This window comes from Salmo salar, chromosome 03, assembly GCF_965601325.2.
Source record: "Salmo salar chromosome 03, fSalSal1, whole genome shotgun sequence".
In the NCBI taxonomy this organism is placed as follows: Eukaryota; Metazoa; Chordata; class Actinopteri; order Salmoniformes; family Salmonidae; genus Salmo; species Salmo salar.
In genome coordinates, this window is record NC_138293.1 from 18,627,359 (window position 1) to 18,768,024 (window position 140,666).

At 43.0% G+C, this 140,666-nt stretch overlaps 9 protein-coding genes, 1 long non-coding RNA gene and 5 other non-coding genes across 29 annotated transcripts in view; 5 read left to right on the plus strand and 10 right to left on the minus strand.

The window, feature by feature from the left end:
- LOC106599142 (histone deacetylase complex subunit SAP130) overlaps positions 1-9,025 on the plus strand; it is an 18,640-nt gene extending 9,615 nt beyond the window's left edge. For all 4 annotated transcript variants that reach the window (XM_082973315.1, XM_014190248.3, XM_082973313.1 and 1 more), the window contains 8 exons: positions 2,224-2,398; positions 2,530-2,604; positions 2,769-3,088; positions 3,281-3,505; positions 3,770-3,895; positions 7,467-7,570; positions 7,908-8,021; positions 8,395-9,025. In XM_082973315.1, coding sequence (XP_082829441.1) covers positions 2,224-2,398; positions 2,530-2,604; positions 2,769-3,088; positions 3,281-3,505; positions 3,770-3,895; positions 7,467-7,570; positions 7,908-8,021; positions 8,395-8,553 — 1,298 coding nt within the window. In that variant the 3' untranslated portion in view covers positions 8,554-9,025. The remainder of the gene's footprint in view (positions 1-2,223; positions 2,399-2,529; positions 2,605-2,768; positions 3,089-3,280; positions 3,506-3,769; positions 3,896-7,466; positions 7,571-7,907; positions 8,022-8,394) is intronic.
- A 1,346-nt stretch (positions 9,026-10,371) lies between these two features.
- On the minus strand, positions 10,372-27,016 carry LOC106599145 (uncharacterized). 2 transcript variants are annotated; one of them, XM_014190250.3, is made up of 10 exons: positions 26,380-27,016; positions 24,874-24,931; positions 17,411-17,572; positions 16,843-17,040; positions 15,338-15,529; positions 15,148-15,240; positions 14,548-14,680; positions 14,285-14,332; positions 12,550-14,174; positions 10,372-12,144 (listed from the first exon to the last, which is right to left on the minus strand). In XM_014190250.3, exons 1-10 carry the CDS (start codon positions 26,439-26,441, stop codon positions 12,085-12,087), a joined length of 2,631 nt encoding a protein of 876 aa, XP_014045725.2. In that variant the 5' UTR covers positions 26,442-27,016; the 3' UTR covers positions 10,372-12,084. The 2 variants fall into 2 exon arrangements, with proteins under 2 accessions (XP_014045725.2, XP_014045724.2); XM_014190249.3 differs by having other exon boundaries at positions 14,548-14,683.
- A 163-nt stretch (positions 27,017-27,179) lies between these two features.
- On the minus strand, positions 27,180-33,906 carry LOC106599148 (calreticulin). 4 transcript variants are annotated; one of them, XM_014190253.3, is made up of 16 exons: positions 33,830-33,906; positions 33,328-33,387; positions 33,100-33,148; positions 32,870-32,929; positions 32,606-32,670; positions 32,349-32,422; positions 32,110-32,181; positions 31,073-31,716; positions 30,612-30,713; positions 30,082-30,285; positions 29,833-29,927; positions 29,535-29,744; positions 29,173-29,286; positions 28,859-29,002; positions 28,551-28,643; positions 27,180-28,166 (listed from the first exon to the last, which is right to left on the minus strand). In XM_014190253.3, exons 8-16 carry the CDS (start codon positions 31,158-31,160, stop codon positions 27,948-27,950), a joined length of 1,269 nt encoding a protein of 422 aa, XP_014045728.2. In that variant the 5' UTR covers positions 31,161-31,716; positions 32,110-32,181; positions 32,349-32,422; positions 32,606-32,670; positions 32,870-32,929; positions 33,100-33,148; positions 33,328-33,387; positions 33,830-33,906; the 3' UTR covers positions 27,180-27,947. The 4 variants fall into 4 exon arrangements, with proteins under 4 accessions (XP_014045728.2, XP_082829442.1, XP_014045729.2 ...); XM_082973316.1 differs by having other exon boundaries at positions 33,852-33,879; XM_014190254.3 differs by having other exon boundaries at positions 33,805-33,879.
- On the minus strand, positions 32,240-32,312 carry LOC123741950 (small nucleolar RNA SNORD47). Its single transcript, XR_006769473.1, has one exon. It is a non-coding gene; the product is annotated as a small nucleolar RNA SNORD47 (small nucleolar RNA).
- On the minus strand, positions 32,482-32,566 carry LOC123741953 (small nucleolar RNA snR60/Z15/Z230/Z193/J17). The gene has a single exon (XR_006769476.1). It is a non-coding gene; the product is annotated as a small nucleolar RNA snR60/Z15/Z230/Z193/J17 (small nucleolar RNA).
- On the minus strand, positions 32,744-32,827 carry LOC123741954 (small nucleolar RNA snR60/Z15/Z230/Z193/J17). Its single transcript, XR_006769477.1, has one exon. It is a non-coding gene; the product is annotated as a small nucleolar RNA snR60/Z15/Z230/Z193/J17 (small nucleolar RNA).
- LOC123741923 (small nucleolar RNA SNORD75) lies at positions 33,216-33,286 on the minus strand. The gene has a single exon (XR_006769448.1). It is a non-coding gene; the product is annotated as a small nucleolar RNA SNORD75 (small nucleolar RNA).
- LOC123741951 (small nucleolar RNA SNORD74) lies at positions 33,460-33,539 on the minus strand. The gene has a single exon (XR_006769474.1). It is a non-coding gene; the product is annotated as a small nucleolar RNA SNORD74 (small nucleolar RNA).
- A 50-nt stretch (positions 33,907-33,956) lies between the features above and the next one.
- Positions 33,957-38,489, plus strand: LOC106599149 (piggyBac transposable element-derived protein 4). Of its 3 annotated transcripts, none has more exons than XM_014190255.3 (5): positions 33,957-34,070; positions 34,766-34,862; positions 35,000-35,134; positions 35,446-35,640; positions 35,854-38,489. In XM_014190255.3, the coding sequence occupies exons 2-5, from the start codon at positions 34,789-34,791 to the stop codon at positions 37,862-37,864; spliced, it is 2,415 nt and encodes an 804-aa protein (XP_014045730.3). In that variant the 5' UTR covers positions 33,957-34,070; positions 34,766-34,788; the 3' UTR covers positions 37,865-38,489. The 3 variants fall into 3 exon arrangements, with proteins under 3 accessions (XP_014045730.3, XP_014045732.3, XP_014045734.3); XM_014190257.3 differs by lacking the exon at positions 33,957-34,070 and adding an exon at positions 34,077-34,340; XM_014190259.3 differs by lacking the exon at positions 33,957-34,070 and having other exon boundaries at positions 34,787-34,862; positions 35,446-35,569.
- A 3,018-nt stretch (positions 38,490-41,507) lies between these two features.
- On the plus strand, positions 41,508-49,379 carry mrpl37 (mitochondrial ribosomal protein L37). The gene is made up of 7 exons (XM_014190264.3): positions 41,508-42,004; positions 42,191-42,374; positions 44,413-44,528; positions 44,838-45,023; positions 45,150-45,304; positions 48,749-48,952; positions 49,175-49,379. The coding sequence occupies exons 1-7, from the start codon at positions 41,623-41,625 to the stop codon at positions 49,250-49,252; spliced, it is 1,305 nt and encodes a 434-aa protein (XP_014045739.1). The 5' UTR covers positions 41,508-41,622; the 3' UTR covers positions 49,253-49,379.
- A 271-nt stretch (positions 49,380-49,650) lies between these two features.
- Positions 49,651-75,131, plus strand: LOC106599151 (acyl-coenzyme A thioesterase 11). Of its 4 annotated transcripts, none has more exons than XM_082973320.1 (16): positions 49,651-49,818; positions 63,296-63,492; positions 66,614-66,683; positions 68,512-68,572; positions 68,706-68,807; positions 69,136-69,271; positions 71,230-71,383; positions 71,974-72,093; positions 72,346-72,484; positions 72,647-72,702; positions 72,816-72,882; positions 73,279-73,362; positions 73,541-73,674; positions 73,819-73,983; positions 74,134-74,204; positions 74,341-75,131. In XM_082973320.1, exons 2-16 carry the CDS (start codon positions 63,327-63,329, stop codon positions 74,439-74,441), a joined length of 1,626 nt encoding a protein of 541 aa, XP_082829446.1. In that variant the 5' UTR covers positions 49,651-49,818; positions 63,296-63,326; the 3' UTR covers positions 74,442-75,131. The 4 variants fall into 4 exon arrangements, with proteins under 4 accessions (XP_082829446.1, XP_082829445.1, XP_082829444.1 ...); XM_082973319.1 differs by having other exon boundaries at positions 49,655-49,818; positions 72,346-72,427; positions 74,078-74,204; XM_082973318.1 differs by having other exon boundaries at positions 49,656-49,818; positions 74,078-74,204.
- Positions 75,132-75,134: 3 nt separating this feature from the next.
- Positions 75,135-80,442, minus strand: fam151a (family with sequence similarity 151 member A). 2 transcript variants are annotated; one of them, XM_082973317.1, is made up of 8 exons: positions 80,143-80,442; positions 79,707-79,856; positions 79,278-79,427; positions 77,321-77,483; positions 76,796-77,020; positions 76,529-76,668; positions 76,046-76,180; positions 75,135-75,870 (listed from the first exon to the last, which is right to left on the minus strand). In XM_082973317.1, exons 1-8 carry the CDS (start codon positions 80,309-80,311, stop codon positions 75,224-75,226), a joined length of 1,779 nt encoding a protein of 592 aa, XP_082829443.1. In that variant the 5' UTR covers positions 80,312-80,442; the 3' UTR covers positions 75,135-75,223. The 2 variants fall into 2 exon arrangements, with proteins under 2 accessions (XP_082829443.1, XP_045570536.2); XM_045714580.2 differs by having other exon boundaries at positions 79,707-79,855; positions 80,146-80,423.
- An 11,832-nt stretch (positions 80,443-92,274) lies between these two features.
- lrrc53 (leucine rich repeat containing 53) lies at positions 92,275-101,627 on the minus strand. The gene is made up of 6 exons (XM_082973323.1): positions 98,778-101,627; positions 98,432-98,551; positions 97,578-98,206; positions 97,125-97,317; positions 96,404-96,892; positions 92,275-96,265 (listed from the first exon to the last, which is right to left on the minus strand). The coding sequence occupies exons 1-6, from the start codon at positions 98,782-98,784 to the stop codon at positions 93,750-93,752; spliced, it is 3,954 nt and encodes a 1,317-aa protein (XP_082829449.1). The 5' UTR covers positions 98,785-101,627; the 3' UTR covers positions 92,275-93,749.
- A 288-nt stretch (positions 101,628-101,915) lies between these two features.
- cryz (crystallin, zeta (quinone reductase)) lies at positions 101,916-107,509 on the minus strand. Of its 2 annotated transcripts, NM_001140848.1 has the most exon segments (9): positions 101,917-102,381; positions 103,430-103,525; positions 103,644-103,745; positions 105,460-105,609; positions 105,796-105,847; positions 106,197-106,360; positions 106,618-106,770; positions 106,961-107,071; positions 107,348-107,402. In NM_001140848.1, coding segments are annotated over 9 exon segments (993 nt in total). In that variant the 5' UTR covers positions 107,351-107,402; the 3' UTR covers positions 101,917-102,219.
- A 152-nt stretch (positions 107,510-107,661) lies between these two features.
- Positions 107,662-108,651, plus strand: LOC145877552 (uncharacterized). Its single transcript, XR_014391854.1, has 2 exons — positions 107,662-107,910; positions 108,019-108,651. It is a non-coding gene; the product is annotated as an uncharacterized LOC145877552 (long non-coding RNA).
- Positions 108,652-140,666: the final 32,015 nt, after the last annotated feature.

Consider the following 140,666-nt stretch of genomic DNA (forward strand, 5'->3'; position numbering starts at 1 on the left):
CCGTTAGAAAGTTTCTATCGGCTGAATGAGCGACACCGGTTAAGCATGCTGACAGCATTTCTTTCCATTAGCCTTGAGAAAATTGTCCGGCTGCGGGGACTGTTCAGGGGAATTCATACTACAGTACTAGCTGTACTTACTGGTGGCACAGACGTTGTTTCATCCTGGCCTAACGCTTGCAACACAGCTATCTTCACCAGTAAGTTCTGATAGTTCTCCTGTATGATGAGTACAACGACTGCAATAAGATGGCATAGTGTTAATGTTTCTACTTAGCGTTTTCGGGTTGGTGGAGGTTCTGTAGAACCATGTCCAGATAAAAAGTATCTGGGGTGAAAAAGTTGAGCGATGGAAAAAAAAAAATGAAGATGTTGGTTGTTACGTACGCCTCTTGGCGGAGGGAACACAACACCCTGCCACAACACAACTCAACACCCTGCCACAACACAACTCAACACCCTGCCACAACACAACACCCCGTGGAGTGAAAAAGGTGTGTGATTGTAGGTGCGGGGAAGGATGACAGAAGCAGAGAGAAATACAGTTTGCAGGGAATTTATTCTTCATTATACACATTAAGGTGGGGAAAAGGGGCTGGACAGAACCAAAGAAAGTAAAAGTAAGAGTCCCCTCTCCTACCTTCCCACAGCTTACCTAACCTTTAGCACCAACTGGCACCTAACCAAATACAGGTGGTGGTCCACCCAGGTCTTACCTAACCTTTAGCACCAACTGGCACGCTAACCAAAATACAGGTGGTGGTCCACCCAGGTCTTACCTAACCTTTAGCACCTAACCAAATACAGGTGGTGGTCTGCCCAGGTCTGACCTAACCTTTAGCACCAACTGGCACGCTAACCAAAATACAGGTGGTGGTCTGCCCAGGTCTGACCTAACCTTTAGCACCAACTGGCACGCTAACCAAAATACAGGTGGTGGTCCGCCCAGGTCTGACCTAACCTTTAGCACCAACTGGCACGCTAACCAAATACAGGTGGTGGTCCGCCCAGGTCTGACCTAACCTTTAGCACCAACTGGCACCTAACCAAAATACAGGTGGTGGTCTGCCCAGGTCTGACCTAACCTTTAGCACCAACTGGCACGCTAACCAAAATACAGGTGGTGGTCCACCCAGGTCTGACCTAACCTTTAGCACCAACTGGCACCTAACCAAAATACAGGTGGTGGTCTGCCCAGGTCTGACCTAACCTTTAGCACCAACTGGCACCTAACCAAAATACAGGTGGTGGTCTGCCCAGGTCTGACCTAACCTTTAGCACCAACTGGCACGCTAACCAAAATACAGGTGGTGGTCCACCCAGGTCTGACCTAACCTTTAGCACCAACTGGCACGCTAACCAAATACAGGTGGTGGTCCACCCAGGTCTGACCTAACCTTTAGCACCAACTGGCACCTAACCAAAATACAGGTGGTGGTCCGCCCAGGTCTGACCTAACCTTTAGCACCAACTGGCACGCTAACCAAAATACAGGTGGTGGTCCGCCCAGGTCTTACCTAGTGTGCATAGACAGATTCAATACTACGGGTTATGTATGCCCGCAGGCCTCTTGCCTAAACACTCCCAAGGTGTGTTCCGCTACCCCCCCTGGGAACAAATGAAACAGAATAATTCACCAATACTTTGAACAATTTCAATAAACCAAAGTACTAAGTCCTATGGCATACACATACCTCTGCAGAAGTGGCTACAAAATACTTTCAACAACTTATACAGACCAACACAGGACATACAAAGAAGCTCTCTCCTCCTGACAAAAGAACACTGGCTTTTATCCAGCTGGAGAAGGAGTTGTAATTGCAGACCGCTGTATCCCTTGACGACGAGAGGGAGGGGTTAGAGCTCCAATCTGCGATGGGGTCAACCAATTAGCTGCTTTTGGAATCCAGGAAGCCATTTCTTGAAATACACACACACACACACACACACAAACCCACAACACCGAAACTGGGGAACGTAACATTGGTAAATGTATTAAAAGTAAAAACCAAAAAGTTGGCAGATAGCCAAGTAGCAACAGACACACAACAACATGGAGACAAGTCCAGAATTGTCGAGTCTGAGATTTACATATTATGAATATAATACATATATCATTCTACAGATTTCCTCCACTCTCTAAAGTTCTCATGATATTAATTTATAGGTTCAAATTAATTTAGTTGTCTGGAAAAAATACACTAACATTGTTCTTTATTCTTAGTTGTGTTAGCAGACGGGTCCACTCTGGTAGCCAACCCCATTGGCCAGACGTTCGGCAGCACCCAGTCTTCCACCTGCATTGGGCAGACACACCCCCAGAACACTGGGCCTGGTGCCCCCACCCTGCTGTCCTCCCCCCGGCCTAGCATCCTGCGCAAGAAGCCTGCCAATGAAGGGTGAGTTTAGAACACCCCTCTGTTTTCCTCTGGATGCTACAACTTACTAGAGCAGTGGTCCTGGCGAGCTACGGGGTGTGCATGTTTTTGTTCCAGCCCAGCACTAACCCGTTTCTGTTTGCCCTATAAAGGTCTGCTGTGAGGAAGAACCTGATCCCAGAGGCCACCAGCCCCAGGATAGATGGAGGCATCAGGCCTGCATCAGGGTAGGACTTAGCACAACACCTTGTTAGTAGGCCCTGATCACAGTAGATGCTGATTACACACGCTGGTATCCTCAGTAGATGCTGATTACACACGCTGGTATCCTTCAACTACATCTTGTAGTTAAAAATGATTTTTGTGATTGATATCTTCCCTGTTCACCCAGTATGAAGCACAAGGCTGATCTCCATGTGTCCCTGGCTCCCCCGTTGACGTCGTCCTCCATGGAAGCGCTGCCCAGCCATCAGATCAATGAGCAGCAGCCCTCTCAGCCAATCCAGACCCTCCTCTCAGTGTCCGCACCCCCACACTCCCAGCCTGGCCCCGCCATGTCCGCCATTACTCCACCAATCTCGTCTATGGCCAACGTGGTGGTTCCGCCTACACAGGCAGCGGCCAGTAGCACAGCGGCATGTGGAATAAGCTCCACCCTCCCTGAGATCAAGATAAAGCAGGAAGTGGAGCCTATGGATACCTCCAAAGCAGGTACATTTGAATTGAAAGATTCATTTCTCTGTAACACTTTTTGTTTTATTGATGTCCTTCTATTGCTGATATGGTGTACGATGCTTTTACCTTTTTAAATCAGAATGAATAAGAGGGCGGGCTGATCCTGGATCATTATTCCTAGTCTGAGACACTCTGTGAATATGGGCCTCGCCCCTCATCTCCCTCCAGGTCCCCCTATGCCCCATTGCGGTGCCCCCATATTGTCCATGATGCCTGGTGGGGACGTGATCCTCGGGGCCTCCCCCAGGAAGAAGCCCCGGAAGCAGCAGCACGTCATCTCCACGGAGGAGAGCGAGATGATGGAGACCAACAGCACAGACGAGGAGAAGGTCCTGGCCAGACCACACAGCATGAGGCCCGAGAAACGCAAGTCGCCCCCCAAGGAGTACATAGGTAAGGGAACATCCCTTGTGTGTGCGATTTGTTCCTAGTGAACGGTAAACTAGCCTCAGTAACTTGGAAACGGGCTCAAGTTAACTGCAGTCTTACATAATGTTTATTGCATTCTCCTTATTTTCAGACAATAAATCGTCATTGGCTAGAGTCTACTCCTGTTGTGGACTTTGCCTAAAGATTCACTAGTCTATAAGGACAAGACTTGTACAAGAACAGCCATATTAACCCTGTGAGTGACCACTGTGTTTCTCTGCCCTGCAGATGAGGAGGGTGTGCGTTACGTCCCCACCCGTGCTCGCCCCCCGGTCACCCTCCTCCGCCACTACAGGAACCCCTGGAAGGCTGCCTATCACCACTTCCAGAGATACAGTGACATCCGGGTCAAAGGTCAGACCAACGTCTCTTATTGTTGATAACATTCAATGATAACTGTATTTCTAAAGAATGTTCATACATTCTGGGTTCTAAGAGCTTGTTGTGGTACTGAAATGCGTTTCTCGTGGGACTAACTGAAATGCGCTTCTTGTGGGACTGACTGAAATGCGTTTCTCGTGGGACTGACTGAAATGCGCTTCTCGTGGGACTGACTGAAATGCGCTTCTCGTGGGACTGACTGAAATGCGCTTCTCGTGGGACTGACTGAAATGCGCTTCTCGTGGGACTGACTGAAATGCGCTTCTCGTGGGACTGACTGAAACGCGCTTCTCGTGGACAAAAATGCCAGTAATGCTCTGGAGGCTTTTTGACGTTGAATTGTTTATTTGTTGTTTTGTTTGTACAATCTAAATGACACAACAATTATTACAACAACATCACACACAAGGTTATTCTCTCTAGAGTGCATATGAAAACATTTAGAACACACACGCGCGCACACACACACACACACACACAAACCAAGAGGACTTCTTTCTATTGTGCTATGTCCACTGTGAAGCAAAACGGAAAGGAATTATTAGTATGCTATGAAAGCTAATGTCATTTGTTGTCATCACATCATTGTTAGACCTTTTCATTAGTAACGCTAGTGCGGGGAAAACACCAGTTAATTCCACTGTTCTGTTTTAGTAGTCTCCAGCATGGCTTGCTAGCAATTGACCAGTCACTTTCAAAGCACAAATATTTTATGACTAGGGTCTAGAGATTTTCCTACCCAGGAAAAACTCCTGACCCTAGTTATAATTAAATATATTAATGGTGTGTATTACTGTATTATTTTTCTGCCATTAATATAGAATTACAAAAAAATTGCTTTAAAACGGCAAGAATTTTTCTGAGCTCCATTGAGAAATGTGTAGAATTGCAGGAAATTGGCTTATATGCTACAGTTTCTCTACACCGCCAAGATGGGGGGCCTCTAAAATGTTCTAAACAAAGTTGCCGCGCTAACGCCCACCACCTAAGCCCCTTTTTGATACAGAAAAAAACCTGTATTATATTATAAAATGGCTTAATGGTGGTGTGTTGGAGGTATTACTGTATTATAAGGTGGCTTAATGGTGTGTTGACAGTATTACTGTATTATTATAAGGTGGCTTAATGGTGTGTTGACAGTATTACTGTATTATTATAAGATGGCTTAATGGTGTGTTGACTAGAGGTCGACCAATTAATCTGCATTGCCGATTTAATTTGGGCCGATTTAATTAGGGCCGATTTCAAGTTTTCATAGTAATCGGCATTGTTGGACACCGATTATGGCTGATTACATTGCATTCCACGAGGAAACTGCGTGGCAGGCTGACCACCTTTTACGCGAGTGCAGCAAGAGGCCAAGGTAAGTTGCTAGTTAGCATTAAACTTGTGTTATAAAAAAACAATCAATCTTCACATAATCACTAGTTAACTACACATAGTTGATGATATTACTAGGTTAACTAGCTTGTCCTGCGTTGCATATAATCAATGTGGTGCCTGTTAATTTATCATCGAATCACAGCCTACTTCGCCAAACGGGTGATTGATTTAACAAAAGCACAATCGTTGCACGAATGTACCTAAAAATCAATACACAGAAGTATATTTTTTTAAACCTGCATATTTAGTTAAAAGAAATTCATGTTAGCTGGCAATATTAACTAGGGAAATTGTGTCACTTCTCTTGCGTTCATTGCACGCAGAGTCAGGGTATATGCAACAGTTTGGGCCGCCTGGCTCTTTGCAAACTAATTTGCCAGAATTGTACATAATTATGACATAACATTGAAGGTTGTGCAATGTAACAGCAATATTTAGACTTAGGGATGCCACTCGTTCACTGAAAGAATAAACGTTTTGTTTCGAAATGATAGTTTTCGGATTTGACCATATTAATGACCAAAGGCTCGTATTTCTGTGTTTACTTTATTATAATTAAGTCTATGATTTGATATTTGATAGAGCAGTCTGACTGAGCGGTGGTAGGCAGCAGCAGGCTCGTAAGCATTCATTTCAACTTCCCTGCGTTTACCAGCAGCTCTTCGCAATGCTTGATCACAGCGCTGTTTATGACTTCAAGCCTATCAACTCCTGAGATTAGGCTGGCAATACTAAACTGCCTATTAGAACATCCAATAGTCAAAGGCATATGAAATACAAATGGTAGAGAGGGAAATAGTCGACACGTCATAATTCCTATAATAACTACAACCTAAAACTTCTTAACTGGGAATATTGAACCAGTAGCTTTCATGTTCTGAGCAAGGAAATTAAACGTTAGCTTTTTTACATGGCACATATTGCACTTTTACTTTCTTCTCCAACACTGTGTTTTTGCATTATTTAAACCAAATTGAGCATGTTTCATTATTTATTTGAGACTAAATAGATTTTATTTATGTATTATATTAAGTTAAAATAAGTGTTCATTGTTCATTCAGTATTGTTGTAATTGTCATCATTTTATATATATTTTTATTTATTTTTTATTATTTTTTAAATCGGCCGATTATAATCTCTATATGCTTTTTTTGGTCCTCCAATAATCGGTATCGTCGTTGAAAAATCATAATCGGTCGACCTCTAGTGTTAAAGGTGTTACTGTATTATTATACGATGGTTTAACCCTATCAGACCCGAGACGCTAGCAAAAATCACCTTTTCATTTATCTGACCTTCATTTATGTGGCTGTCCAGCACTTATATTTAGCTTCACAATGAAGTGTTTTTACCATTTTTCTTTTCAGGGTAACCAGGGCTACAAGTAGAACACAAAATAATTTGACAAATAGTTGCATTCATGAATTTTATTCACAAATGTCAATAACAAAAATAAGATCTGCCAACGCAAAAACCTGTTTAAAAATCTATTTATATGAATGCTGTAAGTACAGAAATTGTTTGCTCATTGGGAAATTAATATCCACTAGCCAGTGACAACTGTTTGGAGTTTGACAGCAACTGTGAGCTTATTACAGTATTATTGACATTATGTCCTGGGATTTCCTACAATCTTCTATAACACCTTCCCTTCTAATGACTCTTCTGTGGCTTGTGAGCATCATAGAACAAAACATGTCACATGTTCATGAGTCTTTTCATAAGTAGCTTTTAATAGTTTGAGCTACAAACTATTCGGGGGTGTCTCAAACACCACTAGCTCAGCCTCAATCCCACAGACTAATGGTTGGTATCTTCGGATGCAGAAGAAATGGGCAAATGCAACGTTATACCACGGAAGTATGTAGCTCATTGGGTTAATGGTGTGGGACTCATTGGGTTACTTCCACAGGTCTTCCCTGTGGCTCAGTTGGTAGAGCATGGTGTTTGCAACGCCAGCATGGTGTGTGCAACGCCAGGGTTGTGGGTTCGATTCCCACGGGGGGCCAGTACAAAAAGAAATGAAATGAAATGTATGTATTCACTACTGTAAGTCGCTCTGGATAAGAACGTCTGCTAAATGACGTAAATGTTAATGGTGTGTTGTTGAAGGTATTATTATATTATAACATGGCTTAATGGTGTGTTGTCATGGTTTCAGAGGAGAAGAAGGGCACCCTGCAGGACGTAGCCAATCAGAAGGGGGTGGTGTGCAGAGCGCAGGGCTGGAAGATGCACCTGTGTGCTGCACAGCTCATGCAGCTGGTGAGAAACGCTTCCCTTTTACGTGCAGTTAGCTGAATTTTAAGCACCACAAAAAGAGATCCTTGGAGTTATGAAGTTGGCGTGAAAAAGGGTGACTCTTAAAGTTATCCAAGTGGATCTCATTGTCTCTCGTCGTTTAGCACCACGGCCGTCTGCGCTGATGGTGCTTCATGGCAACGCGTCACATTGTATGACGTAGCTGTCGGAAGAAAAGAAGTGGTTCTATACCCATATTTTCTTAGAACAAGATACAGTAATTGTCCTCCTGAATAGCAGTCATTTGTGACGTCAATCATGTTGTATTGGTCTCTCTATTGTATCCCCTCTCTATCCCCAGACTAATCTGGAGCATGACGTGTACAGCCGCCTCACTACCCTCCAAGAGGGCCTGATCCCAAAGAAGAAGGCCGGGTCAGATGATGACATGCACCGTATCAACGAGCTCATACAGGTCAGAGGTCATACACGCAACAACACAAAGGAAATCCATGCACGTCTGCTGCTCATGGGGAGGCCCAGAGTTTTCCCAGAGCTGGTTACTTGACCAGGAAAAACTCTGGGCCTTAGTTATAGCCTACAAACCAAACAGGTTTTCCTGAGCACACGTTTAATCACAATATCTAAGAACTCACTATTCCCATAAACACTGCTACTACACTCATATTAAAGCCAGGCATGCTGCCCTGTAGCAGTATTTGGTCTGATTTGTTTAATCAATTCCACAGGCAGGTGTATATCATTTCTGAGGGCTCAAGGGAAAATCTACCTGGGCCTTTGTTATGAATGTCAGTCAGCCATCTTGAATTGTCTCTCCCTCCCCCCAGGGTAACATGCAGCGCTGTAAGCTGGTGATGGACCAGATCACTGAAGCTAGAGATGCCATGATGAAGGTGCTGGACCACAAGGAGAAAGTCATGAAGTTAATCAACAAGAACGGCGGAGCGAAGAAAGTCAACAAGCTGAAGCGCAAGGACAAAGCCTAGAACAGAGGGGGTACCAAGTTTAGGCTAACCCCTGTACCCTTGTCTTTCTAAAGACGGCTCTAGTCTACACCCCTCACTGATATGACCATAGACCACTGGTAGATTTGAGTCAGTATGGCGTCTGGGGTTACTCGTTAGCTGTGTGCAACCGTCCGACCACGTTTGACCTAGAACTGAGAACCAAGTGGTCGGCAGAAGGAACATATTAGGAACAAACACGGTTCCGCTACGTCCAAGGGAGGAGCTTGTCAATGGACAGGAATGTACAAGTATTAAGCACATATCAGGAAGTTGGTATGTTCTCAGTTGTTGATTGGATGGCTGGCAGAATTATTATGATTTTGATGGTTGAATGATGGTCTAGAGGGGATGCAGTGTCTGTTCAATTGATACCCTGGAACATTGTGTGATCAATATGGGTTGTTTATTAAACTATCAAGTACTTATTGCGTAATAAATGTGTAAAACAGTACAGTGTATTTATCCTTCACTCCTGAAAAATCACAAGTATGCTACCAAGTTCAGTCATTGGAAATGTCACTCTACGGTCCAAGTAAAGTGTTGTATATCACAGTATTCAACAGATCTTGGGACAAATATGTGTCAAATACTTGTGTGCTTGGAGTTAGCTGCCTGGTCAACTAAATCAAGCACATCTTAAGTATTTGACCCCAGGCTAAATGTATTCTCTAGTAATTACAAATTGTAAAAGAAAGTGCAACTGTAATCTCTTTTAGAACTTTCACTGAGTGTTACTCAATTTGGGAGTAAAATGTTCAAGGGATGCCTTTTTGTCATGTGCTATCAGCAGCTGACTACACTGAAAACCCAATCAAACTCTTATCGGGACAAAGAACTTTCTGGGGCTTAAGCTTGGAATGTTGAACAAGTCTTATTTTGGTTTGTGGGTAAACTGAAAGATATTAAAACTGCAACAGTTTTATTCTTGGCAGTCTGACATTTCAAATGAAGAAATAGCAGAGTAATTTTCCATCACATTATGTGGAACAATATAAGACTTGTGCTTTTTTTTTTAGGTGCCTCAGTTGTCAGAGTTAAAGCTTGTTAGTTTTAGGTCCCCATTTTGAAAGCTCTGCCGTTTCTACAGCATGGCACATTTTTAATCTCCTCAATCATACAGTATGATGCCTCTGGTGGTTGACTCCATGAGTCTACATTAAAGTCAAGTCCATCTGTTGTCCTCATAGTCACTACATGTCTATTGCTGTTCTAATTCTAAGTATCTAAGCATGCAAAAAATATTGCTGGACAGTCAATGAGTAGTGTCTCGTTATAGAGTTATTTGCTGAAGAACACAAATTAACGGGGAATGGATGTGTTTTTCAAACCACCGTTAAGAAAAAAGATTGCAGTCAGAGTGCAGTATAACTGCAGTATGCTGCAATTATTGCGCCAAAATACCACCGTAGACTGCAGTTTCAAAACTGCAATGTTTTTTTGTAAGGTCAATATGAACTGTGAATATATTATTATACCCACTCATCAAAAGCGATGCCATTGTTTGCACTGCCGACACAATTGTGGGGTATGGTAGTTGATTACATCAAGGTCATCTGTAGCTTCTGAACACCATTCTCAGTGGCAGGAAGGTTCTTCTGTGTGCTTTTTTTATAAAGCCATCTTGTTGATGCTGTGTGGTATCAACTAAATCAAGTTTTGAGTATAAAATCTGGATTAAAAATGGTATGAAACGAGGTGAAATTGTCTACATAGGCCTATATTGTGCATATGCACACACCGCATCTACATTCTTTAATGTTTTATGGGTAAAAAATAGTCGATTTTGTTTTTCGTTGATTATATGCACTTCATTTTTATTTGAGCAGGCAGGTTTGCTTGTGTATTTTTCATTTGTTTTACTGTGCATTGTAGCTGATAATGAATCTGTGTTACATGCAGTTGGGTCTAGATTCTTTCTTTCTGTTTGGGTTTCTTTTGCCATTCCCCATCACTGCAATAAAGACACTTTGTACAAAGAATATGGCGTGTTATATTGGCAGTACCGGTATGCAAAAATGCGAATCCATTTTGTAACAATAGATATTTGCAAACTTGGTGAAAGGTTAAGGCCAAGATTCAATCAGATCAAGAGTTAATCGGCGATAGCCGACACCCTCATAGCTGATGTTTTGGCGGTGTCAGAGGTATAACTGCGTTGGAGCTGTCAAATCGCTGAGCAGCTGCTCTTGATCATTGTCACGAAGCCACACCCGTTCCACTCGCGTTAGAAGTTCAGTACAAGGAAGTGTATATCTAGAATTATTGATGCTCAAAATCATGAAACAAAATTAGGATTTCTATCAGCCTAATCGAGGTGTAGATTACATCTCACATTCTAGTGTTTGAAACTTGTTAACAAGGCTGCATGGAATTTATCTTAATGCGACTCTGTGCAGCCAATGGCAATGTCCGCTTTAGGTATAATGCCAGGAGCTGCTTGTGGATCTGACAGCTCTAACACAGTTCCACCTCAGACACCGCCAAAACAACCGCTGTGTGGATGTTGGCTAAAGCGGATCTAGGTGTAATATCAGACACTCACTCACTTTGTAGTTCCCTACATTTATCTATGTATTACTGGCCCACGGCGTCTGAGAAAGTACATATGGATTTACATTTATATACATAGACACACATTTGTTTAAGGTATGGCTCACGCCATGTCACATTGGTAGGTAGAATATTATATAGCTAACCAGGAGGGAAAATCGGGCGTGCAAGGTCCAAAGGGTTTTAAACATTTATGTTTAATATATTTATATTAGATACTACTGCACTGTTGGAACTAGGAACACAAGCATTTCGCTACAACCGCAATAACATCTGCTGAATATGTGTATGTGACCAATGACATTTGATTTGATTTTAACAATTTGTATTGGCCGCAGTTGGTTTTACTTTAAACCTATTCAATTATTCATTTACAGTTGACTCATAAAGCTCGAACATAAAAAAGCTCATACCCTGCATTCTACCAACCTGGTTTGCTCACCTCCATCAAAAATGATTGGTTGTATTTGCAGAAAGCTCAATTCCAAATGATTCACTCCACCCTTTACCCTATCCCTTGGCATCTCATATATTTCTGATAAAGGATGGATGGTTAATTAAAGAGTTTCAAGATAAACAGGATAATAAATCCTTTCGTTTTCATGCAATTGAAACTTGAGGTTCATAAGGATGTGGAAATGTATGTTCTCACCTCTACCTATATCTGGACCAAGATGAAATACTATATTGCACCTATAACAGGGTATAGAATGAACCAACGCCTTACAGCTGCAAAGCAACCATCACCAATCAATAACTCATAAATGATTTTCAATGAACAATGCAGTGTTGCAACCCTTGACTAGGAGTCAAGGTGATTCATGCCAGGTTGGGGAAAAGCGACTCTCTCCTTTCTCTCATTCCTTCCTTCACCTGCTATCTTTCCATCTACTTCCCCATTGTTGGGCTGTACTGCAGTAGACTCATGGCCAGACTGGTGACTTCTTCCCAGGGAATGGTTCATTTGTCCAGGCTGTGTGTGCGGGAGTTGACTGGGCCGAAGGACTCCCTGGAGTTGGTCTGTGAGGCAAGAATACAAATGAAGTTACTGTCTCTGGATCGTAAACAGTCAAATATGCACACATGCAAGGTGATTCTTAAATGATTTGTTACCTTTATTTCTTTATTTTTTTAATAGTTAAAAGAAAATATATATATAAATATTTTTTTTTTTACTGCGTTGTTGGTTAAGGGCTTGTAAGTAAACATTTCACTATAAGGTCTACTGTTGTATTCGGCGCATGTAACAAATAAAATTTGATTTGATTTGACATGCACAAAGAAACACACACACACATGCCTTTCTTCTACACGAACGCACAGCTACACACACCTGCTTACAGTACACCACATGCATAATCCTACAGTAAACACACTCACACATCCAGTACACACGTCCCCAGAGTATAAAACAGAGCCACTGACCTTAACAGTCATCCAGTCAGAAACGGTGTCTACAGACTCGGAGTGGGCGGTGTCTCTCGCTCGGAACGCAAAGTTGTCTGGGCCAGCAGGGTTTCCCAGTCTAGGCTCACAGGGGTCGAGCTCAGGGGCGACCTCAGGGTTACCATAACTACTGCTTCCAAACACAAGGTCCAGGTCTAACAGGTTGCTTCCAGTTGCCATGGTTTGTACTGTTTCTAATGGGTCAGACGCTGTAGGATTGTTACAGTCTGACTCAGCAACACTGTTGGCTCTGCTGAGTTCCAGACCTAGGAGGTCCATTGTTGCAGTATTACTGGGGTCTGAACTATAGTGGTCCATTGATGCTGCGTTACTGAAATCAAAGCTAAAGGGGTCCCGTTTCGTTCTGTTATTGTTGTCTTTAAGGTTGGTACCATCGCCGCTGTGTAGGTCGACAATAGCTTGGTTGTCAGTCTCAAAACTTACGAGTTTGAAACCATAGGGGTCAAATGTGTCTTGGTTGGTGGCATGAGAGTTTTGTCCAAACTCGTAAGGGTCAAACTTGTCTTGGGTCTCAGGTTGAGCGGTAGGCTCAAATTCATACGGATCAAATGAGGCTTGGTTGTCGGCCTCTTCATCGCTGAGTTCAGTGCCAAAAGGATCGAGAATCTTTTCGCTGTGGTGTTCGGGGCTGAGTTTGAATCCATAGTTGTACGAAGTTTGACTACTGGGTTCATAGTTCAGCTCGAGACTGTTGTTGCTGAAGCTGAATTTACTGTTGTGTTCAGCTGAGCTGGTAAGAGGGTCCATCCCGATAGCACTGTCCAGCTCTGAATCAGCTGAGCGGTTGGAAGAACCTTGATCACAGCGTTCAGCTTTGGGAGTGTCTGGCTCTTCTACAAGGACAGCTGACGCTCCCCCTTTGAGGCGTCTAGGTGGACGGACCGGGCGGGTGGGCACAGGAGGGCTGGGTTCAGGAAGGTCGCATCCACCTGTTCCGGCAGGTTCTGAGTCACAGGCCTGAATCCCAACAGGGCAGCTGAGTTCCACAGAGTCACACACAACGTCAAAGTCAACCTGTATAGATCCAAGAGTGATGTCGATCTCTTCTATGTCGGAAGGTGGGGATACTGCGTTGATATTAAACTCGTATCCATTAGGGTCCGATTCGGTGGATAAGTTGGGCCCGGCAGCCCAGGTGTTGGCCCGGGATGCTTCACTGAAGGGTTGGCGTCCCAAAGCTAAGCCAGGTTCATCTGCGTCATCTAATTCAGTGTCCAAAGAACAGGTTTGAGCTGTGTAGATGGGCTTGAAACCCAAGCGTTCGGTCATGATCAAGGTTTTGGGCTCAATGAAGGAGAGTTCAACAGCGTCCGTGTGAACAGTGTCCAGATCCTCCCTGCTGTAACTGATTTCTATGTCACTGGATTCATCCTCGTCGGGGAACTCGGACTCAAAGCACTGGGTGCCGGTAGAGGCTTTGTTTTCAGGGCAGGAGAGGCTGTTGTCTGTGTCCTCGTTAAATCCGGGTTCCAGGCAGGCAGGGGTGTCTGGGAAAGGGTCAGTGGATGGATATGGCTCCTCTGTCCCCTCTGGAAAGAGGATGTCTGCAGCGAAGGGGTCTGTGCCTTTGAACGGGTCATCATCTAGGAGAAAGGATCAGTCGCAATAGAATTAGAGGCCTGGATAATGCTATAGCGTATCATCATAATCAATCAATCATATTGTCAAAGTTTTATATATGAACGTCACTCACCAGATTTATCTGTCTTGGCAAAGAAGTCGTCATCTTTGAAAAGGTCATCTGCAAATAGAAAATGATCACCATCATAGTCATCATTATCATCACAAGCATCATCATCTTCAGTATCACTACAACAACCATCATCATCATCATCATCACCACCACCATCACCTTCATTATCATCCTCACTGTTATCATAATCATCATCATCATCACCAACATCATCATCACCAACATCATCGTCAAAGCATATGGAACAGAGAACAGATGCTCACGTTCAGATTCACAGTGAATGAAGGGGTCAGGGTGGTAGAAGTCTAGATCTTCGACGGCTATGCTACTGGTGGATCGTGTCTGGGAAATCTTCTCTTCCTCCTCCACTTTCTCTTCCTCTTCTCCCTTATCTATCTGCTAAAGAGGTATAGGATAAACCTTTCTCACAGATGAAGGGAGTTTTCCTCACACATCCAGCATACACTGTAGTGCTTTCCTGCAGTCAAATGACCTAGTGGCCTCATGGGTGGAATGTTATTCATATTTTTTTATTTAAAAAAATCTGGTGTTTCTATGTCAAACAGTGTTGTTATAGTTCAGTCTTCTGTGATATATATTAAGTGTAATATTGGGGTGCAAACTCAAAATGGAATACATTTCAACTGTATATCTGACATGGTACAGGTGTCTTCTTTTGTTTAAGTCCATAACATGTATGTGAGGTGTATACTTCCGTTTCAAAGTAGATTTGTTTAAGACTACCAAGAAACACTCTGGGTGACCCTGATACAGCCCAGTGCAGTGAAAGATTAATTTAGTCATTTGCCAGTCTCTCCAAAAGATTATTGGTTTACAATACTTTACTTAGTTGGTAGCCATACCTTTGGTGTGCTTGGTACAGGTGTCTCCTCCTCCTCCTCTTCTTGTGTATAAGACAATCCGTCCTTAGCGCGAGCCGCGCACCCAAGGTTTGCCTGTGAGAAGAGAGAATAGCCAAAATTCAAGCTATCCCAAATTGTATGGTTATGATGGACATCATGTGGGATTTAAACCCATTTGTATGACACATACCAGGATTTCAGCGTAGACAGGCAGTGATTGGCTCCTTCCCCATGACCTGGCTGGTACATCGGGTACGTCCAGAGTTCCGTCCTCTGTCCTGAGGCTGCTGGGAGATGTGTCGTTTGACTCCACTTGCTGGTGGTCTGGCAGTGTTGCATCTCCAGTCCGCTCACTCCTCAGTGTACTGAACGTCTGCTCCTCCTAATCCACAGCAGACATCAACGAAAGTCACTATTCGTCGAATACATATGATACATCTCAGAGAAGTCTATATATGTGTTAGCTTTGCCCGGAACAGGACGAGATGCTCCACTTGGCTCGGGGAAGGCCAAGTGGTTGGCCCTAAGTACCAGACACACGGCTGGTGAAAGACACTATGCTTGTCTATCCAATAACACAGACCTTTTTAAATCTCTGAACCAACCAGACAGTTATCTGTTTAAAGATGATCTCTGGTAAACATCAGCAAACAAAAGAAATCCAGCTGATATTAAATATTGGTCTACTACAACTTGAAGGCTTTTCTCTAAAGTCGCAGTATGATTAACAGGAGCAAAAATCAACATGGAGGATTAATGGCACACATAACGGATCAATGTGACCAGCCTCTTCACCCTTCCAGTTCCACAGGGGGTTTGGAGCTTGTCTGCATGGTGCAGCTGCCATGACAACACAGATCAATACACTGGAGGCATGATGAAGGCTACACATGAAACACCTGTCAGCAGGGGACTGAAATAACACAGAATCACCACCACCTGCTGGTCTGACTGAACCGTTTTATATTAGTAGTGTCATGTAACCGAGGTGGTTTGGAACCTTGCTCCTGTAATGAGTACCTTTGCCTGAGACCTGAAGCTTTAGCTCAGCGGGCTAACACAGTCGCAGGAGACCTGGGTTTGAACCCCAGTCTATCACACACGCATATAGCCTGATTACACAGGCGGTTGGGAGGATGGGCTCATAGTAATGGCTGGAACGGAATCAATGGAATGGTATCAAACACATCAAACACATAGCTTCCATGTGTTTGATCCCATTCCATTCACTCCATTCCATTATTTATTATGAGCCATCCTCCCCTCACAAGCCTCCTGTGATACCATATTCTCATATTCACTCTGCATCCTGGCATTCTAGGAGAACCCTAGAAGCCTGGCAAGCGAGACTATCTTATTAGCTACTGCTACCAGGCTTCCAGCTGCCATGTGAGGAGTACAGCAGGAGACGCAGTGGCAGGAAAAATCTGAGGCCATGGTCCAATTCGCTTAATGGGCTTTTCAACCTTGAATGCTCTCTTGAATGCTCTCCCTTGTGACCATAGCCCAGGGCATGTATGCTGTCTTTTGTGACCACTGTCCCTTTTCAAAACTGCAGGACTGGATTATTGACTGGATACATGAAAGACCAGCCTGTCGGAATGCTGTCATCAACCCAGTGCTTCTATAGCAATCATTTCGAAGTACAATTAATTGAGTTCATAGCCAGAGTGGGACATATAAAGACATACCCACCTGTAAAATCTCCTCGTATGATTGGCTGATGGACTCCTCCAGAGGAATGGTGCGCTCACCCGCCTCCTCCACCTTCCCCTGGGCCTTTCTGACCTCCATCTTCAGCTGTTTGAGTTTCCTCCTGGCCCTGGCCAGCTCCCGCTCATACTCCTCCACCTTTGTCTCCCTGGCCACCTCCTCTGCCTGCAAGGACAGGATCTGTATTGGGAAGAGTAGGGACAGGGGACAGAGGAGGAGAGAAGGAGTAGACAGCAGAGTCAGAGGGACCTAACTTCGGAGCCGTGAAGGGTAGCAAGAATAATTTGCATTAATAAAATCTTTATTCATTTGAAGATTGGAGAAGAGGTCTGAACTGACCACAAACCAACCAAGTCTGTCTATGGTTGGTAAATGTCTTTATGGTTCAGTGTCTCACCATCATAGCATAGATGACTGAATAAGAATGACAAAACATGCAATAAACAATAATAAACTGATAGAAATGATCATCATGCATAAAAACGGTTATTTGTTATGTTTTGTTCAGTAACAGTAGTCGTAGCAGCTGTCATCTCTGTGTGTGTCTGACCTGCTGGCTCTCCTGGACGCACTCCAGCCTGGTCAGTTTGAGTTGCTCCTCCAGTTCCACCCTGTGCTGCTCCAGCTTCTCCAGGGTCTCCTCCAGTTCCTGGCGGTCGCCCCGCTGCTCCTGCAGCTCAATGACTTCCTGCTGCACTGCATCCTGCAGGTGCTGGTGGGGTGGAACACACAGGCAGGTGGAGGGAGGGATGGATGGATGGAAGTATGGATGGAGTGGAGGGATGAAGGGTAGGAGAGAGCGATGGAGGGACAGCAGGGGCAGATAGAATTGGAGTAGTGAGAGAATGGAGGGATGGAAAGAACGGAAGGACATGTAGAGAGGGAATGGAGAGAGAGAAAGGGAGACAGACAGAGAAAAAGGAGAGTTAAAAAAACAAGGGGCAGATGGAGTAGAGGCAGCAAAGACAGAGAAAGGAGGGAGGGGAGAGAGAGAGAGACAGGGAGAGAGGGAGAGAGAGAGATAGAGGGAGAGATAGAGAGGGAGAGAGGGAGAGAGAGAAGAGATATCAGTAGTTACTGAAAAGCTGAGGAAATAGAGGCTAGAGACAGACAACTATGCAAAGTCCCTTTCACTGCAGAAATAAAGTTTACTTGAGGCGATCCTTTTCCATTAATTTTACAAAGCAGTATCAAACATGATCTCCATTCTAAAAAGAGGAATGACTAGAAAATAAACCGGCAGGGGGGAAAACTGCCAAGAGGGGGGGGGAGAGAGAAAGAGGCACTTCAGACTTTCCTAAAGAGTATCAAGGGCTCTACATGCATGAGCATTCTGATAATGAGCTTCTCGATACACTACAATAAGAGGTGTTATGAATGACAACGTGCTGTACTAACGCGGATAAATCACTTTATATTCACAGGCACCATCAACACTTCAACCTCTGGCGTGTCACACTTTGAGGGTTCTATTTTCAGACTAAAGACTAAAGAGCTATGTAGTATATTTATAACTACTGAAAGAAGTAGAGCTGAGAGAAAATCTCACTGTAGTGACTTAGACCTGTATATACCAAGAGAGAGCTGCTTCACTCAGGCACAATATGCACAGCTCATCCTGACAGTTGGCTAATGTCTGGAAAGGATTTCAGCCCTTCTGCTCAAGGCCCTAAGAGTTAACAACGGGGGATCAAGTTGTAATCATTTTGGGACATTATCCCAGATAGCAAGCTGACGCAGAGACAATTTAAGGCCAACTTGCTATCTTGCCAACCAAATCTGAAATGTACTTAATGTCAGTTGCTATCTTGGATGAGGGGAAGTTAATTCACTTGAGTAACCTTCACAATGCTACAATGCATCTATCATGAAGCTATGCATGTAGAAGCAGTTCATTCTGCACTCTGACTTTGTGGTAATGCTGTTTGATCAAATACAAAGTTATTTTACAGACAACAAATTAACAACAGACTTTCAGCATGCTTATAGGGAAGGGCACTCAACACTGACACAACTGACTGATGATTGGCTGAAAGAAATTGATAGTAAGAAGATTGTGGGAGCTGTTTTGTTAGACTTCAGTGCAGCTTTTGATGTCATTGATCATAACAAATTTCAAAAAAAAAACGTACAGTGGGGCAAAAAAGTATTTAGTCAGCTATCAATTGTGCAAGTTCTCCCACTTAAAAAGATGGTAGAGGCCTGTAATTTTCATCATAGGTACACGTCAACTATGACAGACAAAAATATTAAAATAATTCCAGAAAATCACATTGTAGGACTTTTAATGAATTTATTTGCAAATTATGGTGGAAAATAAGTATTTGGTCACCTACAAACAAGCAAGATTTCTGGCTCTCACAGACCTGTAACTTCTTCTTTAAGAGGCTCCTCTGTCCTCCACTCGTTACCTGTATTAATGGCACCTGTTTGAACTTGTTATCAGTATAAAAGACATCTGTCCACAACCTCAAACAGTCACACTCCAAACTCCACTATGGCCAAGACCAAAGAGCTGTCAAAGGACACCAGAAACAAAATTGTAGACCTGCACCAGGCTGGGAAGACTGAATCTGCAATGGGTAAGCAGCTTGGTTTGAAGAAATCAACTGTGGCAGCAATTATTAGGAAATGGAAGACATACAAGACCACTGATAATCTCCCTCGATCTGGGGCTCCACGCAAGATCTCACCCTGTGGGGTCAAAATGATCACAAGAACGGTGAGCAAAAATCCCAGAACCACACGGGGGGACCTAGTGAATGACCTGCAGAGAGCTGGGACCAAAGTAACAAAGCCTACCATCAGTAACACACTACGCCGCCAGGGACTCAAATCCTGCAGTGCCAGACGTGTCCCCCTGCTTAAGCCAGTACATGTCCAGGCCCGTCTGAAGTTTGCTAGAGAGCATTTGGATGATCCAGAAGAGGATTGGAAGAATGTCATATGGTCAGATGAAACCAAAATATAACTTTTTGGTAAAAACTCAACTCGTCGTGTTTGGAGGACAAAGAATGCTGAGTTGCATCCAAAGAACACCATACCTACTGTGAAGCATGGGGGTGGAAACATCATGCTTTGGGGCTGTTTTTCTACAAAGGGACCAGGACGACTGATCCATGTAAAGGAAAGAATGAATGGGGCCATGTATCGTGAGATTTTGAGTGAAAACCTCCTTCCATCAGCAAGGGCATTGAAGATGAAACGTGGCTGGGTCTTTCAGCATGACAATGATCACAAACACACTGCCCGGGGAACGAAGGAGTGGCTTCGTAAGAAGCATTTCAAGGTCCTGGAGTGGCCTAGCCAGTCTCCAGATCTCAACCCCATAGAAAATCATTGGAGGGAGTTGAAAGTCCGTGTTGCCCAGCGACAGCCCCAAAACATCACTGCTCTAGAGGAGATCTGCATGGAGGAATGGGCCAAAATACCAGCAACAGTGTGTGAAAACCTTGTGAAGACTTACAGAAAACGTTTGACCTGTGTCATTGCCAACAAAGGGTGTATATAACAAAGTATTGATATAAACTTTTGTTATTGACCAAATACTTATTTTCCACCAGAATTTGCAAATAAATTCATTAAAAATCCTACAATGTGATTTTCAGGATTTTTTTTCTTCTCATTTTGTCTGTCATAGTTGAAGTGTACCTATGATGAAAATTACAGGCCTATCTCATCTTTTTAAGTGGGAGAACTTGCACAATTGGTGGCTGACTAAATACTTTTTTGCCCCACTGTAGGTGTTATGGATTTGCATCCTCTGCCTTATTATGGATTGAGAGTTACCTATCTAATAGAACACAGAGTGTTTTTGTTAATGGAAGCCTCTCTCATGCTAATTCAGTTGTGTGGTGTACCACAGGACAGCCGGCTAGGGCCATTATTGTTTTCTGTTTTACAAATGACCTTCCACTGACCTTGAATAAAGCCTGTGTCTATGTACACTGACTCAACAGTATACACGTCGGCTGCAACAGTAAAACACTTAACATAGAGCTCCAGTCAGTTTTAGAATGGGTAACTAGCAATAGGCTGGTGCTAAATATCTCAAAAACTAAAAGCATTATGTAAATAGTCTGGGTAGCCATTTAATTAGCTGTTCAGGAGTCTTTTGGCTTGGGGGTAGAAGCTGTTTAGGAGCCTCTTGGACCTAGACTTGGCGCTCCAGTACCGCTTGCCATGCGGAGGCAGAGAGAATAGTCTGACTAGGGTGGCTGGAGTCTTTGACAATTTTTAGGGCCTTCCCCTGACACTGCCTGGTATAGAGGTCCTGGATGGCAGGCCTATGGTGTTGAACGCTGAGCTGTAGTCAATGAATAGCATTCTCACACAGGTGGTCCTTTTGTCCAGGTGTGAAATGGTCAGTGTGGAGTGCAATAGAGATTGCATCATCTGTGGATCTGTTGGTGCGGTATGCAAGTTGTAGTGGGTCTAGGGTTTCTGGGATAATGGTGTTGATGTGAGCCATGACCAGCCTTTCAAAGCATTTCATGGCTACAGACGTGAGTGCTACGTGTCGGTAGTCATTTAGGTAGTAATTTATATATATTGTATTGTAATTTGCACTGTACTATGTATTATACCTAGATATTGTGTGTATGTACTAATATGTATGACGTTTTAAATGTATGTATTTCAGTCCTTGACGAATAATGTTCTGTAATATGTATTATGTCATGTTTCATATGGACCCCAGGAAGAGTAGCTGATGCTTTTGCAACGACTAATGGGCATCCTAATAAATACCAAAAACACCAAATACGTTGCAGCTATTTGACATCAGAAAACCCAATGGATCAGGGACTGTATTCATAAATGACCTAATCCTTGATCAGCACTGCTTTTTTAATACGGGCCCAGTAGCATAGACATCTGCAACAATAATATTTTTAATACGGGCCCAGTAGCATAGACATCTGCAACAATAATCTTTTTTAATACGGGCCCAGTAGCATAGACATCTGCAACAATAATATTTTTTAATACGGGCCCAGTAGCATAAACATCTGCAACAATAATCTTTTTTAATACGGGCCCAGTAGCATAGATATCTGCAACAATAATCTTTTTTAATACAGGCCCAGTAGCATAGACATCTGCAACAATATTCTTTTTTAATAATACCACTAGCCGAGAGATAGGAAATCAGTTTTTGGGCCACCTCTCAGAAATTAGAGAAATGGTGTTGCCGGGGGATATAGAGCTCCATACCAGGTTGTTGCTGGGTTACAAAAATAAAATATCATACATCACAATGTCATCCCAGCAGGCAGTGGTGCACTGAAAGCGTTCAAAGTGTATAGTAGTTAACATAATGATGGTCTTTCCTATGATGCAGAAGAACACCAGTAGATATGATCTGTGTTCTAATGGCCTGATGGTACTATGTATGCATTTGGCTCTGTAAATACAGAGATAGCCTTCTCTAAAAACTGGCAATAAGAGATGCGTAAAGGAAAATGGAATCTGCTCATTAAAGGCTACCGATTTCCCGAAGGAATACAAATACCTGTACTTTAATCTCGGCACGCCTTCCAATCCTTATACACAGAATCACACAACAACACAGAGGCCTCTCAGCTAACAAACATATTACATACAGTACTGTATTCTCATGTTTTAGGGCTCCCGAGTTGTGCAGCGGTCTTAGGCACTGCATCTCAGTGTTAGAGGCGTCACTACAGACCCTGGTTCGATTCCAGGCTGTATTACAACAGGCCGTGATTGGGAATCCCATAGGGCAGCGCATAATTGGCCCAGGGTTAGGGTTTGGCCGGGGTAAAGATGGCACCGACAGAGATGGTCGCCTCACGGCTTCAAGATGGCCACCACTGTTCCTGTACCCAAGAAGGCAAAGATAACTGAACTAAATGACTACCGCCCCGTAGCACTCACTTCTGTCATCATGAAGTGCTTTGAGAGACTAGTCAAGGATCATATCACCTCCACCTTACCGGCCACCCTAGACCCACTTCAGTTTACATACCGCCCCAACGGGGCCAAAGACGATGCAATCACCATCACACTGCACACTGCCCTATCCCATCTGGACAAGAGGAATACCTATGTAAGAATGCTGTTCATTGACTACAGCTCAGCATTCAACACCATAGTACCCTCCAAGTTCATCATCAAGCTGGAGGCCATGGGTCTCAACCCCGCCCTGTGCAATTGGGTCCTGGACTCTCTGACGGGCCGCCCCCAGGAGGTGAAGGTAAGAAACAGCATCTCCACTTCGCTGACCCTCAACACCGGGGCCCCACAAGGGTGCGTGCTCAGCCCCCTCCTGTACTCCCTGTTCACCCACGACTGCGTGGCCATGCACGCCTCCAACTCAATCATCAAGTTTGCAGACGACACAACAGTGTTGATTACCAACAACGACGAGACGGCCTACAGGGAGGAGGTGAGGGCACTCGGAGTGTGGTGTCAGGAAAACAACCTCTCACTCAACATCAACAAAACAAAGCAGATGATCGTGGACTTCAGGAAACATCAGAGGGAGCACCCCCCTATCTATATCGAAGGGACAGCAGTGGAGAAGGTGGAATGTTTTAAGTTCCTGGGCGTACACATCACAGACAAACTGAAATGGTCCACCCACACAGAGAGCTTGGTGAAGAAGACGCAACAGTGCCTATTCAACCTCAGGAGGCTGAAGAACTTTGGCTTGTCACACAAAACCCTGACAAACTTTTACGGACGCACAATCGAGAGCATCCTGTCGGGCTGTATCACAGCCTGGTACAGCAACTGCACCGCAAGGCTCTCCAGAGGGTGGTGCGGCCTGCACAACACATCACCGAGGGCAAACTACCTGCCCTTCATGACACCTACAGCACCCGATGTCACAGGAAGGCCAAAAAGATCATCAAGGACAACAGCCACCCGAGCCACTGCCTGTTCACACCGCTACCATCCAGAAGGCGAGGTCAGTACAGGTGCATCAAAGCTGGGACCGAGAGACTGAAAAACAGCTTCTATCTCAATGCCATCAGACTGTTAAACAGCAATCACTAACTCAGAGAGGCTGCTGCCTAAATTGAGACCCAATCACTGGCCACTTTAATAAATGGATCACTCGTCACTTTAAACAATGCCATTTTAAATAATGCCACTTTAATAATGTTTACATATCTTACATTACTCATATCATATGTATATACTGTATTTTATACCATCTATTGCACCTTGCCTATGCCGCTCGGCCATCACTCATCCATATATTTATATGTACATATTCTCATTCACCCCTTTAGATTTGTGTGTATTATGTAGTTGTTGGGAAATTGTTAGATTACTTGTGAGATATTACTGCACTGTCGGAACTAGAAGCACAAGCATTTTGCTACATTCGCATTAACATCTGCTAACCATGTGTATGTGACCAATAATATTTGATTTAATTTGATTTGGTAGGCCGTCATTGTAAATAAGAATTTGTTCTTAAATTACTTGCCTAGTTAAATAAAAAAAATACTAATAAAATGTGTGGTGCCATTTGAAAGCCATCCCCCTGGGCTAAGAATGGTTGAATCAACGTTGTTTCCACATCATTTCAACCCAAACAATCTAAGTGATGACATTGAATCAACATGGGAAGCTAACTGGATTTGCAAAATGTCATCAACGTAAGGGCATTTAGTTTTTTAAACCTAAATCCAATGACATGGTGACATTTGTTGTTGATCTCACATTGAATTCACGTTAGTTGACAACTCAACCAAATGTAAATCAAAATTAGACGTTGAACTGATATCTGTGTCCAGTGGGAGGTGTCTTGATCAGTCCAGGAGAATATAATCAGGTTCGCACATATCACAACCACCTTATGCAGTGAAACATGAGAGCACATGCACAGACTCATGCACACACCTTCACACGCACACACACACACATTCAAACGCACACAAGCACACTCACACACACACATACACAATCATTCAAACACACACACACACACACACATACACACACACAGATGACAATATAAGAAACGTGCAGTCTTACTTTGATTTCTCCAGTCTTCTGAATGACAGCTTCGTCCTGTTCCACAAAGTCCTGGTCCCTGGGGGACCGGCAGAGAAGACAGGAATGTTTGACGAGGGCTGCACCTAACCATCCTCCCTTTCCTCCATCTCCACCTCCCCCTTCCCTCTTCCCCATCCTCCATCTCCACTCCATCCATTCTCTTTAGTATGTCAGTCAAACAGACATAGCATATGGAACCAGAGGCAGGCTGTCCGTGAACATGTGTGTGTGTGTGTGTGTGTGTGTGTGTGTGTGTGTGTGTGTGTGTGTGTGTGTGTGTGTGTGTGTGTGTGTGTGTGTGTGTGTGTGTGTGTGTGTGTGTGTGTGTGTGTGTGTGTGTGGTCACCAAGAAGCAAAAGAGGGAGGGAGAAGGGGAGAGAGAGAGTGAGAATATACCAACTGAGCATGTGCAAAGGGGTTGCGTGTAGATGGAGAATGAGTCAGAGAGGGAGGGAGGGAAGAGAGGGATGAGAGAAGAAGGAGAGGACATGAAAGAGAAGGGCAGTCGTATTTCCAGGGAAGACATAAAAAGCTTGCCCATCCTTGACAGGAGAATGAACTACCTCTTCCTCCTCTTCTCACACCGTAATTCTCCTCCTCCCATACCTGATTTAGCACCGTGAAAGGTTAACAATCAGAAGTAATAATGGGAATGTGCCATTCCTCAAGGACATGCTGTTCCTTAACCATTTCCATGACACCGAATGTATCTGTCATTGCAGAGTTAATATCACAGTGCTGTGTTACACTTAACCCCGCTGTCTCTCTATGCCAATGACTGTTTTCTCCAAGCTGCAGTATGGGCCATGCCTATGTGCTGTGACTTTCCAATTTGAAGCCTGACTGCCAGGTGAAAATCTCAGGGCTCAGAGGGCTGTAGTAAAATAGCCTCGTTTGAGAATGACTGTAATATAAATAGGACTGCAGTGTTAACGCAACACTATTGGCTCACCTGACGACTCTCACCAATTGTGCAGTTTAATACAATACAGTTCTATGAAAGAGTTTAAACATTTGGCACGATGCAAATTCTACACTGCAACTTTTCTTTAATGTAGTATACAGTAGGCTTATATAAAAGATCATCATAAATGGCAGGTTTACAAAAAATAATACAATGTGCAGTTAAAAGGCTATTCATTAGCCTACTATAAATTTGTGGCGTCCTATTAATATTTTCGTGATGGTCAATAATTCCATTTTTGAATTTAATTAATTCCAGTCAATTTTAAATTAACCAATTGCTGTCTGTCTAAAATATAAAATATTGCATGCATAGACCAGCTACTGTACATTGAGAAGAGGTGAAACACTCGCTGCTTTATTGCCTCTGACTGCCCATTCATAAAAAAGCATCCCTTCAAAAATGATATTACTGAAATTGCATAGATGGGTCAGAAATGAACACGAACTCACTCTATTATGGATGATGGGTCAATGTATGTAGGTCTACAAGGAGATTTTCTAATCATTATCGTTACCAACCTCTCACTGCAGGGTGCCCGTTGCCTTGGCGTCCGCAAGCAATCCAGCACAAAACGCATCATCTCTGCAGTACTCGCTCTCCCATCGCATCCCCAGGTACCCGACTAGATCTTGGCTGCGATCCCGTGCACAAGGTGGGATCCCTTTGGCTAGTTCGGTTATCTACCTTGAAATAACCGTGGTCGACTGTTTTTAGTAAACTGGCGCTGCTCCTAAATTTGACCATTTATCCTTGCCTCTTCCGACTCCATCATTGAGAGGTACAGTTGCTGCTTTTTCATCACGTGGGGGAGTCGACCCTTGAGACTGGATGAGTTCAGAGACGCGGTACAAACATAATTAATTTGCGCTGTTTAAGTTGTCACTGTGCTACATGACAGAAGTTATACAGACCTTTGTATGATTAAAAATGTATATTTATAACAGGCTATTATGCCGTCGCAGATAAACCTCCAATAAGTCACATTGGACCAAGAGACAGGATGCTGCTGAATGTTGGTGATACAAATATGCACTTTGGAGTGACAGTAGCGGCAATAGAATAAATTAAACTGTGTGACTTTCTCATTATCCTATAAATAGCAAGGCAATAACTCCCAACACACAGAGGAAGAAAAAAAACTTTCTTAGGAGATTTTATGAAAGGCTGTCAATGTTTGTCATTAATTCTGGTCTGTAGAAAAATGCCTTGAAGCATATGGTGCTACTTAATTAGCTTGGCTTCTAATTGCCTGTAGCCTAAAGAGTGTATTATATAGGCTATGATGATGATTTGTAACAAAGGGAACACTTTACACATGTAAAATCCAAACAACCCTCTTTTTTTACTACTATACAGTATTTTTGCACAACAATATCTGTAATCGTCATAATTTCCCAAATAAGGTTACAAATATCTACAAAAACAATAAGGGGGAACAAATGCAATAGGCTACATTAGAAAGTATGAGGTTACTGTGCGAGACAAAATACAACAGTGAAAACTCACAATGGAGTAAACGTTTGACTTGGCTACAGTAGTTCATGGCTGAATGTCAATGGAATTAGAGGTTGGTGAATGAATTTGGCCTTGGTGAGGTTATAGATGCTACTTCTACCTAATATTATGTCAGTATGTGACTGCATTTAGTTAGCAAATGGACATTGAATGAATGGGAAACTATCGCTATGCATGTCAAGGTTGCGTAGAATTCATATGGTGTACATATTCACTCAATGTGAATTAAGAAAACAAAACACACAAGCTTCATTCAATTATCATCTGTGATATTTGGTGGAGCAACAGACAATTAAAAGCATACTTACAAGAAATAGGTTAGTTTTGACTCACTGGTTTACCGCCTTAGTTAATAAGGCGATAAACCAGTGAGTCAAAATCAATATCTAATAAATAAAAAACATAAAATAAAAAATGTCAAAGATTTTGCAGTAAAACCTAAATGACTTCTTCACCGCCCCTTCTCTCAACATTACTTTGAGGCCTGACTGACTGGATGGTAAAGCGAAATGACGCATAATCCCTCTCAGGCTCAAAGGAAGATTCACCCCAATGAGAAAGTCAGAGTCCTCTAAAGTTCATCCTTTATAGAGTCTGTTTCCTCCTCTTCTTCCTCTGCTCCAGTCCCTTCTTCTTCCTCTTCACGGTCCTCTAACTCTTCCTCCTTTTCTTCTTCCTCCTCCTCTTCTTCAGGCTCGTCTTTTGTCTGCTCTTTCCTCCCCATCTCTTCCGCCTCTAGTTTCTTCCTCTCCTGTTCCTCCTGAGACACCTTCATCTTTTTCTCTGGATCCTACAAAACATGAAACAGAGACAGCCATTTTAACAAACCACAGGAATTAGCATTTTTACAGTTTGTAGTGTGCTGTTAGGCAACGTTGCAAATATGTCTTCATAAGGATCTGAAACCAAACTAGTGAATTTATTCAGACAAATAATCCTTTAATAATCCAAATTGTCAGGGAACAAATTGTCAGATAACAAATTGGGGTTAGGGGAATGCGACTCAAGAGACACCAGTGTGAACACCCACTGGGCACACACTGTTTGAATCAATGTTGTTTCCACATCATTTTAATGAAATAACGTTGAACCAATGTGGAATAGACGTTGAATTGACGTCTGTGCCCAGTGGGTATGTATCAAAGTTTGAACCTGAGAGGTGAGTACCACTGACCTTAGTCTGACCCCAGGTCTCATTGCCAACCTCTTCTGCCAGCGTAGCGTCGTCTGTGATCAGGAAGTTATCGAAGATGGTCCCAGATTTCACCTGTGACAGCAATGAACATGTCTGAATTACTCCAAATATTTCTGGGCAAAAATATTATTTCAGGGATGCATTTTCTCTTTTCAATTAAAAAGGAAAAATAGAGCCTTTTTAAATAATGATCACAAACGGAATACTTTTCAATAAGATTCCACTCTTTAGCATTACATGTCAATAATTAAGGTATTGAAACGACTGAAGAAGGTCCTCCACAGTACCTGCCACAGGTCCAGACCAATGACGCCGATGCTGTCGAATCTGTATATTTCAGAGTCTGCGCTGTATTCTGGATTGTCAATCTCAGGATGCACCCATTTGCCCTTGTAGTCAGGGTTATCGATCTTGCGGGGTTTCCATTCACCCTGAGAAGGCAAACAAATCAATTAAACAGCTGTTCATATGACTGAAATGGCAATAGAGAAAACTACTGTCATACTCGATGTCTCATTATCAAAAAACGAAATGTGGTCCTGTCATGTGTATAGGGCCAGGAAACACCTTAGCCCCAGTTATGAAGTGTCTGACTGCTTGCCTTATAGTCAGGGTTGGAGACCATGGGTGGCTCCCATTCACCGTCCATCTCATTGTCCCAATCCTCAGGCTTCTTAGCGTCAGGGTCAGCAATGTTCTCTGGCCTATCCCAGTCCTGACAAATGACAACATTGAATCATTAATCCCACATTAACAAAGTGAAAATCATGAGACACATTCTACTCATAAAAGATAGACAAAAGGGATTGCTTTTGCATCAAGAATAGCTGGCTAGATACCTGGTCGGCCAGTCAGTTTCTGCCATTGTCCTGCCAATACAATAATGTGGCTTGCTAGCATTGTTGAATGCAGAAACAGCCATGGGTCTCTAGACAGAAAAGGTGTCTACCGTTATCTACCCACCTCTGGTTTCTTATCGTCGGGGTCCTCCACCCTCTCCCTCTCGTCCCAGTCGTCTGGCTTCACAGCCTCTGGGTCCTTGACCTTCTTAGGGGGCAAAATATCCCAGTCCTCCTCCAGACTTCCAGACTCCACTTTCTTGTTGTCAATCTTCACCTCGTACGTGTTGTCAGGGTTCAGGATCAGAGTGTACAGATGAGTGTACTCATCATCCTGGAAAACAAAAGAAAGAAGATTGATTTGATCCACCCAATGTGGATGTCACATGGCGAAAAAAGCTAATTTGTGACATATGCTTTACCTTGCACCTGACGTCCTTGCTGATGAGGTGATTCTTGCCCTTGTAGTTGATAATGACATGAACTTTCTTGGTACCTGGGCCACAGATGTCTGGACCTGGATATAGGAAAACCACTATGATTAGCAGTACAAATTAAATATACAACCTGAACAATTGATCTAAATGTTGAATGAGGGGGGTACGGTGTAACTAAGTGGTTATCAATCATTTTGCTAGTACCATCATTATCTCATTGGTAATGGACTTTACCGAACATGATGTTGTATTTGGAGTCTCCATGCATGTCTGCCTGGTCGAGGTCAGCGGGGAATAGTTTGATGTAGCCTCCCCCACAGTCGATGTTCTGCTCGTGCTTCACAGTGAACTGGATCACCAGGGTCTTGCCCTGGTTGCTGAAGGGCTCAAATCGAGCAGAAGAAGAGTAGAAGCGGGCATCCTGGCTGGTCTGGAGACCTGAGGGGAATAAGATATGTTTTGGACTGTTTCAACTTCGGAGTTGCCTCCTGCTCCACAGTCCAGAGGAAAAGCAGAAATGTGTAGAGAGACTGATTCTGAAATTCTCAGAACAATGGTGGGGTCACGAAACTGACTGACCAGATGAGGTGTAGGCAGTCATTGTAAAATAAGAATTTGTTCTTAACTGACTTTCTCTGGATTAAAAGTTGAATACAAATATTTTATCACATGGTCTTAACAGAGGAATCAAAATATTGGACAAGCTTATCTTTAGCGTGCACTTTAAACTGCATGAAGCCTCAGGTTCAACACACGATAGCTACCTTTGTCTTTCTCTGGATCTCCATAGAATTTCCCAGGTGTCAGGACAAATTTCCCGTAGTCAGACCTATGGCTGGATTCAACCCACCGGGTAGTCCAAGCATCTGACAGCAAAAACAGAATCAAATACTAGAAAGGCCACAATATTGGCATAGTTGAACACAAATTTAGCTAACGTTGAAGGTTTATTCAAGCACTAGGCTAGCGTCACCCGTTGGCTAGGTAGGTACATTTAATTAGCTGGCTAACTTGATAGCTAGCCAGCCACCATTTTTGTAAGCGAATGTGGCTAAAAAGCAAACTATATATGCACTATTGCGTCTAACGAAGCACAGCTAGCTACTATCGTGGCATCATTATGGTAAGATTAGCTCTGACAGTTAGCTGTAAACTAGCTAGGCTAGTTCGACATTTCCAGATAACTGGCAATAACGGCAGTCTACACTAAATGAATGGAACTCACCCCCATCTTCAAACTGCTCTTTAAAATACAGCGATGGTTCGGCACTGGCTAGTGCAATCAGTGCACTGAATAGCATCGACCCTCGCATGACGTGGCTTGTTAAATTTAAAATGATAGTTGACCACCCTGCTAAATGCAGTTTCCCCACTCCCTGTCCGTCTGGCCAATCGGTCTACTCTGAACAAATGTCCGATTGTCATTGGTTGACAGGGAAGCTGAGCCCTTGGATGCTGTGGTACAGCTAATGTACCATACTGTATTCAAGAAATTAGCAACACAAATTTGTCAAAGGACTGAAAATGGTATTATCGCTTGCCTGAAGCATCATACTGCACCCACCGTTGATATATAGGAACAATCTTCAAGTCATATCCTCAGCTAATAGTTAATGTAGCAAATATGAAAAACGGCATAGATTGATTATGTACAAATCCCTTTTTATTGGTTCTGGACAATGAGGTTACACTTACTGGTTTTATTTACCAAGCTAAAGTAGAACACATGTACAGTTTAATTAGGTTTATTTTGACATCTCTCCAATCAAATTGCTAAATTATAAATTCAAGCCAGTGATGCACTGCTTTCTTCAGGACAACTGTAGGTCAGTGGTAATGGCAGTTCCTGCACACCCTCCTGACCAAACACTGGAGGGAAGAAAAAAAAAGACAAGTGAGCCAAATAAAGTCACTGGTAGGCTGAAACATTAGGAATCACTGGGGAGAGATCAGTATTCTTATTGTCATCAAGATCTCAGGGAGAGAGTTCAAGAATTGAATCATCATTTGCTAACCCCACAATTTAACTATGAATCATAGACCAGAGGGGTATACTACAAAGCAGGATCAGCGCGTTAGCATTAGCCAGCTAACATTGATACAACTATATTGACAGGTCCATCAAGCAAGCTAAACCTGATATTACAGACCAACTCATTGAGCCCACTGAAATATACCCCTCATGTAAAGGGTCATACACTGACTCAGTAAAGCCAGTGGCAGATACTGAAAAATAGTTTTTGCATGTGTAAAATAACATACCCGCTCAGTTGATTCTCACGTGTTGGGGGAATTTATTGCACATTCATCTCGTCTTCCAACACCCCCTTGAACCTGGAGTGGGAATAAGCAATGGGTTCAGGAGCAGCACACAAGATATTCACCCCATTAAACCCCCAGAAATAAATGGAACGGTTGGAGTATAATCAGTGTACTCATATGGCAGAATCTTTTCATCACTGGCTGTTGAAATGCAAAGGCAGTGTTGCGCAAGTGCTTACTTTTACTTGTGGTCCATCTTGCGTAAATTTTGACAACGAGAACCAGGATCAGTCACATTCCTATCTCGCCATACCTGAAATTGAGAATTTGTCAGGAAGTGCAGGAAGCCATATTTAAAATCAAATCTAATTGCCAATACATCAGATAGGAGCGAAAGACAATGCTGATAGTTCTTCATGGTTAATCTGCTGAACTATGCTGTCATCATTTGTATCAGCAACGGTTGAGTGTTCCAGCTGCAGTAAACACTACTTACCAGCAACTGTTACATGAGGAGTCACAAAGGTTCCACCCAAGGGACCCCAGCTTGAGGCATACCACCTGAGGAACAAATAAAGTTGATTCATAAAATGGAATCATGGAGCAAAAATAACCATACAATCTTATTTAACAGTGGATACATCAGATAGGAGCGAAAGACAATGCTGATAGTTCTTCATGTTTAATCTGCTGAACTATGCTGTCATCATTGTATCAGCAATGGTTGAAAATGCTTGCAGCCAAAGTAAACAGGACTCACCATCAATGGTGATCATTGTGGCTGGAAGTTCAGACCATGGCACTCCAGCTGGAGGCAAACCTGAAACAAAGTTCAATCAAGATTGTTTCAGAGGGGAGGCATTTTAGAAAAATTATAGCAGTAGATAATTTCATTGATCTAAGATCCTTCATAGTCAGATTCCCAATGATACTAATCAACGGCATAGCTAGTAAAAATCCAAACAGCTAAGGGTTTCCATGAAAACATACCAGGATTGAGCAATCTCCTGGTTTCTCACAGGATCAGCAAGAAGTTAATCTAAAAGGAAAACATTCACTATTAAATTGGTCCAGTCATAACATGTCAATCACATAGTTTAATAGATAGCCATCAGTTTGAAAATGTGTCAGAAATCACTTCTGTCCACTACTCTTATTCAAATATTCATCACAGGCTAAATATTAATTACAATGAGTTATCATCAATGTGTGCCATACCTGATTGTAAACCATTAGATACATTAGTCATCCAGGATCACGTGTGTTGTACTTCATAATCTGAAAGTTTACAGAGGAACGGTTAGATATCACAGACAAAGTCTTAGTGGAATGAAAAGTTCAAATCCAATCCATGTCTTGTCAGTAAAGTTGGCGTTTCCTCAGGCGTCTCAGATGTCCCTACCAACATGTTCTTCATCACATCAGACACGGATTAAATTCCTGACAATTTACTTAAATAGTAAAAATGTGTTGATTCTGATGTAAAGTAGAATTAAAGTCGGCTGTTGTGTGAAAGATGTAACCAAGCTATAGTAGTTCGTGTTAGCAAGTTCATGCACACATGGCAGGCCACGCATGCACCTTGACTTAACGTTACACGCAAGTGAAATACTAATAGCAAAGCTGGCCACCAAGCAAAATGTTGGCGTTTTTATTTGATACCTGTATATAGTTCCTCATTTCAAGTTAAACTACCTTGTAAAAACAATCGAATAGTTACTTTTTGAAGCGCACAATATGACCTCCACATTTCGACTGCTGAGTTCAGCGCGGAAAAGAATTTCAGAAGGGGTGACGTTGGTATTTGTACTGTGGCCCCGCTGGCTTGTGGGTAAAATTGGCGTCACATTACATGACGTTGTGCGCTGTGTTGTTTAGGCTTTGTTGAATGCTATTCTGGATCCTTGGAACGTCCCAACTCTGACGTTACCCCATTGAAGTTACAATTGTAAATGGTTAAGGTAAGGGTTAACGTTAGAGTTATGCAAGGTTATGGTTATGGTTAAGGTTAGAGTAGGGACGTTCCAAAGATCCCGGGTTGGACTTAAACCATTTGTTTTGTAGCTAGTCACCCGCCATTCCACTCGCTAGTGCTTCGTTCCATCAGATAACCTTTATGGTGCTTCTGGTATGGTGTCTACCATGTAATGCCATAATTATACCTAAACACAGCTAGCCACCTAAACGTGGAGAAACGAAATACATGGTTGCAAGCCGTCAGCACTAACCAGGTAGCTAAGTGAACAGACAGTAAATGTGTTAGCTAGCCTGGTGGGGTAGCTGGTTAGAAATCTGCATGGGGTCCCACTGTGGGGGCATTGCTTGACAGACCTGATAACCCTAACCACGGCCACAAATGAAAATCATAGCCAAGCCAAGCCAGCTAGCTCACTGATAAACAATAGCTTGTTTTGAATTGCTGTTTCCTAAATCCCTAAAAAGCCTAATATTAGGAGTGTGTAGTCTGTTGTCAGACAACCATTTCAAGTCATCTGTATTTATGAACTCAGAAATCTAGCTAAAGTTATAAAACATCTATATATGTTGGAGAAAGTTTCAGTGCCAACCGATTTCAGTACCAACCGAAATGGTATTGTTAGTTGGGTAACTCAATGATCTAAACTTACCCCCTGGTGTGTATGTGTTGTGGTTTCAGGCTGTGGAGATAGCCAGTGGGTAATGATGGAGCAGAAGGAAGTGCCGGACACAATTGGTCAGGCCAGACACTCTCTCTTTGGATGCAACAACAAGAGGTTAGTGTGTGCTAATGAATGCTTATTGATGTTGTCTAGTGCTCTTCAAAATCATTACCATGTCACTCATCACTGTTCAACAAATTGGGCATGATCTTCTCACCCTTAATTGAATATTTGATTAAAATGCCATACAGGGGGGATAAAAGGCAACGAGAAAACAGTACTGACGAGGATGGAGGGGAAGTACAAGAGAATGACTGGGATGAAAACTATGAATGTGACAGCAACATATCATATTTCGAAGATGAGATGGATCAACTTTTGGACCTGTAAGTACAATAAGTTTCACTATTACGACTTCTCTCACATGTCATTCCTTGACGACTACAGTACTGATACATATCATATAGCTAGCTGTATGTGCAAATCTTATGGAATGCAGCATACACCTTGAATTATGTGTTTTGTGTTGGGCCACTCATTCACAGTAAGCATGTGTTATTATATATGATTTTTTTTAAATCACAGAATTGTATTTCTTGACTATTAAAGATGAAGGGCTATTCACTTGTGCTAGGGATCTCACAATAAACTGATTTTGCTTCACCCTGACTACATTTTTTCATTGATTTGTTTTCAGAGAGGAAAATAAAGACTGTTGGACAGAACCTTTAGAGACTGTAGACGGCAATGGGGCAGCAGTTACAGAGACTAGAGGGAGGGATGACTCCCCTCCCAAAGCGACAGTCTCTTCACAGTCCAGAGTAAGGTTTCCCTCGTCTTCCTCCTTAATAGATTCCGATTTCAAAGAAGCGTTGGATCAACTTTTGGACCAGTGAGTTGAATCAGTTTCAGTATTATAACTTGTCTCATAAAATGCCATCCCTTGACCACTACATGTGATATTATGCCTTCAAATGATGGTATGATTATTATTTTCTCACACATAAATTTGTTCCTTGACTATTATATATTTGCATGTACTAGGGATGTCACAATTAACTGATTTTGCTCACTCTTATCCTTATTTGTCTGTGATACGTTTCAGAGAGGAAGATGAAGACAGTTGGACAGAACCTTCAGAGACTGTAGATGGGAATGATTCCCTGTCCAATGGGACAGACTCTTCACAGCCCAGAGTAAGAGGTTCCTTCCCTCTCTCCACTGAGGCTTCAGAGTCCAGTGGGGAGGATGAAGACACATTTTCCTTTGAGACAGAAGCCATAGAGACCAGAGCTTCAAACAAGAGAAAAACCATCTCCAGCCCTAAAGGAACACAGAAAAAGAGGAGAAAGAAGGCCAGGCCTCCATCCTCTCCCCTTTGGTTATCCAGCCCTGCCAAATCCAGAAGGAACGCTCATGCAGCCACACCTCTTATCATTGGGTCAGAGAGGAGGTGGAAGACTGAGGATGAACCAGACCAAGAGCCTAAACTGTTCCCCTTTGAACCAGCTAGGACTCCAGGACCCCAGCTGGACACTTCAAAGAACTACACTGTTCTAGAGCTCTTCCAGCTCTTCTTCAGTAATGACGTTGTTGATACTCTCTGCTCAAACACCAACAAGAATGCCAAGAGAAGACAGGAACATGGAATCAAAGAACCATGGAAACCTGTGTCTGTGGAGGAAATGTACAAATACCTCAGCATTGTAATCTATATGGGTCTGCTGAATGTGCACACTGTATCAGACTACTGGGTCCCGAACAGGTTGTATGGTATTCCTTTTTGCCGTACAGTCATGACTATGACAAGATTTCGGGCGATCACCTATTCACTGCACATGAGTGACCCAGCAGAGGATGAGGAAAACGACAAGAAGAAGGGGACTGCGGGGTATGATCGGCTCATGAGAATCAAACCTCTCAAAGACCAGATATTGGCGGCATGCAGAGCCTTCTACCACCCATTCCAGAACCTTTCCATTGATGAGCGTATGGTGCGCTCCAAGGCCCGCCACAGCCTCAAACAATACATTAAATCCAAGCCCTACAGGTATGGATTCAAGCTGTATGTTTTAGCAGATTCAAGAAATGGCTACACCTGCGACTTCAATGTCTTTATGAGCAAGAACCCATCTGTTTCAGGCAAAGGGGAGAGCTATGATGCTGTCATGGACCTGTTGAATATCCCTCACTTGGGCACTGGGTACCACATTTACGTTGATAATTATTTCACCAGCGCAACTCTCTTCCGTGACCTGTACAAGAACAAATTAGGAGCTTGTGGAACCATACGTGAAAACCGTGTGGGCCTCGCTGGTGTTCAGGAGAACAGTATGCCTCCCAGAGCAAAGAGAGGGACCATCCGCTGGCTTCGTGACGGGGAGCTGCTCTTCACCAAGTGGATGGACGCACGACCAGTCATCATGTGTACCACCATCCATAAAGCCTTTGCAAAGGAGCAGGTGCAACGACGCAAGAGGTTAGAGGATGGAACCTGGACAACAGAGCCTGTACCCGCCCCAGCGCCGATTAAGTCCTACAACAAGTATATGGGGGGTGTGGACCTGTCTGATTCCCTTATCAAATGCTACAGTGTGGCCCAGAAAACCATGAAGTGGTACAAAACCTTCTTCTACCACTTTGTAGATGTTGCTGTGGTGAACAGTTGGCTCATGCACAAGGACATGGCCGTGACAAAGAACACAAAGCCCATGGCCCAAAAACAGTTCAGGGAGAAGCTGTGTTCGCAGCTTGCTGACATTGCATTGAAAGGGGATGTTCAGGAGGAGAGGGGGGAGGAGCAGAAGGAACAACCGAGCGAACAGCGAGTGGAAAGGCAGGGTGAAAAGCATGGTGAAAAACAGGATGAAAAGCAGGGTGAAGAAGAGGAAGAGGTGGAAGTTGGTTTATTGTGCTGTCCTGTGCCCACAAAAGATCCCATCACTGTTGCGTTGTGTAATAAAGCTTCTGAGGGAAGGAGGCAGTGTCATTTGTGTAAGCACAAGACCATTTGGCAGTGTGAGTCCTGCAAGGTGGCACTCTGCATAATACCAGATAGGAACTGCTTCAGAATATGGCATGTGAAAAAAGACAATGACGAGCAAGATTCAAGTTAATAGTTTATTTTCGTTCCAAGGGTTAGGCCTACAGGATTTCTGAATTGGTGGGATGTATAGAGAATTGTTGCGCCTATATATTGTTGCACATTGGGCCAGTAACCGAAAGGTCGCTGGTTTGAATACCTGATCGGACAAGGTGAAAAATCTGTCGACTTGCCTTTGAGCATGGCACTGTAACCTAATTTGCCCCAGGGGTGCCATACTACTATGGCTGCCCCTGTAAATCAACATATTTCACTCCACCTATCCGGTGTATGTGATGACAAAACAATTGTATTTATTTTTTAATTCAAATGTATTTGTGTTCACCACAAATGTTTGCTTATGGTTGCCAATAGTTTTGTGCGGTAAACACATGGCTTGCTATAACTGCCAAAAGCTCAACAATGCTTTCTATATCACGTATCAGGAATTGCTGAACAAAAAAACATTGGAAGACATTTTGCTGTCCATTAGAAAATTAGCAACTGTTTTCTTTATTGATCATTTTGGAAATTGTTTCAGATCATTATGAATTAGTTGTTCACCTTTATGCTTTGGAATTGCCACTTTGGGAACATCTCAGCTTGCCTGCTTTGGTTACCAGGGTTTGGGTTAATAAATAAAAACATCTATAACATTCCCTCTGTATTCTTTCCATTTTATTTAATTGTTTCATTAAATTACATTTTGAAATGAACGCAACTAATTGAACTATGTTTCTTTTTTTAGGTGTCTTGTTTTGACATATTATCTTATGTCTCCAATAATGTACCATATTAGGGGGGAATAGTATCTGATGGATTAACAGTATCTGATAGGAACAGTATATAATTGATTCAGTTTGGACACAAATATTATGATTGACTTAAATATTTATTAAGAGAGAACTTTCACATGAGCATTCTGGAGCTGGACTTCTCACAGTTCTCTTGAGATCATCTTCTTTGACTCTTGTATTGATCCAAATGATTATCGCCCTCTTGCTCCTCGCCTCCTTGGAGTCTGTTTTCTCCTTGTCATAACTGTACCAGAGACATTTGTATCTGTCCCTGCTGAGTTCGGCAGCACCAGGGCCAGTATGTTAAAGATGCACTATGCAGAAATTGTTCCGGCATTTCCTGGTTGCTAAAATTGTAATAGTTCACCTAATTTTTGTTTATTTGACAAAAAACAAGTATAAAAACAAAAAGTGGCAGCATAGAAATAACACAGAACAGATCTGCTTTTTAGACTTGCTTTAAATGAGAATGACAGATCTATAACTCACATTTCTATGTGAATTTGGACAGGTCGTCCAAAAAGTGACATATTGCAGCTTTTAAAGATATTCCACCTCTTCATCACCTTCAGCCTCAGATGCTTCTTCAGGCAGTGAGTTGTCCTCATTACTACCCTGGCTGCTGTGTTTGTTCTCCAACTTCTCGTTCCAGAGCCCATTTCTCTCGGTTCTCTTCAGCTTATTCTTCTTCCTGGCTATCTCCTCCTCCCACTCTTGCCAGCATCTTTCCGGCCTCCATCTTGTTTTCTCACCCTTGAGGAGTTTTGCCCAGTTCTCTTTCTCTCTCTCGCTTTCGCTGGGCATGGCTGCAAATCACTCCACCGTTAATGTAGAACTGATCACTTTGAGTCTCCTCCCTTCAGTATGTTCTTGCAATCTTTCTCTCATTTCTCGCTTTTACTTTTTAGTTCACCCAGCCAATCACTTTCCCTGGCCCCGGTCTGGACCCTACGGCTGTTCTCCTGAGCCTTCTTCTGAAACTTATGCTGGGCTTCCTCCAAAGTTGAGGAAGACATAATCTTATTGTTGCCCCTGTGAGGCAACTTCATCCTCACACTCTTCATTCTCAATGTCCAGCAGCTCTGTCTTCCTTGTCAGCCCTGTGCCTCGGTGCTGGGTCAGCCTTATGCTCGAGTCCATACTCAGGTGTCAGGTCTGGTTTTGGCCTGGGCTTGCACTCGATGGCCCCGACATTTGGCACAGGAACAGGGACAGCAGGCACCCACTTTCTCTGGACCCTTTTTTTGTCCTGCTGCACACTCCATATTTGTGTTCCCCCATGTCTTCTGTCCTCTTTTTCTTTCATAATTTTCTGTCTTTGTGTTCTTACCTTGTACACTAAAATTCTCTATCTCACTCAGTCTCTCCTTCATTGCCTTCTGTTCCCTCCTGGTCATCTCTGCCTCCTGCCTCTTGTTGGCACAAAACAGGGATGTACAGTATGGAGGTGAACAATCTGAAGAAGACTCTTCTTGGGTTGTCCTTATTTATGTCATTCAATTCCATTCCATCATTCATTCCATTGTCATAATCGGAACTACACTGAACAAAAATATAAACGCAACATGTAAAGTGTTGGTCCCATGTTTTATTAGCTGAAATAAAAGATCACAGAAATGTTCCATATGCACAAAAAAACGTATTTCTCTCAAATTGTGTGCACAGATTTGTTTACGTCCATGTTAGTGACCATTTTTCCTTTGCCAAGATAATCCATCCATCTGACAGCTGTGGCATATCAAGTAGCTGACTAAACAGCATGATCATTACACAGGTGCACCTTGTAAGAGGACAATAAAAGGCCACTCTAAAGTCTGCACTTTTGTCACACAACACAATGCCTGAGATGTCTCAAGTTTTGAGGGAGTGTGCAATTGACATGCTGACTGCAGGAATGTCCACAAGAGCTGTTGCCAGAGAATTGAACGCTCATTTCTCTACCATAAGCCGCCTCCAACGTCATTTTAGAGAATTGGCAGTACGTCCAACTGGCCTCACAACCACAGACCACGTGTAACCACGCCAGCCCAGGACCTCCACATCCGGCTTCTTCACATGCGGGATCGTCAGAGACCAGCTACCTGGACAGCTGATGAAACTGTATTTCTGTCTGTAATAAAGCCCTTTTGTGGGGAAAAACTCATTCTGATTGGCTGGGCTTGGCTCCCCAGTTGGTGGGCCTGGCTCCCAAGTGGGTGGGCCTGCCCAGTCGTGAAATCCATAGATTAGGGCCTAATTTATTTATTTAAATGGATTGATTTCCTTAAATGAACTATAACTCAGTAAAATCATTGAAATTGTGGCATGTTGTGTTTATATTTTTGTTCAGTATATTTTTGTATGTCAGTGTTACTTTTGTCTGAAAAGGTACAGAGGGTTCTGAAGCAGCAATTTTTTTTCCTGATTTCCTGATATTGTGTCTGTAAAAAGCATAAAAACTAGGCTGAGCCCCATCTATATGAAATACTACAAACCTAACCTAAAGGTTAAATAAAAATAATCTTAATTTTTGTTATCTCAATTAAAGAACATGAACATACATGACTCTGATTGTGTTTGACATCATGACTGGAATTACATTTATCAAATGTGAAAATTCTGACAGGACAATGCCCCCAGACTTAGATCAAATGATGTTCTCTATTTCCATCCAAAAATATGAAAAGGCCATACTTCTCATCAAAGTATTCACATTTTTGATATGATTGAACAGATTAACGAATACACTATTTCTCACCTGTCAAAATGCATTTTTCCTTCCACCAAGTATTGGGAAAGAAGTAAGAAGGACGCTTTCATTTTTGGACAAGGCCTATTTTGCATGTGGGTTCCACTCCCATCCTGTTGGAGGCGGTAGTATACCACACTGGTCGTTTACCAATTGCTTTGAACCTCAGTACGGGTGAAAAAGATGGCGGCGCCCTACAGTGATACGTGTAACGAGAAGATGCTTTAGATAATTATTACTTTATAAAGATAAATAATACTTAGCAAAATGTTTAAAGAAACAGCACAACTGTTTAAGGCCGCAGCTCCTTTGCTTGCGAAAACGACGCTTTTAAAAGAGGTAAGAATCAGCTCGACACATGGAGGGAGCAGTGTCCATGGGCATCGATATTTCAATGTCACCTGCAGTATATGTGCGAAGGTACCGCCGAGAAAAAAGCCGCGAGTCAAGGTGGACATACCCGGACTCGAGCGCATTACCTATGGCGATAGAATGCACTATGTTCCTGGGTTGGCAAAGCCCTCTTTCCCTACCTGGGTGCGAGACTGGAACGACCCCTCTCATTATTATGCGCCGAAAGAGGAAGAAATGCCACTCCATAAAGAGAAGTCTTGCTTCGTATTTAACCAAAGGACAAACGCACTTGAAGGTATTTTCTATTAATGTTCTATAAACTGTTGGCTCCTATTATTGATCCTGTATTAGACAAATGGAAGATATAAGTCAACAAAAGAGATGCCACTAAATGTCAATTGGAGGCCAAAATATAGAAATCAATAAAATAAAAATGAATCAATTGTGTGTATTCTCTTTAATATTTATTCCTATGTTACAGGTGTCAGGCAAGCACTGTGGCTCACTAAATCCAAGCTGACGAAGGGACTTCCGGACCAGGTTTTGTTATTGGCTGAGAACGAAGCCAATCAGATTGAAAACCAGGATGAGCGAGTTCAGAATGCCATCAGGCATGCTCGCTTCTGGGACACCACAGAGGAACGACCGTCCAGAGAAAAGTTCTGGTGAGTCTAGTCTAGAGGTCGACCGATTATGATTTTTCAACGCCGATACCGATTATTGGAGGACCAAAAGAAGCCAATACCGATTAATCGGCCGATTAAAAAAAATAATATGTATTTGTAATAATGACAATTGCAACAATATTGAATGAACACTTATTTTAACTTATTATAATACATCAATACAATCAATTTAGCCTCAAAAGTGCAATATGTGCCATGTAAGAAAGCTAACGTTTAAGTTCCTTGCTCAGAACATGAGAACATATGAAAGCTGGTGGTTCCTTTTAACATGAGTCTTCAATATTCCCTGGTAAGAAGTTTTAGGTTGTAGTTATTATAGGAATTATAGGACTATTTCTCTCTATACGATTTGTATTTCATATACTTTTGACTATTGGATGTTCTTATGTTCATATGTTCAGCTTTCATATGTTCACTTTAGTATTGCCAGTGTAACAGTATAGCTTCCGTCCCTCTCCTCGCTCCTACCTGGGCTCGAACCAGGAACACATTGACAACAGCCACCCTCGAAGCAGCGTTACCCATGCAGAGCAAGTGACGTTTGAAACGCGATTAGCATTGCGAAGAGCTGCTGGCAAAACGAAAGTGCTGTTTGAATGAATGCGTACGAGCCTGCTGGTGCCTACCATCGCTCAGTCAGACTGCTCTATCAAATCATAGACTTAATTATAAAATAATAACAGAAATACAAGCCTTAGGTCATTAATATGGTCGAATCCGGAAACTATCACGTTTATTCTTTCAGTGCAATACGGAACTGTTCCGTATTTTATCTAACGAGTGGCATCCATAAGTCTAAATATTCCTGTTACATTGCACAACCTTCAATGTTATGTCATAATTACTAGAATTCTGGCAAATTAGTTCGCAACGAGCCAGGCTGCCCAAACTGTTGCATATACCCTGACTCTGCGTGCAATGAACGCAAGAGAAGTGACACAATTTCACCTGGTTAATATTGCCTGCTAACCTGGATTTCTTTTAGCTAAATATGCAGGTTTAAAAATATATACTTCTGTGTATTGATTTTAAGAAAGGCATTGATGTTTATGGTTAGGTACAGTCGTGCAACAATTGTGCTTTTTTCGCAAATGCGCTTTTGTTAAATCATCCCCCGTTTGGCGAAGTTGGCTGTCTTTGTTAGGAAGAAATAGTCTTCACAGTTCGCAACGAGCCAGGCGGCCCAAACTGCTGCATATACCCTGACTCTGTTGCAAGAGAAGTGACACATTTTCCCTAGTTAAAAGAAATTCATGTTAGCAGGCAATATTAACTAAATATGCAGGTTTAAAAATATATACTTGTGTATTGATTTTAAGAAAGGCATTGATGTTTATGTTTAGGTACACGTTGGAGCAACGTGTACCTAAGCGATTATATGCAACGCAGGACAGGCTAGATAAACTAGTAATATCATCAACCATGTGTAGTTAACTAGTGATTATGATTGATTGATTGATTGTTTTTTATAAGATAAGTTTAATGCTAGCTAGCAACTTACCTTGGCTTCTTACTGCATTCGCGTAACAGGCAGGCTCCTCGTGGAGTGCAATGTAAAGCAGGTGGTTAGAGCGTTGGACTAGTTAACCGTAAGGTTGCAAGATTGAATCCCCGAGCTGACAAGGTAAAAATCTGTCGTTCTGCCCCTGAACAAGGCAGTTAACCCACCGTTCCTAGGCCGTCATTGAAAATAAGAATGTGTTCTTAACTGACTTGCCTTGTTAAATAAAGGTGTAAAAAAAAAATACCGATTTCCGATTGTTATGAAAACTTGAAATCGGCCCTAATTAATCGGCCATTCCGATTAATCGGTCGACCTCTAGTCTAGTCGACCACTACTCAGATGAACGCAAACAAACTAGCCCATGACCCATAATTGTCTTTGTCTGGTGTCACAGGTTTTCATTCACATCAGAATCACAAAATACATGGCTGGGCCAGCTTGGGTCTCTGAACATTAATTCCACTGTCTCTGGGCTGACATGTGGCATCTCTCTTCTGTCCTTTGTCTCTCTAGTGTGGCTTTGCTGAGGAGCCTGATCCACCTGTGTGGGAGCCTGCAGGTCAGTCATCCTGGGCTTGGCAGGAGGATCCTGGCGGAGAAATACAGTCTGGCTGCCACATGGAGCAGAGGTAGGCCCGTGACCCCTGACCTCATTCAATAGCATTATGCAATAGTGGTAAATACAGTATTATACTGGACTTTGAATGTATTTGTTGTTTTAGTGTTACTGAAATAACACTATTGCCCATCTCCTCATCAAGTTGTATCCAGACCAAAATCAACCCCCTAAGCCCCACTAGTAGGTAACGTGTCCAGGGCCCATTATTTAATATCTATGAGATAGACAGGATAGCCACAGTACATAGGCTACTACTACACACCATTGACCAATAGTTTAGCTGTTTTATCTCACCTCTTCCTGGCCACCTGTCCTCCAGGTGAAGACTTGTTCCAGGTGCGAGGGCAGAATGGGTTGCTGCTCAACAGCATGGCCCCTCTCCCAGTGCTTGCTGGGAAAGAGGAGGTCCAGAGCACGGCCGACCATGTCCTGGAGACGTTCTACCCAATCTCTCCGACCATTGACCTGCAGAGTGTCCAGGTCTACGAGGAGCAGAACCATACAGGCAATACTACTGTTTGTCAATCAACCAGTCATTACAGCTACAGATCCATACAATTTGTATGTAGAACAATGGAAATGTTGAATTCAGGTCAGGAATGAACTCACAATTAAACCTCTGTTCCTTCAGGCTTCAAGGAGGACTACCCTTACCCTCATGCCCATACCCTCTTCCTCCTGGAGGCAGGAGACACCCCTGTCACTCTCCTTCCTGAGCAGCTCCGTGCTAAGATGATCATGTTTGCCTTCGGGAACGCCCTGGCTCGTGCTCACACACTCCACGGGGTAAAGGCTGTTTGTAACCTTACACGTAAATTAATTACATAATGGTATAATGTCCAGTACTTTATTACACAGGGGTAGTAGGTACACATTTGTAACAGAAATTATAAACAGTGATTGAATGGGATAGAGATTTGATCAGGATTTCTGCTTGGCATAATGAACTGATGGTTGCTTACAGTGGCGGACTTACAATTTGGCAGAAGAGGCAATTGCGACAGGCCTCACATCAGCAAGCCCCCCCCCCCCCCATGCTCCGCTTGAGGCCCCCCAACCCGAGACAAACCACACACAGTCGTGGGCTGCTCAGCTCATCGCTCTCATTCTGTCTTGCTTCAGCAGGTTGGTTCAGCAGCAGCAAAATCTGTGTGAATCTTTACAGATTTGTGAATGAAATGGGGAGGGATGGGTTTTGTGCCTGGGTACTGTGCCCAGGTTAATGAGGCCAGCCACATTGTTGACAAAAAAGGCCCCCAAAAAGTTTGTGAATCCATACAGACGAATAATAATTCATAAAAGATCAATAATTTATTTCCATACATATATTTCATATCAATATTAATACAATTCTAGTTTTTCTTATACTAGTAGAAACAAGTGCCATTAATCACCCAGGGACTGGTTCATAATGGTAGAAACAAATGCCATTAATCACCCACGGACTGGTTCATAATGGTAGAAACAAATGCCATTAATCACCCACGGACTGGTTCATAATAATGTACTATTCCACCCTGACAGAGTTCCCGTGCATTGTTACACACAATATGATTGCAAACGTGGCTTTCATTGAAATTAAGCCGCAACAATGAACACATCCTCCACCGATTTCTCCCTCCACTGATTGTGTATGTGGGTCACGCGTCTAGTCTTGAGCGATTAACCTACATTTCTGTGGGGGTTTTTTTTCTCTTTTTTTCCCCCCGTTTTTTTTAACAACTAATTGACCGATGTCTGTTCAGTTATTTGAATTCCATTTCATTCTGTTTTTTTCTGTTAGCTCAATGCGAACATTGCACAGTTTCTCTAGAGATTAACTGTGCAATGTAGTAGGGAGTTTCCAACAGGCCAATATTTTTCACAGTTTAGCGACAATGACCATAATTCATTGCGCATCTTCTTGTCCGGTCTGTTTCTTTTACGCCTACTACAGAAGAGACCGAAGACTGCATGATCGTGAGGTGATCTAGAGAGCAGCTGTTGCTTTGTGAGGTATCTCTACCTGAAAATATATTATCGAAATGATTGATAGTTGGTATTTAGGAGTCATATAAGTATGCCTTATTTACTATGAAGAACTACAAAATAGTGACATGTCAGACAGCACACAGTAGGCAGCAGCTCTATTGAGATGATGACTTGGAATGAAATAAAAAAGTCATCAAATAAAACAAATATACAGAACATCTGAAATATTTTATTAAAGTAATGTGAATAAATTATGGAAATCACAGGCTACAAAAAGAAAACCAGCCACGTCACGGACACCGACGTCACGCTTCCAGACAAACTAAACACTTTCTTTGCCATCGCCGCGGCCCGCTAACAAGGACTGCGCCCTCTCCTTCTCAGTGGCAGACGTGAGTAAAACATTTAAAGATGTTAACCCTCGCAAGGCTGCTGGCCCAGACGGCATCCCTAGCCGCTTCCTCAGAGCATGCGCAGACCAGCTGGCTGGTGTGTTTACGGACATATTCAATCTCTCCCTATCCCAGTCTGCTGTCCCCACATGCTTCAAGATGGCCACCACTGTTCCTGTACCCAAGAAGTCAAAGATAACTGAACTAAATGACTACCGCCCCGTAGCACTCACTTCTGTCATCATGAAGTCCTTTGAGAGACTAGTCAAGGATCATATCACCTCCACCCATACCCACTTCAGTTTGCATACCACCCCAACAGGTCCACAGATGACGTAATCGCCATCACACTGCACACTGCCCTATCCCATCTGGACAAGAGGAATACCTATGTAAGAATGCTGTTTATTGACTACAGCTCAGCATTCAACACCATACTACCCTCCCAGTTCATCATCAAGCTGGAGGCCATGGGTCTCAACCCCGCCCTGTGCAATATTGGGTCCTGGACTTTCTGAAGGGCCACCCAAGATGGTGAAGGTAGGAAACAACATCTCCACTTCATTGATCCTTAACACTGGGGCCCCACAAGGGTGCGTGCTAAGTCCCCTCCTGTACTCCCTGTTCACCCACGACTACGTGCCCATGCACGCCTCCAACTCAATCATCAAGTTTGCAGACGACACAACAGTAGTGGGCTTGATTACCAACAACGACGAGACAGCCTACAGGGAGGAGGTGAGGTGTCAGGAAAACAACCTCTCACTCAACATAACAAAGGAGATGATTGTGGACTTCGGGAAACAGCAGAGGCAGCTCCCCCCTATCCACATCGAAGAGACAGCAGTGGAGAAGGTGGAAAGTTTTTAAGTTCCTCTGCGTACACATCACAGACAAAGTGAAATTGTCCACCCACACAGACAGTGTGGTGAAGAAGATGCAACAACACCTCTTCAACCTCAGGAGGCTGAAGAAATTTGGCTTGTCACCCAAAACCCTGACAAACTTTTACAGATGCACAATCGAGAGCATCCTGTTGGGCTGTATCACCACCTGGTACGGCAACTGCACCGCACTCAACCGTAAGGCTCTCCAGAGGGTGGTGCAGTCTGAACAATGCATCGGGGGCAAACTACCTGCCCTACATGACACCTACAGCACCCGATGTCACAGGAAGGCCAAAAAGATCATCAAGGACAACAACCACCCAAGCCACTGCCTGTTCACACCGCTACCATCCAGAAGGCAAGGTCAGTACAGGTGCATCAAAGCTGGAACCAAGAGACTGAAAAACAGCTTCTATCTCAATGCCATCAGACTGCTAAACAGCCATCACTAACTCAGAGAGGCTGCTGCCTACATTGACACCCAATCACTGGACACTTTAATAAATGGATCACTATTCACTTTAAACAATGCCACTTTAATAATGTTTACATATCTTCCGTTACTCAAATCATATGAATATACTGTATTTTATACCATCTATTGCACCTTGCCTATGCCGCTCTGCCATCGCTCATCCATATATTTATATGTACATATTCTCATTCACTCCTTTAGATTTGTGTGTATTATGTAGTTGTTGGGGAATTGTTAGATATTACTGCACTGTCGGAAATAGAAGCACAAGTATTTCGATACACTTGCATTAACATCTGCTAACCATGTGTATGTGACCAATAAAATCTGAAGTAATAAGCAGTAATGGGCAGTCACTACCATCATGAAAATTGTATTAATTGTTTTAGTCTGTGTTACAGCATTCATCCCACATAACGCATAAAAAAAAGATACAAATATAATCGAAACCAAACCTTAAACGCTCAGCACTATGTTGTTCAACCTCTCTTCCCCCTCCCTTCAGACTAAGCCTGGGGTGCTGGAGCAGCCCATAGTGGTCCAGTCGGTGGCCACCAACGGCCGGATGTTCCAGTATGTGGTGTTCCAGCTCAACACCACAGACCTGCAGGCTGACGAGGGGGTCAAGAACCAGGTGTGGGTGGAGAATGACCAGCTGCTGTATGACTTCGCCAAGGTCCGCCCCCTCATCAAGAAGAGGGTGGTGCAGGTAAGAACTTCTTAGTTTTTTTCTTTATTTGTCTCTTTTCAAAAGTTATATAATCAAACCGTTATAAAATACACTGTACACCCTTATAGGGTCCCACATCTGTTATAAACAGAAATGGATAGTAACAGGGAATCCATTTTACTTAGTAGCTTAGATTTTATACAAATGGTATTTCAAACATCAAAATGAACAGGTTTTGTTCTCTCTGCTTTGCCCCTGCAGATACCACCAGGTCTATCTGGGTACAAGCCTGAAACCTTCCAGAAGTTCCTGTCCCTCTATCTGCATGGAGCTGTGTGAACTAGCTACATTAAACAGCACCAAAACAACAATGTTCCACTATTCATAACCTCCCTATTTCTACTGTCATTACTGTAATATCTGAAAATAAAGAGACCCTAGATACTCTATCTCATCAGAGTCTAAAGTTGCATTGCGTTTCTCTTCCCTGGCTCAGTTTTGAATTAGATCTGTAGAAGAGGATTGTGATCCATATCTCTTATCGCTTAAGAAAATAACCAAAATAGCATTGTGGAAATGTAGCAATGTATGTCATTATGACAAACGAATTATTTTGAGATGCTTAATTTGTTTCCAGAATTTATTAAATGGATACAGATGTCACACAATTAAGGTGGATTGTATGTCATACAATGAAATGTGCTGGTGAAATGATCCATTCCACCTTAAAATGTGGTTTGGTGTGAGGTGGTGTTGGCAGCAGTAGCCATTTCATGCTGCACCATGTCCTACCACGCTGTCATAACAAGCTGAAACGCGCCCGAGATAGTCTACACTGTACATGGATAGAGTGCACAAGCTAAAAAGCCCAATGGGATATTCCTGTGCGTGTTATAACTTTTGAGGTAAGTTCATCGACAAATCACCAGACTGTTCTTTGTGTCCTCGCTGCTCTGTTGCCATTTTGTTGATTTGTTACGTTTGGTCTGGTATGATATTAATTTGTGGATGTCCATCATCCATTTCGTATGATATGTTACGAATTCCAATTCGTTGTGGCTAACATTAGCTAGATGCCTGGGTCATTCCTATAGCCCGGTGCCCCCAGGAAATATCACCTTATTTAGTGTAAAATGTGGATTCCAAAGGGCTTTAAATATCAAGTTAGGTGTCCTTTACTATAAAAACGCAAATATATGGATGTCGAAGTGAGTTTTATGCATTTTGTTTTTAGTGTGTGTCGGCGTTTTTGCCATGTCCCCGGCTGCTATTCATCAACTTATGAAAAATATTAGGTATTAAATATACTGAACAAAAATGGAAACACAACATGCAAAGTGTTGGCCCCATGTTTCATGGGCTGAAATAAAAGATCCCAGAAACTTTCCATACACACACAAGGCGTTTTTCTCTAAAATGTTCTGCACAAATTTGTTTACATCCATGTTAGTAAACATTTCACAGGTGCACCTTGTGCTGGGGACAGTAAAAGGCCACTCTTTAATGTGCAGTTTTGCCACACAACACAATACCACAGATGTCTGCAGGAATGTCCACAAGAGCTGTTGCCAGATAATTGAATGCTCATTTCTCTACCATAAGCCTCGAACAACTCGGACAACTGATGAAGCTGTGGGTTTGCACAACTGAATAATTTCTGCATAAACTGTCTCAGGGAGGCTCATCTGCATGCTCGTCGTCCGCACCAGGGTCTTGACCTGACTGCAGTTAGGCGTCGTAACCGACTTCAGTGGGCAAATGTTCACTTTCGCTGGCCACTGGCACGCTGGAGAAGTGTGCTCTTCACAGATTAATCCCGGTTTTAACTGTACCGGGCAGACGGCAGACAGCATGTATAGTATCGTGTGTGTGCGAGCGGTTTGCTGATGTCAGCGTTGTGAACAGAATGCCCCATGGTGGTGGTGGGGTTATGGTATGAGCAGGCATAAGCTTTGGACAACGAACACAATTGGATTTTATCAATGTCAATTTGAATGCACAGAGATACAGTGATGAGATCCTGAGGCCCATTGTCGTGCCATTCATCCCCTGCCATCACCTCATGTTTCAGCATGATAATGCATGGCCCCATGTCGCAAGGATCTCTACACAATTCCATTGAGCATGTTTGGGATGCTCTGGATCGATGTGTACGACAGTGTGTTCCATTTCCCGGCAATATCCAGCAACTTCGCACAGCCATTGAAGAGGAGTGGAACAACATTCCACCGGCCACAATCAACAACCTGATCAACTCTATGCGAGGGAGATGGGTTGTGCTGCATGAGACAAATGGTGGTTACACCAGATACTGACTGGTTTTCTGATCCACACCCCTACCTTCGGGTTCTGTGCCCGGCAGTCCCAGCTATGAAATCCATAGATTATTTTACATTGTAGAATAATAGTGAAGACATCAAAGCTATGAAATAACACATATGGAATCATGTAGTAATCAAAAACGTGTTTAACAAATCAAAATATATTTTATATTTGAGATTCTTCAAAGTAGCCACCCTTTACCTTGACAGCTTTGCACACTCTTGGAATTCTCTCAACCAGCTTAATGAGGTAGTCACCTGGAATGCATTTCAATTACAATGTAGAAAATAGTAAAAATAAAGAAAAACCCTTGAACGAGTAGGTGTGTCCAAACTTCTGACTAGTAAATATATACTTTTCCTGAAAAACATGAGGACCAAAAGGCACCGCATGGTAGGAATGACCAGGCGAACGCTAATGTTAGCTAGGTGGCTAACCGTTAGCTAGGTTAGGGGTTAAGGTTTTTTATTTAACTAGGCAAGTCAGTTAAGAACATATTCTTATTTACAACGACAGCCTAGGAACAGTGGGTTAACAGCCTCGTTCATGGGTAGAACGACAGATTTTTACTTGTGAGCTCGGGGATTCAATCTAGCAACCTTTAGGTTACTTGCCCAACGCTCTAACCACAAGGCTACCTGCCACCCCAAGGTTAGGAGTTAGGCTAATGGGTTAACCCTCTATTGCACACAGTTTGTTTTTTCATAATACATTTTTATCCATCTTATTTTTTGGAAGATTTAGGCTTTCGGGTAATGTATCAATAATAAAAAATATATACTTTGACCCCAAAGAGCAATATAATTTTTTTCCTCAGGGAAACGCTGTGCCATAAAGCTACTAAAACACCAAGGAAAATCTGATATTTTCATAACATTTATTAAGTGAAATATAAATTCAGCAAAAAAAGAAACGTCTTCTCACTGTCAACTGTGTTTATTTTCAGCAAACTTGTGTAAATATTTGTGTGAACATAACAAGATTCAACAACTGAGACATAAACTGAAAAAGTTCCACAGACATGTGACTAACAGAAATGGAATAATGTTAGGGGCCGCTTCCTTGCTGAGCGGCCTTTGAGGTTATGTCAATATAGGACTCATTTTACTGTGGATGTAGATCATTTTGTACCTGTTTCCTCCAGTATCTTCACAAGGTCCTTTGCTGTTGTTCTGTGATTGATTTGCACTTTTCGCACCAAACTATAGTTTGTTAACAAGAAATTTGTGGAGTGGTTGAAAAACTAGTTTTAATGAAGGCTACCCAAAACGTTTGACGCAAGTTAAACAATTTAACGGCAATGCTACCAAATACTAATTAAGTGTATGTAAACTTCTGACCCACTGGGAATGTGATGAAGGAAATAAAAGCTGAAATTAATCATTCTCTCTTCTATTATTCTGACATTTCACATTCTTAAAATAAAGTGGTGATCCTAACTGACCTAAAACCCGGAATATTTACTGCGATTAAATGTCAGGAATTATGAAAACTGAGTTGAAATGTAGTTGGCTAAGGTGTATGTAAACTTCAACTCACTATATATATATATATATATATATATATATATATATATATATATACACTGCTCATAAAAATAAAGGGAACACTTAAACAACACATCCTAGATCTGAATGAAAGAAATAATCTTATTAAATACTTTTTCTTTACATAGTTGAATGTGCTGACAACAAAATCACACAAAAATAATCAATGGAAATCCAATTTATCAACCCATGGAGGTCTGGATTTGGAGTCACACTCAAAATTAAAGTGGAAAACCACACTACAGGCTGATCCAACTTTGATGTAATGTCCTTAAAACAAGTCAAAATGAGGCCCAGTAGTGTGTGTGGCCTCCACGTGCCTGTATGACCTCCCTACAATGCCTGGGCATGCTCCTGATGAGGTGGCGGATGGTCTCCTGAGGGATCTCCTCCCAGACCAGGACTAAAGCATCCGCCAACTCCTGGACAGTCTGTGGTGCAACGTGGCGTTGGTGGATGGAGCGAGACATGATGTCCCAGATGTGCTCAATTGGATTCAGGTCTGGGGAACGGGCGGGCCAGTCCATAGCATCAATGCCTTCCTCTTGCAGGAACTGCTGACACACTCCAGCCACATGAGGTCGAGCATTGTCTTGCATTAGGAGGAACCCAGGGCCAACCGCACCAGCATATGGTCTCACAAGGGGTCTGAGGATCTCATCTTGGTACCTAATGGCAGTCAGGCTACCTCTGGCGAGCACATGGAGGAGAAATGCACTGATGGAGAAATGCCACCCCACACCATGACTGACCCACCGCCAAACCGGTCATGCTGGAGGATGTTGCAGGCAGCAGAAAGCTACCCACGGCGTCTCCAGACTCTGTCACGTCTGTCACGTGCTCAGTGTGAACCTGCTTTCATCTGTGAAGAGCACAGGGCGCCAGTGGCGAATTTGCCAATCTTGGTGTTCTCTGGCAAATGCCAAACGTCCTGCACGGTGTTGGGCTGTAAACACAACCCCCACCTGTGGACGTCGGGCCCTCATACCAACCTCATGGAGTCTGTTTCTGACCATTTGAGCAGACACATGCACATTTGTGGCCTGCTGGAGGTCATTTTGCAGGGCTCTGGCAGTGCTCCTCCTGCTCCTCCTTGCATAAAGGCGGAGGTAGCGATCCTGCTGCTGGGTTGTTGCCCTCCTACGGCCTCCTCCACGTCTCCTGATGTACTGGCCTGTCTCCTGGTAGCGCCTCCATGCTCTGGACACTAAGCTGACAGACACAGCAAACATTCTTGCCACAGCTCGCATTGATGTGCCATCCTGGATGAGCTGCACTACCTGAGCCACTTGTGTGTGTTGTAGACTCCGTCTCATGCTACCACTAGAGTGAAAGCTCCGCCAGCATTCAAAAGTGACCAAAACATCAGCCAGGAAGCATAGGAACTGAGAAGTGGTCTGTGGTCTCCACCTGCAGAACCACTCCTTTATTGGGGGTGTCTTGCTTATTGCCTATAATTTCCACCTGTTGTCTATTCCATTTGCACAACAGCATGTGAAATGTATTGTCAATCAGTGTTGCTTCCTAAGTGGACAGTTTGATTTCACAGAAGTGTGATTGACTTGGAGTTACATTGTGTTGTTTAAGTGTTCCCTTTATTTTTTTGAGCAGTATATATAATCACAATTACAACAATACTGAATGAACAATTAACACTTATTTTAACTTAACAGAATACGTAAATACAATCTATTTAGTCTCAAATAAATAATGAAACATGCTCAATTTGGTTTAAATAATGCAAAAACACAGTGTTGGAGAAGAAAGTAAAAGTGCAATATGTGCCATGTAAAAAAGCTAACGTTTAATTTCCTTGCTCAGAACATATGAAAGCTGGTGGTTCAATATTCCCAGTTAAGAAGTTTTAGGTTGTAGTTATTATAGGAATTATGACGTGTCGACTATTTCTCTCTCTACCATTTGTATTTCATATGCCTTTGACTATTGGATGTTCTAATAGGCAGTTTAGTATTGCCAGCCTAATCTCAGGAGTTGATAGGCTTGAAGTCATAAACAGCGCTGTGATCAAGCATTGCGAAGAGCTGCTGGTAAACGCAGGGAAGTTGAAATGAATGCTTACGAGCCTGCTGCTGCCTACCACCGCTCAGTCAGACTGCTCTATCAAATATCAAATCATAGACTTAATTATAATAAAGTAAACACAGAAATACGAGCCTTTGGTCATTAATATGGTCAAATCCGAAAACTATAATTTCGAAAAATGAAAAAAAACGTTTATTCTTTCAGTGAAATACGGAACCGTTCCATATTTTATCGAACGGGTGTCTAAATATTGCTGTTACATTGCACAACCTTCAAGGTTTTGTCATAATTACGTACAATTCTGGCAAATTAGTTAATATTGCCTGCTAACATGAATTTCTTTTAACTAAATATGCAGGCTTAAAAAAATATACTTCTGTGTATTGATTTGTGCTTTTGTTAAATCATCACCTGTTTGGCGAAGTAGGCTGTGATTTGATGATAAACTAACAGGCACCGCATTGATTATATGCAACACCGGACAAGCTAGTTAATCTAGTAATATCATCAACTATGTGTAGTTAACAGGTCATTATGTGAAGATCGATTGTTTTTTTATAAGATAAGTTCAATGCTAGCTAGCAACTTACCTTGGCTCCTTGCTGCACTCGCGTGCCACGCAGTCTCCTCGTGGAATGCAATATAATCGGCCACAATCGGCGTCTAAAAAAATGCCGATTACCGATTGTTATGAAATCTTGAAATCGGCCCTAATTAATCGGCCATGCCCATTAATCGGCCAACCTCTTGTCAAAATCAAAGTAACAGTCAGTATCTGGTGTGGCCACCAGCTGCATTACGTACTGCAGTGCATCTCCTCCTCATGGACTAAACCAGATTTGCCAGTTCTTGCTGTGAGATGTTACCCCACTCTTCCACCAAGGCACCTGCAAGTTCACAGACATTTCTGGGGGGAATGGCCCTAGCCCTCACCCTCCGATCCATCAGGTCCCAGACGTGCTCAATGGGATTGAGATCCAGGCTCTTCGCTGGCCATGGCAGAACACTGACATTCCTGTCTTGCAGGAAATCACGCACAGAACGAGCAGTATGGCTGGTGGCATTGTCATGCTGGAGGGTCGTGTCAGGAAGAGCCTGCAGGAAGGGTACCACATGAGGGAGGAGGATGTCTTCCCTGTAACGCACAGCGTTGAGATTGCCTGCAATGACAACAAGCTCAGTCAGATGATGCTGTGACACACAGCCCCGGACCATGACGGACCCTCCACCTCCAAATTGATCCCGCTCCAGAGTGCAGGCCTCGGTGTAACGCTCATTCCTTCGATGATAAACGCGAATCCGACCATCACCCCTGGTGAGACAAAACCGCGACTCGTCAGTGAAGAGCACTTTTTGCCAGTCCTGTCTGGTCCAGCGACAGTGGGTTTGTGCCCATAGGCGACGTTGTTGCCGGTGATTTCTGTTGAGGACCTGCCTTACAACAGGCCTACAAGCCCTCAGTCCAGCCTCTCTCAGCCTATTGCGGACAGTCTGAGCACTGATGGAGGGATTGTGCGTTCCTGGTGTAACTCAGGCAGTTGTAGCCATCCTGTACTTGTCCCCCGGGTGTGATGTTCCTGTGCATGTGTTGTTACATGTGGTCTGCCACTGCGAGGATGATCAGCTGTCTGTCCTGTCTCAGGCGTCTCACAGTACGGACATTGCAATTTATTTTCCTGGCCACATCTGCAGTCCTCATGCCTCCTTACAGCATGCCTAAGGCACGTTCACGCAGAATTTATTTTTTATTTATTTATTTCACCTTTATTTAACCAGGTAGGCAAGTTGAGAACAAGTTCTCATTTACAATTGCGACCTGGCCAAGATAAAGCAAAGCAGTTCGACAACATACAAAAACACAGAGTTACACATGGAGTAAAACAACATACAATCAATGATGCAGTAGAAAAATAAATAAATATAAAAAAAATAAAAAAAAATAAGACTATATACAATGTGAGCAAATGATGTGAGATAAGGGAGGTAAAGGCAAAAAAATGCCATGGTGGCAAAGTAAATCAAGTACAGCAAGAAAAACACTGTAATGGTAGATTTGTAGTTTGAAGAAAGTTCAAAGATAAAATATAAATAATATGGTGCAAAGGAGCAAAATAAATAAAATAAATAAATACAGTAGGGGAAGAGGTAGTAGTTTGGGCTAAATTATAGATGGGCTATGTACAGGTGCAGTGATCTGTGAGCTGCTCTGACAGCTGGTGCTTAAAGCTAGTGAGGGAGATAAGTGTTTCCAGTTTCAGAGATTTTTGTAGTTCGTTCCAGTCATTGGCAGCAGAGAACTGGAAGGAGAGACGACCAAAGGAGGAGTTGGCTTTAGGGGTGACCAGAGAGATATACCTGCTGGAGCGCGTGCTACAGGTGGGTGCTGCTATGGTGACCAGTGAGCGGAGATAAGGGGGGACTTTACCTAGCAGGGTCTTGTAGATGATCAGGAGCCAATGTGTTTGGCGACGAATATGAAGCGAAGGCCAGCCAACGAGAGCGTACAGGTCGCAGTGGTGGGTAGTATGTGGGGCTTTGGTGACAAAACGGATGGCACTGTGATAGACTGCATCCAGTTTATTGAGTAGGGTATTGGAGGCTATTTTGTAAATGACATCGCTGAAGTCGAGGATCAGTAGGATGGTCAGTTTTACGAGGGTATGTTTGGCAGCATGAGTGAAGAATGCTTTGTTGCGAAATAGGAAGCCAATTCGAGATTTCACTTTGGATTGGAGATGATTGATGTGAGTCTGGAAGGAGAGTTTACAGTCTAACCAGACACCTAGGTATTTGTAGTTGTCCACAAATTCTAAGTTAGAACCGTCCAGAGAAGTGATGCTGGACAGGCGGGCAGGTGCAGGCAGCGATCGGTTGAAGAGCATGCATTTAGTTTTACTTGTGTTTAGGAGCAGTTGGAGACCACGGAAGGAGAGTTGAATGGCATTGAAGCTCGTCTGGAGGGTTGTTAACACAGTGTCCAAAGAAGGGCCAGAAGTGTACAGAATGGTGTCGTCTGCGTAGAGGTGGATCAGAGATTCACCAGCAGCAAGAGCGACATCATTTATGTATACAGAGAAAAGAGTTGGCCCAAGAATTGAACCCTGTGGTACCCCCATAGAGACTGCCAGAGGTCCAGACAGTAGGCCCTCCGATTTGACACACTGAACTCTGTCAGAGAAGTAGTTGGTGAACCAGGCGACGCAATCGTTTGAGAAACCAAGGCTACTGAGTCTGCTGATGAGGATGTGGTGATTAACAGAGTCAAAAGCTTTGGCCAGGTCAATGAATACGGCAGCACAGTATTGTTTCTTATCGATGGCGGTTACGATGTCGTTAATGACCTTGAGCGTGGCTGAGGTGCACCCATGACCAGCTCTGAAACCAGATTGCATAGCGGAGAGGGTGCGGTGGGATTCGAAATGGTCGGTAATCTGTTTGTTGACTTGGCTTTCGAAGACCTTAGAAAGGCAGGGTAGGATGGATATTGGTCTGTAGAAATTTGGGTCAAGAGTGTCACCTCCTTTGAAGAGGGGGATGACAGCAGCTGCTTTCCAATCTATGGGAATCTCAGACGACACGAAAGAGAGGTTGAACAGGCTAGTAATAGGGGTTGCAATAATTTCGGCAGATAGTTTTAGAAAGAAAGGGTCCAGATTGTCAAGCCCAGCTGATTTGTAGGGGTCCAGATTTTGCAGCTCTTTCAGAACATCAGCTGAATGGATTTGGGAGAAGGAGAAATGGGGGAGGCTTGGGCGAGTAGCTGTGGGGGGTGCAGTGCTGTTGAATGCAGTAGGGGTAGTTAGGTGGAAAGCATGGCCAGCCGTAGAAAAATGCTTATTGAAATTCTCAATTATAGTGGGCTTATCGGTGGTGACAGAGTTTCCTATCCTCAGTGCAGTGGGCAATTGGGAGGAGGTGTTCTTATTCTCCATGGACTTTACAATGTCCCAGAACTTTTTAGAGTTGGAGTTGCACGAAGCGAATTTCTGTTTGAAAAAGCTAGCCTTGGCGTTTCTAACTGCCTGTGTGTATTGGTTTCTAACTTCCCTAAAAAGTTGCATATCGCGGGGGCAGTTCGATGCTAATGCAGAACGCCACAGGATATTTTTGTGTTGGTTAAGGGCAGTCAGGTCTGGGGAGAACCAAGGGCTATATCTGTTCCTGGTTCTAAATTTCTTGAAAGGGGCATGCTTATTTAAGATGGAGAGGAAGGCATTTAAAAAAAATAACCAGGCATCCTCTACTGACGGGATGAGGTCAATATCCTTCCAGGATACCAGGGCCAGGTCGATTAGAAAGGCTTGCTCGTTGAAATGTTTCAGGGAGCGTTTGACAGTGATGAGTGGAGGTCGTTTGACCGCTGACCCATTACGGGTGCAGGCAATGAGGCAGTGATCGCTGAGATCTTGGTTGAAAACAGCAGAGGTGTATTTAGAGGGCACGTTGGTTAGGATGATATCTATGAGGGTGCCAGTGTTTGCGGCTTTGGGGTTGTACCTGGTGGGTTCATTAATAATTTGTGTGAGATTGAGGGCATCAAGCTTGGATTGTAGGATGACTGGGGTGTTAAGCATGTCCCAGTTTAGGTCACCTAGTAGCACGAGCTCTGAAGATAGATGGGGGGCAATCAGTTCACATATGGTGTCCAGAGCACAGCTAGGGGCCGAGGGGGGTCTATAGCAGGCGGCAACGGTGAGAGACTTGTTTTTGGAGAGGTGGATTTTTAAAAGTAGAAGTTCAAATTGTTTGGGTACAGACCTGGATAGCAGGACAGAACTCTGCAGGCTATCTCTGCAGTAGATTGCAACACCGCCCCCTTTGGTCGTTCTATCTTGTCTGAAAACGTTGTAGTTAGGGATGAAGATTTCAGAGTTTTTGGTGGACTTCCTAAGCCAAGATTCAGACACAGCTAGGACATCCGGGTTGGCAGAGTGTGCTAAAGCAGTGAATAAAACAAACTTAGGGAGGAGGCTTCTAATGTTAACATGCATGAAACCAAGGTTATTACGGTTACAGAAGTCATCAAAAGAGAGCGCCTGGGGAGTAGGAGTGGAGCCAGGCACTGCAGGGCCTGGATTCACCTCTACATCCCCAGAGGAGCAGAGAAGAATAAGTATGAGGGTACGGCTAAAAGCTATAAGAATTGGTTGTCTGTGACGTCCAGAATAGAGAGAAAAAGGAGCAGGTTTCTGGGGGCGATAAAATAGCTTCAAGGTATAATGTACAGACAAAGGTATGGTGGGATGTGAGTACAGAGGAGGTAAATCTAGGCATTTAGTGATTATGAGAGAGATATTGTCTCTAGAAACATCATTGAAACCAGAAGATGTCATAGCATGTGTGGGTGGAGGAACTGAGAGGTTGGATAAGGTATTATGAGCAGGGCTAGAGGCTCTACAGTGAAATAAGCCAATAAACACTAACCAGAACAGCAATGGAGAAGGCATATTGACATTAAGGAGAGGCATGCTTAGCCGAGTGATCAAAGGGTCCAGTGAGATTCAGACAGCTAGCCGGGCCATAGGTAGCAAGCTGGTGGAAGATGGGAGGGAGGTCTGTTTTTAGCCACCTCGTGCGTTTCCGTCTGTGGGTTAGTGGGGTTCCGTGTGGAAGGGGGGGACCTGTCCAAGTTGGCAAAATAGTTAGTTATAGTGGCCCAAGAAAAGTGTCCGATAGACCTATTCAGATCGCAGCCGAAAAGACAGCTAACGATTAGCGGGCCGCAGATGGGCGATCAGGTTACGTCGCGACGGAGGGGCCAGTTGGATAACTCCCTCGGGCAGATAACGTCGGTGGTCCAGTCGTGAAGACCCGATGGGGCTCCACATCGGCAGTAAAACGGGTCAGGATAGGTGAGTTGTAGCCCAGGAGACACTTCAGCTGGCTAGCTCAGGAATAGCCCAGGAGTGGCTGACGGAACTCTTCAGCTGGCTAGCTGGCTAGCTCCGTAATAATGTGTGTTAATTCCATGACCGACGTTGCCAATAGTCACTCAGGTAGCAGCTAGTTAGCTGCAAGATCCAGGTGTAAATGTCCAGAGCCTGCGGTAGAAATCGGGGAAAGGAGAGAGAATAGGTCCGGTATGCTCTGGTCTGAGTCGCGCTGTACAAAAACTGGCAATAGCTTTTCGAGCTAATGGATAGCTGAGGACAGCTAACCGTGGCTAGCTGAACTTCAACGTTAGCCAGTGAAAATGGCTAACCTCTTGCTAGCTTCTGTTGTGGAATTCAGATGAGGTAAATAATACTTTCTTTTTTAAATTGGTGAGGCGGGTTGCAGGAGAGTGCTTTGAGGTTGAGTTTTTAGAATAAAAAAAAAATATATATATATAAAAAGATAAGTGAAGAAAAAATATGTAAATATATATATACACGGGACACGACAAGAGGAGGGTAGAGGACGTCTGAACTGCTACGCCATCTTGGAAGAAGTGTGAGCAGTGACCCTGGGCATCTTTCTTTTGGTGTTTTTCAGAGTCAGTAGAAAGGCCTCTTTAGTGTCCTAAGTTTTCATAACTGTGACCTTAATTGCCTACCGTCTGTAAGCTGTTAGTGTCTTAACGACCGTTCCACAGGTGCATGTTCATTAATTGTTTATGGTTCATTGAACAAGCATAGGAAACAGTGTTTAATCCCTTTACAATGAAGAGCTGTGAAGTTATTTGGATTTTTACGAATTATCTTTGAAGGACAGGGTCCTGAAAAAAGGACGTTTCTTTTTTTGTTGAGTTTAGTAGAAACAAGCACTCTTACAAGTTGGGCATGAACTAGTGTCTCACTGCCTCTCAAACCTGTGTGGTAGACCAGAGGGTTTGGTCAAGACCGCTCTGGATAAGAGCGTCTGCTAAATGACGTAAATGTAAAAAAGACGTTTACACAGATCAGACACGGACAGAGTATGATTAGCTCGGTTTCAAGGGTGTTTATTTAAATAATAAATCAAAAAGAAAAGGATAGGTCTCCCCCATGAGACCTTGTGGTCTTAGGCTTGTGTGCAGGTTGTGTGCAGGTGCTCGGCCATGGAAACCCATTTCATGAAGCTCCCGACGAACAGTTCTTGTGCTGACGTTGCTTCCAGAGACAGTTTGGAACTCAGTAGTGAGTGTTGCAACCGAGGACAGACAATTTTTACGCACTACGTGCTTCAGCACTCGGTGGCCCCGTTCTGTGAGCTTGTGTGGCCTACCACTTTGCAGCTAAGCCGTTTTTGCACCTAGACTTTTCCACTTCACAATAACAGCACTTACAGTTGACCGGGGCAGCTCTAGCAGGGCAGAAATTGGACGGACCGACTTGTTGGAAAGGTGGCGACGATGCCACGTTGAAAGTTATGGAGCTCTTCAGTAAGGCCATTCTACTGCCATTGTTTGTCTATGGAGATTGCATTACTGTGTGCTCGATTTTATACATCTGTCAGCAACGAGTCTGGCTGAAATAGCCAAATCCACTAATTTGAAGGTGGTGTACACATACTTATGTATATATAGTGTATCATACTAATTTGAGTGTCCCAGATTTTAGTTTACTATGTTACATCTAGCCTATGAGACCAGACTGGTACTTTGGAGTGAACTTTTCTCTGTAGTTAGCAACCTGGCACCCACGAGTGAACTTCCCGTTCTAGTCAAGTACCTCAAATCCACAATGATTTTTTGATCGCAGACCAGAATTTGTAAATTCTTAAGCCTTTACCGTGTACCTATGTTTGTCCTCTGTTGTTTGCCTTTCTTGGATTACTGAAATCCATACTTTTTAATAAAAGGTTAATCAAATACAACCATCGACTGTTTCCTCATTACTGTTACACTAAGATGGCAACTCATCACGAATGTGCCAATTGAATCTTAACAAGGTGAAACAGTCGGTGGTTGTATTTGATTAACATTTTATTAAAAAGTATGTATTTTAGCAAGCAAAGAAAGGCACACAGAGGACAAACATAGGTACACAGTAAGGGTTTTAGAATTTAAATGTTTTCAGTATTGACTGCATGGTGAGTCGGAGGTTCATAAAAAAATTATAGTCTACGCTCAACTCCGTACGTGGAATCATCGTAGAGGTGAGGTACTTAGCTATGCCCATTTATGCTGGTAGCTCAGATAGCTTAGCTATACACTTATAGTCTTGATATGAACATTTGCTGCTAAACTTTATACGACAGTACTTTAAGCTGTCAAATGGAATGAACTAGCATTGCTATTTAGCCGGCTATGTTAGGGGAAGCTCCTATTCCAGAACAAGATTTTGCAATCACTGTGCAATAATCTGTCACATCTCCTGTGTATATTTGAGGTCGGGTATGTCATGGGGCAGGCAAGGACTACTGTCACAGAGTTTTCTTTGCTATTGCTCTGTATTCTTCCTAAAAATGTATTATTCTATAGCCAAATTTTGCATGGAAAACATGTTGGTCACTAGGTCACGCAAATGAAATGCATTTTCATTGACCAACGTTATACTACCTTTCCTAGAGAGGAGACCTAAGATCTCTGAGACCCTGAGATGAGCAGACCCCAGGATGAGTTGGCGGAGGAGGGGGAGGAGGTGTTCAGGAACCTTACAGAGGTAAAGAAGAGCCAGATAGTGATGCCCTGCCATGCCAACCACCGGCAGGAGCTCAGTGTGGGTCAGCTGCTCAAATGGATGGACTCTACAGCCTGTCTTTCAGGTGTGTTCTCACTCACAATGGGCCTTTGGGAATAGGCCAATTGATCCAGTTTTGGATGATAGATTAGTTGATTGAATGATATCTCATATACACCCGCGTCATGCTCAGTAAGGCCTTTGCATAGACGGAGATGGCATAGATTCTCACTATGAAACATAAACACAATGTAACACTGTAATATTTTGTGACACTGACCAGCATTTTTTCACAGATAAAAACAGCTGAGATGTTCCTAGGACATCTGAATACTTCACTGTCACCTAAACTCCTGGAGTAGTAGACTGTGCTGATGATAACATTTTACATTTTAGTCATTTAGTAGACGCTCTTATCCAGAGCGACTTACAGTAGTGAATGCATACATTTCATACATTTATTTTTAATTTTTTCTCCGTACTGGCCCCCCGTGGGAATCGAACCCACAACCCTGGCGTTGCAAACACCATGCTCTACCAACTAAGCTACAGGGAAGGCTATAACAGATTAAATATTATTTGTAGAGTTGTAACTTTTGTTACTCAGTTTAAGGTAAAAAATATGAACAGTATTTAGTGACTGAAAGACCATACTGTTCCTACTGATGTGTTGCTGTGACGTAAATGGCTGTCATGAGAAAATGACTCTTACACTCACTAGAACCAACACACTTCGCACACAAGGCTAAGTGTGTTGTAATGTTGAGCAGTAGTCCATACAGTATTAACTGTAACATATCTATTATTATATCTTTACTTGGCTCATCGTGCTCTAGCGACTCCTTGTGGCGGGCCGGGTACCTGAAGGCTGACTTTGGTTGTCAATTGAACAATGTTTCTATCAGAGCTAAGGATAAGCCTCAGATGCAGACAGTTCAAACCACAGAAGTTTATTTACAAAATAGGGGGCAGGCAAACGACAGGTCAAGGGCAGGCAGAGGTCGGAAATACAGGGCCGAGTCCATAAGCTGCAGGCAGGCTCGGGGTCAGGTCAGGCAGAATGGTCAAAACCGGAAGAACTAGAAAACAGGGACAAAAGAGAACACAAGTACGGAAAAAACACACTGGTAGGCTTGATGAGACAAGATGAACTGGCAACAGACAAACCGAAAACACAGGTATTTTTTTATTTCACCTTTATTTAACCAGGTAAGCTAGTTGAGAACAAGTTCTCATTTACAACTGTGACCTGGCCAAGATAAAGCAAAGCAGTGCGACACAAACAACAACACAGAGTTATACATGGAATAAAGAAGCGTACAGTCAACACAATAGAAAAAAAGAAAGTCTATATACAGTGTGTGCAAATGGCGTGAAGAGGTAAGGCAATAAGTAGGCCATAGTAGCGAAGTAATTTAGCAGATTAACACTGCAGTGATAGATGAGCAGATGATGATGTGCAAGTAGTGATACTGGTGTGCAAAAGACCAGAAAAGTAAATAAAAACAAAATGGGGATGAGGTAGGTAGGTAGATTGGGTGGGCTATTTACAGATGGACAATGTACAGCTGCAGCAATCGGTTAGCTGCTCAGATAGCTGATGTTTAAAGTTAGCGAGGGAAATATAAGTCTCCAGCTTCAGCGATTTTTTTGGAATTCGTTCCAGTCATTGGCAGCAGAGAACTGGAAGGAAAGGCGGCCAAAGGAGGTGTTGGCTTTGGAGCGCGTGCTACGGGTGGGTGTTGTTATCGTGACTAGTGAGCTGAGATAAGGCGGAGCTTTACCTAGCATAGATTTATAGATGACCTGGAGCCAGTGGGTCTGGCGACGAATATGTAGCGAGGGCCAGCCAACTAGAGCATACAGGTCGCAGTGGTGGGTGGTATTACATTTACATTTTACATTTTAGTCATTTAGCAGACGCTCTTATCCAGAGCGACTTACAGTAGTGAATGCATACATTTCATTTCATACAATTTTTTTTCTTCTTCGTACTTGGCCCCCCGTGGGAATCGAACCCACAACCCTGGCGTTGCAAACACCATGCTCTACCAACTGAGCTACGGGGAAGGCTATGAGGGGCTTTGGTAACAAAACGGATGGCACTGTGATAGACTGCATCCAGTTTGCTGAGTAGAGTATTGGAAGCTATTTTGTAGATGACATCGTCGAGGATCGGTAGGATAGTCAGTTTTACTAGGGTAAGTTTGGCAGCATGAGTGAAGGAGGCTTTGTTGCGAAATAGAAAGCCGATTCCAGATTTGATTTTGGATTGGAGATGTTTGATATGAGTCTGGAAGGAGAGTTTACAGTCTAGCCAGACACCTAGGTATCTGTAGTTGTCCACATATTCTAGGTCAGAATAGTGATGCTAGTTGGGCGGGCGGGTGCGGGCAGCGAACGGTTGAAAAGCATGCATTTGGTTTTACTAGCATTTAAGAGCAGTTGGAGGCCACGGAAGGAGTGTTGTATGGCATTGAAGCTCATTTGGAGGTTAGTTAACACAGTGTCCAAAGAAGGGCCAGATGTATACAGAATGGTGTCGTCTGCGTAGAGGTGGATCAGGGAATCACCCGCAGCAAGAGCGACATCGTTGATATATACAGAGAAAAGAGTCGGCCCGAGAATTGAACCCTGTGGTACACCCATAGAGACTGCCAGAGGTCCGGACAACAGGCCCTCCGATTTGACACACTGAACTCTGTCTGCAAAGTAGTTGGTGTATAAATGCACAGGGGATAATGGGGAAAATGTGTGACACCTGGAGGGGGGTGGAGGCAAGCACAAGAAAGGTGAAACAGATCAGGGTGTGAAAATGTCCTCCGACACATTGGTGCGGCTGGCTTCCGGGTTAAGTGGGCTGGTGTTAAGAAGCTCGGTTTGGCGGGTCATGTTTCGTAGGACTTATGGCTTGACCTTCACCTCTCCCGAGCCTGTTGGGGAGATGCAGCAATGAGACAAGATCGTAATATCATGAAATTGGGGGAAAAAAGGGGCTAAAATTATTATTTTTTTAAATAAAATAATAACACGAGGAATGAATACACAGTGAATAACAAATAACAATAACGAGTAAAAATAACATGGCTATATAGAGGGAAGACCAGTACGAGTCGATATACAGGGGTACGAGCTAATTGAAGTAGCTATGTACATTCACCCTCTAGACAGGAAGTGACAAGTCACTGTGTTCTTACTCAACACAGCTGAAAGGCATGCTGGGTGTCCTTGTGTCACCGCCTCGGTCGATGACATCCACTTTGAACACACTATTGGGTAAGTGTCTGTGTTGTTGATTCACCTTCCTCATTATAAGTTATCAAAGTCGTTCTGGACTTGGTGTTCTTTGACAAGAAGCCTTGGTCCGGGTGGTATACCTTTACATGTTAGACATACAGTGGGGGAAAAAGGTATTTGATCCCCTGCTGATTTTGTACGTTTGCCCACTTACAAAGAAATGATCAGTCTATAATTTTAATGGTATGTTTATTTGAACAGTGAGAGACAGAATAACAACAAACAAATCCAGAAAAACGCATGTCAAAAATGTTATAAAATGATTTGCATTTTAATGAGGGAAATAAGTATTTGACCCCTCTGCAAAACATGACTTAGTACTTGGTGGCAAAACCCTTGTTGGCAATCAGAGGTCAGACGTTTCTTGTAGTTGGCCACCAGGTTTGCACACATCTCAGGAGGGATTTTGTCCCACTCCTCTTTGCAGATCTTCTCCAAGTCATTAAGGTTTCGAGGCTGACGTTTGGCAACTCGAACCTTCAGCTCCCTCCACAGATTTTCTATGGGATTAAGGTCTGGAGACTGGCTAGGCCACTCCAGGACCTTAATGTGCTTCTTCTTGAGCCACTTCTTTGTTGCCTTGGCCGTGTGTTTTTGGTCATTGTCATGCTGGAATACCCATCCACGACCCATTTTCAATGCCCTGGCTGAGGGAAGGAGGTTCTCACCCAAGATTTGACGGTACATGGCCCCGTCCATCGTCCCTTTGATGTGGTGAAGTTGTCCTGTCCCCTTAGCAGAAAAACACCCCCAAAGCATAATGTTTCCACCTCCATGTTTGACGGTGGAGATGGTGTTCTTGGGGTCATAGGCAGCATTCCTCCTCCTCCAAACACGGCGAGTTGAGTTGATGCCAAAGAGCTCCATTTTGGTCTCATCTGACCACAACACTTTCACCAGTTGTCCTCTGAGTCATTCAGATGTTCATTGACAAACTTCAGACGGGCATGTATATGTATTCTTGATCAGGGGGACCTTGCGGGCGCTGCAGGATTTCAGTCCTTCACGGCGTAGTGTGTTACCAATTGTTTTCTTGGTGACTATGGTCCCAGCTGCCTTAAGATAATTGACAAGATCCTCCCGTGTAGTTCTGTGCTGATTCCTCACCGTTCTCATTATCATTGCAACTCCACAAGGTGAGATCTTGCATGGAGCCCCAGGCCGAGGGATATTGACAGTTCTTTTGTGTTTCTTCCATTTGCGAATAATCGCACCAAATGTTGTCACCTTCTCACCAAGCTGCTTGGCTATGGTCTTGTAGCCCATTCCAGCCTTGTGTAGGTCTACAATCTTGTCCTTGACATCCTTGGAGAGCTCTTTGGTCTTGGCCATGGTGGAGAGTTTGGAATCTGATTGATTGATTGCTTCTGTGGACAGGTGTCTTTTATACAGGTAACAAACTGAGATTAGGAGCACTCCCTTTAAGAGTGTGCTCCTAATCTCAGCTCGTTACCTGTATAAAAGACACCTGGGAGCCAGAAATCTTTCTCATTGACAGGGGGTCAACTACTTATATCCCTCATTAAAATGCAAATCAATTTATAACATTTTTGACATGCGTTTTTCTGGATTTTTTTGTTGTTATTCTGTCTCTCACTGTTCAAATAAACCTACCATTAAAATTATAGACTGATCATTTATTTGTCAGTGGGCAAACGTACAAAATCAGCAGGTGATCAAATACTTTTTTCCCCCACTGTACAGTAAAGAACTGGAGCCACAGCTTAGATTGTGGATTTGTTATTTTTACCATGCCTAGTGTGGTTGACATAGTACACTAGTGGAAATGGGTGTATGTTTTTTTCAGGGTTGGACAGGTGGTCAACATCAAGGCCAAAGTCAACCGAGCTTTCAACACTAGCATGGAGGTCAGGCCATGTTCAAACCCTATAACACCTAAATAAGACCTATAGTTTTATCCTAACGGATGGATTTCTGGCTGGACAAATAGTTGAATTCCTGTGATTTTTATCCTTTGTGATGCTTTGTATGTGTCTCAAGGTTGGCATCGTGGTGAACTGTGAGGACCTGTTCAGCGATAGCCACTGGAGGGTGTGTCAGGCATTTGCCACGTTTGTCACCCAGCGCACTACGGGAGGAAAGGTGAGATTTGATTGGGGACATAGTGTGTGGAAGAACGTTAATGACAGGAAACAGATGCTGTGATGGTGTGTAAGAGTTGATGTTGAGTAATGTTGAGTTGACTGTGTGTGCATATGCTCTCAGGTACTATAATAACCTGGTGTGTGTGTGTGTGTGTGTGTATGTGTGTGTGTGTGTGTGTGTGTGTGTGTGTGTGTGTGTGTGTGTGTGTGTGTGTGTGTGCGTGCATTTGTGTGCGTGCATTTGTGTGCTTGTGTATGCATGTGTTTGTGTGCGTGAGTGCGTGCGTGCACGCATTTGTTTGTGTGCACGCGTGTGTCCCCCACAGGTGCAGCTGCGTCCATTGGTCCCCCGTACCCAGGAGGAGCAGGTGGAGCACAGCCTAGCAGCTGAGAGGAGGAGGATGAGGCTGGTTCACGCTGACATCATGAAGGACCTGCTCACCAACAGGGCCTTTCAACAAGGTCAGTCGCCGTGGCAATGACCTCTGCAGGAGGACTATCTTCACTATTGGAACTGTAATGGTGTATGACACTTTATGCTACAGTGCATTCGGAAAGTATTCAGACCCCTTGACTTTTTCGACATTTTGTTAGGTTACAGCCTTGTTTTAAAGTTGACTAAATTAATGTATTTTTATCTACAGACAATACCCCATAATGACAAAGCAAAAACAGGTTTTTATAATTTTTTGCAATTTTATAAAACAAAAAAAACAGAAGTAGCTTATTTGCTCCTGAGTGGCGCAGCAGTCTAAGGCACTGCATATCAGTGTTAGAGGCGTCACTACAGACCCTAGTTCGATTCCAGGCTGTATCACAACCGGCTGTGATTGGGAGTCCCATAGAGCGGCATACAATTGGCGCAGCTTCGTCCGGGTTAGGCTTGGCCGGGGTAGGCCATCATTGTAAATAAGAATTTGTTCTTAACTGACTTGCCTAGTTAAATAAAGATACAATGTACATAAGTATTCAGACCCTTTTCTATAAGACTCGAAATTGACCTCAGGTGCATCCTGTTCCCATTGATCATCCTTGAGATGTTTCTACAACTTGATTGGAGTCCACCTGTGGTAAATTAAATTGATTGGACATGATTTCGAAAGGCACACACCTGTCAATACAAGGTCCCACAGTTGACAGTGCATGTCAGAGCAAAAAATAAGCAATGAGGTTGAAGGAATTGTCCGTAGAGCTCCGAGACAGGATTGTGTCGAGGCACAGATATTGGAAAGGGTACCAAAAAAATTCTGCAGCATTGAAGGTCCCCAAGAACACAGTAGCCTCCATCATTCTTAAATGGATGACGTTTGGAACCACGAATACACTTCCTAGAGCTGGCCTCCCGGCCAAACTGAGCAATCGGGGGAGAATGACCATGGTCAGGGAGGTGACCAAGAACCCAATGGTCACTCTGACAGAGTTCCAAAGTTCCTCTGAGGAGATGGTTGAACCTTCCAGAAGGACAACCATCTCTGCAGCACTCCAGCAATCAGGTCTTTATGGTAGAGTGGCCAGACGGAAGCCACTCTTCAGTAAACGGCACATGACAGCCTGCTTGGAGTTTGCCAAAAGGCACCTAAAGCCTCTTAGACGATGAAAAACAAAATTCTCTGGTCTGATGAAACCAAGATTGAACTCTTTGGCCTAAATGCCAAGCGTCACGTCTCGAGGAAACCTGGCACCATCCCTACAGTGAAGCATGGTGGTGGTAGAATCATGCTGTGGGGATGTTTTTCAGCAGCAGGGACTGGGAGACTAGTCAGGATCAAAGGAAAGATGAACGGAGCAAAGTACAGAGAGATCCTTGAGGAAAACCTGCACCAGAGCGCTCAAGACCTCAGACTGGGGCTAAAGTTCATCTTCCAACAGGACAACGACCCTAAGCACACAGCCAAGACAATGTAGAAGTGGCTTCAGGACAAGTTTCTGAATGTCATTGAGTGGCCCAGCTAGAGCCCGGACTTGAACCCGATCGAACATCTCTGGAGAGACCTGAAAATAGCTGTGCAGCGACGCTCTCCAACCTGACAAAGCTTGAGAGGTTCTGCAAATACAGGTGTGCCAAGCTTGTAGCGTCATACCCAAGAAGACTTGAGGCTGTAATCACTGCCAAAGGTGCATCAACAAAGTACTGAGTAAGGGTCTGAGTACTTATGTAAGTCTGATATTTCAGTTAACCCTTTTTTTATAAATTTGCAAACATTTCTAAAAACCTGTTTTTGCTTTGTCATTATGGGGTATTGTGTGTAGATTGATGAGGGGAAGAAACAAATTTGATCAATTTTAGAATAAGGCTATAACGTAACAAAATGTGGAAAAAGTCAAGGGGTCTGAATACTTTCCAAATGCACTGTAAGTAACGTTGAGTTTGTGTGCTGACAGGTGCTGTAATAACCTGTGTGTTTATGTGTGTGTGTTAGTGGAGGTCCAGGAGGCTGAGAAGGCGGTGCCAGCAGAGAGGACGCAGGTAGAGAGTGTAGAGCTGGTTCTCCCTCCTCATGCCAACCACCAGGTCAACACGTTCGGAGGACAGATCATGGCCTGGATGGAGAACGTGGCTACTATCGCTGCTAGGTACGTGGCTACTATCGCTGCTAGGTACGTGGCTACTATCGCTGCTAGGTACGTGGCTACTATCGCTGCTAGGTACGTGGCTACTATCGTGGCTACCCCCCCGCCCCACACACACACACACACACACACTGCTGAACAATAAATCAAATGGCCACCCGGACTATTTACATGGACCCAAAACCCCCCACCCCCTGTGTTTTTACACTGCTGCTACTCCCTGTTTATTATCTATGCATAGTCACTTTACAAATGACCTTGACTAACCTGTACCCCCGCACATTGACTCTGTACCAGTACCCCCTGTATATAGCCTTGTTATTGTTAGTAAGCATTTCACGGTAAGGTCTACACTTGTCGTATTCGGCGCATGTGACAAATAACATTTGATTTGACACACACACACTGTTAAACAAGAACAGAAAAAACACACAAGCAGAGTGTGATAAGAATGTAATTACACAGTATTGTATCATCTTCATCTTCATCCTCCTTCTCGTCTTCCTCCTCCTTCTCTCATTCCTCCACTCCCTTTTCTCACTCCTCCTCTTCATCCCCCTCTCCCTACTCCACCTCTTCCTCCTCCTCTCCAGTCGTCTGTGTAACGCCCACCCCACCCTGCGGAGCATTGACATGTTCCATTTCAGGGGTCCCTCACAAGTGGGCGACCGGCTGGTCCTCAAAGCCATCGTAAACAACGCATTCAAGAACAGGTGAGCTTTAAATCACATACTGTATAAAGCAAGGCTATAAATTGGTTTGACTGTGACAGTTTTTTGTATTTGAGTATTTCAAATCAATGGTGATAAGGATCGGGAGAACTTGTGCTCACATTATTGATTGATTTATTGAGTCATTTTTTGATTCATCTTGAATAAGTTCAAATTTGAGTCATTAACTTACATTGGAATGTTGAGCTGACCTGAGATGGTCATGTGATTGGCTGTGTCCCTGTGATGTCGCAGCATGGAGGTGGGCGTGTGTGCAGAGGCCTATCAGGGGGAGGAGCCTCTGAGGCACATCAACAGCGCCTTCATGATCTTTGAGGTCTGCGACAGGGATGGCAAGCCCTGCACGTTGCCAAAAATACAACCTGAACCCCTGGTCAGAGTCAACCAGTTCTCATTCAAATTTGAGTGAAATTAGATAAAAAAATTCTATACATTTTTATTTAGATTTTTATTAGCAGTTAATGAACAGTAACTACCTAAGGACCCTATTTCACAATATTGTCCTCCTGTCTTATTTAACCTCTTTCACTGACAGGAGGGAAGGAGACGGTATCAGGAGGCCATCGCTAGAAAGAAAATACGACTTGACAGGTGAAGAGAAGGATACTTCCTCTGAGTAACTTTAATCGTGACTGCAATGTAGCCTGCAAAGTGTATGGTGTACACAATAGAATATTGTAACAGATCTCTGTGTGTCCATTCAGGAAGTACATAATATCCTGCAAGCAGACCGAGGTGCCCTTATCTGTACCGTGGGACCTCAGCAACCAGGTAAAGGACGACGAGAGACCTTAACGTCAAACAGTACAGAATACACCCTCTGGTTCTCATTCTGGTTCTCCCTCACCGTAGCAGTTGAAACAGTTTAGAATAGTACAGAGGTTAGAGTTGACATGTTTATTAAGATCCAAGATTGATCTAGAATGATTAGCACATCTTAGTCACGAGTAAGACCAAAGGTCATACATGCATGGGCCGATTTTATGGACTGTCCAATCACCTGGGCCTTGATATCAATTATAAAATGTATCGCCAGGTGATTGCGTGAGTGCTAAAGTGCTATGTCATGTCTAACTCTCCCAATGAACACATTGTGCTTACTGTGTTTGAAGCTGAACAAGTGTCAAATGGGAACAATAACTTTGAATGTATTTTGAATGGCTGCAGGTGTACCTGAGCTACAACAACGTGTCTGCTTTGAAGATGCTGGCTGCCAGAAACAACTGGGTTTTAAACTCTGAGAAAAACAAGGTGAGCTGGGTTGAGACTTTTATTTAGGCATAATGGATAGGGAGCCACTGTGGGACACAGGCTATGGCCACGAGGGCCCAGAGTTTTTCTCGATCACAGTGCCAAACTAGGAAAAACTCTGGGCTCATGTTAAATTCAGGACTAATCATGGCTTATGTAATCCCTCTCTGGCCCACAGGTGAGCCTGTACACCTTGGAGCAGAAGCAGGTGTTGAGTTTTAAGATTGAGTTTGAGGCAGACGTCCCGGCTGAGAGGGTCTTCATGGTGCTCTCTGACCTCAGCAAGAGAGTGGAGTGGGATCCAAACTACGAGTGGGTATCTTGGGTATCTGTATGCACAGACACAGGACCCTCTCTTATGTGGTGTATAAGGCCTCAAGAGTATACACAGCAGCCTCCTGCACTGCATAGTATGTGTCACTGGCTTCTCCTGATTTCATGACCTTCCCTGTGTAGGAGGTGTGAGCTGATTCATAGGGTGGACGATGATGACTTTCTGTACCGCGTGGTGACTCCCTCCATATGCCGGGGTGGGGTCAGTAGCAGCCCTTCAGCCAATCAGGGAGGGATGGTCCAGGACTTCATCCTCCTGGCCTCCAGGAGACCGCCGTGTGACAGCGGGTGAGTGGCAGACTGACAGACAGGCAGACAGACAGGCAGACAGACAGAAAAATAGAGAGACAATGTGATAGAAAGAGATTCTTTTCTTTTCAAGGGACCCTTATGTTATTGCTCTGTGTTCGGTCACTCTACCCACACACCCTCCTACAGAGGGCTACAACAGAGGGGAGGTGCTGTGTGCTGGCTTCAGCATCATGGAGGTCTCCAACACTGTATCCAAGGTAAGAAAGTGTGCAACCAGTAACAAATTGTTTGCCCAATGTGTTTGTAGTCTCTTGAATTACCACTGGTAAAATGACCATGACCGGTGGCAACTTTAATGATGAGGACAACTCCTATCCTGTTTGGCCCTCCTAGATCTCCTACTTCAACCAGGCGTCTCCCGAGGTCCTGCCCTACATCTCCACAGACATCGCCGGGCTCTCCTCCAGCTTCTACGGCACCTTCTGCACCTGTAGTACCTTCCTCCAGGACAACAGGGACAACCCTACCCCCAAAGACCAACCACCCTCCTCCACACTGAATAGTACACTACTGTAACCCCCTATCCTCACCACACCTGACCCCCTCACCCTCGATGAGTATTGTGCTGATGGATTTAACAGACTGCTATTAGATGATCTGATTTAGTTCAAGTCTTATTTTATTAGACTGAATAATGTAATGAGCATGTTCATAAATCTGTTTGTGCTGTCTTGCCAACTCCTATGGCCATTGACAATGACCGTAAAATATATCTGGGACCAGGCTAATGAAAGAGGAGCATCTACAGCAAACATTTTTGGGGGCACTGATGGTTTTTAACAATGTTTTGCATCTCCAATTATAACATGTGAAAATTATGAGACAAATGTAAATTGTGTTTTAAGTTTTCCAGAGAATGAATACTAACGAGATGTTTTTTTACTGAGAAGGGCTCTGTATTTTACATTTTTATAAAGGGTCAGAATACAGAAAGTAACACTGCGTTTTATGATATTTTTTATGATGAGGCATTCAAATGTTTCAGCCTAGTTACACATAAGATAAGAATATCATATCTTAAACTACGGGCAATAAAGTTTTATATATATATTTTTTAAAAATTAACTACAAAGATTGTACAAAATTATTGCTAACAATTTTACAATAAATATATTACAATTAAATGGTTGTTTTTCATTGGTTTTTATTTACTTTAAATACAACAAAAGATTAGATGAAAATGTAGCAAACTGTCATTTAAGAGGTGATCATGTCTTCACATCTTAGACCAGTAGTTCTCAGTTATAAAAAACAAACTTCTGTCTTTGCTCCCAGAGAGGTTGGCCATGATTGCCTGTGGTCCTGCCTCCTCATCAATCCCACTTTCTATCCCGGTCTCCACTGTAAGTGAGTACTGTGACTGCACCTCCCGAATCCTCCTCTGTCCCTCCACAGATCTCCCCAGTGGCTCCGCCCTCACCTGCAGGGACACAGCCTGCCACGTCCCCTTCAGTAAAACCTCCATGTCATCCACCATGGCCCTGTTATAGCCCTCCCTCAGGACTTCAAGAGGCCAGCTGGGGGCCAGGGTCACATAAGGGAACACCTGGTTGACTGTGTGGAGGAACTCCCTCCCAGAGATGTAGCCCTGGGTCTGGAAGGCTCCATGGGACAGAGCCATGTTGACCCAGACGGGGCGGTACAGGAGGTCGCTGTGGTAGGCTGAGCTGAGGAGGTGGAGAGAGGGTTCCAGCTGGCTCTGGGACTGGATCCTTAAGTAGATACCACAGGGTTTTGGAGAGGCCAGAACCAGGTTCAGGCAGTCCTGGAGAAGGAACTCTGGACGGGAGCCCTCCACCACTGGGACCCCAGGCTGGGCGGAACCAGATCCTACTGGAATGATGAGCATGCCACTGGCACTGTCTGCAACAGATTATGAATCCATCAGGAGATTTTACCGCTGTATTCAATATTCAACTCTAGACAGTATGAATGTCACTGATCAAAAAACCAAAATATCTGTATAAAACCTAGCATTGCAATTCTCTAAGGTTGCCATTTTGGTTACACCCTCACCCTTCATCATCATCACTCCTACCTGACAGCAGAGAAAGCAGCGAGGCTCTGTCTGTGACTGTGTTCCACTGGATGTACAAGCCATCTCTATATTTCGGCTGGAAATAGTCAATCAGGTCTCCTCCAGGGTAGAACCGCCTCTGCCGATTTCTTTGCTCTACAATCACACAAACAACTCAGTCCTGTTTACATTAATTTAATATCAGGATGGACTGGTTGGAAATACCATTTGGTTTTACTAGTTGTTGTCAAATTCTTTTGAAATACATTTTCAAGACAGGAATGTAGAATGGTAATACTAATAATGAATAAGCTAATGATAATGATTCGTATGACTGTACATAAGTCATAGATGGTTCTCAAAACTCTCCTCAGGGACCCCCAGCTGTTCCATGTGAGCACAACATGTCAACTCATCCTGAATCGGGTTAACTAGTTCAGAGCTATAACAGAATTCTGAAACGTCCGGGGGTCCCAGAGAAGAGTTTCACAGGGTTTGACTTACTGGCAGCTTCTTTAAACTGGGACAGGACAGGTTCATAGATGTCATAGTAGACCCGCTTAGGGTTGGTGTTGTCTCTGACGAACAGCAGGTCATTCACACTGGGGTTCTTTTCCTGGCTCTGCCACAGAGTCAGACTGAACCTGTACACAGGGACAGACAGCTTATCTCATTGTCCACCATTCAGACAAGTGTAACCTCCATCAGTGTGATTGGAAGATATGAAAGTCACGACTAGATCAATTACTGTATAGGAGCTGTTCTAGTTACTTTGGTGACTGGCTGAGTAGCCAGCTGATGTGAGGCCATCCGTTCTTGGTCATGAGCGCGTGGACGGGGAAGGTGACTGTCTGAGGGACATTTTTGATGATGGCGTACATGTCCTCCACCATGGCCTGTGTGTAGGTGACGTTTGGGAACTGGGGCAGATACAGAACTGCCCATCCAGGAGAGATGGTCACGTCTGGAAAACTCTGCTGGATCATTGCCAAGAACCTGCATGGAGACAGGATAGTTGGGTATAATTAGTATGAGACTGATTCAAACCTTGAGATCCTGTTAGATCTCCAAGTCAGACAGTGACATGTAATAAAGCACTGGTATCTTAATTAAATTGAATAAGAAAAATCTATCTGGTCATGATTATTGTGAAAGAAAAGGTTGAAACTAAATTGTACTTGGCAATCCATCCAGCTGGTACGAGATCTGTATTGTAAAATTAGTTTGCTGAAGCATAAAGCAAAACATACAGGTCTGGGATTTGGCTAATACGATTTCTCTTTCCTTGCTACTCACTCAGGTCCGTTGATGACAGGCCAGAAGGCTGGGACGTTGGGCCCAGGGAGGATGTCAGCGTTCAGCCACACCGGCCGGTTGATGCCTTTAGTCTGGTTCTTCATGCTCAGGATGCCCAGAGAGGGAGTCACCGCCTGGATGCATTTGAAGTCCAGCTTTATGCCTGAAGGAGTCAGTTGTATTACATGCATGTTGTACGTAATTAAAGTCGTGGCCAAAAGTTTTGAGAATGACACAAATATTAATTTCAACGAAGTTTGCTGCTTCAGTGTCTTTAGATGTTTTTGTCAGATGTTACTATGGAATACTGAAGTATAATTACAAGCATTTCATAAGTGTCAAAGGCTTTTATTGACAATTACATGAAGTTGATACCAAGAGTCAATATTTGCAGTGTTGACCCTTCTTTTTCAAGACCTCTGCAATCCGCCCTGGCATGCTGTCAATTCACTTCTGGGCCACATCCTGACTGATGGCAGCCCATTTTTGCATAATCAATGCTTGGAGTTTGTCAGATTTTGTGGGTTTTTGTTTGATACACTGAGCCGGCGCACTTCTTCCTGGCTGACGGCCAACTCTAGCACGGCAACGGTGAGGAGCTTGTACCGAGCGCACCGGGCTGTGAGTGTGCATGGGCGACACAGTGCGCATCACCGCATACCACGGTGCTTGTTCAGTCACTCGCTCCCCACGGTAAGCACGGGGAGTTGGCTCAGGTCTTAAAACCGCCTTAGCCAATCTACCCGTGTGCCTCTCGGGCCTCCGTTGTTGCCTTGCCTGTTGATCTCGTCGCTGTACCTCCCTCGCTGCTTCCACCTGTTCCCATGGGAGGCGATCCCTTCCGGCCTGGATCTCCTCCCACGTCCAGGATCCTTTGCCATCCAGGATGTCCTCCCATGTCCAGTCCATTGGCCCACGCTGCTTGGTCCTTTGGTGGTGGGATCTTCTGTAACGTTCGTCGTTCAAGGTAGACCAAGGCGCAGCGTGAGTTGAGTTCATCATCTTTTATTTTAAAGGTGACCCAGCAAAAAACAATAAACAACACAACGAACGAACAGCTTCGTAGTGCAAAATACATGCAACCAAACAAAGACAAAATCCCACAACTGACTGTGTGAAAAAGGGCTGCCTAAGTATGATTCTCAATCAGAGACAACGATAGACAGCTGCCTCTGATTGGAAACCATACTAGGCCAATCAAAGGAAAAACCAACATAGAATTACAACACATAGAATGCCCACACCATGTCACACCCTGACCTAACCAAACAGAGAAAAAACGGCTCTCTCAGGTCAGGGCGTGACATCTTGATGAACCGATAAATGGTTGATTTAGGTGCAATCTTACTGGCAGCAATATCCTTGCCTGTGAAGCCCTTTTTGTGCAAAGCAATGATGATGACACGTGTTTCCTTGCAGGTGACCATGGTTGACAGAGGAAGAACAATGATTCCAAGCACCACCCTCCTTTTGAAGCTTCCAGTCTGTTATTCGAACTCAATCAGCATGACAGAGTGATCTCCAGCCTTTTCCTCATCAACACTCACACCTGTGTTAACGAGTGAATCACTGACATGATGTCAGTTGGTCCATTTGTGGCAGGGCTGAAATGCAGTGGAAATGTTTTTGGGGGATTCAGTTCATTTGCATGACAAAGAGGGACTTTTTAATTAATTGAAATTCATCTGATCACTCTTCATAACATTCTGGATTATATGCAAATTGCCATCATACAAACTGAGGCAGCAGGCTTTGTGAAAATTTATATTTGTGTCATTCTCAGAACTTTTGGCCACAACTGTACATTAGATTTCATGTGATTATGCATAGCTTAGATCCTTTTGGATAATTGATTGACTGTATAGATTGGTATTAAAGGACCAGAAGAAACTGTTTCACTAGGCTCTGATATTTAAAGTTGAATTGATATCTGAAGTCATATTGCTAGGTTTGATACCTTTCTTTGACTGGAGCACGGCATCCAGCCACTGGTCCAGAGTGTTGTCACTGTAGACAGCAGGAGGATGAGCCATGATGGGGATGGTGGTCACGTTGACCGTAGCGTATCCCTGCACAGTCACATCAGCCTCCAGAACCATGATAGAACCTAGAGAGGGGAACAGAACAGGGTTGTGTTCACTAGCCACCAAACAGATTAAAACGGACTGAAACAGGGAGGGACTACCTGAACGTGTACAATAAGAAACACACTTTTTCATTTTCCATTGGGAAACGTTTTGCTACGGTGTGTTCTAAGTAAATGCTACTGCAAATCCCCTCTGTATACTGTCAAATGTAGACTTAATGTTGACACTTTCTGTACCATAAGGTTACATAGAATTCATAGAATTCCGAGAACAATGCATCTTTTATTTTTTTTAATTACTTTGCAGTGCTATGTTCATCTCTGACTTGTTGTTGGCACGGTGATACCAGGTGGCATACAGCGCGTCTCTCTCCCTGATGTCTCCAGTTTGGATGAGGAAGTCCAGCATGTCTCCATCAGTAGGGAATGGCAGGATCGTTTCAGATGCCCTACCAGTAGGCACAGGAACAGTTATTATCTTCTCATCACAGATGATTAGCTATCGTAACCTGTAGCCCTTATCGATATGGAAACTGCAGTTATAGTGATCAAGATACAAGCAAGGCGTAACATGGGTTACAGTAGATACAAACGCCATTTCAACATTATTAAAACAATTATTGAAAGTGTTAAGATCAACAGATTATATATTTCAATTGATTATTATGCTGATTAATTTGTATTCTGGGATCAGTAAGTAAATAACTGTTGATTGTATTTTTTTGAGAGAGATATTTACCTCCATTTTGAGTCAGGAGAACAGAGGTGATGATGATGACCAGAAGTAGCACAAGCAGAGCAACACAGACACACAGCGTGATCAACTGTTCTTTAGTAAAGTATCGACAATATCTCCTCAGGTCTTCATTCTCTTCTTCCTCTTTCTTCTTTCCTTCTTCATACATTTTCTCTGTCTTTTCCTCCTCTATGAGATCTCAAAGCTGTGACAAGTGCAGTCAGATTCAGTGTAGACAGGCAGACAAGGACTGTTGGACTGTTGTCGAGTGAGAGAAAGTGTAGTGTTTTATAATGAGTGAACACGGTGTGTGTGTGTGTGTGTGTGTGTGTGTGTGTGTGTGTGTGTGTGTGTGTGTGTGTGTGTGTGTGTGTGTGTGTGTGTGTGTGTGTGTGTGTGTGTGTTATCTACTTTCCTACACAGGCCAGCCAATGAGTGTTATCTATGGACCAGAGATCACAGTGATTTCACAGAGCAGATAAAGAGAATACAGGGCACAATCTCACCTCTCTCATCTCATTCTTATGACTCTCTACCCTTGGATTCCGAGAGAACTAGCCTATTGTTTTTTCACGGGTCAAGGATGAACTTAGAAGATAAATGTGTGGTGGCATAATGATTTATACTGCTCAAAAAAATTAAGGGAACACTAAAATAACACATCCTAGATCTGAATGAATGAAATAATCTTATTAAATACTTTTTTCTTTATATAGTTGAATGTGCTGACAACAAAATCACACAAAAATAATCAATGGAAATACAATTTATCAACCCATGGAGGTCTGGATTTGGAGTCACACTCAAAATGAAAGTGGAAAACCACACTACAGGCTGATCCAACTTTGATGTAATGTCCTTAAAACAAGTCAAAATAAGGCTCAGTAGTGTGTGTGGCCTCCACGTGCCTGTATGACCTCCCTACAATGCCTGGGCATGCTCCTGATGAGGTGGCAGATGGTCTCCTGAGGGATCTCCTCCCAGACCTGGACTAAAGCATCCGCCAACTCCTGGACAGTCTGTGGTGCAACGTGGCGTTGGTGGATGGAGCGAGACATGATGTCCCAGATGTGCTCAATTGGATTCAGGTCTGGGGAACGGGCGGGCCAGTCCATAGCATCAATGCCTTCCTCTTGCAGGAACTGCTGACACACTCCAGCCACATGAGGTCTAGCATTGTCTTGCATTAGGAGGAACCCAGGGCCAACCGCACCAGCATATGGTCTCACAAGGGGTCTGAGGATCTCATCTCGGTACCTAACGGCAGTCAGGCTACCTCTGGCAAGCACATGGAGGGCTGTGCGGCCCCCCAAAGAAATGCCACCCCACACCATGACTGACCCACCGCCAAACCGGTCATGCTGGAGGATGTTGCAGGCAGCAGAACATTCTCCACGGCGTCTCCAGACTCTGTCACGTCTGTCACGTGCTCAGTGTGACCCTGCTGTCATCTGTGAAGAGCACAGGGCGCCAGTGGCGAATTTGACTATCTTGGTGTTGTCTGGCAAATGCCAAACGTCCTGCGCGGTGTTGGGCTGTTAGCACAACCCCCACCTGTGGACGTCGGGCCCTCATACCACTCTCATGGAGTCTGTTTCTGACCGTTTGAGCAGACACATGCACATTTGTGGCCTGCTGGAGGTCATTTTGCAGGGCTCTGGCAGTGCTCCTCCTGCTCCTTCTTGCACAAAGGAGGAGGTAGCGGTCCTGCTGCTGGGTTGTTGCCCTCCTACGGCCTCCTCCACGTCTCCTGATGTACTGGCCTGTCTCCTGGTAGCGCCTCCATGCTCTGGACACTACGCTGACAGACACAGCAAACCTTCTTGCCACAGCTCGCATTGATGTGCCATCCTGGATGAGCTGCACTACCTGAGCCACTTGTGTGGGTTGTAGACTCCGTCTCATGCTACCACTAGAGTGAAAGCACCGCCAGCATTCAAAAGTGACCAAAACATCAGCCAGGAAGCATAGGAACTGAGAAGTGGTCTGTGGTCCCCACCTGCAGAACCACTCCTTTATTGGAGCAGTGTATAACCAAATACATTTCTCAAATAACTGATGGATTAATTATTTATACACTTTTATCTGAAGATATTTATTGATAACTACAGGTGTGATATGGAGTTCATTGTCCAGCACATCGTATTCTAATGTCACATTATCAGTTAATCAGAACAACATTGTTATTGTCCAGACAACAGGGTTGTGTTTATTATGGCATGCAACAGAAAACGTTAAAATATTTTGCAACGTAAAACGAAAATGTACGTTTCTAACTGGACTAGTCAAGGTAATCCCTCTCTGTTTCAATCCGTTTTCTTCCATTTGGTGCCTAATGAACATGACCCAGTGCTTCACTGCTGAACCCTGTGACGGACAGACAGTCCCATACTGCACCGACAGCATACTCACTGGGCACACACTGGTTGAATCAACGTTGTATCCATGTAATTCAAACAAAATTACGTTGAACCAACGTGGAATAGACGTTGAATTGACGTCTGTGCCCAGTGGGTATTTTGACCACGGTAAACCAGCCTGGTCTCATAGACTAGATGTATCATATTAAATGCAAATCTTAAATTAGAATGACATGTTACGTTTGGTATGGTTATATAACACAGACGTTTACAGAGTTATGTCTCTATTCAATCAGATCCGCTTTAGCAAACATCCACATACTAGAGACTAAAATAACCTTAAACTTTTTTTTTCAGCTTTTAATATGTTTTTTACATTTTATTTTATAAAGCATTTGATGTCTGGATTTCACTGTTTTGCACCGTTTTTGTCCTTTCTTACACCCACACTTTTGGCATTCTGGTACGTATTATACTTACAAAAGTCTTGATAATTGATGCAAGATGGTGCCGAAAGAGATGGTCACCTCGCTTCGCGTTCTTAGGAAACTATGCAGTATTTCATTTTTTTATGTATTATTTCTTACATTGTTACCCCAGGAAATCTTAAGTATTATTACATACAGCCGGGAAGAACTATTTGATATAAGAGCAACGTCAACTTACCAACATTATGACCAGGAATACGACTTTCCCGAAGCGGATCCTCTGTTCGGACCACCACCCAGGACAATGGATCTGATCCCAGTAGGTGACCCAAAACAACAGCACCACAGAAGGGGCAGACGGAGCGGTCTTCTGGTCAGGCTCCGTAGACGGGCACATCGCTCACCGCTCCCGAGTATACTACTCACCAATGTCCAGGCTCACTCGGGATATGTTATCAGAGTCGGTACAGCCACCCAGTTTCTTCACGCATCACCCGGACAGAAACAAACATCTCTCTGGTAAGAAGGGCAGGGGTGTATGCCTTATGATTAACGATTAATGCTAGCGTCCCACCCGTGGTACACACTATTCAACATTCAAATTTCTCAAACATACAACTATTATATCCCATTTTAAAGATAATCTTCTCATTAATACAACCACATTGTCCGATTTCAAAAAGGCGAAAGCATAACATTAGATTATGTTAGGAAAGCGCCTAAACAAGAAAGACCACACAGCCATTTTCCAAGCAAGGAGAGGCGTCACAAAAACCAGAAATACAGCTAAAATGAATCACTAACCTTTGATGATCTTCATCAGATGACACTCCCAGGACTCAATGTTACACAATACATGTATGTATTGTTCGATTCAGTTCATATTTATATCCATAAACCCCATTTTACATTGGCGCGTGATGTTCAGAAAATGTATTGCCTCCAAAACCTCCGGTGAATGAGCACATCAATTTACAAAAATACTCATCATAAACGTTGATAAAATTTACAACAGTTATTGAAAGAATTATAGATATACTTCTCCTTAATGCAACCGCTGTGTCAGATTTCAAAATAGCTTTACGGCGAAAGCACATTGTTCAATATTCTGAGTACAGAGCTCAGCCATCAAAGCAAGCTATACAGTTACCCGCCAAGTTCTGGAGTCAACTAAACTCAGAAATAGTATTATAAATCTTCACTTAGCTTTGCTGATCTTCATCGGAATGCACTCCCAGGACTCCCACTTCCACAAGAAATGTTTGCTTTGTTCGATAAACTCCATATTTATGTCCAAATACCTCCGTTTTGTTCGCGCGTTCAGATTACTAATCCAAAGGCATAATGCATGAGCGCAAAACCCGAGACGAAAAGTCAAATAGTTCCATTACCATTCGTAGAAACATGTCAAACGATGTTTACAATCAAACCTTAGGGTCTTTTTAACTAAAATATTCGATAATATTCCAACCGGACAATAGCGTATTCATTACAGAGGAAAAAAGAAGGAGTGGTGCGCCTGTGTGAGCGCGCAGTAAACAACTCACTGGTCCCAGGCTTGAGACAGCTCTTATTCTCTGCCCAGTAACAGTAGAAGCATGAAACAAGGTTCTAAAGACTGTTAACAGTCTTAGGAAGTGCAAAATGACCCCACAAACACTGTAGTTTGGAAAGACAATCAGTTGAAAAACTACAACCCACTTCCTGGTTGGATTTTTTCTCAGGTTTTTGCCTGCCATATGAAACACCCTAAAGTTTCTAAAACTGTTTGAATGGTGTCTGTGAGTATAACAGAACTCATATGGCAGGCCAAAACCTGAGAAGATTCTATATGGGAAGTGCCCTGTCTGACCATTTCTTGTCCTTCTATAGCCTCTTTATCGAAAATAGAGGATCTCTGCTGTAACGTGACATTTTCTAAGGCTCCCATAGGCTCTCAGAAGGCGCCAGAACGGGGAATGATAACTCTGCAGTCCCTGGGCGAAAAACAGTAGGGCTTTTGGAAAGTGGTCATTCTGAGAACAATGACACTGGTGCGCGCGTGCATGTGAAGACTCCATTTTCTATTTTCACTGTTTGAACGAAAACAAGGTCTCCCGGTTGGAATATTATCGCTATTTTACGAAAAAAATCGCATAAAAATTGATTTTAAACAGCGTTTGACATGCTTCGAAGTACGGTAATGAAATATTTTTTGTCACGATACGCGCTGGCGCGTCACCCTTCGGATAGTGTCTTGAACGCAAGAACAAAACGCAGCTATTTGGATATAACTATGGATTATTTGGAACCAAAACAACATTGGGTGTTGAAGTAGAAGTCCTGGGAGTGCATTCTGACGAAGAACAGCAAAGTAATCCAATTTTTCTTATAGTAAATCTGAGTTTGGTGAGTGCCAAACTTGGTGGGTGTCAAAATAGCTAGCCATGATGCCGGGCTATCTACTCAGAATATTGCAAAATGTGCTTTCACCGAAAAGCTATTTTAAAATCGGACACCGCGATTGCATAAAGGAGTTCTGTATCTATAATTCTTAAAATAATTGTTATGTTTTTTGTGAACGTTTATCGTGAGTAATTTAGTAAATTCACAGTGGTAGGCTTGATTACCGACAACGACAAGACAGCCTACAGGGAGGAGGTGAGGCCCCTCGGAGTGTGGTGTCAGGAAAATAACATTTACATTTACATTTAAGTCATTTAGCAGACGCTCTTATCCAGAGCGACTTACAAATTGGTGCATTCACCTTATGATATCCAGTGTAATGTAATCCAATAACCTCACACTCAATGTCAACAAAACAAAGGAGATGATCGTGGACTTCAGGAAACAGCAGAGGGAGCACCCCCCCAATCCACATAGACGGGACTGTAGTGGAGAAGGTGGAAAGATTTAAGTTCCTCGGCGTACACATCACGGACAAATTGAAATGGTCCACCCACACAGACAGCGTGGTGTCTGTGAAGAAATTTGTCTTGTCACCGAAAACACACAAACTTGTACAGATGCACAATCGAGAGCATCCTGTCGGGCTGTATCACCGCCTGGTACGGCAACTGCTCTGCCCATAACCGTAAGGCTCTCCAGAGGGTAGTGAGGTCTGCACAACGCATCACCGGGGGCAAACTACCTGCCCTCCAGGACACCTACACCACCCGATGTCACAGGAAGGCCAAAAAGATCATCAAGGACAACAACCACCCGAGCCACTGCCTGTTCACCCCGCTATCATCCAGAAGGTGAGGTCAATACAGATGCATCAAAGCTGGAACTGAGACAAGCTTCTATCTCAAGGCCATCAGACTGTTAAACAGCCATCACTAACATTGAGTGGCTGCTACCAACATACTGACTCAAATCTCTAGCCACTTAAATAATTATAAATTGGATGTAATAAATGTATCACTAGTCACTTTAAACAATGCCACTTTATATAATGATTACATACCCTCATTACTCATCTCATATGTATATACTGTACTCTATACCATCTACTGCATCTTGCCTATGCCGTACGACCATCGTTCATCCATATATTTATATGTACATATTCTTATTCATCCCTTTACACTTGTGTGTATAAGGTAGTTGTTGTGAAATTGTTTGATTACTTGTTAGATATTACTGCGCTGTCGGAACTAGAAGCACAAGCATTTAGCTACACTCGCATTAACATCTGCTATCCATGTGTATGTGACCAATAACATTTGATTTTGATTTGATTTGATAATTAGAATATATTTAATGCAACTGTTAAAAAAAATAGTAAAATAAATGGAAACTATACATATTAGATGTGCATAAGCCATTTGTTACTTTTTTTTTACCCAAAATACAGTCTGTCTCTAAGTATTGTGTCATAACACCACCACAAGCAAATTACATAAGAAACAAATTTTAAAAAGTTTGTGTACTTGGTTACCATGGATATGAATAGTGACAGTGGAACACATGGACGTCATGGAAGGAGATTCACATTTTGATTCCGGGAAAGGATAGAAAAATAAAGGTAAATATGATAAGATAATATTTTTACTGTACATCATTACCAAATAGGCTATAATAGGTTTTACAAATTATGTTTTAATTATGTGTATTTAGGATACATTGTATGCTAGCTGTTCAACAGTAGTTAGCATGCTAGAATCCCTGCTATTTATGACCAAATACTGTAAAAATGTCATTCCCACCACACGTCATTACCACCACATAATGAACTGTGATGGTAAGGACAGAATGTGGTTGTAATGACAAAATGTATTAGTTAATACATTTTTACCCTACATTAAGACCTGAAAAGGCACACAAATTACATATATGATTATGGTTAAGTTGAAATTGAACACTTATTTGCTACATAAGACCATTAGATTTCGTATTTTGTTCGGATGATTGAGTGATTTTGATGTCCATTTGTAACTTACTATGGTTATCACTGACTTTAATTATTTATTAAAAATGTTTCTATAAGTTGCCCCCTAAATCAACCAAGGAGAGGACAAGGACATATATAAACAAGATCCTATAAGTTACCAGGAGTATCTTAAGAAGCAAAAATAAAGATACCTCAAGAGTAACCCATATCACAACTTTCCCAGTGATAAAAAAAGAAAAAAAGGAGGTATTGGAAAATAAACCAAAGAAACAGAAGATCAACTATCCAGAAATTAGTGGTTATGGAGTCATACCTGTCAAGGAACATACAGTACCACCACACTCACCTGAAGTCTTACAGCTACAGAATGATGATCTACCTGCCCCTCAAATGGCACCGGATTCCCCCTCCTGTTAAAACTCGAAAACCCCAAGACAGAGAGGCCGTAGAAAGGCGCAAAATAAAAACAGATCCAAAGTCTACAGGAATCTATGTATGGCCAATATGAAGATGGAAGCCGCGGAAAAAGAAAACTGAGAAAGTATAAAAAAAGATATGATAGTTTGTCAGAGAAGATCCAGATTTTGGTTTTGCAACAGAGTGAGCTAACTGAGCAACAGAGTGCGAAAGACCAACAAGTGATATGCAAGGTTTTGGCTGGGAAAATACTGAAAAAGTATCCCACGGTGAAAATGGCACAAAGAGAATTTGGGTTCTCTGCGAAGACAATGCGGGCAAACAACAAACGGCCAAACCTGTCTACAGTACTCAAGAAAGAAACATTTGAATGCAATCAGGCCAGCAATAGAAGATTAAATAAACATGTTATTTGAACGTGATGATAACAGTCAAGCATCAAAAGGAAAAAGGGAAACATTAACAAGACACAAGAATAAAATGCAGAAGCGATACCTGAACGACACACTGGCAAAACTCCATCAGAAGTTCAATATAGAATTACCAGAGGTCAAGCTGTCATACACAGAGCTCACCAAAAGACGTCCCTTTTGAATTGTCAATCCACCAGTGAAAGACAGGTAGACATGCCAATGTTAGACACATGCAAACCTTCAGTTCATGGCAGACAAGATGACCGAAGAGTGCATGTATCGAGAGTGCTCACTTTGCAAAGAGAAAGAGTGGTTTGAGTGGAAAGGCAGAAGAGAGAAAGAAGAAAACAAAAGATGGAACAAAAGAGAAGTTTTCTGTCCATTTGACTGTAAAGGAGAAGGTGTACGGTACCCTTCAAACTCTACTGAAAGACTTCACATCCAATGTGAAGAACATACTTGGGAAACATGTCTTCAATATCAGACATCAGTACTCCACAATAAGAAGTCTCAAAAAACATCTTATTGTCACGTCCTGACCAGTAAGGGGTTATTTGTTATTTTAGTTTGGTCAGGACGTGGCAGGGGGTGTTTGTTTAGAGTGTTTCGGGGTTTGTTGGGCTATGGTATTATGTAAGAGGGGTGTTTGTTTAGAGTGTTCTGGGGTTTTTGGTCTATGTTCTAGGTTAGTGTTTTTCTATGTTCAGTCTAGTTTTCTACTTCTATGTTTAGGGTTTGTTGATTGACCTTCAATTGGAGGCAGATGTTCCTCGTTGCCTCTGATTGAAGGTCCTATGTATAGGGGTGTTTGTGCTATGGGGGTTTGTGGGTAGTTGTCTCCTGTTTTGTGTCTGTGCACCTGACAGGACTGATAGTGTCGTTCGTTGTTTTGTATACGTGATTTGTTTGTTTTTCCTTCTTTTAAATGAATAAAGAAGATGAGTATACACGTTCCCGCTGCACCTTGGTCCAATCCTTACGACAACCGTTACACTTATAGAAGATGAGTTAATCCTTCATGTGGATTTGGCCGAGAACTACCTGTGCATGTATGCCTCTGAAATACAGGCGGTGCATTTTGGTGACTCTCACCAGCAGACAACACTTCACACTGGGGTTGTATACACTAAAGAAGGTGTGTTGTGTTAGTGTGCTCAGTCAGCTCATCAATGCGTCATGACCCCTCGGCAATTTGGGCACATCTCTCCAAAATTCTCTTCCACCTCCGTGAGTTTAATCCATCTGCCACTGTCCTCCATGTTGTAAGTGATGGACCAACCACACTGTACAGATCCTAAAATAATTTATTCTACCTGAGCACAATTCCATTTCATCTGGGGTTTCAGAAGATCACATTGGATTTTTTGGAGGCTGGACATTGGAAAGGTCCTGCGGATGGAATCGGTGCAGCTGTGAAGAGAAAAGCTGATTCCATGGTGGCAAAAGGAAATAACCTTAAGAATGGAAAAGTAATCTACGAGGATCTTTCCAAAGAGCAGTCAAATGTGAAGCTCTTTTACATCACAGAGCAAGAGATTGAGAAAATGGATCCCCTGCTACCAGATCGTCTCAAGACGATCCGTGGAACAACGGAAAATACACCAGGTAATATTTATAATGTAAAACTATAGATTTTCTATGACAAAATGTATATCAAATTGTACGTTTTCAAGTCACTATATTTTCATTATCTTAACACTTCCAGTAAACAATTAAATTACTCAACAGAACGTGTTCGAAATTTCCTGGATGTTTATTAATTTAAGAAATCCTCTATCCGTTTAAAGATCGTCACTGCCATCGCAGGACAAATCACATGGAGAGTTCTAAGTTGTTTCAGCTCAACTCCACATCTATGTGATTGTTTTGGCCAACAGACCGTGATAATTCAACAAACAGAGGCAGACAAAGCACAACCTCCCACTTCCAGCTGCACAGCGCCACAGCCATCTCCTAGCCCAATACAGCTCATTGCAGACAAACAGTTGAAGTCAGAAGTTTACATACACTTTGGTTGGAGTCATTAAAACTCGTTTTTCAACCACTCCACACATTTCTTGTTAACAAACTATAGTTTTGGCAAGTCGGTTAGGACATCTACTTTGTGCATGACACAAGTAATTTTTCCAACAATTGTTCACAGAAAGATTATTTCACTTATAATTCACTGTATCACAATTCCAGTGGGTCAGAAGTTGACTGTGCCTTTAAACAGCTTGGAAAATTCCAGAAAATGATATCATGGCTTTAGAAGCTTCTGATAGGCTAATTGACATCATTTGAGTCAATTGGAGGTGTACCGGTGGATGTATTTCAAGGCCTACCTTCAAACTCAGTGCCTCTTTGCTTGACATCATGGGAAAATCAAAAGAAATCAGCCAAGACCTCAGGACAAAAATTGTAGACCTCCACAAGTCTGGTTCATCCTTAGGAGCAATTTCCAAATGCCTGAAGGTACCACGTTCATCTGTACAAACAATAGTACGCAAGTATAAACACCATGGGACCACGCAGCTGTCATACTGCTCAGGAAGGAGACGCATTCTGTCTCCTAGAGATGAACGTACTTTGGTGCGAAAAGTGCAAATCAATCACAGAACAACAGCAAAGGACCTTGTGAAGACGCTGGAGGAAACAGGTACAAAGGTATCTATATCCACAGTAAAACAAGTCCTATATCGACATAACCTGAAAGGCTGCTCAGCAAGGAAGAAGCCACTGCTCCAAAACCGCCATAAAAAATCCAGACTACGGTTTGCAACTGCACATGGGGACAAAGATCATACTTCTTGGAGAAATGTCCTCTGGTCTGATGAAACAAAAATAGAACTGTTTGGCCATAATGACCATCATTTTGTTTGGAGGAAAAAGGGAGAGGCTTGCAAGCCAAAGAACACCATCCCAACCGTGAAGCACGGGGGTGGCAGCATCATGTTGTGGGGGTGCTTTGCTGCAGGAGGGACTGGTGCACTTCACAAAATAGATGGCATAATGAGGAAAGAAAATTACGTGGATATATTGAAGCAACATCTCAAGACATCAGTCAGGAAGTTAAAGCTTGGTTGCAAATGGGTCTTCAAAATGGACAATGACCCCAAGCATACTTCCAAAGTTCTGGCAAAATGGCTTAAGGACAACAGAGTCAAGGTATTGGAGTGGCCATCACAAAGCCCTGACCTCAATCCCATAGAAAATTTGTGGGCAGAACTGAAAAAGCGTGTGTGAGCAAGGAGGCCTACAAACCTGACTCAGTTACACCAGCTCTGTCAGGAGGAATGGGCCAAAATTCACCCAATTTATCGTGGGAAGCTTGTGGAAGGCTACCTGAAACGTTTGACCCAAGATAAAAATTAAAGGCAATGCTACCAAATACTAATTGAGTGTATGTAAACTTCTGACCCACTGGGAATGTGATGAAAGAAATAAAAGCTGAAATAAATCATTCTCTCTACTATTATTCTAACATTTCACATTCTTAAAACAAAGTGGTGATCCTAACTGACCTAAGACAGGGAATTTTTACTAGGATTAAATGTCAGAAATTGTGAAACACCTTAGCCAAATACATTTAAACTCAGTTTATGTAAACTTCCGACTTCAACTGTACATGAGGGACTGATTGAAATGTGGTGTGTTGTGAAACATGATGAAGACCCTTGTCCTGGTATTATACAAGATGTTGATGCAGAGAGCTGCGCTCTAGTCAAGACGATGAGTTGTGTGGGAAACAACGGATTCTTTTGACCAATGAGAGGACAATGTATGGTACCAACCAGAGAATGTGCTTGGGCTTGTCCCTCAGCCTCATCCAGTGACAAAACGGCATATGATGCTTGATGGCGCAGTCTGGGAGGAAATTTGCTATCTCGTTAAGCAATAGAGAGCATTGAGGGCAAAACCTAATCTTGAGTGTGCATACACCTGTCTCATGAGTCTGAATTAATAGACTGCAGCCAGTGAACAATAATGTGTTTAACGTCAACCAGTGTTTCCAACCTTGTACATGTATTTCTGCCTAATGCTTTGAATCCACATGTTTTCTAAAAGCTGCTTTAAGTTCTTGAGGTATGTAACCTTTGTGTTTCGAGGTTTTGAATGGTGTGTTCTATATCTTCAATCAAATTAAACATGTACAACTGTGATATTAAAATGTTTAATGGTATTTTTTCTATCAGTTGTTTTATATGAAATGTCATTTCCATCACACTCTCATTACCATCACGGTACATATTTTTGAGGAAAGGGTGTATTAAATTACAATTGATATTGATGATTTTTCCCATATGTGAACCTTATATGTTTGTTCTTAAGATTATTTTAGAAATTATGTAAAATATTCAGATTTTGATGTAGTAAATACATGTGAGTATCATCAAGGCATATATGGACATTTAGACATGACAATGACGAATGCATATAATTAAGAAAACTTCAATAGTAAAAAAAAGTGATACATTTAAAAATAAAATGTTATATAAATACCTTAGGAACAATTACCGCAATTTCCTTTTCAACTAAAATAGCACATTTTATGGCATGTTGGTAATGACATTTCCCCTCGGGTATTTGGGGAAACCAATAGAAATATTTATATTCTTGAATAGTATGGTCTCAGCCACTATTAGATCTTATTTCCAGACAGAGTGAAGAAAATATTCAGATATAAAAATCAGTTTCAAGCGGTTTCATTTTCAAAAACATAAGTGCCTGTATTTGCAAAATCAACCATATACACTTTCTCGATCTGAACTTCTAATGTGAGTGGAACGGGTATGGCTTCGTGACAATGATCAAGAGCAGCTGCTCACCGATTTGACAGCTCCAACACAGTTACACATCCGACACCGACAATACATCTCTTAACCTGCTACATTAATCCTCCTAAACTGCTACGAAAAAGTCACTTCGGTATCGAAGTGCAGTGAAGAGTGTTTCCCCCACAACATCAGTTATGCGGGCGTTGGGTGTTGTATATTGCCGGTTAACGCTTGATCTGATTGAATCTAGGCCTTAGTGGGCCAAGTAAACAATGGTGTAAGTGATTCTTGTCGTTAGTTTTAGGCTCAGGTGCAAGCTGGTAACAACAGCAGACTGCTTTTTTCATTATTTACACACAACCAAGGCTAAGAGGTTACTAGTTCAACATTTAGAATTTTCAACTCATTCATTGTTTACCTGAAATTAGAGCCCATTGCGCTAATGCAGAGCCTTATAATGAAGTGTCAACTTGTGTAAGCCTAAACCCAATGGAGTGCAATTAGGGGTCAGCAGGGGTTTCAAACTAAACCCCTACTGCCATGTATCCACCCTGCGCCAACTGTAACCCTGTGCTAAACTGACTTTATAAAAATACAAGTAAGTCACCTACCAAGCCACACACTTGACAAACATTAAATAGTTTAGAACGCTTTGAGTCAGGTATTAACAATAGGAAGACAGGTTGAGTTCCATGTACATATATTGATATTCCATGTACATTATGAAGAGAGATGCTTAGACTGACATAGACAGGATCATTTTAAGTTCACTTGAGCATTAAGATTAAGTGTTATTTTTGAGTCATCCCTTTTTTGAGTCCATAAGAAAACCCAATTGGACAATTCAAATCCACTTATTATCGGATTTTCCTCTCCAGAGCAGTTGGCGATCTGTTAGTGGTTCTCTCAGGCAGCACTAGTCTAATCCTTCTGGGTGAGCCTTCTGCTGAGGACAGGTACTCCTGTAGAACAGGGGCGACTGCGGGGTTCATACTGTTGTTGTTGGAGAGACTCTCTTCATTTAGTGAGCCTGGACCTGAACTAGAACCCTGAGCAAGCTGAGTTATATTCTGCCCATTTAGTGATCCAGGACCCTGAGCAAGCTGAGAGATATTCTGCCCATTTAGTGATCCAGGACCCTGAGCAAGCTGAAAGATATTCTGCCCATTTAGTGATCCAGGACCCTGAGCAAGCTGAGAGATATTCTGCCTATTTAGTGATCCAGGACCCTGAGCAAGCTGAGAGATATTCTGCCCATTTAGTGATCCAGGACCCTGAGCAAGCTGAGAGATATTCTGCCTATTTAGTGATCCAGGACCCTGAGCAAGCTGAGAGATATTCTGCCCATTTAGTGATCCAGGACCCTGAGCAAGCTGAGAGATATTCTGCCCATTTAGTGATCCAGGACCCTGAGCAAGCTGAGAGATATTCTGCCCATTTAGTGATCCAGGACCCTGAGCAAGCTGAGAGATATTCTGCCCATTTAGTGATCCAGGACCCTGAGCAAGCTGAGAGATATTCTGCCCATTTAGTGATCCAGGACCCTGAGCAAGCTGAGTTATATTCTGCCCATTTAGTGATCCAGGACCCTGAGCAAGCTGAGAGATATTCTGCCCATTTAGTGATCCAGGACCCTGGGCTGGCTGAGAGCCGATCATGGCCCCCTGGTTGGAGTTGCCTCGAACTGACTGTGACAACAGCTGAACCAGTGAATTTACAGGTGAGCTCCCTGCATTGTCTGTATATAGTGAGGATGTGGGTGGGATGTTAGTCAGTAAAGATGGCGGACCTAAACGGCCTTGTCTACTCAGGCTTTGAGCCTGTGAGTTGCCACCATAAATGGTGTTCGGTGCAACAGTGTTTTGTAATAGTATAGAGTTTCCTCCCTGGACAGCAAGGTTACTGTAACTGGAAGTCCTTTCCATTCCTTTGAGGGGCTTTGCTGCTGACAGTTGTGGGCTACTCAATGTCCTCTGAAGAGTCACTCCATTGCCTAGGTAACCAGGGTGTTGGGGCACCTCAGGGATCGGTGCTTGGCCCTGTCCATTTCTGTATTGTTCCACCTGCTGCCCATTGGCTGAACTCCCACCAGCTCCGTTGAGGTATGACTGGTAAGGACTCACATTACTTGGTATAGGTGCTCCACCAGATCCCTCTGTTTCTCCTCCAGTTTTATTTTGTGTGACGTCGGTTTTCTGATCTTGAGCAGCTCTATTCTTCTTGGAATGGTCACCATTCGAGCCCTCCTGATGTTTTGATTTTGAGTTTGTCTTTTTTTGCTTGGAGGATGCATTGTTTTCCTGTGGCACTGGATCTTCTTCCTCTTGATCTCCATCATCATCTTCATTATCATCAGTTTCTTTAGACTTGCTGGTGGTAGATTTCTTTTTGGATGACTGATTGGCTTTGTTTTTGTGAGACGAGTTTCCTTTATTGGATTTGTCTGTTATTTTTTTAGACTCTTCCTGGTTGTGCCTTTTGCCTTTGGCATCTTTACCCCTCATTTTCAGTTGTTTTCGGTTCTTGGAGTCAGTTCTTTCTCTATCGCCCTGTTCTAGTCGCTTGTGGCTGTTTTTCCTTGGATGGACCTTGCTTTTCTTAAGAGGGTTAAGGTTGAGCTTCACTTTTAGTAAACCATCTGACTGGGCTTTATGTTTATGCCTTTTGGAGTGGTCCTCTCTTTCAAGACCATTATTCCTCACAGATCGTCCAATGCTTTCATAGCTCAGGATCTGTTTATCACCATTTTCCGCTTTCCTAGAACTTTTAATCCTGTCATGTTTATCTTCCCTGTCATGGTTCATCCTTTGTACATCAACAACATGCACTCCAGATCTTTCCAAGTCAAAAGTCACACTCCTCTGCTTGCTTGCATGCTTTGCATAGATATCCATATTAGACTGGTTGTAGTTCATGCTCCTTCGGATGTTTAGCCTTGTCAGTGGGTTGTGGTTGGGAGAACCATCATACCCAGCAGATTCTCTTGCACTGTCATACAATACATCTCTGACTTTCTCCCCTGGCTGTCCATACTCATAGGTTCTGTAACAGTTCACACAGCTGACAGTTTGGGGTTGACAGTCAGGTACATTTCTACCATGCTCTGATTGCGAGTCCATTTCTGATGGTCTGTTGTCAAGGCCTATGTGATTTATAGGTCTTACCATCTCATCTTTTAGACTTTTATGTGTGGGCATGTTTCTATGTGCAGGTGAATAGTAACTCCTGCCACCAAATAGCTGGTTGTTGCCATTAGAACCATCATGGCTTTTTATATTTAAACTCTGCTGGTGATAGAGTAACTCCTCCTGACTAAGTATATGGTTGCTCTGACCCTGTGGTGGCCCGACCAATGACCTTTGACCGCTTAGATCTGTAAATGACAACAGGGAAAGAGAGTTAGACATCTGCAGTGTGTGTGTGTGTGTGTGTGTGTGTCTGCCTATAGTCTCATCACTGATATAATCCTAATCAGTCTATGCAGTGAAATATTAAATCGAAACATGCTCACCTTCTGTCTTTGATATCAGTGCTTGTTGGGGCACATGTCTCTTCCTCTCATCCCTCTCCTCTGTCATGGCCAGACTCTCCATCTTGTTGGGCTGGCCTCCTCCTTGTCTGAGCATGTGCAGGGCTGCCCCCAAGTGTCCATCTCCTACCCCCTGTTCCATTGCAGACCCACTGACTGCAGGGCCACAATGGGGGCATGTAAAATGGCCGCCATCTTTGCCTATTCTCAGGTCAAACATGGTTCTCTCCCTGTCCCAAGGTTGAAGGTGGCTATTGGGAATGATCAGCTTGGTTTCCAGTCCCATTTGAGCCATACGTAGGGCCACGTTCTCCCTGCTCAGATCCCACTGGGTGACTGTTTGGGTGGGAGCTGTCCTCCAATTCTCATCCTCCTCAGCGCCAGTCCTGTCTCTCCAGACCTTCAGGCTCTTGTTCATCCCCAGTTTGCAGTAAACGATGTACACCACAGCTAGGGTGAGTCCAACGCCACCTGTACGTTATTAGCATAGTTATGAGTTACAGCCGACTGACCTAAGCTTTATGTAGTGGGATAAAATGATAAAAACACTCTTTACTTTAAGTGTTGATACACTTTACGGAGTTGCATGATACAAAAGTCACATTGTCCTATACAATTTCATATATTTACCACTATTTGAGTAGAGAAAAGTTACGTGTGGCTAGAAAGCAGCCATGGAGGATCTAGTTTCTGAGGTACTGACCAGCAAAGCAGAAGGCTGCAGCCAGAGCCAGGTCTCTGGTATAACGCCGAGAGGAGATGGCGTTCTTAGCCTCAACCTGCACTGTGATGTTCTGATTTGTCGGAACACAGTTGGCCTCTGTCAGCTCCAGCACCGTCATCACTGCCGGGTTGTCAGCACTCACACACACCATCCTACGCCCGTTGAACAGTACCTGAACAAGAAGGTTGTTGTTATAGTAATCATACTGTTACAACAATGATAACAACACACATCTACATAGCACCTTTTATACAATATAGTTTATATACCATATACCATAAAGCACCTTTCTTATAATACTTGCAGGCAGCCAAAATATGTGTTAGCCCTAATTCAAAATAATAAAACATATTGGTAAAAAAAGGAATACAATAAATCAAAGTATAAAAAGAAAACAAGAAAAAAAAGCTCAAACAAGCAACAGAAGATAACCTTATCCGGAGCCTCCATATAGCTGGTGAGGAAAGATGCCAGCTCCCTCAGCTCACATGTACAGTTCCACCAGTTTAGTTCCAGGTTCAGACTAGACATCCACGATAGGTACGAAAACACCTCTGGCGGGGCGCTCCGGAGCTGATTCCTGGACAGATCCAGACTACGCAGCCCCAGCAGGCCCCGGAAGCTATCCCTCCCCAGATATGTGATCAGATTATCGGACAGATCCAAGGTCTCCAGCCCCTGGAGGTCTGCCGAGGCAAAGGTCGTGGCGTCCAGCCTGGAGAGGCGGTTCCCTTCCAACTGCAGCGTCCGCAGGGCCCTGGCGGCATGGAACCAGGAGCCATTGACCTCCCCGAAGGCGTTGTTCCCCAGCTTGAGGATCTCCAACCTGGGCAGCCAGGAAAAAGTGTCCCTCCCCAGGGCCTGGCTGGAGAGGTGGTTGTGGTCCAGGAGGAGGGTGTGGAGGACGGTGAGGTTCTGGAAGGCGTCGTGGGTGATGGTGGTGATGGCGTTGTGGCTGAGGGACAGCACGGTCATGCTGGACATGTCAGACAGGAAGTGGCGGTCCACAGACACGATGGAGCCGTCGGTCAGCATCAGGGCCTTGGTGGTCTCAGGGGCCTCTAGAGGTGGAAGAAAACACAAACCTGGTTGTCAATCATTACTGCTTTAATAGGGCTGGCTACACAGATAGGTGTTGACACCAAGAGTCAGCGTCTTTATGATAGCCATAGGCTAGTGTGGAACAAGACATTCCAACAAATCTTGTTCAAATGAATGCTATCATAGATCATTAGTAGAGGGTGATATTTCTTAATCTCAACTCGGCAGTCAATGCTCCTTCTTACCTAGGATGTTGGAGAGCTTGTAACAGATGACAGCATCTTCAGAACACACCACACAGGAGGCTGGACATGAGGAGGGGCTCTGGGTATGTGTGATTGACAGCATCAACATCAGGAGAACACCTGGGTTTCACCAAGAGGACACACAACTGGTTAGCTTGGGAGGGGGAATGGTACAGTATATCAACATTTCGTGTCAGTATATTTAATATCTTAGTGGTTCACACATTCAATAGACCTATATTGTGAAGCATTCATCCAATACCTGAACAGCATGTGTAGAGAGAGAATATACCTTTCATGTGTTTAATATTGACAAATCGGTGTTGAAATGTTACGGTAGACATACTTCTCATGGTTTGTTATTGGCCAGGCTGCCTGGTGAGTTGGCTCTCCCATGTAAGTGGTCTCAGGGCCTCATCATCTTGTCTCAACTCCTTCCCATGTCTGGTCATACTGCTCCAACAGATATAAAAACCATAGTCTCAATTTTTTACATTTTTATAAAAAACATATTCAGCTCAGTAACAATTTTTATTTGTTTCACCTTTATTTAACCAGGTAGGCTAGTTGAGAACAAGTTCTCATTTACAACTGCGACCTGGCCAAGATAAAGCAAAGCAGTGCGACACATACAACAACACAGAGTTACACATGGAATAAACAAACATGCAGTCAATAATACAATAGGAAAAGTCTATATACAGTGTGTGCAAATGAGGTAGGATAAGGGAGGTAAGGCAATAAATAGGCCATAGTGGCAAAATAATTACAATATAGCAATTAAACACTGGAGTGATAGATGTGCAGAAGATGAATGTGCAAGTAGAGATACTGGGGTGCAAAGGAGCAAAATAAATTAAATAAATAACAGTATGTGGGATGAGGTAGTTGGATGGGCTAATTACAGATGGGCTATGTACAGGTGCAGTGATCTGTGAGCTGCTCTGACAGCTGGTGCTTAAAATTAGTGAGGGAGATATGAGTCTCAAGCTTCACTGATTTGGTGATGACCTGAAATGAAATATACCTGCTGGAGTGCATGCTACGGGTGGGTGCTGCTATGGTGACCAGTGAGCTGAGATAAGGCGGGGCTTTACCTAGCAAAGACTTATAGATGACCTGGGGCCAGTGGGTTTGGTGACGAATATGAAGCGAGGGCCAGCCAACGAGAGCATACAGGTCGCAGTGGTGGGTAGTATATGGGGCTTTGGTGACAAAACGAATGGCACTGTGATCGACTGCATCCAATTTGCTGAGTAGAGTGTTGGAGGCGATTTTGTAAATGACATCGCCTTAGTACTTTGCTCATTTAGCTTGTGTTGCTAAGAGACCAAACAAACTGGCTGGAAAGTAACGGTAACAATCGGAGATGAATGAAACATGCATGATGACCCCCCTGGAGTCTATTCAGTTCACCCATGTTACCTATGAGTGTTTATCTGAGTCATACAGTTGAAGTCAGAAGTTTACATACACCTTAGCCAAATACATTTAAACTCAGTTTTTCACAATTCCTGACATTTAATTCTAGTAACAATTCCCTGTCTTAGGTCACTTAGGATCACCACTTTATTTTAAGAATGTGAAATGTCAGAATAATAGTAGAGAGAATGATTTATTTCAGCTTTTATTTCTTTCATCATATTCCCAGTGGGTCAGAAGTTTACATACGCTCAATTAGTATTTGGTAGCGTTGCCTTTAAATTGTTTAACATGGGTCAAATGTTTTGGGTACCCTTCCACAAGCTTCCAACAATACATTGGGTGAATTTTGGCCCATTCCTCCTGACACAGCTGGTGTAACTGAGTCAGGTTTGTAGGCCTCCTTGCTCCCACACACTTTTTCAGTTCTGCCCACAAATTTTCTATAGGATTGAGGTCAGAGCTTTGGGATGGTCACTCCAATACATTGACTTTGTTGTCCTTAAGCCATTTTGCCACAACTTTTGAAGTATGCTTCAGGTCATTGTCCATTTTGAAGACCCATTTGCGACCAAGCTTTAACTTCCTGACTGATGTCTTGAGATGTTGCTTCAATATATCCACGTAATTTTCCTTCGCCATGATGCCATCTATTTGTGAAGTGCACCAGTCCTTCCTGCAGCAAAGCACCCCCACAACATGATGCTGTCACCCCCATGCTTCACGGTTGGGATGGTGTTCTTCGGCTTGCAAGCATCCCCCTTTTTCCTCCAAACATAATGATGGTCATTATGGCCAAACAGTTCTGTTTTTGTTTCATCAGACAAGAGGACATTTCTCCAAAAAGTACAATCTTTGTCCCCGTGTGTAGTTGCAAACCGTAGTCTAGCTTTTTTATGGCGGTTTTGGAGCAGTGGCTTCTTCCTTGCTGAGCGGCCTTTCAGGTTATGTCGATATAGGACTCGTTTTACTGTGGATATAGATACCTTTGTACCTGTTTCCTCCAGCATCTTCACAAGGTCCTTTGCTGTTGTCCTGGGATTGATTTGCACTTTTCGAACCAAAGTACGTTCATCTCTAGGAGACAGAATACGTCTCCTTCCTGAGCGATATGACGGCTGTGTGGTCCCATGGTGTTCATACTTGCGTACTATTGTTTGTACAGATGAACGTGGTACCTTCAGGCATTTGGAAATGGCTCCTAAGGATGAACCAGCCTTGTGGAGGTCTACAATGTTTGTTCTGAGGTCTTGGCTAATTTCTTTAGATTTTCCCATGATGTCAAGCAAAGAGTCACTGAGTTTGAAGGTAGGCCTTGAAATACATCCACAAGTACCTCCAATTGACTCAAATGGTGTCAATTAGCCTATCAGAAGCTTCTAAAGCCATGACATCATTTTCTGGAATTTTCCAAGCTGTTTAAAGGCACAGTCAACTTACTGTATGTATGTTAATTTCTGATTTACTGGAATTGTGATAGTGAATTATAAGTGAAATAATCTGTCTGTAAACAATTGTTGTAGAAATGATTTGTGTCATGCACAAAGTAGATGTCCTGACCAATTTGCCCAAACTATAGTTTGTTAACAATACATTTGTGGAGTGGTTGAAAAACAAGTTTTAATGACTCCAATCTAAGTGTATGTAAACTTCCGACTTCAACTGTACATAGAAGAAACATTATCCAGATCAAGTCTTACCTGCAGGCCTAAATGGACCAGAGAATCCAACCAATCCAACCATCATCATTGACCATTCACAGATCAGCTGCGAGTCCATTACAGATGAATAGGTTACTTCTACAACCAGTCCAATATAACATCATATAAGCACTCATTGTGCTTCAACATTTCAATGTTGACCAGCCCAGGTTACGGTAGTCACTCCTACTGTTTCACAGTCAACTGTCTGTGTTCGTATTGGAGAGGCTGGGTAAGGTTACCTGTGCTTCTCTGAGCATGCTCAGTTCGCAGGGCTGTTACCTGAGATGGCACCGGATGGGATGACATCACACTCACCCCTGACTTAACTTGTGCCTGACAGAGGTAAAAGACTGCACACGTCAACGCTATTATTTAATCTGGAAAAGGAGGCATTCCCTTCGTAATATTTTACAAAAATGGCATTCAATTAAAATGTTATTTTCAACATTTTTTCTTATTGACCCAATGCATTGAAATGACAACTTGGTTTAGAAATGCACATGATTAATCACGAAGATCACCGAAAGTGAGCCACTCCATCTTCGTCTGTGGCAAGATTTTAAGCAATTTTAATTCCATATGCATGAAACACATGTAATGTAATCAGAATTTCATCCCAATGTAAATCAGTAACATTTCACAGTAATCCTACAGCTGTTCCATTCACATGGTCAGTACCATCTTCCCAGAAGCCCCAGGGCAGTCTATGATGTCAATATGGGCCTGGTAGGCCATGTCCAGTGTGTACTGTTTTCCTACAGCAGGCTTCAGCCAACCAGCATCCATCCCTGCAAACAGGGCCGCGGCACACTCAGCCTTCTCTTCCTGTAGAGACAACAGAAGATACACTACCGTTCAAAAATTTGGGTCACTTAGAAATGTTCTTGATTTTGAAAAAAATAAAAAATAATGTTGTCCTTTAATTAAAATAACATCAAATTGATCAGAAATACAGTGAAGACATTGTTAATGTTGTAAATGTCTATTGTAGCTGTAAACGGCTGATTTTTTATGGAATATCTATATAGGCGTACAGAGGCCCATTATCAGCAACCATCACTCCTGTGTTCCAATGGCACGTTGTGTTAGCTAATCCAAGTTTATCATTTTAAAAGGCTAATTGATCATTAGAAAACCCTTTTGCAATTGTGTTAGCACAGCTGAAAACTGTTGTGCTGATTTAAAGGAGCAATAAAACTGGCCTTCCTTAGACTAGTTCAGTATCTGGAGCATCAGCATGTGGGTTCAATTACAGGCTCAAAATGGCCAGAAACAAATAACTTTCTTCTGAAACTTGTCAGTCTATTCTTGTTCTGACAAAATGAAGGCTATTCCATGTGAGAAATTACCAAGAAACTGAAGATCTTGTACAATGCTGTGTACTACTCCCTTCACAGAAAAGCGCAAACTGGCTCTAACCAGAATAGAAAGAGGAATGGGAGGCCCCGGTGCACAACTGAGCAAGAGGACAAGCACATTAGAGTGTCTAGTTGGAGAAACAGACACCTCACAAGCCCTCAACTGGCAGCTTCATTAAATAGTACCCTCAAAACACCAGTCTCAACATCAACAGTGAAGAGGCGACTCCGGGATGCTGGCCTTCTAGGCAGAGTTCCTCTGTCCAGTGTCTGTGTTCTTTTGCCCATCTTAATCTTTTATTTTTATTGACCAGTCTGAGATATGGCTTTTTTTTTTGCAACGCTGCCTAGAATGCCAGCATCCCGGAGTCGCCTTTTCATGTTGAGACTGGTGTTTCTAAGTGACCCCAAACTTTTGAATGGTAGTGTATAATTTACACTACAGAATGTATGATTTATAGAACGACCAGTGCCTGAACCAGCATCAATATTATACTAGGAATCTAGACTCTTACAACAGTAGCATAGGGTAAGGCAACACCAATGATGCTGGACTCTTTGGCCATTGTGTCTCGAGGGTTGATTTCAATGGGGCCTCTACTGCCAACAACCTAAACAACAAAAGAGGAAAACTGAGGAAGAATGAAGAATGAATAACCAATACATATTCAAAACAGTGGCTCTAAAAGTCTAAAATAAATTACACATGCTAACGTGACATATACTGACCGTCACTCTCCCCCCGTAGGCCAGCATCTGCAGGTCATTGCTGAGGTTCACGTTAGACAGCATCTCCACAATCACATTTACCCCTTGCCCCTTGGTAGCATCCTGTAAAAAAACAAATTGCCCAGACCATAACTCATTAAGACAATCTGTGTTTACAAAAGCATCACCCCAGTTCTTAACCTGTTAGGGCTAGGGGGCAGTATTTGCACGGCTGGATAAAAAAATGTACCCGATTTAATCTGGTTACTAATCCTACCCAGTAACTAGAATATGCATATACTTATTATATATGGATAGAAAACACCCTACAGTTTCTAAAACTGTTTGAATGGTGTCTGTGAGTATAACAGAACTCATTTGGCAGGCAAACCCCTGAGACATTTTCTGACAGGAAGTGGATACCTGATGTGTTGTATTACCTTTAAACCTATGCCATTGAAAAACACAGGGGCTGAGGAATATTTTGGCACTTCCTATTGCTTCCACTAGATGTCACCAGCCTTTACAAAGTGTTTTGAGTCTTCTGGAGGGAGATCTGACCGAACAAGAGCCATGGAACGATGATGGCCCATTAGACACCTGGCGCGCGAGTTCATGTTGGGTACCCTCGTTCCAATACGTTATAAAAGAGAATGCATTCGTCCACCTTGAATATTATTCATGTTCTGGTTAAAAAAGGCCCTAATGATTTATGCTATACAACGTTTGACATGTTTGAACGAACGTAAATATATTTTTTCCCCTCGTTCATGAAGTGAAGTCCGGCGGGCTTAGATCATGTGCTAACAAGACGGAGATTTTTGGACATAAATGATGAGCTTTTTTGAACAAAACTACATTCGTTATGGACCTGTGATACCTGGAAGTGACATCTGATGAAGAGAATCAAAGGTAATGGATTATTTACATAGTATTTTCGATTTTAGATCTCCCCAACATGACGGCTAGTCTGTATCGCAACGCGTATTTTTCTGGGCGCAGTGCTCAGATTATTGCAAAGTGTGATTTCCCAGTAAGGTTATTTTTAAATCTGGCAAGTTGATTGCCTTCAAGAGATGTAAATCTATAATTCTTTAAATGACAATATAATATTTTACCAATGTTTTCTAATTTTAATTATTTAATTTGTGGTGCTGACTTGACTGCCGGTTATTGGAGGGAAACGATTTCCTCAACATCAATGCCATAGTAAAACGCTGTTTTTGGATATAAATATGAACTTGATAGAACTAAAAATGCATGCATTGTCTAACAATGTCCTAGGAGTGTCATCTGATGGAGATTGTAAAAGGTTAGTGCATCATTTTAGCTGGTTTTATGGTTTTGGTGACCCTGTCTTTGAATTGACAAAACATTACACACAACTCTTGTAAATGTACTGTCCTAACATACTCTAAATTTATGCTTTCGCCGTAAAACCTTTTTGAAATCGTAAAACGTGGTTAGATTAAGGAGATGTTTATCTTTCAAAGGGTGTAAAATAGTTGTATGTTTGAAAAATTTGAATTTTGACATTTATTTGGATTCAAATTTGCCGCTCTTGAAATGCACCTGCTGTTGATGGAGTGCACCACGGGTGGGACGCTTGCGTCCCACCTAGCCCATAGAGGTTAACTTATCCTAGGATAACATGTTAGAAATGTGAATATTTTTTAATCTGTAATAACAAGTGTTTTATTTTACCCCCTCTGGTTTAGCAGCTAATCGGTGTCAAAGTAGCGCATAATAGCAGTTACCCACTGAGAGTCATACACAAAACATCCTTAAAATGTATTCAGGTCTATGGAGACTGCAACTATGACTCCTTCCCACCTACCATGATTTTGCTAGTATATCCTTCCTCTTTGTGGTTGAAGGCCTGGTGAGCTCCATTCCTCAGGACCAGCTCCAGTCCTTCTGTGGTTCCTGCTGTCCCCAGGACCCTCAGACCCAAGGCTCTGGCCATCTGACACGCTGCCACCCCCACCTGAAAAAGATACACACCACCAAGAAAAGGTCACAAACACTGGGCCCTAGTAAATCAACCCCCCAATAATACTTGTCATTAAGCAGTGCAATAAAGGTCATTTGGATTCATTTGATCTTTATTAAATGAAAATGGGGGAAAATAACTATAGCACAGACATTAAACAGAAGAGGGCATTGATCTTACCCCGCCGCTGGCTCCATGGATGAGTACTGTCTCGCCTGCTTTAGCATGTGCTCTGGAGCATAAGACACAATGGAGCATAAGACTCAGTCACTCATAATACTGTACACACCCCCACAATCAAATACTTTATTAGTAAATAGACATACAGATTTTAATAATATAAGTCTTCTTTTGCAGCAGAGTCGATGAACCTCAACTTAATTGAACATCATATCGATTGTGATGCTGAGTCTGTCTAACCATGTCAAATCCAAAGAACTCAACCAAAACAATGGTGTAGGACCGGTGAGCCCTACGCACTTATACCCTGTCTCCCTGCTTCTGCACCCATCTTGTCATAAAAAGAATCCATTCAGAATCCCGTTCTCCTTAAACAAAACAAAAAAATGCTGGTGTCTTACTTATGGAAGAGAGCTCTGTACGCTGTGCAGTAGGGGATCCCAATGGCAGCTCCCTGTTTGTAGTCTAAGGGGTCTGGCAGGCGGTGGACACAGTCCTCAGACACAACAGTGTATTCAGCATACCCTCCTGTCTCTGTGGCGGTGGTGAACACACGGTCACCAGCCTGAAAGGTAAAATAGACCAGACTTCCACTCCAGCAACTAATGGTATAGTCATACACAACCTCAATATGAACACATTCACACAATGACTACTCATAGTACTTCAGTCTATATAATCAAGGAGTGTTCAAAGCAAAATGTTGGTAAGCAATTACTTCCTCACAAACTACACATGCCGCATGAGAATAGTTACTCATTACCATCAGTGATCATCGTGTTACTGGTAGCCTAGGGATGGATGGTACAGTAAGATTAGCACCTGTAAGAGTTGGACTCTGTCTCCGACAGCTTCCACAACCCCGGACACATCAGTCCCTGGAGTGTAGGGCAGGCTGGGCTTCCTGGCGTAGGTCCCAGAGCGGATGTAGGTCTCCACAGGGTTTACTCCACATGCATGCACATGGATTAGCACCTGGATAACACACAGGCTGTTTCATACATAGAGAACATTCTGCAGAACTAGAATTAAGTAACATAATACAACTTATAAAACAGCTACAGGTAGAAGTGCAATACATGTAAAAGGTATCCATTGTCCTTTGCACTTTACAGTTATCAAGAGTAATAGTAAGTTACAAAAGTTTTTGAATGATTTCATTTACCTGTTTCTGACCTGGATTTGGCACAGGTATGTTGGAGCAGAGTTTCAAAACTGAAGGTCCTCCAAACTCACTCACTCGAATGGCTCTCATTAACTTGGGCGTTGTTGCCATCTGCACACAAATAGATTAGCTAACTAACTAAAACCTTTACATGCAGCTTACATTAGCTGGCAAGTAGTAACGTTAGTAGACACACGAGTGGCTTATGGACTTTGGACATTGCAGTGGCATTAGCTAACTAACGTTACCAAACGAGCCACTGCACTGTCTGGTTACCTAGCTAACTTATCACTTCAGTAGGACATTTGAGTACAAATACTATAATGTTTCTAAAATACAACTAGCATACATTTTATATCAAGGCAATGAAAGTCGAAACGGACTCACCATTTATGCAAGGAAGCTGTCAGTGGTTTCTGTCCCAAAATAATTACCCTCACGGTGGCGACAGCATGACATTATAAACGTCCGAATTTGACACTCTCCGCCACCGTAAAACGCTTTTCTCATTTGATAAATATTGCACTTCATTCAAAACATTAGGCAGGAAGAGGGAAGATGGCGGAAGTGGATGCTGAGTTCGAATCTTGCAGCGCGTCGGGAAAGTTTGGCGAAGACGGATAGTAGTTTCGAAAACAGGAACAAAAATTAATTTGTCTAAGATTCCAGTGAAGGTTACGTGTGTGAATTATAATGAATCGCATCTTCTTGGGATGCGTTTGTTTAGTAAGGATGCATATGTGGGAAACGCCTTTGAGGTGTCGAAAATTGTAAGGTATGCGCTTGGAAAAGTGGAGTCTGTCAGAGTGACCAGGAGTGGTTTTATCTTGATTCATTATTTTTCTGAAGGGCAGAGGAAGATTGCAGTGGGCCTGAAAATAATCACGACAACAGAAGTTTTGAATTGTTGTGTAGAGCACCCGTAAAAGGAGTCATCTCAGGGGTAACATGTATGTTCAAAATTCCTGGTGTGGTTGGTGCCCGGTGTCATGTAAAACTCCTGTTATGTTCCCCAGTTTCTGTGTTGTGGTTTGTGTATTATCATGTATGTATTTCAGGAAATGGTTTCCTGAAATTCTCTACAAGCAGCTGATTGGTCAATCAACATTGATGATTGGAGAGCTGACCCCGCCCCCTCGTCAGGACGCAGCTGTCTCCAATTACTAACTTCTTCTGAAGCTATATAAGCCCCAGTTCTGTTGCTCAGAAAGGAGACACAGAGATAATGGTTGAGAGTTATAGCATGTTGGTGGTTGCTAAGACATTTGGTATGTACTGTGTAGTTGTTGCTGTGAGAGCTGATTGTAATGTCCTGTGTTAGTTTGTTGCTCAGAGAGCGCTTCTTTAATGTCCTGAGTTAATTGTTTTGTCAGTTTGTTGTGAAGACATTTGGAATATTCTGTTTCATTTGTTCCCAGGGGGGAAGGGGAAGGCACCTAGGGAGTACTTAGGCAAGAGGCCCGCGGGCATACATATACCCGTAGTAATTTGTCTATGCACACTAGGAAAGACTTGGGCGGACCATCCCCTGTATTTTGGTTAGTGCACCAGGTGGTGCTAGTTAGGTAAGTAGTGGGTAGGCAGGTAAGGTAGGAGAGGGGGCTTTGATATTTAGTTTCTTTGCTTTGGTTCCGTCCAGCCCCTTTTCCCCACACTTACCGCGTGAAGGAATAAATTCCCAGTAAACGGTATTCTCTGCCTCTTTGTCATCCTTGCTCACACCTACACTTCCATACCTTTTTCACACCACGGAGAGTTAAGTTGTAGCAGGGTGTTGCGTTCCCTCCTTCTAGAGGTGTGCGGTAACAACTCCCCAGCGTGAAATAGTTCCCAGTCGTTCTGATTGTGATGTAATGCTGTAAAAAGCGTCTGACCCGCTGGGTGAATGGCGCAAAATAAGAAAGTCTAGAGGTCCTGTTTTTTGATAAAGAGCAAATACTTATGCATGTGCAGCTTGTTATGTAAGATACGCTGTAAGAGCTATCGTTCCCTAACCACTGTAAGAATTGTAAAGGATTTGGCCACGGTGTGTAGAAGGACGACAGTGTTCCAATTGCGGCAGGGATTATGATCCTGAGTTCATGGAGTGCCCTGTGAAGGAGAATGAGGTGGCAAAAGTTAGTGGTCAATTGAATCTCCTTAAAAAAATTGTGAAAACAAGTGAAGCTAGTGAAAATATGGTAGTGCATACACCACAGCCTGTAGTAAATGTTTGCTGCCAGACAAGATGCCCTGTGTGTTAAAAATGTTGAATTTGTTCTGTTCATTGCCACAGTTATAAAATGGACAACACAAGTCTCAAAGAAGTCTAAGTAACTGGACATTATTGTGGCTGCGGAGAAGTTTGTGGGACTTAAGGATTTTACATCTGAAAACTTGCAAGGTGTACTGGTGCTGGAAGACCCTCCCCTGAATCCCCTTGAGAATTATTATTTATTTTTTTGTAGTTCAGTGTTGTGGGGAATCCTGTTTCCATCCCGCATAGTAGGTGGCGGGATACACATTAAATTGTGTAATCCCCAATATACCATAGCAGAAGAAACATTAGTCAAGCATGCTAGCTGGCATTAGCTTACGATGTATATTATAGACGGCACGGAGTAATACACAGTCGTGGCCAGAAGTTTTGAGAATGACACAAATATTAATTTTCACAAAGTTTGCTGCCTCAGTTTATATGATGGCAATTTGCATATACTCCAGAATGTTATGAAGAGTGATCAGATGAATTGCAATTAATTGCATAGTCCCTCTTTGCCATGCAAATTAACTGAATCCCCCCCAAAACATTTTCACTGCATTTCAGCCCTGCCACAAAAGGACCAGCTGACATCATGTCAGTGATTCTCTCGTTAACACAGGTGTGAGTGTTGACAAGGCTGGAGATCAATCTGTCATGCTGATTGAGTTCGAATAACAGACTGGAAGCTTCAAAAGGAGGGTGGTGCTTGGAATCATTGTTCTTCCTCTGTCAACCGTGTTTACCTGCAAGGAATCATGTGCTGTCATCATTGCTTTGCACAAAAAGGGCTTCACAGGCAAGGATATTGCTGCCAGTAAGATTGCACCTAAATCAACCATTTATCGGATCATCAAGAACTTCAAGGAGAGCGGTTCAATTGTTGTGAAGAAGGCTTCAGGGCGCCCAAGAAAGTCCACCAAGCGCCAGAACCGTCTCCTAAAGTTGATTCATCTGCGGGATCGGGGCACCACCAGTACAGAGCTTGCTCAGGAATGGCAGCAGGCTGGTGTGAGTGTATCTGCACGCACAGTGAGGCGAAGACTTTTGGAGGATGGCCTGGTGTCAAAAAGGGCAGCAAAGAAGCCACTTCTCTCCAGGAAAAACATTAAGGACAGACTGATATTCTGCAAAAGGTACAAGGTGAGCGCCCCCATCAGTCCTGTGTCATGCCAACAGTAAAGCATCCTGAGACCATTAATGTGTGGGTTGCTTCTCAGCCAAGGGAGTGGGCTCACTCACAATTTTGCCTAAGAACACAGCCATGAATAAAGAATGGTACCAACACATCCTCCGACAGCAACTTCTCCCAACCATCCAGGAACAGTTTGGTGACGAACAATGCCTTTTCCAGCATGATGGAGCACCTTGCCATACGGCAAAAGTGATAACTAAGTGGCTCGGGGAACAAAACATAGATATTTTGGGTCCATGGCCAGGAAATTCCCCAGACCTTAATCCCATTGAGAACTTGTCCTCAAGAGGCAGGTGGACAAACAAAAACCCACAAATTCTGACCAACTCCAAACATTGATTATGCAAGAATGGGCTGCCGTCAGCCAGGATGTGGCCCAGAAATTAATTGACAGTATGCCAGGGCGGATTGCAAAGGTCTTGAAAAAGAAGGGTCAACACTGAAAATATTGACTCTTTGCATCAACTTCATGTAATTGTCAATAAAAGCTGTTGACACTTAGGAAATGTCTTGTAATTATACTTCAGTATTGCATAGTAACATCTCATAAAAATATCTAAAGACACTGAAGCAGCAAACTTTGTGGAAATTAATATTTTTCATTCTCAAAACCTTTGGCCACGACTGTACTCTCAATCTTAACTGAGATGGAAAATACATGTATCCAATGGAAAAAAACAATGTCTAAACAAATAGATTTTAGAAAGAAGGGACATTTCACAGGGTGGGTATAATTTGTGGAACGTTCCAACAGGAATCTGTAACAAACATTTCATAAAGTACCTTGTTGCCAACAAAACGCATACAAAGTAGCATGATCAATTCACCTAGCTGCCGAATAGTCATCAACTCACCACGTAGCTTATTCTTAATATTTGTCCATAGGGTTCCAGAGTGAGGACAGACATGTTTTAGAATAAACATGGTGAGTAAAAAAACATAATGAAATAGCGCACTCCATACCCGGTATCTTATTCTGCCACTATACAACTTTGGATGCGTTGTTTGTTGGCAACCTTGTTATTTACGAAATTGTTGGAACAGATTCCTGTTGGAACCTTCCACAAATTATACCCACCCATGGGTTGAGCTTTTTGCTAGCTTTTGCATTATTTCAAACACTAAAGCCTGAAGTTTGAGCCTATTGTGCTTCATGTCTAATGCAGACAGCTTGATGAAGCCCAGTTTCTGGTAAGTCAGATAACCCTCCTGCTCTGTAGTTCTCATTGGAAATATCAAACTCTCCAGACTAGTTTACAACATATCACAGTTGCCTTTGTATCGTTGCTTATATTGAAACTACTGTACCATGACATTTGGATTGACCTTCATTTGTTGCCAGAAAAACACCGCTGTGATTGTTCATGTGAGCTGATGTTTATTTTACAGTACTCTGTGGCAATACATTCTGGCTTTAGAGACTCTGGATTAACTGTCAGCAAGAAGGGAAATATCATATGGTTTGTAATTTAGTTTACATTTTTCATGTATTCATTCTTCTGTATGAAGTGCTTTACTGATATGCTTGTGTAACAGAGGTGGTTCTGTGTTTAATTCAGAGTGCATTCTCAATGTGATATCTCTCTAGGCAGTCCAAAGTACCCATGGTCTGGAGGTTCAACTGAGCCACAAAGGTCAGGTCCTGGTCAAAGATTATGGATATACTGACAAGATACATGTCTCTCCGCCATAACAGTGGGAGTTGTTGTCCACAAAGTGGCATGGCGGGCTGTCTAGCTCCGCTTATCCTTTCTTTGGATTGGTGGATTACAGCTCATTATTGTAATCCTTTGAATATTTGATGAGGGTTGTTGACGTCAACCGCCTGTATTTTATGCTAATAGTCTCAACCATGAATATGCATTGCCACATCTGGACAACTCCGTTTTTTTTCTCAAATTTGTCAGGATGTCACGTGTCGTACTTATATCAGTACACTTGTAACAACTTAAGCATTACGAAACTTCTATTCAATCAAATAAACCTCACTTAGCAAGTAAGCCATTAATTTTTGTGTTGACCAAAATCGACAATCTCTCATTGACCTCCATACAAAAACTTTGCTTGGTGGGCGGAACAACGAAAAATCGCCACCTGTTGGAGGGAGACAAATTTTCCGCTGAGTTCGACCTCTCTTCCTCTTTCTCTCTGTGCTGGTGGAGGACTACATGCATTTCCTGGTGGAAATAGCCAATCAAAAAATGGAGTAAAATCTCAAATGAATTGAGGTCAATTGTCCATTACCAGCTACAGCAGCTAGCCACATATCAATGTCAAAAAATATGATCAAAGTTAAGTTCATGACTTGATTTACAAAAAGTGCTCTGAATTTATTGGAATTGAAATCTTCTCAGGCCTCTATGTTCTCAGACTCTCTGCTAACGCACGGCAAGCGGTACCAGTGCATGTCTGACAGCAACAGGCTCTTGAACAGCTTCTATCCCCAAGCAATAAGACTGATAAATAGCTAACAAAATAGCTATACAGAGTTAACCTTGTATCTTTATTGACTTTTTATTTTTATACTGTCTCTATGAATACTCACAGGGCCCTACACACTCACAGATGCACTCACTCCATTTGCTAACTCACATAATATGCACATACAGTGTGTTCGAAAGTATTCAGACCCCTTTACTTTTTCCACATTTTGTTACAGCCTTCTTTTTAAATGGTTTAAAATAAAAATCCTCATCAATCTACACACAATACCCCATAATGAAAAATTTAAAAACAGGTTTTAGAAATTTTTGCAAATGTATAAACTAATTATAACAGAAACATGTTATGTACGTAAGTATTCAGACCCTTTGGTATGAAACTCAAAATTAGGGCTCATGTGCATCCTGTTTCCACTGATCATCCTTGAGATGTTTCTCCAGAGTTCCTCTGTGGAGATGGGAGAACCTTCCAGAAGGACAACCATCTCTGCAGCACTCCACCAATCAGGCCTTTATGGTAGAGTGGCCAGACTCCTCAGTAAAAGGTGCATGACAGCCTGCTTGGAGTTTGCTAAAAGGCACCTAAAGGACTCACAGACCATGAGAAACAAGATTCTGTGGTCTGATGTAACCAAGATGAAAACCTCTTTCACCTGAATGTCAAGCGTTACGTCTGGAGGAAACTTGGCACTATCCCTACGGTGAAGCATGGTGGTGGCAGCATCATGCTGTGGGGATGTTTTCAGCAGCAGGGACTGGGAGTCTAGTCAGGATCGAGGGAAAGATGAACGGAGCAAAGTACAGCGAGATCCTGGGTGAAAACCAGAGCACTCAGGACCTCAGACTGGGGCGAAGGTTCACCTTCCAACAGGACAACAACCCCAAGCACACAGCCAAGACGATGCAGGAGTGGCATCGGGACAAGTCTCTGAATGTCTTTGAGTGGCCCAGCCAGAGCCCAGACTTGAACCCGATCGAACATCTCTGGAGAGACCTGAAGATAGCTGTGCAGCGTAGAGTGGCCCCATCCAACCTGACAGAGCTTGAGAGGATCTGCAGAGAATAATGGGAGAAACTCCCAAAATACAGGTGTGCCAAGCTTGTAGTGTCATACCCAAGAAGATTCGAGGCTATAATCAGTGCCAAAGCTGCTTCAACAAAGTACTGAGTAAAGGGTCTGAATACTTATGTAAATATATTTCAGTTTTTTATTTTAAATAGATTAGCAAAAATGTCAACTTGTTTTTGCTTTGTCATTATGGGGTATTGTGTGTCAATTGATTAGGGGAAAAAACAATTGAATCCATTTTAGAATAAGGCTGTAATGTAACAATGTGGAAAAAGTCAAGGGTTCTGAATACTTTCCGAATGCACTGTATTGTATGCTTACTTGCTTATTGTGTTCTTTATTTCTTCTTATTTCTCGTGTTTTTTGTAGTATTACATTGTTATTGACTATTGAATTGTTGTGTTTTGAGTTTGCAAGAAAGGCATTTCACTGTACTTGTGCATGTGACATAAACATTTTACTTGAAACTCAAGCCTACGATTCTCTTTAGTAAAGGCTTTTCAATCATCAACAGGTTCTATGAGTACCAACAGTCTGCTTTGCAACCAGCTGAACCTCAAAGCCCAACTATTGTCCTTTAGCTCAACTGGATTAATGTCTCTGCCCTCTTGGCAGGTGTCTGTCCTCTTTTCCTCCATCCTTTGTATACAGATTTCTCCTCTGATACGGACTCTGCAGAAGTCAGGGATTCATACTTGTTGTGCTTCGTGGAGCAGCGCAGAGCTGTTGAGTAGAGCTATTGTCAAGGAAGTGAGTTTGTGTTTACACAGGACCTCCCGCCCCCACCTACTGTTAACCAATCATGTCAATGCAGAGATATACGGAGCCCTCCGCGTTGTTACAAAATGTGGGAGGCGTACAGCTATGCAATACGGAGCTCAATTTGGCCTCTGCGTGCCACCAGAGGCTCCGCAATTTCTTCACTCCCTCCATACAGAGCCTCCAATCACATTTTCGGATCAAGCATGAATTGGCTTTAAGAGTTGAATACCCCTGTTCTAGAGTCTAGACAGAGCAAAGAGTGGAGTGCATACAACTATGGTGTTATTCGTGGACTAAAGCAGAAGGAAGTTTAAAGATCCATTACCAACCACAGTGAAAGTCTATGACAAGGTCAGCCACAAACATAGCCATAAAACAAAGGCTTATTTTACCTTGATGTAAATTCACTGTAAATCTAATCTCACTAAATAATCCACCTACTTCCCTTTTATTTTTGATAACTGGCGCCTGTGTAACAAAACAAAGTGCACGTTCGTGTTTTGTTTTTGCCTCCAGTGCAACTCCCTCGTCTGTTTTAGCTTAAACCACCCACCATATTGTCTCAAAGCGTGCAGGAGAGCACACACACATGCGTACATCCATGTGTGTATGTATTTGTGCTTTGTATTTGAGTACAGTCAGCTGCTCTCTGATGGTCTCTTTGCCTGTGAAGAGAGAGATGTTAGTACTCATTAGTACTATGGGGTAATACATCAATGGACCACCGAGCACCTTTTTCATCTCTGACAGTGGCTCTGATGGGGATATGGCATGCGGTTAAGAGCCCATTTCCTACGGATCAGAACCCATTCAGTCAGGTTCTGTACAGGGCCGGTTGGTTCTTGCATGCTTCATTAGGGAGACCCGCCTCATTAACCAGGAGGAACTGCACCGGCTCTGCTTTGAACCACCAGGAGGCCCAGCTTCACTTCAGGGTTTCCCCTAGTGTTATGCAGACATTTCAATAGAACATGTTGATGTCAAAGGCCAGTTACGATTCAGTGTTTCACCTACTATTATTTTGGTGTGCCCCCCCCCCCCCCCCCCCCCCCCGCGCCTAACTTAATAGCCCACCTGTCTGAATAAATTTGCCTTGGTAGTGTTTCAGAAAATGTGGATAACATTCTTGGGGCAGCAGGTAGCCTAGTGGTTAAGAGTGTGGGGCTAGTAACCGAAAGGTTCCTGGTTTGAATCCCCGAGCCAACTAGGTGAAGAATCTGTGGATGTGCCTTTGAGCAAGGCACTTAACCCTAATTGCTCTTTGGACAAGAGCATCTGCTAAATGACTAACATGTTAGAGGGTGTTTTGCTAATCTGCAGAGAGCTGTATGATATGGGTGACACTGCAGCTTCCATGTTTGGACTTGGCCTCAAGAGGAGGCTAGAGCGCCTTTTAATCTGCGTGCTGCACTATAAACACTTGGCTGGCCTCAGACCTCAAGGTGGATAAGACAACTAACCTGTAATTGATTTTAACCGAGGGGGAAATTGTAGACACCTGCATGCATCATTATTCAGCATGCACCCTTCACTGATAGAGCCTTATAGGTCCAGGGTGGCTCGTTGTGAGAGATTAGGATTGGCAGTGTGTCTCTAGGCTGGGGGGTTGGATTTCTGGACGACCCTTCAGTGGCTGATTGGATAGCTGAGTCTGCTCCTCAGTCACTCCAAGTAATTACTGTTCTTACTGTCAATCTGACCTTAGTTGGACAATCTCCTCCCCCTTTTTCTGACAGAAATTGGCCCTCATAGAAAAGAGAGAAAATTGCCTGGTACTTTAAAGGGCATATAGAATTATTGTTGTTCCTTCCAGGGCTGGCCCCAGGCATAAGCAACATAATAGGTTGCTTAAGGCCCCTGGCCGGTAGGGGTCCTTGACCCAATTTAAAAAAATAATTTGTTTTTCTCTTGTGTCAGTCATGATAGTCACTCCATTAGTCATGTCAGCAAACAACTTTTTAATTGGCAGTTAGCCTAGACAGCTATCTAAACTTGTAGTAATCATGGCTGAATACCGACCGGGCACGCAGGGCACATGCCCAGGGGCCCTGACATCCAGTGGGCCCCAATTGATTTTGTTAGTCATTCTCACTCAGATATCATATTAATACGGCATGTCATGTGTAAATGTGTAGAATTGCAAATATTGCTCTCTACCCCATGGCAAAATTAGCAGAATTGCATGAAATTTGTTATAAAACTGCAAAATAATTCTCTCCATCCATGGCAAAATGTGCAGAATTGCTGGAAATTAACTTTAAAACTAAAAAATTCTCTCCACCGTCAACTAAAATGTTTTGCCGTGAGGTTGAGGGGCCCCCCTACCAAATCTCGCTTAGGGCCCCCAAAAGTGGAGTAGAGCAGAGAATTGGTTCCTTCCATGCACGCACCCAATTAGCTCTCATTTCAATACCACAGGTGAATATTTTTATGTCAAATGTATAAGATTTTTGAATGGAGCAGATTGACATAAGTACATTTTAGAGAGTAGCACAGGTAAGGGTCAAGAGAGTCGAGCAGCTGATAGTCAAGCAGTGGTACTTCTACAGTAGGCTTGGCATCAAGACTCTGTGGATCTCATCAAAGGTCAACACTGGAACATTATGAGGTCAGCTTGTGATGTAAAAATGAGTTAGTTCTGTTTGTGTAGAGATGTGAATGGGTTTGGCTTCCCCAGCATCCAGAACCATTTTCACAAACGGTTGATGTGCCGTTGGGAACGGCACATCAAGTCTTATCTCTAAAGGATGAGGGTGGTGTTTGAGTGGGAACGGCACATCAAGTCTTATCTCTAAAGGATGAGGGTGGTGTTTGAGTGGGAACGGCACATCAAGTCTTATCTCTAAAGGATGAGGGTGGTGTTTGAGTGGGAACGGCACATCAGTCTTATCTCTAAAGGATGAGGGTGGTGTTTGAGTGGGAACGGCACATCAAGTCTTATCTCTAAAGGATGAGGGTGGTGTTTGAGTGGGAACGGCACATCAGTCTTATCTCTAAAGGATGAGGGTGGTGTTTGAGTGGGAACGGCACATCAGTCTTATCTCTAAAGGATGAGGGTGGTGTTTGAGTGGGAACGGCACATCAAGTCTTATCTCTAAAGGATGAGGGTGGTGTTTGAGTGGGAACGGCACATCAAGTCTTATCTCTAAAGGATGAGGGTGGTGTTTGAGTGGGAACGGCACATCAGTCTTATCTCTAAAGGATGAGGGTGGTGTTTGAGTGGGAACGGCACATCAAGTCTTATCTTTAAAGGATGAGGGTGGTGTTTGAGTGGGAACGGCACATCAGTCTTATCTTTAAAGGATGAGGGTGGTGTTTGAGTGGGAACGGCACATCAGTCTTATCTCTAAAGGATGAGGGTGGTGTTTGAGTGGGAACGGCACATCAGTCTTATCTCTAAAGGATGAGGGTGGTGTTTGAGTGGGAACGGCACATCAGTCTTATCTTTAAAGGATGAGGGTGGTGTTTGAGTGGGAACGGCACATCAGTCTTATCTCTAAAGGATGAGGGTGGTGTTTGAGTGGGAACGGCACATCAGTCTTATCTCTAAAGGATGAGGGTGGTGTTTGAGTGGGAACGGCACATCAGTCTTATCTCTAAAGGATGAGGGTGGTGTTTGAGTGGGAACGGCACATCAAGTCTTATCTCTAAAGGATGAGGGTGGTGTTTGAGTGGGAACGGCACATCAGTCTTATCTTTAAAGGATGAGGGTGGTGTTTGAGTGGGAACGGCACATCAAGTCTTATCTTTAAAGGATGAGGGTGGTGTTTGAGTGGGAACGGCACATCAGTCTTATCTCTAAAGGATGAGGGTGGTGTTTGAGTGGGAACGGCACATCAGTCTTATCTCTAAAGGATGAGGGTGGTGTTTGAGTGGGAACGGCACATCAAGTCTTATCTTTAAAGGATGAGGGTGGTGTTTGAGTGTGTGTTGAAGAGTTGTTGTCAGCCTCCTTGGAGGAGATTGTTTGGTCACCATCTCTTCTATCAGCCTCAACCCGGTTGTCACTAGTTACCACAGCCATAAAGTCAAAATTGGCTATATCATATAAAAATATATGAAAACAAAAATGTGCTTTTCGATCTTAATTTAAGGGTAGGGTTAGGCATAAGGTTAACAGTGGGGTTAGGGTTAAGTTTAGGTTAGGTTTCAAATCAGATTTTAAGAAGATACATTTTAGAAATAGGCAGGGTTTATGACTATGGCTGTGGTAACTAGTGACTGTCTATCTGGGCTAAGCGAGATGGCTTTATCCCATATCTATGAGGGTTCATCAGATAGTGGCATATAGAGAGAGATAAAGAACTCATCTTTATAACAGTGCCATGATAAGGTCTGTGACAGCATGGGCAGCACCATTGAGGCTACAACCCATAGGAATCCCCACCCAGATGACTACTTTAAAATGGCGGAAGCACTCAATGATGCTGCCCATGCTAAAACAGCCCTTTGGCCACTTGTGGCCTCTATCATTCTCTATGATTAAACAGGAAAAGACTAACTTTAGCACACATTTTAGTTCTGGGTAAATTACAGTGGAATAAACTCCAGTTTCTGATGACTCCACCAATGCAGTGGGGCAGAGACCAGGCTTTGTGGAATCTAGCTCCGACTACACCGATTCACCCAAGGTCAATACTTTAAAACATTTAAATTATGAAATGCCTACCTTGTACTATGTTTGTCTTCTGTAGTTGCTCGCCTTTCTTTGTTTGCTTAAATCCATACTTTTCCAATAAACATTAATCAAATACAACCACCGACTGTTTCCTTGTTGAGATTCAATTGGCACATGCGCAGTTGTGCTGAGCTGCCATCTTAGAGCAACAGTAATAAGCAAACTTGTTGATGGTTGTATTTGATTTACATTTATAGAAAAATTCTGGATTTAAGCATGCAACTACAGATGACAAACATAGGTACAAGGTAGGCATTTCATAATAAAACATGTTTTTAAATATTGACCTTGGGTGAATCAATGTAGTCGGAGCTAGATTCCACAAAGCCTGGTCTCTGCTCCACTCCGTTGGTGGAGACATTAGAAACGTCCTTCACCATGGAGTGAGCTTTAGTCTGCTAAGTAAATTACAGCGCTTCAGAGGGTCAAGGTTAGGGTGAGGTTCAGGGTTTGACTTGCTAGACGTACAGTAGTAGTTGCCCTTAACCACAAAGCTAGGATCAGATGTCCCTACTCCGATCCTAAAGTTAAACTTTAGGATGTTGAAAAATATCTGACCCTAGTATCAGTGGTTAGGGGCAACTTCTTCTATCTACTCAGTCCCCTTCAGACAGAGCCACCCTCCTTGAGTTGTCACCTGACCCAAACAGGAAGTGTCTCTCTCGTTTGATCCTGACAGCTATGATTTTCATGAATTGCCTACATGAGTGGCCCGTGGTGGTCCCTCCACCTCACAACTTACAGTAGAGCTAACAGCAGCAGTTTACAATTACAACCATGTCTGAGGTAGTGTGTGTGTGGCACAGGAGGTTGGTGGCACCTTAATTGGGGAGGACGGGCTCGTGGTAATGGCTGAAGCGGAATAAGTGGAATGGTATCAAATACATGATTTTTAAAATTATTTTACCTTTATTTAACCAGGTAGGTTATTTGAAAACAAGTTCTCATTTACAACTGCGACCTGGCCAAGATAAAGAAAAGCAGTGCAACACAAACAACAACACAGAGTTACACATGGAATAAACAAACATACAGTCAATAATACAATAGAGAAAGTCTATACAGTGTGTGCAAATGAGGTAGGATAAGGGGGGTGAGGCAATAAATAGGCCATAGTGGCGAAATTATTACAGTATGGCAAATTAAACATTGGGGTGATAGATGTGCAGAAGATGAGTGTGCAAGTAGGGGTACTGGGGTGCAAAGGAGCAAAATAAATAAAATAAATAATAATATGGTGATGAGGTAGTTGGATGGGCTATTTACAGATGGGCTATGTACTGGTGCAGTGATCTGTGAGCTGCTCTAACAGCTGGTGCTTAAAGCCAGTGAGGGAGATATGAGTCTCCAGCTTCAATGATTTTTGCAGTTCTTTCCAGTCATTGGCAGCAGAGAACTGGAAGGAAAGGTGGCCGAAGGAGGAATTGGCTTTGGGGGTGACCAGTGAAATATACCTGCTGGAGCGCGTGCTGTGGGTGGGTGCTGCTATGGTGACCAGTGAGCTGAGGCTTTACCTAGCAATGACTTATAGATGACCTGGAGCCAGTGGGTTTGGCGACGGATATGAAAGCGAGGGCTAGCCAACGAAAGCATACAGGTCGCAGTGGTGGGTAGTATATGGGGCTTTGGTGACAAAATGGATGGCACTGTGATAGACTGCATCCAATTTGCTGAGTAGAGTGTTGGAGGCTATTTTGTAAATGACATCGCCGAAGTCAAGGATCGGTAGGATAGTCCGTTTTTCGAGGGTATGTTTGGCAGCATGAGTGAAGGATGCTTTGTTGCGAAATAGGAAGCCGATTCTAGATTTAATTTTGAATTGGAGATGCTTAATGTGAGTCTGGAAGTTGAGTTTACAGTCTAACCAGACACCTAGGTATTTGTAGTTGTACACATTCTAAGTCAGAACCGTCCAGAGTAGTGATGTGGGTAGGTGTGGGCAGCGATCGATTGAAGATGCCATTCCATTCACTCCGTTCCAGCCATTATTATGAGCCGTCCTCCCCTCAGCAGCCTCCACTTGTGTGTGTGTGGGGTGGGGGGTGGGTCTGGTATGAATGAATTAAACTCCACAGAGAAAGTAGAATATCTCGACATTGCTTTCATCTCAGCTGTCGGGAGGCAGCCCAAACCTAGGGTCCCTGACTTGCATGGCTACACTCCTGGAGAAAATGGACGGAAAATAAAATAAACAGTTGTGCTTTGGGTACTGTATCATTATCACAACAAAGCGAGAGGGCGGGGAGAACTGACTTGGGAGGACGGGCACATCTGGAGTTCATTAATCAGCCGGTGAATGACGGATACCTTCTATTCAGCCGGCCGACACATGCAGGGCCGGCTGCAAGTCGCTGGTGACTAGTGGAAATGACATCAGCAGGATGAATTGGCCTTTTCCTGGGCTTTGGAACTCATTTGGGTTGAGGGTGGCCCATCTTAGTGCCCTGAATAAGGACATGCTGTCCACTCCAGACTATTAGTTACCTAAATTTCTCCCATTTAGTACAGTGGCCTCTGGCGTGGTGGTCCAGTAAAGTATAGTGATATTAGGAAATACACATAGTTTACTGGAATGGTATATGTCTAAATGAGAATAGACATATCATCCGTTTTGTAACTTGACATCTGCAGGTGTTCAAGTTTCTAATGTTGGCCAGGCTCCTGCATGGATCTTCGGAAGTGGCATCACAGTGGACTATTTGCCATAATAATGTTACCTGTTACTGACTACCATTCAAGTTGTTCTTCCCAACCTGTTCCTGTGTGGTCAAATCATAACCTGTGGACTTCTGTCTCTATCTGGCCCCTAGTCAATTTACCTTCTCCTCCAGCCCTCACCCACTCACCTCTACCCCTCTCCACCCCACTCGTCTCTTGAAGGGGGCTGTTTTCCCTGTTTGCCGGTGGGCCAGCTGCAATTAGTCAGATCCCCTGTCATTTCCTGGAGCCCTCTGAAGTGGTTAAAGAGAGGGAAAAGGAGAGGAGGGTCGAGGGGATACATAGAGGAGAGGGGGTGGCAGAGAAGGAGGAATGGAATGATGAGGGGATGGAGGGTTGGTGAGGGTACATGCATAGAGGTGAAGAGAGTAGAGCAGCTGAGCTGACTCCGTCTCCATTTGCCTTCATTTAGAAATGCCTAAAGGAAGCAATTACATGGGAAGTAGAGAGATAGATGTAGAAAACAAAATCAACAGTAGGTTGGCCATTATCAACAACTCTTGAATTGATCAGAGCTATCAAGGGGGTAGGTAGAACATTGCAATATGAGTCAGAGGTTGGGTTAGCGTTCCCGGTTTGGAATATTTACAACCTGTTACATAATGCTCACCCAAAAACAGTCCAAATTAGTGAAATCAGGCAGAAATAATTTGAATATCAGAATAAAGGTGTTCCATCTAAAATGTAAAAATATCCTAATTAAATTTTATTTTTTTTCTTTCAATTCAATTATGGGGAAAAATAAATAAAATAAACTGTATTTGAAGTTGTGGACTCATCTGATTTATAAAGGAAGTAAGAATACTAACTAACATAATACAATAATTGACTTTATTTCGACCTGGCTTATCAAAATCCATCCATTTTTCTACACGTTTAAATAGTCTTGGCATAAATCCTTAATTGGTGAAGAAAGTCAGTCAGTCATCCTTCCAAAAGCAACACACCAACTCACCGAGGCTAAACAGCATGCTGGAGCTCTGTGAAGATGATGTTTATTTAAACCTGTTTAGGCCTTTCATCGTTCCGACCTTACAGACACAAAGAGTCTCTGATGTTGCTTTTCATGTAGACTAGACTATTCACCAAATAATACACTGTAGACACTGTAGATTATTATATTGATGAAAGCAAAACATTGTGAAGTAATCATGCCCAATTATTTCTAGGGAAGGAGGAGTTGTGGTGGATGCACTTTATTGCACACATAAATATGCAATGTACTTTTAATGTGTACTCAATCAACCAACAGCTTTGATTTCAATGAGTGATGTGACAATTGTTTTGTGGTGAGGAGACTAATCAAATTATCCAAATTAACAGAACTTGCAGGCCTCTGCAGGCCTCTCTAGATCCAAGTGGTCATACTTGGGTGTGTTACACAATATAGGCTAGTACAGAGGGAGTACAGTAGGCAACAGAGGGGAACATACCTATTCTCTCTAGCAAAATAGATTTTAGCTCAATGAGAATACAATATGGATAAATAAAGGTTGAATTGAAATACCTTTCCAGATCATCGAGTTTCCACTACAGTGGTAAGCTACCTACAACTATGAGGCCCCACACAGTACATCTACAGTATACCACCCATTTACTCCACCTACAGTCCACCCAGCATCACCACTACGGATAGAACCAAACATCGCTACAGCACTGTATAACTGCACGGATGCTACAGTTCCATGTTGTTTCCCACAGGGCCCGCGATCTGATTGGCCTAGAGAGCAGTGTTATTGCAGCAGGGGAAGATCTGATTGGCAGGTCCTTGTTGTTGGCAAGCCGGGTGGCTGTGGCTGTCAGGCCTGTGAGTGGGGATGAAAGCATGGGGAGCGGAGTGCCATGTTTCCAGATGGATCCACTGATAGCAGCCATTCATCTCCATGGGGCAGAACGAGGCAGAAAGAGAGCCAGGCACGCTAGGCTTTTTATATCTTCTAACTGCCAGGAGGCCCCAGACTAAACCAGATGGAAAATGCTTCATGGCTTCATGTTAGCGCAGGTCTTGGAATAGTCACTGTTACTGACATACAGTGAGTCTCAGTGAGGAAGAGGCCACTGTTTGGAGACCTTTAGGAGCTCTCCAGAGAGTTGTGTGATGACATATTGCTCAGGCAACACTTAGATCCCTGCCTTGACTCAGCTGGTGATAGAGTGGTGTTGTGTGTGTATCTGCTCCTATGCGTAAAAAAATACCTCATAGGACAGACCTGTGTTTGTTTTTAAATTCCTAACAGTGAAAGTTCAACAAAGATCACCTTTCAGTAGCTACTATAGTTGTGCATGCCGACTGTGCTTCCCAATAGCTACTGTAATTGTGCATGATTGTGTTATGCCGACTGTGCTTCCCAATAGCTACTGTAATTGTGCATGATTGTGTTATGCCGACTGTGCTTCCCAATAGCCACTGTAGTTGTGCATGATTGTGTTATGCCGACTGTGCTTCCCAATAGCTACTGTAATTGTGCATGATTGTGTTATGCCGACTGTGCTTCCCAATAGCCACTGTAGTTGTGCATGATTGTGTTATGCCGACTGTGCTTCCCAAATTCCACTGTAGTTGTGCATGATTGTGTTATGCCGACTGTGCTTCCCAATAGCCACTGTAGTTGTGCATGATTGTGTTATGCCGACTGTGCTTCCCAATAGCTACTGTAATTGTGCATGATTGTGTTATGCCGACTGTGCTTCCCAATAGCCACTGTAGTTGTGCATGATTGTGTTATGCCGACTGTGCTTCCCAAATTCCACTGTAGTTGTGCATGATTGTGTTATGCCGACTGTGCTTCCCAATAGCCACTGTAGTTGTGCATGATTGTGTTATGCCGACTGTGCTTCCCAAATTCCACTGTAGTTGTGCATGATTGTGTTATGCCGACTGTGCTTCCCAGTAGCCACTGTAGTTGTGCATGATTGTGTTATGCCGACTGTGCTTCCCAAATTCCACTGTAGTTGTGCATGATTGTGTTATGCCGACTGTGCTTCCCAATAGCCACTGTAGTTGTGCATAATTGTGTTATGCCGACTGTGCTTCCCAATAGCCACTGTAATTGTGCATGATTGTGTTATGCCGACTGTGCTTCCCAATAGCCACTGTAATTGTGCATGATTGTGTTATGCTGACTGTGCTTCCCAATAGCCACTGTAGTTGTGCATGATTGTGTTATGCTGACTATGTTTCGCTAAGAAGGACTAAAATTGATCCAGTAAAAGATTCTAACACAGCCAAAAAGATGTCTTCACAAATCTGTGTTCAAATACACTCTTAATCATCCATCAAAAGCAGGATTTACTCTTGCAAGCAAATTTAAGTGTTGATAGTTAAGGGGTAGCTTCAAAGTGCTTTCTGTCATTTTATTGACTAATGCACTTGTCTTACGAGAAACAAAAACCTCAAAAGGCACATCCTAAGAACTTTGTTATGCTTGCCATTGTGCCCACAGTAATCTTTTAAGCTCATGCACTGTTACTGTTTTTTAATCATATCATATCTTAAACTGCTTTCCTCTCAAGTCCTCATCACTCATAAACTCATAACATTGAGAGAGGAATGTCTTTGAAGGGAGGACAATTTGGCTTTCTTGTCCATTCATTCTCTGTGTCTCTCTCACTCCCTCCATCTCTCTCTGACTCTCTTTGACATGTCATTCTGCTTCCTCTGATTTTTGAAGTGGACGAACTCCAGTAAAATCTTGTTTTTGTATTTTTATCCTGTTTTATGTTGGTCTGTCCCGGCTGCTAGGGAGTAATGTTTGCCGGCACGCTATTGAAGAAATTGGTAAATAGCAGGTGCTAAGTGACAGGCTATATCAGGCCTGACAAATGGTCTAAATAAACTGAGATAATCGGGTAAACCTCTGGGTTACTCACAAATAATGTTTCGGGTGTATGGCTGCTCGAACAAAAGCGTCAGTCAACGGGAGTGGGGACAATGTCAGTTAAACACAACTCGGAAGTCTTTGTGTCGACTGTTTGTAGAGTTGCCCAGACTACTCATATCATTACTCACATTGACCAATCTGATCAAATGCATATGGAGTAGCCTATTTAATATTATTAAAGTACAGGGTTTGTGCTTGTATTTTCAGGTATGTGTGTGTTAGTTGTTTGAGTCTCTCTGCATTTTTTACACACAGATATCCAGGGTGTTTGTGTTTGTCTACACTGCTGTTGACTCTGAGGGTGTATGAATGAACAGGATCGCAGGCTAGAGGGTCAGAGGTTACCCTGTGATGTCATGAGGGGTTAGAAAATAATTTTTTGTCCCGGTTTGAGTCTTTTCAACAGAGATGTGGAATCGAGTCACGTGACTTGGACTCGAGTACTATTCGAGTCTCAAATTTTGACTTGGCAAAAAGAAAAAGTACTTGCCACTTGACTTCGACTTGAGTATCTATGACTTGTGACTTAACTTGGACTTGTGCTGTATAACTCGAAAGACTCGTTTTTCATCTCGCACGCTATGTAAGCCTATATGTGCTTTATATCAGAGTGCTGCAGGTTCTTTGCGTTCTGTTCTGTTTCTTGACCAATCAGATTCACGAAAATTACAGGTTGTGCAGGCAGGGCACAAAGCACGTCATCTAGCAAAGTGTGCACTGCTCCACTGTCCTCCGGTATTTATTTAGAAAACTTGATAACACATCACTCCCGAAGAAAACAAGACGATTTCTCAGTCTGATCAACTAGGCTACTGATAACACCCTGTCCCCACTTGCCCTCTGGCCAGGGTAAATGAAGTGGTAATGTTATGTAGCCTATTTATTGCCCATTTATTTGTGTTTGGAGAAAATGTGAATGTGATCAAATTTGGTTTAGGCTGTATTTAAACTGCAGCTGGCTGAGTAGGCTACCTTGACCTTTTCAATCATATTATTAACTGAAATTAATCAGACAACACTAATACGGGCTACATAAATAGACTGTAAGTTACTTTTTAATTGCAGTTGCATAGGCCTATATGAGGCAAACCTGCACAAAGCAAGCTCAGCCTTGAGAGTTCTATTGTCCAATTGTGACTGTGTAAAGGAAAGTCTAGTTTTAAAATATAAATAATATTGACAAGTATAAGGTTGCTGCAGTTTGACAGGGTTTCCTCCCTAGGGCCAGGAGTTTTTCCAGAATGTCTTTATGTGACCTGTTTAGAAAATAGCTGTATATCTAGGGGGCAGGTAACTGAAAGGCCAATGGTTCAACTCTCCGAGCTGACTAGGTGGAAAATCTGTCTTTCTGCATTGCTTGCTGTTTGGGGTTTTAGGCTGGGTTTCTGTATAGCTCTTTGTGACATCTGCTGATGTAAAAAGGGTTTTATAAATACATTTGATTGATTGAGCAAGGCAGCTAAGCCTAATTGCTCCTGTAAATTGCTCTGGATAAGAGTGTCTGCTGAAATATAAATCTGGTCCCACTCCCATCATTGCCCATGTAAAAACGACTATTAATTAATCACAGTTAGATTACCAGATTAGGAAAGCTCTGTGGTGCCACCTCAGAAATTGACATAAAACATTTAACCATTGACTTGAGGACTGGAAACGCAAAATTAGGGACTTGTGAGTTGACTCGACCTGAGCTGTGGGCTTTACTTGAGACTTGCCCATTATTACTTGGGACTTGACTCGAGACTCGAAAGTTAAGACTTGAGACTTGCTTAGGACTTGCAAAATTGTGACTTGGTCCCATCTCTGCTTTTCAATAAGACGTGCATTGCTATACCATGACAACAGTAAATAAAATTGGTGCATGTTAAACCAGTCAATATTACAATTCGTCACTTCATAGTCAATTTGTGGATTAATTGTTTTCTCTTCTTTCTATTCAGTGAACCTGCCATCTGCAGAAAGCTGTGTAAATCATTCATGAACAACAGTTTGGTTTACTTTGATAAATTTGCAGCAATAATACTTATAGGCCCAGTGAGGTCAAAAACATAATTTTTCTGTGTTTGATATATAAACTCAGAAAGAAAAGAAAGCTCCTCTCACTGTCAACTGTGTTTATTTTCAGCAAACTTAACATGTGTAAATATTTGTATGAACATAACAAGATTCAACAACTGAGACATAAACTGAACCAGTTCCACAGACATGTGACTAACAGAAATTGAATAATGTGTCCCTGAACAAAGGGGGTTCAAAATCAAAAGTAACAGTCAGTATCTGGTGTGGCCACTAGCTGCATTAAGTACTGCAGTGCATCTCCTCCTCATGGACTGCACCAGATTTGCCAGTTCTTGCTGTGAGATGTTACCCCGCTCTTCCACCAAGGCACCTGCAAGTTCCCAGACATTTCTGGGGGGAATGGCCCTAGCCCTCACCCTCCGATCCCAGACGTGCTCAATGGGATTGAGATCCGGGCTCTTCGCTGGCCATGGAAGAACACTGACATTCCTGTCTTGCAGGGAATCATGCACAGAACGAGCAGTGTGGCTGGTGGCATTGTCATGCTGGAGGGTCATGTCAAGATGAGCCTGTAGGAGGGGTACTACATGAGGGAGGAGGGTGTCTTCCCTGTAATGCACAGCGTTGAGATTGCCTGCAATGACAACAAGCTCAGTCAGATGATGCTGTGACAAACCGCCCCAGACCATGACGGATCCTCCATCCCTGGTGAGACAAAACCGCGACTCGTCAGTGAAGAGCACTTTTTGCCAGTCCTGTCTGGTCCAGCGACGGTGGGTTTGTGCCCATAGGCGACGTTGTTGCCGGTGATGTCCGGTGAGGACCTGCCTTACAACAGGCCTACAAGTCCTCAGTCCAGCCTCTCTCAGCCTATTGCGGACAGTCTGAGCACTGATGGAGGGATTGTGCGTTCCTGGTGTAACTCGGCAGTTGTTGCCATCCTGTACCTGTTCCGCAGGTGTGATGTTCAGATGTACCGATCGTGTGCAGGTGTTGTTACACGTGGTCTGCCACTGCGAGGACGATCAGCTGTCCGTCCTGTCTCCCTGTAGTGCTGTCTTAGGCGTCTCATGGTACGGACATTGCAATTTATTGCCCTGGCCACATCTGCAGTCCTCATGCCTCCTTGCAGCATGCCTAAGGCACGTTCACGCAGATGAGCAGGGACCCTGGGCATCTTTATTTTGGTGTTTTTCAGAGTCAGTAGAAAGGCCTCTAGTGTCCTAAGTTTTCATAACTGTGACCTTAATTGCCTACCGTCTGTAAGCTGTTAGTGTCTTAATGACCGTTCCACAGGTGCATGTTCATTAATTATTTATGGTTCATTGAACAAGCATGGGAAACTGTGTTTAAACCCTTTACAATAAAGATCTGTGAAGTTATTTGGATCTTTATGAATTATCTTTGAAAGACAGGGTCCTGAAAAAGGGACGTTTCTTTTTTTGCTGATTTTATTTCCACACTAGGTTGGAATAATACTGTGAAATTGGGAAAATTATTGTAATGCCATTTTTGTGTAAGAGTGGTTTGAAAGTGTTTTTTGGTGGGATAGAGTTTTGGCCTGTCTGGTGACATCACCACTTTTGAAAACTAAATTCATCTATTTTAACATTCTGCCTCCTTGAATCTGAGGAGAGTCCTGGAGAGAAACGATCCCTTTCTGACAGCTAATCAACATTCTGCTGGGAGCCAGCTCCTATGCTCATGTCCAGACATGCTACCCTTCCCCAACACTGTTTATACAGATGGCAGCTCATGATAAATGAGATGAGAGTTTTTTCATACTAAAATAAATATTTCTCACAGTTCGGTGTAAGCAACAGAATCACATGTGCATGCACGTTGAACTGTGAACTTTGGCTATATCAAAGTCACTGCAATGTGAAGACTTACAATGCCTTCAGAAAGTATTCGACCCCCTTCATTTATTTATGCACATTTGTTTATGCAAATTAAATATCAAATTTACATAAGTAGTCAATACATGTTAGAATCACCTTTGGCAGAAATTACAGCTGTGAGTCTTTCTGGGTAAGTCTCTAAGAGCTTTGCACACCTGGATTGTAAAATATTTGCACATCATTATTAAAACAATTCTTCAGCCATTTTCAAGTCTTGCAATAGATTTTCAAGTCAATTTAAGTCAAAACTGTAACTAGTCCACTCAGGAACATTCAATGTCATCTTGGTAAGCAACTCCAGTGTATATTTGGCCTTGTGTTTTAGGTTATTTTCCTGCTGAAAGTTGAATTTGTTTCCCAGTGTCTCTTGGAATGCAGACTGAATCAGGGTTTCCTCTAGGATTTTGCCTGTGCTTAGCACTATTCCGTTTATTTTTATCCTAAAAAACTCCCTAGTCCTTGCCGATGACAAGCATACCCATAACATGATGCAGCCACCACCATGCTTGAAAATATGAATAGTGGTATTCAGTGATGTGTTGGATTTGCCCCAAACATAACGCTTTGTATTCAGGACATAAAGTACATTTCTTTGCCAAATGTTTTGCAGTTTTACTATTGTAGTATTTTAGGTTTTATCACCTATAGAATAACTAATAACAACTGGACAGGAGAGAGGAGCTCCATTTAGAAACTTTACTAATCCAAAACATGGTAGTTGTCAGGTGTGTGCGTACTGGTAGCGAAGTCAGGTGCTGAGAGTTGTGAACAGGCGCACAGTTTATTGAGGCAGGAGAAACCAACAGACGGACGCGACTGCGTCAAAACCTCCAGCCAATAGGCAAAAGTGCAAAACGCGCAAAACAGTCACAATAATTTATGTTTAACAATAAACATCTTCGTGAACAACACGGTAAAAGCAAACCAGTCTGGCGCGTCAACAAATTAACACGTAACACAAACAATTCCACACAAAGACATGAGGGGAACAGAGGAATAAATACATGCAGTGTGATTGGGGAATGAAAACCAGGTGTGCAGGGAACAAGATAAAACAAATGGATCAATGAAAAATGGAGCGGCGATGGCTAGAAAGCCGGTGACGTCGAACGACGCCCGAACAAGGAGAGGAGCCGACTTCGGCGGAAGTCGTTACAGTAGTACAACACAGGGGCATGTTTGAGGCAGCACGTTCAATCAACGAATCAAAGTTAATAGGTCACAGGATTAACCAATCAGGTAAGTGATAATTGTATCTAAGCATATTACCATGTTAATAGACAAATCTATTACACTCCTTCCCCGTAAGATTTTACCCTGTAACATCTCACATACACATTTTAAGCATTATAACAACTGTAAACTAAGCCCCATTAATTTGAACAGAAATCAATAAATGTCAACAGGTTACATTTGTTTGTTTTTTTGTTTTTTCAATAACTGAACTAAGAATGTCTTTAATATTTATTTAAAAAATGTGTCCAGTTTTTATTTTTCAGTCTTTGAACTCGACAGTCTCTTAACTGAAGTCTTTTGGTTTTGTTACTTACAGGTCAAGTCCTTTAGGAACATTATGGGTCCTTTCAGGATACCCACAGGAAAGTATTCAGACCCCTTCACTTTTTCCACATTTTGTTACTTTAAAACCTTATTCTAAAATGTATTAAATAGTTTTTTTCCCTCATCAATCTACACACAAAACCCAATAATGACAAAGCAAAAACAGTTTTTTTGAAATGTTTGCAAATTGATTACAAATAAAAAACAGAAATATCATATTTACATAAGTATTCAGTACTTTGTTGAAGCACCTTTGGCAGCGATTACAGCCTCGAGTCTTCTTGGGTATGACACTACAAGCTTGGCACACCTGTATTTGGGGAGTTTCTCCCATTCTTCTCTGCAGATCATCTCAAGCTCCATCAGGTTGGATGGGGAGCGTCGCTGTACACCTATTTTCAGGTCTCTCCAGAGATGTTCGATCTGGTTCAAATCCAGGCTCTGGCTGGTCCACTCAAGGACATTGAGAGACTTGTCCAGAAGCCACTACTGCGTTGTCTTGACTGTGTGCTTAGGGTCGTTGTCCTGTTGGAAGGTGAGCCTTCATCCCAGTCTGAGGTCCCGAGCGCTCTGGAGCAGGTTTTCATCAAGGATCTCTCTGTCCCTGCCACTGAAAAACATCCCCACAGCATGATGCTGCCACCACCATGCTTCACTGTAAGGATGGTATTGGCCAGGTGATGAGCGGAGCCTGGTTTCCTCAAGACGTGACACTTGGCATTCAGGCCAAAGAGTTCAATTCTCGTTTCATCAGACAAAAGAATCTTGTTTCTTATGGTCTGAGAGTCCTTTAGGTGCCTTTTGGCAAACTTCAAGTGGGTTGTCATGTGCCTTTTATTGAGGAGTGGCTTCCGTCTGGCCACTCTACCATAAAGACCTGATTAGTGGAGTGCTGCAGAGATGTTTGTCCTTCTGGAAGGTTCCCCATCTCCACAGAGGAACTCTGGAGCTCTGTAAAGAGTGACCATCGTGTTCTTGTTTACCTCCCTGACTAAGGCCCTTCTCCCCTAATTGCTCAGTTTGGCCGGGCGGCCAGCTCTAGGAAGCGTCTTGGTGGTTCCAAACTTCTTTCATTTAAGAATGATGGAGGCCACTGTGTTCTTGGGGACCTTCAATGCTGCAGAATGTTTCGGTACCCTTCCCCAGATCTGTTCCTCGACACAATCCTGTCTCGGAGCTCTGCGGACAATTCCTTCAACCTCATGGCTTGGTTTTTACTCTGACATGCACTGTCATCTGTGGGACCTTATATAGACAAGGTGTGTGCCTTTCCAAGTCATGTCCAATCAACTGAATTCACCACAAGTGAACTCAAATCAAGTTGAAGAAACATCTCAAGCATGATCAATGGAAACAGGATGCACCTGAGCTCAATTTCGAGTCTCATAGCAAAGGGTCTGAATACTTATGTAAATAAGGTATTTCTGTTTTTGCCAAAAGATTTAAAAAATAACTGTTTTTGCTTTGTTATTATGGGGCATTTTTTGTAGATTGATTAAATTATTTATTTTCATACATTTTAAAATAAGGCTGTAACGCAACAAAATGTGGAAAAGTGAAGGTTTTTGAATGCACCATACGCTCTGCAGGCTACTTTATGGCACTCCTTGAGTTTACTGGAGCTGGATTTAGTACCTTTCAAGTGCTGGCTGCGCAACTTGACTTGGGCTGAGGTTGCTTTCTGGGAACGTTGGTGAGCGGTCAGGATTGGAGCTGTCCGTGGGATATCGGGGATGTCCTCTGGGGTTGACAACTCATTTTGAAATCGGAATAGACCAACTGCGGTCCATTATCAGAGACGATTTCTTTGCACAATCCGTAGGCTGCGAATAGGCTTTGTAGCTTTTCAATGACGTTCGATGATGTCATGTGAAAAACTTCCAACCCCCTTGAATGGCTGTCAATCACTAAAAAGTACTTCTTGTCCTTTACAGCGAAGTCTATGAGAATTCTCTGCCACACCCTTTTGGGGTATCTCCAAACACGAGGTGGTAAGACAACTGGCATCTTCTGTACTGCTTGGCAGATTTGACAACTCTGCACTTTCTTCTCTATGTCACTGTCCAATCCTGGCCACCGGATATAGCTACGGGCTAAGGCCTTCATCCGACAGATGCCAGGATGTTTGTGGTAAAAGTCCTGCAACCGTCTCTATCTGTGTGCTGCGAGTATGATAACTCGCAAACCCCAGAGTGCACAGCCTTGATCTTCAGACAACTCGTGTCTTCAACTGTCATGTGACTTGGCCACCCATTGGGTCCCAAGATAGCCAGCAAAGGCTTGTGATTTGTGATTAACGTGAACTTTCTCCTTATAGGTATTTCTTGAACTTCTTGACTCCAAAGATAATTGACAGGGACTCTTTTTCAATCTGGGTGTAATTCTTTTCTGCGTCTGATAGCATCCGTGAAGCAAACGCAATGGGTTTTTCTTCTCCATTGTCCATGATGTGGGAGACCATGGCACCCACAACATATGTTGATGCGTCGCAGGCAAGCCTCGGGTCGTTGGGTGTCGTAGTGCACCAGGACATTACTCTGTAGAAACAGCTGTTTGCTTTTCTCAAACGCTGCGTCGCATGCGGCAGTACAACTACAACGTTCTTCTATTCTCAACAGGTTGTGCAACGGCTGGAGCAAGGTTGACAGGTTTGATAGGAATCTGCCATAATAGTTTAGCAGGCCTAGGAACGACTAAAGTTCTGTTACGTTGGTTGGCTTGGGTGCTTTGATGATGGCTGCAACTTTTACGTCCTTCCTCGTCAATCTGATGACCCAAGTATTCCAAAATGTTTTGTAAAAGTGTGCACTTTGTGAGTTTCACTTGTACCCCGTACTTCTTCAGACGTTTGAGCACTTCATACAGCTTTTTCAGATGTTCCTCCTTAGAACCAGCCGTGATGAAGATGTCATCCAGGAAACGGGTGACATGTTCGATTCCTTGTAGGATCTGGTCCATGACCGACTGAAAGATTGAAGGAGCACTTGAGACACTATAGCTGAGGTGATGATACCTGTACAGCCCACAGTGAGTGTTGAATGTCAGATATTTCTCAGAATCTATGTCCAACTGGAACTGCTGGTAGGCGTGCGAGAGATCCAATTTGCTGAATGATGTTCCTCCAGCTAGTGTAGTGAATAAGTCCTCAGTGTTTGGTAAGGGGTAAGTCTCCTCTTCCACGATCTGGTTAATGGTGACCTTACAATCGCCACATACCCAAGGGATTTGTCACTCCTTGGAACGATGACTATTGGCGCGCCCAGTCACTCCTTTCGACTTTGGTGATGATCTTTATCTCCTCGAGCATATCCAACTCTTTGTCCACTGCTTGTTCAATGCGTATGGCACTGGTCTTACCTTCTGAAAAATGGGATGAGCGTCAGCACGTGTTCTGATCTTTGCTTGGAAATCTTTGATGAAATTTGTCCCTTCTGAAAACACTATCTGATGGCGCTGTAGTACAGCTTTGACTGCCAGTCTGTGTCTGTCACAGCCCTTTCCACTGAAAAGATGTTCAACTGTATTTCCTCTAGCCAGTTATGGCCCATCAGTGCAGGTCTGTCTCCTTTAACAATTATCAGCGACAAGTCACTTTATTTCCTGTACTGCACTGGCACTTTAACATGCCCAAAGGGATTTTTTCACCTGAGTAGGCAGTCAGCTGTAACTGCGTTTTGTTTAACATTCACTGACATTCACTGTAATGCCCTTTTACCCATTGGACTTAGTGTTAATTATATACACTTCAAACAACTCTGAATCATCTTCATTACTCTTGTCATTGCTCTCAGCAGTATCAACATGCTGTGTCTGTCCTGCTCTGCGGTTCCTACATGCATGGGTTATGTATCCAACTTCAGAACAGGCATGGCATTTCTCATTTTTGAATTTGCAATCACGAGCAGAATGTTTTCCTCCACTCCTGTAGCATTCTTTTGCCTTTTTTGCCTTGGATTCTTTTTCTCTCAATTGTCATTGCTGCTGTTGAACTGTCCTTTTTACACTCCTGGGAAATGTTTTAGCATTTTTATTCATTGCATTTACTGATTGAGCCCGCTTTTGCTTTCCCTAAAATCACCAGTGGTTTTGGTTTGTAGTGAGCTAGCAACACTAGTTTCAGTTCGTCATACGGCAATGTACTTAGTGTATCAGGTGTGATCAGATTCTTTAATAGTCCATCTGTTTCAGCATCAATCACAGAAAGAAACACACTGACCTTTTTGTTGTCTTTAATATCATTTGTAAACATCCATAGCTTCAAATGCTCAAGATAACTTTCAAAATCCTCCCGCAATTATTTGTACTTGTCACGTGTGCTCCCTCTCCAGGCTGCTCGTTATGGCGCACACCTGTCACCATCGTTACGCGCACCTGCGCATCATCAGACTCAACTGGACTCCATCACCTCCTTGATTACCTGCCCTATATATGTCACTCCCTTCCTTCCCCAGGCGTCATTGTTTCTGAGTCAGTTTCCTTGCTGTTTGTGTTTCTAGTTTTGTTCATTTGTTTATTAAATGATGCCCTCCCTGAACTTGGTTCCTGACTCCCAGCGCTCATGTTACAGTACTAGTCCACTAGAGGTTGACATGGCTGACACTGGAGGATGAGGACAGAAATCACAGCAGGATGGTCTACTCAGCACAGCCCCTGCATAAATCTGAGCACTGCGCACATATGAACATTTACAACACATTAACATTTACAACATGAACATGAAAAATTAAATAATAACCTGAGTGGCAGTACTGCATAGGTCAATCAATTTTTATTTCACTCTTCACCTCAGGCACAGGTTTAGTTAAATGCACGAAGAATTGGGCTTGAAGGTAAAGTTGTAAGGAGTAGAGCAGCTATGCCGCTTCAGGCCACTTGTACTGCTCTCCGGTTGGTAGCCTATTTGATTAAACCACAGCATTTTTTACAAGTTCCTTCCTTGTCAAAGACAACTCCATCTATTTTAGCTAAAACATTGCTCTTTCCTTTGCTCTACTGTTAATGTTAGTGATGGGTCCTTGGCTGCAACAAGACATTGCAATTCCTTGATAGCTTCATCATTAGCCTAGTGACTGGCAACAACTGGAGCGAGGCGCGAGTGAGCCCATGTTTTTATTTATTTTACACTGTTGTTGTTTTAATGAAATGCTCCACACATGACATATTTGCTCCCCAAAAAACTCAGTTTTTATAACTATTCCTGTAATGCCTATTCCTGTAGACTGTTGATCCTGTCCCGTCCTGTCCCGAACTTGATTCTAGAACTTCACTCCCATTCCTGTCAGAATCCTGCGGGACCCGCAAGACCTGTGGGAGTCCTGTTCCCGTGTCAGCCTCTACATGTCCGACTTGCAAAGTAGCAATTCCTTCGCCGCTACTGTTAACTGGGCTAATATCCTCAGTGGTAGCTAGCTCTCCTGCCTCCGGGCCGTGAAATATCAGTTGCACGGCTGCTCCATTTACAATCCACACATTTGTTCATTTGATTCCATTGTCGTATTTTAGGTTTTATAACCTATAGAATAACTACTAATAACTGGACAGGAGAGAGGAGCTCCGTTTCTTAACTTTACTAATCCAAAACATGGTACAGGGGCATGTTCAAGGCAGCATGTTCCATACTACATGACCAAAAGTATGTGGACACCTGCTCATTGAGTATTTAAATGAAAAATCATGAGCATCCCTCCTGTGCTGTTATAACAGCCTCCACTCTTCTGGAAAGGCTTTCCACTAGATGTTGGAACGTTGCTGTGGGTCTTGCTTCCATTCAGCCTCAAGAGCATTAGTGAGGTTGGGCACTGATGTTGGATGATGTTGGGCAATTAGGCCTAGCTTGCAGTCGGAGTTCCAATTCATCCCAAAGGTGTTCGTTGGGGTTGAGGTCAGGGGTCTGTGCAGGCCAGTCAGGTTCTTACACACCGATCTCAACAAACTATTTCTGTATGGACCTCGCTTTGGGAACTGGGGCATTGGCTTGCTGAAACAGGAAAGGGCCTTCCCCAAATTGTTGACACAAAGTTGGAATCACAGAATCGTCTAGAATGTCCATGTATGCTGTAGTGTTAAGATTTCCATTCACTGGAACTAAGGGGCCTAGCCCGAACCATGAAAAATAGCCCCAGACCATTATTCCTCCTCCACCAAACTTTACAGTTGGCACTATGAATTGGGGCAAGTAGCGTTCTCCTGGCATCCGCCAAACCCAGATTCGTCTGTCGGACTGCCAGAGAACACGTTTCAGCTGCTCCAATGGTGGCGAGCTCTACACCACTCCAGCCGACGCTTGGCATTGCGCATGATCATCTTAGGCTTGTGTGTGGCTGTTCGGCCATGGAAACCCATTTCATGAAGCTCCTGACGAACAGTTCTTGTGCTGACCTTGCTTCCAGAGGCAGTTTGGAACTTGGTAGTGAGTGTTGCAACCGAGGAGAGATGATTTGTACATGCTGCGCACTTCAGCACTCTGCGGTTCCGTTCTGTGAGACGTTTTTGATCCGAGACGTTTCCACTTCACAATAACAGCACTTACAGTTGACTGGGGCAGCTCTAGCAGGGCAGAAATTTGACAAACTGACTTGGAAAGATGGCATCCTATGATGGTGCCACGTTAAAAGTCTGTGCTCTTCAGTAAGACCATTCTACTGCCAATGTTTGTCTATGGAGATTGCATGGTTGTGCGCTTGATTTAAACACCTGTCAGCAACGGGTGTGCCTGAAATAGCCGAATCCATTAATTTTAACGTGTGTCCACATACTTTTGTATATACAGTACCAGTCAAGAGCTTGGACACACCTACTCATTCAAGGGTTTTTCTTTATTTTTAGTATTTTCTACATTGTAGAATAGTTTTATGTCTTCACTATTATGAAATAACACATACGGAATCATGTAGTAACCAAAAAAGTGTTAAACAAATCAAAATATATATTTTTATATATTTGATATTCTTCAAAATAGCCACCCTTTGCCTTGATGACAGCTTTGCACACTCTTGGAATTCTCTCAACCAGCTTCATGAGGTAGTGACCTGGAATGTATTTCAATTAACAGGTGTGCCTTGTTAAAAGTTTATTTGTGGAAGTTCTTTCCTTCTTAATACATTTGAGCCACTCAGTTGTGTTGTGACAAGGTAGGGGTAGTATACAGAAGATAGCCCTATTTGGTAAAAGACCAGGTCCATATTATGGCAAGAACAGCTCAAATAAGCAAAGAGAAACAACAGTCCATCATTACTTTAAGACATGAAGGTCAGTCAATCCGGAAAGTTTGAAGAACTTTGAAAGTTTCTTCAAGTGCAGTCGTAAAAACCATCAAGCGCTGTGATGAAACTGGATCTCATGAGGACCGCCACAGGAAAGCAGTTACCTCTGCTGCAGAGGATACGTTCATAAGAGTTAACTGCACCTCAGATTGCAGCCAAAATAAATGTTTCACAGTTCAAGTAACAGACACATCTCAACATAAACTGTTCAGAGGAAACTGCGTGAATCAGGCCTTCATGGTCGAATTGCTGCAAAGAAACCAGTTCTAAAGGATACCAATAAGAGGAAGACTGTCCTTTGGTCTGATGAGTCCAAATTTGAGATTTTTGGTTCCAACCGCCGTGTCTGTGAAACGCAGAGTAGGTGAACGGATGATCTCCGCATGTGTGGTTCCCACCATGAAGCATGGAGGAGGACTTGTGATGGTGTGGGGGTGATTTGCTGGTAACACTGTCTGTGATTTATTTCGAATTCAAGGCACACTTAACCAGCATGGCAACCATAGTATTCTGCAGCGATACGCCATCCCATCTGGTTTGTGCTTAGTGGGACTATCATTTGTTTTCAACAGGATAATGACCCAACACACCTCCAGGCTGTGTAAGGGCTATTCGACCAAGGAGAGTGATGGACTGCTGAATCAGAGGACCTGGCCTCCACAATCACCCGACCTCAACCCAATTGAGATTGTTTGGGATGAGTTGGACCGCAGAGTGAAGGAAAAGCAGCCACAAGTGCTCAGCATATGTGGGCAATCCTTCAAGACTGTTGGAAAAGCATTCCAGGTGAAGCTGGTTGAGAGAATACCAATAAAATATATTTTGATTTGTTTAACACTTTTTTGGTTACTACATGATTCCATGTGTGTTATTTAATAGTTTTGATGTCTTCACTATTATTCGACAATGTAGAAAATAGTAAAAAATAAAGGAAAAACCCTTGAATGAGTAGGTGTGTCCAAACTTTTGACTGGTACTATATATTAATCAACAAATCAAAGTTAACCAATCAAGTAAGTGATAATCATATCTAGGCAGATTACCATGTTAATAGACCAATCTATTACAAGTCTATTACCTTATTGCAAACAGGATGCTGTTGTTGCACATGGGGATGTGTGAAACTTACTCCTCAGCCTAAAGTGTCCCCACTTGCGCTAGCAACTAGAGTACCACAGTATGAGTCATAATAAAAGTCATCTTGTCCTAGAGAGATTTACACGGTTATCAAAAAGTCACACCAGGGTAAGCCTACATAAAACCCAGCCTTTCTACACTGAGCAAAAACATAAACGCAATGTAAAGTGTTGGTCCCATGTTTCATGAGCTGAAATAAAAGATCCCATAAAAGTTCCATATGCTCAAAAAGCGTATTTCTCTAAAATTGTGTGCACTAATTTGGTTACATCCCTGTTAGTGAGCATTTCTCCTTTGCCAAGATAATCCATCCACCTGACAGGTGTGCAACATCAAGAAGCTGATTAAACAGCATGATCAATACACAGGTGCACCTTTACTGGGGACAATAAAAGGCCACTCTAAAATGTGCAGTTTTGTCACACAACACAATGCCACATATGTCTCAAGCTTTGAGGGAGCAGGCAATTGGCATGCTGACTGCAGGAAAGTCCACCAGAGCTGTTGCCAGATTATTGAATGTAAATGTCTCTACTATAAGCAGACTCAAACGTTGTTTTAGAGAATTTGGCAATACGTCCAATTGGCCTCACACCCGTTGACCATGTGTATGGCGTCATATGGGTGAGCGGTTTTCTGATGTCAACGTTGTGAACAAAGCGTCCCATGGTGGCGGTGGGGTTATGGTATGAGCAGGCATAACCTATGGACAACAAACACAATTGCATTTTATCGATGGCAATTTGAATGCACAGATATACCGTGACGAGATTCTGAGGCCCATTGTCGTGCCATTCATCCTCTGCCATCATGTCATGTTTCAGCATGATAATGCACATCCCCA

What these genes read in the sequence shown, in the direction of transcription:
- fam151a (XM_082973317.1), bottom strand. Translation starts at nt 80,311, where the DNA reads ATGTATGAAGAAGGAAAGAAGAAAGAGGAAGAAGAGAATGAAGACCTG. An exon ending in CGTGCTCCAGTCAAAGAAAG is followed by an intron (nt 77,484 to 79,277) that starts GTATCAAACCTA and finishes TGACTCCTTCAG; the next exon opens with GCATAAAGCTGGACTTCAAA. An exon ending in CTACTCAGCCAGTCACCAAA is followed by an intron (nt 76,669 to 76,795) that starts GTAACTAGAACA and finishes CCCTGTGTACAG; the next exon opens with GTTCAGTCTGACTCTGTGGC.
- LOC106599149 (XM_014190255.3), top strand. Translation starts at nt 34,789, where the DNA reads ATGATGGAGCAGAAGGAAGTGCCGGACACAATTGGTCAGGCCAGACAC. An exon ending in TTTGGATGCAACAACAAGAG is followed by an intron (nt 34,863 to 34,999) that starts GTTAGTGTGTGC and finishes AATGCCATACAG; the next exon opens with GGGGGATAAAAGGCAACGAG. An exon ending in TTGGATCAACTTTTGGACCA is followed by an intron (nt 35,641 to 35,853) that starts GTGAGTTGAATC and finishes GATACGTTTCAG; the next exon opens with AGAGGAAGATGAAGACAGTT.
- lrrc53 (XM_082973323.1), bottom strand. An exon ending in CAAGCTCTCCAACATCCTAG is followed by an intron (nt 98,207 to 98,431) that starts GTAAGAAGGAGC and finishes TTCCACCTCTAG; the next exon opens with AGGCCCCTGAGACCACCAAG. An exon ending in TGCAGCCTTCTGCTTTGCTG is followed by an intron (nt 96,893 to 97,124) that starts GTCAGTACCTCA and finishes AATAACGTACAG; the next exon opens with GTGGCGTTGGACTCACCCTA.
- cryz (XM_045714264.2), bottom strand. An exon ending in CAAATCCAGGTCAGAAACAG is followed by an intron (nt 106,771 to 106,960) that starts GTAAATGAAATC and finishes TGTGTTATCCAG; the next exon opens with GTGCTAATCCATGTGCATGC. An exon ending in TCCATGGAGCCAGCGGCGGG is followed by an intron (nt 105,610 to 105,795) that starts GTAAGATCAATG and finishes TATCTTTTTCAG; the next exon opens with GTGGGGGTGGCAGCGTGTCA.
- LOC106599151 (XM_082973318.1), top strand. Translation starts at nt 63,327, where the DNA reads ATGAGCAGACCCCAGGATGAGTTGGCGGAGGAGGGGGAGGAGGTGTTC. An exon ending in AAATACAACCTGAACCCCTG is followed by an intron (nt 72,485 to 72,646) that starts GTCAGAGTCAAC and finishes TTTCACTGACAG; the next exon opens with GAGGGAAGGAGACGGTATCA. An exon ending in GAGTGGGATCCAAACTACGA is followed by an intron (nt 73,675 to 73,818) that starts GTGGGTATCTTG and finishes TTCCCTGTGTAG; the next exon opens with GAGGTGTGAGCTGATTCATA.
- LOC106599148 (XM_014190253.3), bottom strand. Translation starts at nt 31,160, where the DNA reads ATGCGAGGGTCGATGCTATTCAGTGCACTGATTGCACTAGCCAGTGCC. An exon ending in CCGACGATAAGAAACCAGAG is followed by an intron (nt 29,287 to 29,534) that starts GTGGGTAGATAA and finishes GTCATTTGTCAG; the next exon opens with GACTGGGATAGGCCAGAGAA. An exon ending in TCTCCAACCCTGACTATAAG is followed by an intron (nt 29,003 to 29,172) that starts GCAAGCAGTCAG and finishes TTGCCTTCTCAG; the next exon opens with GGTGAATGGAAACCCCGCAA.
- LOC106599145 (XM_014190249.3), bottom strand. Translation starts at nt 26,441, where the DNA reads ATGATGCGTTTTGTGCTGGATTGCTTGCGGACGCCAAGGCAACGGGCA. An exon ending in AGAAGACTGGAGAAATCAAA is followed by an intron (nt 17,573 to 24,873) that starts GTAAGACTGCAC and finishes CCACCCCACCAG; the next exon opens with CACCTGCAGGATGCAGTGCA. An exon ending in CATACGAGGAGATTTTACAG is followed by an intron (nt 15,530 to 16,842) that starts GTGGGTATGTCT and finishes GCTGTGGATTAG; the next exon opens with GAGGAGCAGACGTTCAGTAC.
- mrpl37 (XM_014190264.3), top strand. Translation starts at nt 41,623, where the DNA reads ATGTTTAAAGAAACAGCACAACTGTTTAAGGCCGCAGCTCCTTTGCTT. An exon ending in CCGTCCAGAGAAAAGTTCTG is followed by an intron (nt 42,375 to 44,412) that starts GTGAGTCTAGTC and finishes TTGTCTCTCTAG; the next exon opens with TGTGGCTTTGCTGAGGAGCC. An exon ending in GGCTGCCACATGGAGCAGAG is followed by an intron (nt 44,529 to 44,837) that starts GTAGGCCCGTGA and finishes CCTGTCCTCCAG; the next exon opens with GTGAAGACTTGTTCCAGGTG.